The sequence below is a fragment of the Piliocolobus tephrosceles genome, chromosome 1 (genome assembly GCF_002776525.5).
Source record: "Piliocolobus tephrosceles isolate RC106 chromosome 1, ASM277652v3, whole genome shotgun sequence".
NCBI lineage: Eukaryota > Metazoa > Chordata > Mammalia > Primates > Cercopithecidae > Piliocolobus > Piliocolobus tephrosceles.
In genome coordinates, this window is record NC_045434.1 from 143102481 (window position 1) to 143246659 (window position 144179).

The following is a 144179-nucleotide window of genomic DNA, read 5'->3' on the forward strand; positions in this document are numbered from 1 at the left end:
GGTGGAAACTGAGCACTAGCATGCCCCTTTGCATGCATTCAGGTTCCCTGACTACTTCTTGACCCATTGTTCTTTAGGAAAATTTATTGGTGAGTATATTAAAAAAAGGCTACGTCTTGAAATTTAGGTGTCAGAGAGAACCCCTAAAACCTATTGAATTTTGGATGCTAGCTCCGGAGGGGCTCTGCATGAATCTCAGAGACCTTTGCTTTTTAAGTACTCACTTTTAGTGTGTCACTCTGGGAGCTGCGCCTGGGGACAAACTGATTCCTCATTGGGGCTGTAACATTGCTCAGGGTCAGTGGTCACCAGGCAGGGAATAGAGCCCAGGTGGCGTGGGGAAAGGGGATGGGGGCCGGACGTGGTCAGCGGACTCAGGACTTGACTCACACACTCACACAAAAGAGGCCGGAAAGTGTCCGGAGGAAGCCGGCGCGTCACGGACGACGGATCCGGGACCCTGCCGCGCCCGCCCAGCGGCGCCCGGTCCCGGGTCCACAGCCGCACTCACCCCGCCGCGCTCTCCGCCACCGCCACCACCGCGGCTACCGCCAATGAAACTCCTCCCGCTCCTAGGTGAGTGCTCAGCGCCCCTGGTCGCCGAGGTCGTCCGAGGGGCCAATGCCTTGTAGGGGACGGGAATTTTTAAGAGGTGGAGCTCACATGGCAAGTGGATTTGGCAAAATCTACGAGCAGAATTGACTTAGTACTTCTCAGGATGTTTTTCTCCTTGACCTTTCAACTCTAAAGCTGAATATTCCAACGTCCAGGGAATGCTACCTTTTTATTCCTCTTGAGGAAGTGTCCAGCGTCCCCTTTCACCTTTCTTCTGTTCTGACCTGAAGAAATTTGGGAAATCCAAACCATTAACACCCATGGGAGGCTTCCTGGCATTTTAAGGGGATTGTCGAACCAGGTTTGAGCTTCATTTTGACCATATTGTGCAGAAAGATAGTAAATGACATCTCTGAGGGTGAAATAATTCCGGCTTAGTCAGTATACATAGTTATTTGTCACTAGGATTTAGAACAGAATACTTCAGAATCTCTTGGTACCTGATAAGGACAACTTATGCTAGATGACTGTTTTCAGAACAATGACCTCATGCTTTATAGCTGTTGGTCCTCAAGACTCTTGAGAAGGTCTGGTAAAACAATAAAAAAGGAACCTTCTGTACTTTTCCTTATCTTTTCCTATCAGTCCACAACATATAATTTCCAAATGTATTCCAATAACTCTGATGTATAGTCTTGTTCTTTGCTTTGTTTAATTTTTTTTTTTTTTTTTTTTTTTTGGTCACATTTGTGTGCTGTTCCATTTCTGGAAGATCATTCTTTGACCATAATGTTGAGTTTGTTTTTTTGTTTTTGTTTTGTTTTTAAATTTCCCCTAATGGAAAAAAATAGTGAAATAAATTTTATTATGAATAATTGAATTGAAAACCATTGAAATTGAAAACAATTGAAATTGAAAACAATCCTTAGAACACAGAAAAAAACAGCAATTGCATCTGTTCTCCTAGATAAGATGTCATCTTAAAATAACACAGATTTGAATTTACAAAAACCCAAATACTCAGTTTACCTTCATTTCTACACAGAATTACTCCCAGAGGAGGGAAATTGCTTTACAATCAGGCAGTTCCCTTTCAAAGTATCTCACCTCAGAATGAAGGGTAACACTGAATCAACATGCTATACTGATGTGGGAACACAGTTTTTATTATAAAGTTGAGTTGTTTATTACATTTTAGCTTCGTTGAGATTTACTTGATAAAGGTTGAAATTGAAAAAAAAGAAAGAAAGCCTTCATCTTAAAAGCAAGTTTTACTTAGTTGCTGTTGTGCTGTTACTTAGCTAAGTGCTCTCTTGGGAAAAATTTATAATCCATTTATCTAAATAGAAAGAGAGGAGAATTTATGTTTATTATACTCTAATTCAACAATGGGGAGAGGTGTTTCTTTTACTTTTTGAAAAGGTGTATTTCTGTATTTTATTTAGTGGTTTTTTCCACTTTGTTGAATTGTTCCTATACTCAAAATTGCACCAAGACACCTTGTCTCCCAAATGCAAAATGTGAAATACGCAATGGAATTGAAGCCTGCTATTGCAACATGGGATTTTCAGGAAATGGTGTCACAATTTGTGAAGGTAAACAAGCTTTATTACTTCTTTTGGATTATACTGTAAGATTAAATTCTGATGTGAATGTTTTTCTGTCCTCCAGAAACTAACTTGTTTTGTTACACAGTTTAATTTCATATATTTAAATAATGCTTAAGTAGCTAAACAGTAAGTTTGACTTCACTTGTCAAAATTTATGCTTGTTATTGATTTTAAATGACTTCATGCATGTCTTATTTTTTGATGCAGATATTAAAGATTTCCCTTTAACTCATGCTGGAGATTCAGGTATAGAGGGCATAGTCAATAGCTTTGGGAACAAAAGAGTTCATGAAATTTAGACTATACTGGTATGGATTGCCTTCATATACCTTCTTTACTACTTGATATATGATACCAAGTATATAAGTATTTGTATACCTATATGGTATATGATACCACATATACAGGTACTTGACTGCCTATATTTGGAGATAATATTAAGAGATTCATGGTTTTCTCATGCATACGCTGGGCATAGGAAATGACAAAAGAAAGAGAGAATTTTGAAAAGACATCATCTTTTGAAAAAGTAGATTATAATCATAGAACTTTATGCTACTGTCCAGAGACAGAATGCCAGAAAGCATCCTTGTAGGATGCAGTGTAGCCCATTGATTTGATCAGCAGAACACCATCTGATAATCAAATTTAAATAATTTCGTGTCTGTAGTTGTCACCTTACCCTTAATCCTCCACTCCCTTTAACATACTCAATCTTTTTAAATTCATTTTCAGTAAAATCTAGTTTTAACTGGATCCATAAACCAACATTCTATGCAGAAGAGAGAGAGAGAAAAAAAATATGTACTAGGTCATACAAATTAGTTTTAAAATATAATTAAATAGCAAGTTCAAATTAAAGCTGTGTGGTGTTATGCATCTAAATGTATTTAAGATAACATGAACTTTTTCTAATTAGGCCAGGATATTGTATATTGTTAATATTGCATATGTTTGCTTACAACATAAACAAGTTGTATCTTGTGATTGAATTATATAGACTTTTTAAAAAGATTAAATATGCAGTGTTTAGTAAGACCAAACCTCATCATAATTAGGTTGAATGTTTAAAAAGTGTACAGCAAAGCTACAGTTCGCTTAATGGTGCATTAAATCAGGCGTTTCTGCTTGTGTACACAGCCAGAATTTGTAATATACTATTTTACAAGAATTACAAAATCCTTTTCATAAGTAATCTTAGAAATTTATTGTGTATTTAATTGAATGACATTATAGCAAGTGGAAAGTTGAGTGACCTTCAAAATACTGCATCTCACAAATTAGTGTGCTTTTCCACTAATCATTACAAATTGTACCATAGTACTTCATAACCAGAGTTGCCTTTTTGTTTAGATACTTTTCAATTGTCATGCTTACCATAAGTAACGTCAAAATTTTTCACAATTTGGACCTTTAGCAACCAACCAGCTTATAATCATGTCTTTAATGATTTCTTTTAAAAACGCATCTTCCATTATCCAATGCAGTTGTTTTTCCCCCGCTGCCTAAGTCAATAACTAGCTAATGAACAGAAAATATTTTCCCTTAGAGAGAAAATTCTTTAAGACCTTTTGGCCTGCAATTTCTTTTCACACAGAACATAATTTGTAATGGGAATTTATTTCCTCCTTAGGTTCATGTTAAACTTAAAGTCCCTTTCTGTTTTAAAAAAAACTCCATATACACTTGTTTTGATATTTATTATCTGAGATTTGTAGTGTCTTCTTAAAACTGTTCAAACAGTGGTTTTCATCTTTTTCACCTTTTATTAATTCACTGACAGGTTTTTAACCTTTTTTTAGTCAGGATAGTTAATATGCCTTTTAGGATTAAAACACTGCATTCCCAACTGCTGAATAGTCTAGGTTATATTTTGAGTTTTAAGATTCTTGTTGGCATTTTTGTCTCTAAAGAGATTCCTCACCTTTCCTATCTTTCTCTAAGATTGGTATTAGGTCAAGATGAAATGACTGGACAGGAGATTAGCTACAGAGGATGCCTACTTCTTGATGAATAGAATTTGTTTTCTTTTATCTGTCTTCAATATCGCCGTTATCATAAAATTTGTCTCTCTCAGAGGTACCAAAGACATGTTATAGTAACAACCCAACCTTACCAAACATGTTAAAAGAGCAAATTTTGAAGAAGTAATTTATAATTTGTTTTGCATGGTCCTGAAGAAATAAGCTTTAATTGTAGTGAATTTATTTAATTTAATCATTTTTTAATTCAACAGATGTTTATTAAGCACTTTGATCATTATCATAATCACATCAATATTAGAATAACTAATATCTACTCTGTGCTGAGTCCAAAAAATTAATTAACAGAGGCCTTACAGTCAGACGTACTGATTAGGAGTACAGGCTGTGGAATCAAACAGACTTGGATTCAAATATTGGCTCTACCACTTGTTTGGTTGGTTGACCCTTCCTACTTCATTTTTATTCTACCTAACAGAGTCATTTCCTAATACACATAATTTATCATGTAACTCAGCTACTTAATACCTGCCAGGGACTCTTCCTTGTCAACAGGATAAAGTCTAGGCCCTTAACGTTCTTACTTAATTCCCATTGCCTTCTCAACAAATATGCCCTCTGATATATGTCTGTCATGAAATTCTTGGAACTCCTTTAAAAATATCATACATGTTCAACTTCTAGGTTTTGGCTGATGAGTAAAGGGAATAATTAACGGCCAAAATGATTTTTCAAAAAGTTGTATGCTTATAAAGTAATATATGGGGAACATTTTTTCATGAGTAGCATGGAGTAAAGACAATTTGAAAACTTTTGAGATGTTTTGAGCAATAGCAAGCTGACTGTAATAAATGTATTGACTTTCCAGTTGTTACTTCTCATTTGGATGTGTATGTTCCATTATTTGTTTAAATATAAATGAATTATTTTCATGCGTTCATCTTATGAACATTATAAGTGGAATTATCATTAAGTGGAATTCTTCAGAATTTCACTTCCAAAGGAAATTGCTAATGTCTCTAACCCTAAAATAACAAAAATAAACCTAATATGTTAATGTTACTGAAACAAATCTGAGAGGTAAACCAGCTTGTTTAGATAACATATTTATAATGCAATTATTAATGCAAACATTTTAAAATAACCATTACAAAGCAGAAAAACAATAATCAAAAGATATCAATGCATTTTGAAGAAGAGATCAAGCATTTTCCTCTATGATAAAATATCATAATTACCTTGAAAAAATGAGAAAAAGGCAAAACCATTTACTTATTTTAGCAATTACAATATTCATTGTATCCCCTTCATACTAGACATTTTCACAAAATGGTACCTCTAAGCAATTAGCATAACAACAGTATAATTTGCTTACCTAAAAAAATTGTCTATCAGCTTATTTTTATCATATCCTAGTGAATTAAATAGTCTGCTCACCAAAGTTAATCTATTCACTGAGATAGTGTGTTACACAAATAAGCAAAGTTGAAGTTCACAAATTGCTTTAAAATTGTATAAATATGGATCTTATATGAAAGTACATACCCAGAATATAGAGTTTATCAAAACTATCTGCTTCAGGTCCCTCTGGAGAAGCTATTTTTTGCAGTAGCTTCTAAATATTTTCTTTCTTTCTTTTTTTTTTTTTTTTTTTTTTTTTTGTCTTAGGCATTTTAAAAACATTTGCTTTCAGTTTTCATCAGACATTATCAGCTCTCTGGTAGTTCATCTGAAACTTTTCTTGTCCTTTCATTTTTAAGTATTGAAATTTAGGAGTAGTCAATTCAGTTGAGTAGTACCTGGACCAGCATTCATAATCCCTCCCTCCCTCTCCCTTCCTCCCTCCCTCCCTTCCTTCTTTCTTTCCTTCCTTCCTTCCTTCCTTCCTTCCTTCCTTCCTTCCTTCCTTCCTTCCTTCCTTCCATCTTCCTTCCTCCTTCCCTTCCTTCCTTCTTTCCTTCTTTCCTTCCTTCCATCTTCCTTCCTCCTTCCCTTCCTTGCTTCTTTTCCTTCTTTCTCTCTTTCTTGTTTTTTAAATTACAATCCTCAAAAGGAGGTGGTTCCTGATTTTCAAATAATATTTAAGGACTATTTCAAAATTTGCAAGTATATACCTCAATAATATTATATGTATGTTTTGCTTCATGTACAAGATATGTTACTGAAAATCTAAGGGAATTTTTATGTATCTCAGAGGAACTTCTTAAATGAATACTACAGCAAACTTGAAAAAATATAAACTCAGATGCGCTACTGGAGAGTCATGTATCAAATTTGTTTAAAGAGAGGTTTATATTTCCTTGGGGTTTCTGTATTAAATGGGAAATGTAACCTCTTTAAGAAATTATAGTCTAAATTAACCCAGGGTTTACCTTCCAGGATCATGATTTCTGTAAACTTCATCCAAGTAAATAAAATATCTTGCCAATTTCAGAAATTATTTTCTTTGTATTGCAAATATGACCTCTTTTCTCTCTTCACAAGAAAGGTTCTACAGTAGAGATACCTACCACTATAATTAGTTGGAACTTCCACAGAAATATCCACTCAACAATACTACACATTCCATCAATATATAGAAAGAGGAAAATAAACCAATAATACCATTATAAAAACTTCCTTTAGGTTAATATTTGCTTTGTAAAGAGAAGGAAAGGGGCTTGTGTGATCTGAGTTTTGCTGATCAGTTCCACAGTTTTAAAACCAAAGACTTCGCTGATCCGGTTTATTAAGGTCAGTTTAACAGACTAAGTTTTAGGAATCATTTCTCTAAATCATCTTGCTTCATGTTTATCTCACAGGATAATTACCAAGAATGAATCAGATACAGCTAAGAAATTTCTTGAAATCTTAAAGTAGGATTTAATATGAATATATGATTTTGGATTTTCCCAAGTAACCGATAATGAAACCTAATTAAAATTTTTCTTCAAGTGGAAGCCTCATTTATTTTTAATAAGTATTATCTAGATGGATTCATTGAATATTTAGAACCAGAAAAGTAATATCAAGTAACTAATAGGATGAAGAATGAAACTGAAATAATAAAAATGAACACACAGCTTCTGGGTTCTAATTTTAAGAATAAAAGTTATGCAACATTTTTTACTAAATCGATCTTAAATAAGACTTTGCACAATATATTTTCTACTTATGCACAGAAAAATACCTTCTGGGTTGACATTATTTGAATGTTGATTTTTTTTTTCCAAATTAAGAATCCCATTTTCTGTTTACACTTAAGGTTCTGCCATCAGTTTATAAAGTTGATGATAGGTAGAAAGATAGATACAACTATAGATGTGCATCATATAATATGTATTAGTGATAAGGAATCAATGACAATAAAAATTGAATATGCTTTTCCTAGAGCTTGTGTTCATTTTACATGCAAAGTGAACGCAGTGGCTGTACCATCTTATATTTCCTGTTCTGCCATATATTTTGAAGCTGCTATGAATGTAAAACTAGATAAAAATTGTATTCTAAATGTGGATTATCATACATTTTAACTCCTGTTGCTTTTTCCATGAAAATTCTGGTAGAAGGGTGACCAAAGAAATAGTAGAGATAGCACTTCCAATGCTCCCCCTAAAATCACTGAGTCCAAATTTTCCACTGTGTTTATTATAGTTCTAGTCTTTTGTCAATATTTTAAGGTTGCAAACCTTATTTTCCAAAATTGATTACAGTTCTGTTATTCTGGAAATGTCAGCTGTCTATAGTCCCAATTTTTAGGGCACCAGCACACTTCTTAGTAAACTCCTAGTTATTTTAAAAGTAGATTATCCAGTCTTGCACTCACCTGTGTTCCCCTTATTTCTCTTCTTCCTTATTTACTCTCTTTAATTATTAAGTAAGTTTCAGGTTTGCAGCTTAATAAAAAAATTATATATTGATGTTGATTTTAGTGACTTCTGTGAGCTAGACACTATTCTAAGCACTTCACATGAATTTTTAAATTTAATTCTCACAATACTTCTCTGAAGCAAGGGCTGGTATTATCCCCAATTTATAGATTAAAGTAATTTGCCAGAGAAAGTATACACAAACAATTGCCTCATATAATCCTCAAACTACTCTGTGATGTAGGTCTGCAAATAAAGAAAGTGAATCTCATTGAGATAAAATGAATTATTTTGGTTCTACCCCACCCCCATCAGCCTTTTTCCTGCTGCATTATCAAAACAATCATATATATATGAAGATATTTTAAGAATCTGGCTGGGTGCGGTGGCTCACGCCTGTAATCCCAGCACTTAGTGAGGCCGAGGCAGGTGAATCCCCAGGTCAAGCGATAGCAACCATCCTGGCAACATGGTGAAACCCTGTCTCTATTAAAAATACAAAAATTAGCTGGACATGGTGACACATGCCTGTAGTCCCAGCTACTCAGGAGGCTGAGGCAGGAGAATTGCTTGAACCTGGGAGGAGGAGGTTGCAGTGAGCCGAGATTGTGCCACTGCACTCCACCCTGATGAGAGAGCAAGACTCTATCTCAGAAAACGAAAAAAAAAAAAAAAAAAAAAAAACAGAATCAGTGCAAGTTTTAATATCTTGATAAAATGCATAGGTCAGGCACAAGAGTTTAACTCCTGTTCATCAACTTCCACCAAGACAAGTGAATTTTTTTTAAAAAAAAGCAATGAAATCAGAGAGGGAGTCCATAAGAAGTCCACAAATTACAGTGAAATTCTCAAAGCAGTGTCTAATGCCACAAAAGGGGGCACTTCAGTGCATATAAAGAACCCTGCAGCAAAGAGGCCAGCTTTTCCCTGTTGTGGGTATCCTGTCCTCTTCCCAGAAGTGGAGAGAAATCTAGGTGATTGCTTGAGACATTTCCAAAGATTACAGAGATCGGGCATTCTATTCCTCATTGTTTGTCTCCAGATAAACAAGAAAATACTCTAAAAGAAAACTTGATTATCTGCCTGGAAGCAACTCTGGAGAGTGAAAATTGATGCCTCCTTTCTGCCTTCTCCTTACTGATGTTACCTAGAATAATGCCTCAAAATTACTCTACCCATCTGCGTATACAGAGAACTCTGCAATCTCTTTTACTCCGGAGATAGTAATGGTTAGCTGGCAAAATCTGGAGCAAGTTACCTGTGATAATCAACATTGTTTTCTAATTATAAATATGAGGGTCAGTTAAAGATAGTCCAGTCTTTAAAGAAAAGTGAACAATATAAACACGTAGATGAATAAATAGAAAAATTTGCCTGAAAAGCCATACTTTTAGGTTGAAGAAAACACTCTGATTTATATGCTCAAAGACATTCTGGAAAATTTTGCATCCAAACAATTACAAACATTTAGAAGAGGCTTCTATGTACAAAAGAAGTATCACACCACAAAAAAAAAATATTGCTTTGGTGTAACCTCAAACCTTTGCGTTGCTCAACCTCTTCCAAACGCTTTCTCTAATTCTGCTTCTTTCATAGGAAGAGGTATCAAGATACAAAGCTGCTAAAATTGTCAGTAATGCATGCCAGTGCCCAAAAACCACCAAAAGATTGCGATTAAAGTTTCTCATTCCTGGGTTTTCTGTCTTGCAAGGGTGGTTGCCAGATAGAACAGGGAAGCTGCAAATACTCAATTTATTTATGTCTCTATGGAAGATACACCAGGACAGCATTAGTCAAGATATACTTGAGCATATCATCTCAGTACCATTCCCCTTTTTATATCTCAACTTCACTCCTTTTAATCTTTTTTGTTAATCTAGGTCCAGACCTTTTTCATATTCTTCCTGTGCTTTATCTCAAAGGTTAAACAAGGCGATCATCCGTGTGTTTTCTGACCCTAACTGCATGGTTTGCCTGTGATTTTTATATTGAAATGTCATTAATGCAGTAATGGAGTCTATATCTGGTAATCATTGTTGCAGAACCTCTGCTTCATTTGATTGAACTCAAACTCTTTCTGTGACTCACTTGTAACTTTTGTTGTTGCAATAGTGTAATCATGTCTTCCCTGTGTTGTGTGTTTACCCCAAATGATTTCCTGAATTCATTGGCTAACTTCATTGCTCCTGCCAAACAAACCTGAAGTATTTTTCACCTCTTATAAAATATATTTATCTTCTGATAACTGATGAAATAATGTACACCAATAGGGCTGAAAAAAACATCCCAAAATTGTAGTACTAAAAAGCGAAGATGGAATATAAGGGAACAAAATGAAAAATAAGAGAACAAAACTGAGAAACAAAGGACCAACCATGGAAGGTCTAATATTCATCTAACAGTAGTCTTATCGAAGAAGGGTTCAGGCAAAATTTAGCAGAGGATAAAAGACATAAATTAATTTCCCAAAACTTAATAAAGTCATGAGCCTTCAATTAAAAGAAACCACAGATGACCACTTATCTTCTAGGGAATGTGCCTGTGCCTTCACTTCTCAGTTTATATTTAAGGAATATCTATTGATATCCTGTTATAAAAGAAGAGTATAGTTTACTTTACAACCTGTCACTTTTATTTATACATGCACGTTGTTTATAATCTTTATGTCCTTAAGTAGTAACAGAATATATTGGCTGACTTAACATTAGGCAACTCCATTTCTAGAGCCTAGGTTAAAAACCTGCACAAATTGTGAGAAGAGAGAAAGTACTTTTCAAAAGGACATTTGGGTGACTGTTGTCAGGAGGATGAACAGATGCCATGCAGCCAGAAAGGCAAGTGACGATTGCAAGAAAGTTTCTGTCATTCCTTTCAGTTCCCATTTCTACATCCATCTACTTTCATTTAACTACTACTTTATCTTTTTGCTGAGACAAATTCTAGTCTAAAAAGGGACATTTATTAGAAATCTTGTGTTATATCATGTTAATAATAAAATAATTTCTAGATTAATCTCTTATCCTCCAAGTTCTAATTATTGGACTCCTCTTTTGTATCTTACACTCCAACAACTAAAACCCATCCTTATAAGTTGAAACCCTCTTGGTATCCTATGCTCCTGTAACTAGATTCTCTAATAATAAATTTTAATGTTTCTGTGCTAAAGTCTCCAAATTTGTTAGGTATATTTTATCTCTGTTCTACTAAGATTCTCATCGTAAGTCACAAAGAGCATCCAAGCCTCAGTTTCCCTAAAATGCACAGATTGGATTAATATATTTATTAACGTCCCTGCAAGGTTTAAAGTTATTTGATTCTACTATTGTAATACATTTATTTGAACTGTAGCCAATTTTCAGTTCAACCAGTTCTTGAGTACATAGCCTTGATCTTGGACTCAATTTGAAACATGAAAATGAAACAGATACGGATTTTGCTCTCTCGCCTGTAAGCTCAGTGCCCTTTCCACTTTATTGCACAGTTCTGTTAAACTCTGATCTCTGGAGCTGGCATGACCAATGCAGGAGATGCTCTATCTACTCTTTGTACTCCTCTCGTCTCCACTCATGACCTGACACAACATGATACTCTTTGCTGGTGAGCCACTATGTGACCTGAAAGTTCTTCTCCAATATTACCAGGCTGGTGCTACAAATCAGTAGAAGTTGGCATATAAATGAAGCATTTTTTCCATATTTTCTTTGTTGGTTTCCTCCTTCAGAAGGAATTTCTGGATCAATTTTCTGAGACCCCTCCTGCATTACAGTGCTGAAAAGTAAGACATTAAATATCATATGATCAGTGAGAGAAGTACCATATTAGAGTCACTTGAACCATTAAAAGCAAGTGGAAGTCTGTTACATCCATGATTTTCATATTTGCTCTCCTATTGGAAAGGTTTAGTCACTGTGATGTGTGACTGAGAGTACTCCTTTGAGTAAGATGGTGCACAAATCCATTTAAGGGACAGGAGGTTTGTAATTCATGTGATTTTATCATTGCCATGTAACTAACAACTAAAACAAAATAGTACATAGTGGGACTGATTTTTGTGTTGCAGTTCCAAAAGATCTTTGCTTAACGAGTGTTTACGTGCAGGAATGGTAAAAGTAGACTGGATCCGAGAGGCAGTCGTCTCAGCTAGGAAGTAAATCCAAAAGCCACATCTATTCATTCTGAGGGTAATATACATTGCCAGACATCAAAATAATTTTGCACTAGGCTCAACTAATGAGACAGGATGATCAAGTGTATGTGTGCTCAGAGGACAAATTAGATCCTTTCAATACTGGGACTTATAAACCTGGTTTCTGTCCAAGACCGGATTCACATGCCACTTTCTTTGCAAGGCTTTAAAAAAATTTTATCTGTGATTAATTGTTTGTTTGTAATCACGCTCTCTAAAGTAATTAATCCTAGTAATGAATAAATAATTTCATTTTATTTTTAAATTGATGATGGAGTCCGTCTGCTTTTCATTAGTGACTGGGAAATCCCATCAATGACTACACTTTGAGGAGAATGGCTGGTTCTTATTTTTTATTGTAACCTTGGAAGCTACAAAAATCCAGTCTATAAAATGCTACAATTCTGGTTTGTTGATGCCCCGCTTTTATTGTTCTTTACCTATGCTGAATGTATTGAAAGACCGTGAATGGTATTTCTGTTTGCAAGAATCAAGCACTTAGATGTGATTGAACATCACATATTGTATAAGGTTGAAATGGGATTACTTTAGATGTAATCCCATCTCAAATATTTTGCTGTAAATACAGAGTATCCATCATAGCCAAATGAAGAATTTGCATAAATGATCAAACTCAGTATCATAAACTTTACATTGGTTTGCTCTGTAATATCTTTGTTTTCCTACTTCATTTTAAGGGATGAACTATGAAAGTCTGAATTTTCATTGAGTTATTTATTGCTTTTGTGAACATTTTCGTGAATAAGAAAGTAACATTTCCTAAGACAGAGTTAACTGAAATATTGGCCTTAATAACTTGTAATGGTCTGTTTTTGAGGCAGCCTTCAGAGTCCCAAGAATTACTTTGTTACTTTCTTTTGGATCTTATGTACCAAGTATGATTTTTTCACAAAAATTCTGGGAAGTGTACAATCACTGGCACTTAAAAAAATGAAATTTTTGGCCAGGTGTGGTGTCTCATGCCTGTAATCCCAGCACTTTGGGACGTCGAGGCGGACGTATCACGAGGTCAGGAGATCAAGAACATTCTGGGTAACAGGGTGAAACCCCGTCTCTACTAAAAAAATACAAAAAAAAAAAAACTAGCCGGGCGAGGTGGCGGGCGCCTGTAGTCCCAGCTACTCAGGAGGCTGAGGCAGGAGAGTGGTGTGAACCCGGAAGGCAGAGCTTGCAGTGAGCTGAGATCCGGCCACTTCACTCCAGCCTGGGCGACAGAGCGAGACTCCGTCTCAAAAAAAAAAAAAAGAAAAGAAAAAGGAATTTTTGCTTAGAATCATATTAGTACTTATTTTTAATTACAAAAATAGTTTTTCTCCTTTTACTCCATGTGTTATTCATAATACTTGTCTCACATTTATCACTCACTTCCAATGAACCAAACTTCATAAATACAACTTTATATAGAGCTAAATGTATTCTTCAGTAAACTATTTAAGATAAGGTTTTATAGGTTTAATCATTTTTTACATTATTATGTGCAAAGTGAAATACTTTATGCTGTTACAATTTCATATTTTAAAAAACTTTATTTTGTTTATTATCATGCCCTAAATTTGATTAAAATGGAATGCACGATCACATAAACAAACTGGGAAGAAATAAAGTATTCTTGCTCCCTACAACTTTAAGTCATTTTATGAGAATTTGTGTACTCCCAATATATGAAGATTATAAATAAAATATTATGTACATCCTCGAAAAATGCTTGGTTTAAATTTAAAAAAAAAAAGCGTATTTTAAACCTCATTGTTACTTTCTTCCTCTAGAAAATATTACTTTTCCACTGTTTGTCAGTGTTACAATCAACTAAAAATTACATGTTTAGGAGAGTGTAGAAAAAATAATTTAAGAAACTCTAAATGTATTATCCAGGATAATTTTCTACTTCCTTTCTGCCCAAGATATAACTTAATATCCTCTGTTTTATCAACCATCAAACATCAATTGGTCTGAAGTGACATAGATTTGTATAGTTTGTTAGTCAGCTGTATGACAGAACACCACTGTACAGTATGTATTATACAGGTTTTGTATAAATGTATCAATCATTTGAATTGATAAAAAATGGAACAAATCAAACTCGTCAGGCATAAAAACGGTGATTTTTCTGAATATTAAAACATTGAGGCAAGATTATTGAAATATTCTTGTATCCTTAGCTATTGGGTCCATTGCCATTGAGCATAGATGAAAAGCACCAACCTTAAATTATTGTCCTTTTATGTGTAGTTGTGAGTAGGATAAGAACAAGAGTATTAGGAGGAAAAAAAGTTTTCAGGCAGTTGGAATATAGGGAACAAACTCTAACATCTGAGTCTAATAGACAGTATTTTATATTCAAGTAAAAGACTTTTCATTAAAAATGTGATTGTGTTGATTGTCATTGGTCAGACAAGCTCAATTCCTGAAAAGTCCCTTGGCATGGGATTTACTGCAAGGTAATGCTATTTTCCATATCAACATGATTTTTCTGCAATCTTATGTTCAGATACATAGTTTATATTACCAAGAAATCCAGATTAGTGTACAGTTTCATAGATTCTCCTTATAATTGCTTAAAATCTTCCTAATAAATTGCTGAAAGACAGAATGTTAAAACTATTCAAACTCTGTACTTATTTTAAGGAGGAAATTAACACTTTGGTCCTTTATTTGCCATGAAAAGAGATAACAACTTTCTCTAGGAAGATTAGAATCTAACCAAACATTGTAGTCTAAATATAGCATACAAAGTCTTGTGCCATTTGTAAAAATGCTATCAGGGAGAAAACCTAGTAACTGACTTTCTGCACTATATTTTTTAGGTACACAGATTTAATTTAGAGATTATGGTTTGAGAATAAAATTTACTGTATGAGTGTTTTTGGCTGATAAGAAATTGATTTTGTGACCTTGGTACACATTAATTGAAATATCTGGCAATGTGTCTTGACTAGGTTAAAGGAACCATACATACTTGGAACCATATTATTCCTTCACACTGTACTAGCGAGTTAATCCCTTTTTGCCATTAGAAGGATGTAAACTGCTTTTTGCTACTATGGGAGCAGAAATAATCTCCTCCTATTGAATAATAAGTAGGTTTTGTGTAATTAACATTATACTTAGTTGGTTGACTATATTGAAGGTGAAGTCTTTTATTTAGGAGTTATATTACTCACATATTAAATGTAGTATATTTTCACATATTTCAAAGGTTATATTTATTAAATCATAAATATGAAAATATGTGCTGATGAGCATATTGAGACTTAAAGGTTGTTATTTCAGTTATTCACCAAATTTTAGAATGTAATTTTAAATAGTTAAAATACCATGAAAGTACTAAATTGTCAGCATTCTCCATACCTTAAGTGCTAGCTTATTTAACCGATATTGACTCTAATTGTATTTACACAGGAGAAATGAATTGCAGAAGAGAATTAAAACAAATTGTGAAATTTGTAAATTCTGCACAAAGAACCTCAAAATATGTACTTCCCATGAGGTTTTTGGGACTTGATTAACCAGACTAGTTATCTATACAGTAATTATCCAGACACATGCATTGCACACCTTCACTTATTTCTCTTTTGTGTATATAACTTCAGAACCAAATTGTAGGTCATGCTTATCTAGCACTTTGTGCTTTTGGCTCTCTGAAGGACAAGAACACATCGTAAGTCTTAAAGAATTTAGTATGAAAAATGTAATTGAAGTTGTATTTAACATTTACAACTAGCATGGGGAAGGAATGTGCTGCTGTCTTTTATGCATTTTTGGTAATTATAGTTGACATGTACAGGCAACTAAATCAGTTTTCATGAGACTGAACAGAAGCTGAGGTGTTTTTAACACTTGCTTGAGGCCGGGCGCGGTGGCTCAAGCCTGTAATCCCAGCACTTTGGGAGGCCGAGAGGGGCGGATCACGAGGTCAGGAGATCGAGACCATACTGGCTAACATAGTGAAACCCCGTCTCTACTAAAAAATACAAAAAACTAGCCGGGCGAGGTGGCGGGCGCCTGTAGTCCCAGCTACTCGGGAGGCTGAGGCAGGAGAATGGCGTAAACCCGGGAGGCGGAGCTTGCAGTGAGCTGAGATCCGGGAGGCGGAGCTTGCAGTGAGCTGAGATCCAGCCACTGCACTCCAGCCTGGGCGACAGAGCGAGACTCCGTGTCAAAAAAAAAAAAAAAAAAACACTTGCTTGATAGTTTTGCCTTTGTGGCAAAGTATTGATATTTTGAAATAAGAGAGTTGTATATCCTTTGTGTCAAAAAGGTTCTCATGCCAGATTTCCTGGTGCCATATGGAGGATAAGTTCTGAAGATTTTTTCTGGACCTTTATAAACACAGAAACCTATTGAGAATATTTTTAAAAAGTACAACAAATCTCAGTTGTATATGCAATGCAGAAAGGCAAGCAGATGCTTGATTATAGTGTTATGCTTCTTCAACTAATGTTATGTCCGCTGCAGCAGTTTCCAGTGGAATACCATGAGGAGAAGAATGGTCTTTTAAATGTGTTTTCGTCTTTGAATTTCAACTTATTTGTAGACAAATATATTTTTAAAATTTCAGTAGAAGCATTAATTGTTGTTTTATAGTCAACAATCCCTTTATACTTCTCCTTTGAAAAAATCAAATGGTTGCTTTGAGAATAAATAAGTGTAGTGTTAATCTGAATTTAAGCAAGTCTTTAGATTGTAATCCATAGTAAAAATTGCATTATTGTGTTAAGAAAGTAAAACCCAAGTCTTATAAATTATTGGTGATACCTTTTTAATAGAAGATTCCAGTGATTCCTAAATTGTGAACCAGGGACTTGTTACTATAACGCCTTAATAATTCCATATCAATTTCTTAACTAATGAAAAAAATTTCTTCTAACAGTGTTTAAAATTAAATAGAAATATGACACACTTAGAGAATACAATTGAAAATAAAATTCGGAAGTATGACAAGTGCTCAAAATTAGATATCAAGTACAGATAATAAACATAGAAGGAAAAAATGGCTTGTTCATTTCAAAAGAGTTTTGAGGATGTAGCCCTATGATGGAGATACACTGAGATAAAAAGGATCCTCAGCTTTTTTGATTCAGAAATGAAATATTGATGATCTCAATCAAGATTAATCAAAACCTGATGAAAATATCCTGATCATCCATGGAAAGTAGAATGACAGCTTACTGTGGGAGTCAGGACCTTGGAGGAAGCAGACCTTCTAAAGAAGGCATTCCTGCAATTGAATCCTGGACCTGGCATATACCAGTTTCTACATCTGTGGATTGTAAATAGTTTCATCAACAACAAAATCATTTTTGAAGACTAAAGACGAAAATACAATTAAAGCACTTAGTTATAACCCAGCCACATAGAAAGGCTTCAATAAGTCATAACTGTTACAATGTAAATCTGTCAATCACTTTGTGACAAAATTGTGTTTGATGGGATCAATCTCTTTCTACTTGCCCAAACCATTCAAGACACCTGATTAAGATCATCTAGGCTGCAAGATTCTGATGCTAGTGTTGCACAGATAACAAGATGCTCTTCTGCTTTTCCCAAACTCCACAAACTACAACACAAAACGGGCCCTTCGGTACATACCTAGAAGAAGAACATGTTACTCCCCATTTTTTTTTTACCAGTTTACTAGTCTTTAACTTGTATTTTTAGCTCACTGTGTCCAAAGGGAAAAAGAACAAAACAAAACTTTATTTAATTCTTACAGTAAGACAGTATAAGCTTTCTTTAAAGTGTAAGTTTCTTTAATTTCCTTTGTACCAATCACCTGGTCAGTATGGTGGATGACTGTATTTAAAGTAGAAGCATGTTTACAAAGATTATCTGGGAACTAACTTTTCCTAAATAGTATGTATTTCAATACATTCAATTATCTAAAAAAGATGGTTAGCATTGAAAGCATGCTATGATATAAAGTACAATAAGAAATATATTTTAAAAGTGTAAATTCTTGAAATAGTTTACTGTGAATATTTATCAAAATGTGATACTTTTCATTGCTTGAAAATAATGAAATTTACACAGAAATTGAACAAGTGTCTATATTATAAATTTCTAAATATTTTGTTTGGCTTAGCAGATCTTTTACTGAAATTAGTTGTTTAAAATATATGAAATAAATTATAGATGACAAAGTTTTACTATATATGAAGTACATTTTAATTATTATTATGAAATTTGTAAAAACTTGTAAAAAGACTTGCAGAATACTTTGACACAAAGCTCATGAGAGTAGAGAAGTATATATGTATTTTTAATTCTGGGAAAATGGAAGAAAAAATCATTTTGCAGGGTGGAAGGATTGAATAATTAGCACAACTTTGTTTGTTTTAAAGATGAATTTGGTGTCTCACCTCTCAAGTGGTTCATGTAATCTCCAGGTAGATTCTTAAACTTTGAGAAATCATAGATCTGTAGACTCACCTTGTGAGACATCATTTAGGATTTTCAATGCCTGGGAGAAGTGATGTGTGTTCATTGGCAGGAACTGGTTGAGAGGGATGATTGGAATTACTCTGTGGGGTTCTGCTTTTCCATGGCTGTTGAGGCATTCATCAGTGTAATATTTTATCTTGAACAAAGATAGATTTGAATGAAAATGTGTCAAGACACCTTCATTGAGTTCAGCAACATTTCTGAGTTACAGTTTAATTTATGTTATCTCTAGATGATCTAATATTTGCTCATTGCACTTGAACCCTCTGTAGTTTTTGGAAACCTTTCCAATAAATGAAAAGTAGAGAGCTAAATATGAATTCTGTAAAGGAATCCTTTTGCCACTAAATCTCAACTTTATGTTTTCAGAAATCAGAATAGCTGTCTTAACTCTTGGTCTGGCTCTCCTAATTCTAAATTTATTCCTATTTTTTTCAATCTGTCATTTCAAATTAATTGTCAAAAAGCTGATCATCAATTTAAGTTTTCTAAAGTGCCCTGAAATAGTGTTTAAACTCTTGGTATAATAACATTTGTTTTTCATTACTTTCATTTTGTAATTTGTCAAAGAAACAGTAGGTTATATCTTACTTTTCTTTTAAGTATGTCATTTTAAATTCTAGTACATTTTGCAACTTTCCTACTAGTTGGTCAATATTCCTAAATTACGAAACAAAAAAAATGCAGTGGCTATTTTAAATAATTGAAATAATAATGTGATAAATATTACCTTACTATAAATCTAAAAATCATGGTATGATTAGTATGTGTTTAAAAAAAAAAAAAAGACAATAGAGCAGTAAGATTGAATCAGATTGAATGTTCCTTTGGATAATTTCCCTTTCACTAATTTATGTCTCATATTATTTCTAAGGCTTCAGCGGTAAGGACAAAAGAGCAAATAAATGTGGCCTGTCTTGGAAAATGATGAGTTATGCAATATTGAAAAGGAAAATATAGCAGCTAAGAAACTCTCCACATGAATTAATCAAGAATATTTGCCAGTGCCTAGAGTAGAATGCTGTATAGTAAGGGTCCAACCTAACTATTAGTGTTCCAATAACACACTTTGTTCTTCTACCAGCTAGATAACCATCATGGTATCCCTTATCAGCACTGACTAGACATTGCCTTAAAATTTTTCTCAGTACAGTAGATTGAGTAATAACTTCCAAATTTTTAGACTTGTGTTGGGAATCAATCTTATTTTAATTAATGGTGGTAATCTTTTTATCCTGATTCGTGAAAATTATTTACACTGTAATCCAATGTATATGCATTTATTTTATATTTACCCCACTCTACATTATGAAACACCCCAAACCAGAAATGTATAAGATATAAATAAATGAAGAAGCATTACCATTTTTACCTATATGCCAATGGATGGCTTTGCACACACTTTGGGGTGCATCTCCCCATTGTAATTGGACAAAACTGTTATTGTTGAGTCATTCATTAACAAGTATATCACAATGACCTGTCATTTATATACTATGTAGCTGTCTTAAATCATATGTGGAAATTATAATTATTATGCTTGCAATTAGATAGTGATTTAGATATTGAGATTTGCAGGTACTTTTAACTAATATTCTTGGTAAAACATTTATCTGAGACTGAAGATTTACTACTTAAAATATCATTGGCATCTCCTTCCAAACTATCCTGTTTAAATGATACCATCATGTCATGATTTATCTACTTTGTTTTATGACACGCCTTGTTAGTTTCATGGCATACATGCTTTCCAAGCATCTTATTGCTACAGAACACCTCCCGTGTGGTCAAATTAGTTTTTAGACTCTATCTAATCTTTTATCCAAGATACGTTTTTACAATTTTTGATCGTTTTGAGGTTTTAACTTAGATTATTTATAGTTATTTCAAATAGGACCCCAGGTACTCTTTGTTATGATGAGTGAATAATTGGGAAAATACTTTAATTTTAGTGAAAGTACAGTTTGCATTCCAATTTGAATGTTATTTTATTACTTGAAAAATTTTACTTTTATCCCAACTATTCAAAAAATAGTGTATATTGTTTTTTAATTTTTTAAATAGTTATTTATTCATTTATTTATTTAGAGTCTCATTCTGTTGTCCAGGCTGAAGTGCAGCGGCTCAACCATAGCTTACTACAGCCTTGAACTCCTGAGTTCAAGTGATTCTTTCTTCTCAGCCTCCAGAGTAGCTGTGTCTATGTACCAACACACACCCAGTTAATTTTTTTTTTTTTATTTCATAGAGGCAGGGTCTGACTCTGTTGCTTAAGCTGATTTTGAGCTCTTGGCATCAAACAGTCCTCCTGCCTTGACCTCCCAAATGCTAGGATGACAAAAACATCAACAACTTGGTTGCAGATTTCACTGCCAAAAGTCAAAGTCAATTAGTCATAGTTCTGCTGTATAAGAACTTAAATAGGGATCACATTTTTTTCAAAAGGCAAAAAATGTTATTTTATTTTGTTTTTTTATGTGATTCTTATTATTATTGTTTTTAACTTTTATTTTAGGTCCAAGGATTCATGTGCAGATTTGTTATATACATAAATTGTGTGTCACAGGGGTCTGATGTACAGATTATTTTGCCAACAGTAAATAAGCTTAGTACCTGCTAAGCAGTTTTTCGATCCTAACCCTCCTCCCTTCTTCCATCCCTGAGTAGGCCCCAGTGTGTATTGTTCCCTTCTTTATATCCATATATACTCAGTGTTTAGCTCCCACTTATAAGTGAGAACATGGCATTATTTGGTTTTCTGTTCCTGTGTTAGTTCACTTAGCATAATGGCCTTTAGCTCCATCTGTGTTGGTGCGAAGAACATTATCCCATCCCTTTTTATGGCTGCATAGTATTCCATAGTGTGTATATACACCACAGTTTCTTTATCCGGTCTACCACTGATGGGCATTTAGGTTGATTCCATGTCTTCCTTATTGTTGTGAATAGTGCTATGATGAACATACAATGCATGTGTGTCTTTCACATTTCTTATACATTGCTTAAGCTTTACTATGCCTATCTTTTGACATTTAAGAGGAAGTTGTTATATGTAATTTTTGTCCCTGATTTTCTGTCTTCATTTAGAAGAGAAATGAGGGATTATGCAATAGTTATTAACTAATCTCAAATTACCATTGGAGGAAACATTATACCAATTGTGTAACAACAATTAAAGGTCAAAATTAAGACACTATTCTTAAATTGATCAAATAAGTTGTAAACTCTATGCTTTTGTTTCTAAATACCATTTCAGCATATTTTGTTTTGATAAAAGTAATATATACTTGTCGCAAAAAATTTTAAGCCACTGAAAAAGTCAAGGGAAAAAGCAAATCATCACTCAAATCCCTACCTTGTAAGCCTGCTTTTATGTATTTAATTAATATAATTCAGAGTATCCTTCTATGCATGGACACCTATAAAATAGATTATAGATAAATTAGAGAATAGATGAGAGAAAGATTAGATAGATAGAATGGTAGACTATTATAAATGTTGGATTGTTGTTTACATGCTATTTCAATGAAAGTCCACTCCCATTTTATTATAATTTAACAGAAGAAAAATGAGACTAAAATGAACTGGAAAGAATTGTTGATTGCAGATTTATATTTTTAACCACAAGACAAATAAATTTTAAAATAACTACATAAATATATATAGACATATATATTTATATATAGACATATATATATTTATATATATAGATATCTATAGACATATATATATTTATACATATAGACATATATATTTATATATATATAGACATATATATATATATATATTTATACCTATAGGTGCTGAGATAACTTTTAACCACTCATTTAGATTTCAGACAGTACTAATTGACCATTTGCCATACTAACACTTCTTCCTTCCTCTCTTTCCTTTTTTATCTTCATATTATTGCTTTGTAAAGGGTTCTAGTGTTAACATTCTGTTCTACCATGAGTTCCACAGTAGTTTAATCTCCATTTATGTTGAAAAGGTTTTAGCCCTATCCTGAGGTTATTTTCACTATAGATTCTCCATTTCTAGGAGAAATTTCTAGGAATTTTTTTTTTTTTTTTTTTTTTTTTTTGAGATGGAATCTTGCTCTGCCGCCCAGGCTGGAGTTCAGTGGCCAGATCTCAGCTCACTGCAAGCTCCGCCTCCCGGGTTTACGCCATTCTCCTGCCTCAGCCTCCCGAGTAGCTGGGACTACAGGCACCCGCCACCTCGCCTGGCTAGTTTTCTGTATTTTTTAGTAGAGACAGGGTTTCACCGTGTTAGCCAGGATGGTCTTGATCTCCTGACCTGGTGATCCGCCCGTCTCGGACTCCCAAAGTGCTGGGATTACAGGCTTGAGCCGGAAATTTTTTTAAATGCAATTCTAAGAATTCTAAAAAAAGCTAAATTTCTTTATTGAATATGTCTTTTTTTTTAAGAAAGGTTTCTGACTACTGTGTTCTCTGCTTTCTTCTGTATTTGAAAATGTCTTACTGTTCCTTTTACACTTGGAAAACTTGTTTCGACACACTATTTTTAAGTCCAATTGTCATCATTAGAACTTGAATACACTACATTTTGTGCCTTTTGTTGCTGACTGCTGTTATGCCAAGATTGAGGCTAGTCTCACTTTTACCTCTCATACATGTCATGCCTTTTCTGCCTAGATGAATACATTCAAAATTAATCCAGACTGTTTCCTGGTGGACATTTACCTTTTCCATCTCTTTCCTTTTAGTTTTAATTTTAGTTTGTATAATTAACTAAATAAATCCAAAATGATCCATATTTTTACATACCTAAACATATAAGAACTTTAATATTTTAGCACCAATCTCCTACCTCAATGTTACTTAGTTTTATAGTTCAGTATTTCAATTTCGTGTTTTTTGCCCCTCAAATTAATCATTAATATTTTAAATGGTAGTAATAGTAACAATAGCAATAAGAACCATCATAAAATTCTTATTTTGTACCAGGAATTGTTCTAGTGTCTTTGCTGGTATGAAAACATGTTTGAATCAGTATACTGTATTGTCTCTTAATGTACTGCTTATGTAGTAGTGTTGTTTTCGACTTCTCTGGATATTTGTTTGTTTCTTCTCACCATTCCTTCATGTTTTCCATTCTTTCCTTCTGAGTTCAGTATTCTTTGTCCTGAAGTTCACCTGATAAATTTTGTGTTTGTTTATCTGAAGATGGCTATCTGAGTAACAGATACTTTTTCCTAAGAACTTTGAAGGTATATGGTATATTATTTTCTAGTAGTTACTGTTTAAAGTATCTTCAATATCTTTTTCTTCATAGGCAATCTACCTTTTCTCCATAGCTGTTTATAAAATCATCTCTGCAATTTCACTGTGATGTTTCTGTGTTTAGATATTTTCATTAACCTTGCCTAAAGTTGTATTCCCCGAATTTGAACATTCTTATCTTTAATGCTGTTTTAATCTGTTAGCTTTTAAAATAATAACTTTCTCATTTACTGTCCTTGGAATTTCAATTGAATGATCCTCTTTCTGTGATATGTTTCTTAAACATCAACATCTTCTATCTCTTTTTGCTTATGTGTCTTACATGTTAGTATTTCAGATCTTTCACTTCATTTTTTTCTATAGCTATATTTAATCTGTTGTTCAACCAGTTCACTGCATTAATTGTCTTCTTTTATTAATTCTAGAACTTCTTCTACTTGATTCTCTTAAACTCTCAAGTCTTTTTAAATAGAACTTTGTTGCTTTCACATACATTAAACTCCATTGCTTATCTGTTTAATGTTTTCAACCTAGCTACCTTGTATTCTATATCTAATAAGTCTTGTTTGTAAAGTGTCCTAAATCTGCTATTTGTCCTTTCTGCGGATCCTCACTGATGATGTTGTGTGTGTGTGTGTGTGTGCGTGTGTGTGTGTGTACTTTAATTGCAAAATCTCTTTTGGCACTCCTTATGTGTGAGAATCCTGTGGTGCCAGAGCACAGGATCTTTCTATACAGGAAGAATATTCATTTGTTTTCTCAGCCATTCTGCCTTCTTCCCCATCACCTCAGGGTCACTTTCTGCTGTTAGTCAGTTTGGAGTTTCTGTGATCATAGGCATATCGTCAGACATTCTTAAATGACTCCCTCTCTCCCTCTGCCCCCTTAGCCTAGGCCAAGACCAATAATTTTATTTTATTTTTCCTGATGAGGACCCTTTTAAGGTCCATCCTATCACTGAATGTGTAGCACTTTGAAGTCCTGACTTTAGACAATTTTTTCAGTCTTAGATGGACCTTGCACAGGTGCAGCCCTAACCTCTTTTCTCAGAGAAACCCTTGAAAACCATAGCCCCCAGAATGTATTTTTGAGGTTTTGTTTTATACCCCTAATTTTCATATTTCTATTTATGTTGTCCACAAGGATTTCTCTTATTTTCCAATATGCTGTTTATCTTCTAAGAGTACATTAATTTTCTTTGTCATATTTTATCTAGCATTTCTAGATGTTTTGTTGGAGAAGGATATTGAGATTATCTAGTCTTTATATTGTAAGAATAGATATTCAAAATTTATAAATAATCTTATGACCATAAAGGAAGCTAGCCCAAGGGAAAAGTTTCAATTCTTTGGATGACAGAGCAGAAAGAGGAAATAACCTTGAAGACATGGTGGTGCTACTAAATTAATCAACCCTGAAGCCAATCTACCGCTGTACTTTTTCTCTTTTGTGAGATAATTAATTGCCTTATGTCTTAAGCCACTTTGAAATGGGTTTCTTGTACTTACAGTAAAAAGCATCTTACCTGATTTATTATCAGCTCATTTTCTTTGGTTTCTGACTCTCCCCATCTGTGCCTTGAATATAAAACCATATTGGTGTAAGTGTTGTCTCGCCTTTCATAGGAAAATGTTAGAGCACGAAATTGTGAACAAAATGGCTTATATTTTAGAACAAAGTGTTTGCAAATACAAGAAATATAGGTGAGATTTTCAAGTTAGAAAGTGTTTTAGTGAGTAACATTAAACTTAAATTTGGAATTCTATAACAAATCAGCAAAATTCAAAAATAATATTAATATTTAAAGCACATGAATGCAAAATTTCTGTAAGGTTCAAAGAAGCGAATACTACCAACATGTATCTTAGAAGATCTTAAAGGTTGAGCTCTAGTTGAAATTGAAAAGATGAGGCAGATTACAAAGAAGTCTAAAAGTAGAGCTAAAAAGTGAAGTTGAAAATGAATTACTATATATTGAACATAAAGTGAAAATAGTAAATTGTGCTATAATTATAGCAAGGACATTAAGAAACACAAAATATCTTAAATAATTAAATTTGTATTTAATCTTTGTTTTATTAATTATTATTTAAACTTAATTCATAACACAAGACAGATATATTTTAATTATTCATAGCAGACACTTTTATACAACAGGGGTAAACCAAGACATAAAAATAGACCTTTATTTCTGTGAAACTATATTTTTAGTCATTTCAGGGCTTTCTTTTGAAACTAAAACCATACAGCATGTGAATATGTTTAAATAAGGTAAAACGATCATCACTGCTCCTATAAATACTATGAATTATACCAGTTAATATTAACTGAGTATCTACTGACTGCAATGGCTTTTTAAATTCCTATAATCTTCATCAACCCTATGAGGTAGATACTCTTATTGTAAGCATTTTATGAGTGAAATAAATAGTTGCATATAACTTTGTTTCTGAATCAGTTGTGGAGTAAAATGGCACAAAGTAATTTGAAATCTTATGAAATGAGCATGATACAGTCATGCTTTCCTAACAACCAATATTTTTCTATGTTGTTCCTCCTCTGCCTGAGTGAAACACTTCACATTCATTCATCTATTTTACTTTAAAATATCAAATTTTTATCATTTTGTGATCTATTGATTTCATTTCATTGATCGGTTGGTATTTTTCTTCTGTCTCCTTTGGAGTTTGCATAATAATATGACTGCTTTGTGGGGAAGGGATTGTTGAGGGGCCAGAGTGGTAAGTAGAAGGCTGTTCTACAGAGAGGCTGATGTCTTTCGCAAGCATTCTGAGAGGTGTCACAAAGATTAATACTATTTTGGAAAATGCCTCTTTAACCTTTAACAAAAGAAGTACTCAGGGGTCCAATATTAGGCTACACTGCACAAATGTATGGTAGTTTCTAATGTAAGAGAGACTACTGACCTGTTAGTTTCAGGCTTCATCAGTGATCCTGCGATAGCAGACAGGTTTATACTGTAGCATTAGAAATTTCGGTTACATTTAGGGAAAGATTTTCAGGTTGAAAGGTGTGAAGTGTTGGAATCAGTTACAAAGAGAAGTTGTCATATCTACTTTCTGCAGGTTTTTATAAATAGTGTAGTTTCTCATCTCTGTGGGATGATTTAAACATGAGAAATGAACTACGTGACCTTTCTGGTTCATTTCCAGCCTTGTGATTCTGTGAGGAAATAAAGTATTTCTTCAGAACTGCTCATAAATTCCATTAGACTACACTTAATAGTCTCAGTGGTAAACTAGTGGCTAAAGATTTCTTCTAAATTTTCTGGCTCTACTATATAAATAAAGCTTTAACTCCTCAGTGGCTATAAAATTGTGTTTTAACAATATTAAGTAAAAGTCTTTTAATTGTAGAAGTCAGCACTGTTTTGCAATGAAACACTCAGGTGGATTCTATTTATAGGCCTCTGTTGGAGACAATGATATATTGTAAGAAGCAGTATTTTTTGTTTTGTGTTTACTAAATATTTATTATATGCTTATTCTTAGCTGACAATGTATTAAGCACTAGAAAAAAACAAAGTCACCACTCTTCAGAATAAAGGCCTGGTGAAAATGTTGAAATGTAAATAAAAAGAATTATAACTCAGTAAGAATAAGGGCACTGAGAAGAAGTAGCACATGGAATAGGGAATACCACCCAAACTGGAGTGTGTGTGTGTGTGTGTGTGTGTGTACACGCACACGCATGAGTCTTATCTGCATGTGCGTGCCGCACGCAGATAAGAAATTAGAAATGCTGCTGGAAAAAAAATGAAACCTGAGCTACATACTAATATATTAGTATTCTTTTTTTGTTTAAATTTTATTTCAATAGTTTTGGGGGGCGCTGGTGTTTTTTGATTCCATGGATACATTTTTTAGTGATAATTTCTGAGGTTTTGGTGCACCTGTGATTTGAGCAGTGTGCCCTGTACTCAATATGTAATATTTTATCCTGTCTCCCTCCTACCCTTCCCCTCAAGTTCCCAAAGTCCATTATATCATTCTTACGCCTTTGCATCCTCATAGCTTATCTCTCACTTATAAGTGAGAGCATGATATTTGCTTTTCTATTCCTAAGTTACTTCACTTAGAATAATGACCTCCTGCTCCATCCAAAAGAGACATTATTTCCATCACTGCAAAAGACATTATTTCATTCCTTTTTGTGGCTAAGTAGTATTCCATGGTGTATATATTCCACATTTTCTTTGTCCACTCATTGGCTGATGGGCACTTAGTTTGGTTCTACATGCTTGCAATTTCAAATTGTGCTGCGATAAACATGTTTGTACATGTCTCTTTTTCATATAATGACATCTTTTCCTTTGGGCAGATACTCAGTCATGGGATTGCTGGATGAAATGGTAGTTCTGTTTTTAGCTTAAATATTAGTATTCTTTATTAAAGCAAGGTTAAGGGAGAATATGTCAGAAGCAATACATTTAATGGTTCAGCAAAGTAGAGCCATTAGATGTCTGAAAATCTTCAAGTACTTCATAGGTTTGAAATGTTGACTACAGGGTGTCAAGAGAAGAAGGATGTAGTCATGAGCTGAATCAGGAAGGGATTTCAATACCAAGCTAAAGGGAATGGACTTACAAATCAAGCCATGGGATTTGAAATTAGTTTTGAAAACAAAGGTTTTCCAAGTAGTGAAAGGACACAATGACATTTTCATTTTAGGAATATAGATCTTATGACTGTGCAAACAATGTTTATTTTTGAAGGTTAGGTTCAACATTTCCAAATTATGATAAAATCTTAGATTCACTTTCTTAGGAAGGCCAGCCACATTAGGGAGAGAATCATGCAGGATCTAGAAAAGGCTGTGATAGTTTCCTGGTTTAATTTAGACACATTTAGAAATGTGTTCTCAAATTTAACTCAAAATTCATTCAAAAAATTGCTGCTGCTAGTGTTAAATACTAAATACTCACAGTCCAAAAATATTAAAATGTGAAATACCAACATCAGATTATCAGTGTATTTATAGGATAATGTTAGGACAAAGAAGCAAAAAAAGATAAGATCTTTGGCATTAGATTAACTTGTGTTTTAGTTCTGCCTCCAAACTTTCCACCTCTGTAAACTTTGAAAAGTCAAACTCCTTGACTCCAATCTTCTAACTGGTGAAAGAGAACTAATAAAATCTAACCCACAGGAATTTTTGTAAGGATGAATTGAAACAGCACATGTAAAACACTTACAGATTTCAACAACGGGGACAGTACTCAATAAGTGTTAGTCTGCTCTTGTGTATATTTTAAAATATAGTAAGGTTTCTTGGGAAATCCTGCGCAAAGAAAAACACATATCATTTTGTTGAAGAATATGGATATGAGAGAAAATGATATAAACAGAAAAACCTGGCAAAAATAGACTGAGGAATAGAAGGACGAGAAGAACTGAAACATTGACTACTGCAAACTATTTTTTACCTGGAAATTGTGACTTTTCGTCTTTCATGTTCTTGTGGGCAAAGATAATGCCTTTCACTTCTACAATGTCAGATATATGGTAGACAACACGTTTATAAAACAAAAATAGTTGTGTGAGTGAAAGTTCAGGAATGACAATAAATGATCTATGTTGAATCTTCACAAAGGGCAAGAAAATTTCCCGAGAATCTCTCAAGCTGCAGAAATCTGGGACTTGAAAATAGGCACATAGATTACCCAGACAGGAATACAGGCTACTTTTAATTGAAAGATAACTGGAATGCTGATGCTTTGATACATGACTTAGGGTGAAAGAGCCAAGTGGAAGTCCTATTATATTAGATGCCAGAGAATCTGACCCCCCAAATCTTTTCCACATAACCAAGACAAATGAGGTGATACAGCAGAATGGGGAATGCCTATGGCTATTTATATAATTGTAAAATTTGTTTGAGGGATACTATTAATTTGAATATTAATTTAGAAACACATATTTTTTGTTAATTTCTTGTTTACTTACTAGATGTCTTTTCTGGTCTACTGGCCTATACTTCTTTGCTAGCATTTCTACCACACATACATGATGTGGGTGACTATCAGCTGTTTTGATTATGTTAGCCCTTTCCAATTAATTCCAGGTAATTCTTATACCTGTATTTTGAAATGTATTTGCTATAAGAAGTAGTTTATAGCCAGGTTCTAGTAGTGCCAGATGAAAAAAAAGGCACTTATTCTCCAAACTACTCACCCAAACACACACATACTACTACTATAACTACTACTGCTACTACACATACACAATTTGCCCATGGGTCTCTGCTCTATTTCATTGGTCTCTTTGTCTCTCCTTGCAACAGCTTCACATGCCCTTGCCTAATATAACTTTATATTAAGTCTCTACTGATAAAGTCATTCTACTTTGTTTTTCTTTCTTCAAGAGTATCTTGGATTTATTTAGTCCTTTGCATTAAAAAAAAAAAAAAAATCAACTTCATTGTGGAATAATTTGCATTTGATAATACTGACCCGTTTTAGATGTATACTCTGAGTTTTATAAATTTGTAAATCCATTTAACCAATACCACAGTCAATATACAGAACATTTCCATTATCCCTAGTTCCCATACAATTCACCAGATTCAGTTTTCACTATTACCTATGATTTTAGATAATTTTTTATAGATGTCCTTTGGTAAAGTTACCTTCTATTCCCAGTTTGCTGAGAGTTATTTAATCATGAATGGATGTTGAGTTTTTGTGAAATGCTTTTTCTGCATTGATAGAGATAATATATTTTCTTTTTCATTTTGTCAATATAGTGAATTATATTGTGTTTATCTCAAGAGTGTAAGCATAATTTAATTTTATGCTAACACTCTTGAGATAAACCCAACTTAGCCATGATGCTTTGTATGTATAGTTGGATTAAGTGTTACAATTATATTTAGCATTCTTCCCTCTGTTTTCATGAGGCATATTGGTCTGTAGATTTTGTACTAGCTTCATCTGATTTTGGTACCAGCGTTAATGATGGCCTCATAGATAAAATGGAAATGATTTCCCTCTCTTCAATATTTTGGAAGAGTTTATGTAGAATTAGTATTTTTTTCTTAAATGTTTGGAAAATTCACCATTGAAGCCATTTGAGTCTGGAGGTTTTTTTTCTCTTGGAAGGCTTTAGATTATAAGTTCAATTTCTTCAAAAATGTAGTGCTATTCACATTATCTATTTCTTCTTGAGCAAGCTTCGATAGTTTGTGCTTTTTATGGAATTTGTCCATTTTGTCTAAGTCAAGGGTTGGCAAACTTTTTAATAAAGATTCAGAAAGTAAATATTTTAAGTTTTTCCATACAAAATCAAAGGTCTTATGTATATATAATTATTTAACATGTAATCATTTAAAAATATAAAACCATCTGTAGCTCATGAGCATAAGAACTAAACTAATGAAAAACTAAAATAGACATATAGGTTATTTTTCACCTAAGATGTTGAAGACTTTATCTATAGAGGATTTTTTTTTTCATTTTGTTTTGTTTTCTTAATATTTCATGTCTATATTTAATTTTTAACAAGTGGAAAAAAAATACTGAAGCTCAATTCCATTAAACATTTTACCCAATGTCCTATTTTCCATCTGTTTTGTGAGAACAGAAGCTGTTGCTACATGAGCAAGGGATACTGCTCTCTATTATGCTTTCAGATGGTTCTTTCCTCACATGCAGCATGCTGCGCTTATTTATTGTACTTTGCTGAATCTACAAGGGGACCTCTGCAGTTATCTGGATTCTTTCTCTCATGTTTTTGCTTGTTTGTTTCTGTCTTGTAAACTCTAGTCACCATGTTCTTCTGGGACTGTTAACTCCATTTGCTTAGTGCAGGGAATCCATCAGGCTCTGTCATAGCCTCCCGAACTCTCTCAAAGCAGTAAGCTGGGGCAGTCATGTATTAATAGTTTATCTCATTTTTTAAACTTATCTTTCAGGGATTACTGTTTTTTGATGACTGTTGTCCAGTGTCTTGAAAATCACCCTTTCACATTTTTTTTTTTTTTTTCGGCAGTGGTGATTGTTCTTGCTGCTGATGAAGATGTTTGTTTCTGTTAGGAGGGTAAATCTAATCCCTGTACCAAAAAGAAAGTGTTTCAAAACTTTGTGTCTCTTGTTACTATAGGCATAGTCCTTTCATATCTAAACAGTAGGTTGCTCTTAGTTTCATTATCTATAATATATATATAATAACAATTATAATACATTGCCCAGCACAAAATAGTGACTCTATCGTGTTTTCGACAAATGCGTACTACTGAGACATGAGTTGAAAAGTTTATATGTAATAATTCATGTAAATATCAAAATAACCCTTGAGTTGGATTTTAGTCTCCATTTTAGAGTTTAAGAAATTACAGTAGTGGCAAAGTCAGATGTCAACCTGGGCCTACATAATTGTAAAGGGTCAACTGAAAAGTTCATGTAATACCATTTAAGAGGGTCTTTCAGTGGAAGATAGGGAGTTTGGATAGACAAATAATAGTTTAAGGGACAAAGAGGTCTTAATATCAAGGCGTCTCTTACCATCCATTTTGGTGACATATGGGCATCATATTTCTCATTTGCTTTTTAACTATAGGTTTTTGCCATCATTGTTCCTATATTCTAATTACAATATTATTAGTATCATAAGATACTTATTCTAAGCAGTAATTAGCCATCATTGTTCCTATGTTCTAATTATAATATTATTAGTATCATGAGATACTTATTCTAAGCCGTAATTAGCCATCATTGTTCCTATATTCTAATTATAATATTATAAGTATCATGAGATACTTATTCTAAGCAGTAATTAATATTTTCTTCTTCAGAGTTTCAACTCATACGTCATCTTGGTCCCACTCACTACAGTTATATTCAGAAACGAATGGTAGTCAAGAGTGAGGATTGCCTGATAATTACTAAAGAAACTGCCAATTCCAATTTTCTACTAGAAAAGAAAGTTAATTTATCCATATTTTTCTCTCTAATAGGAGTCAAAAGACAAAATTTTACCTGCCCACTGTAGTCTATTTGTTGGATTTGTTCTATTTATTCACCATATGAAATAGGTAACTATGATAGGCAGAATAATGGTCCCCTAAAGATGCCCATGCCTTAATTCTCAAAAACTACAAATATGTTACATGGCAAGAGGGAAATAATATTCTATATGGAATTAAGGTTGCTAACTACGTGACCTCAAAATAGTCAATTATTTTGAATTATCTAAATGGTCCCATTGTAAAACAAGTGTCCTAAAATGTGGAAGAGGAGGCAGAATAGTTAGTGTCAGATTGGAGTGATATGAGAAAGATTCAATCAGCCATTTCTGGCTTTGAAGGTGGAAGGTCATAAGCCAAGGAACACTGGCAGCCTCTAGAAGCCAAAAAAGTCAATAAAATAGATTATCCTCTAGCATTTCCTGAAAAGAGTTCAACCCAGCTGACACATTTTAGCCCAGTGAAACACATTTTGATCTCCAACATGTAAATCTGAATGATACTACATTTGTGTTTTTATAGACAACAAATCTGTGATAATTCATTACAGTAGCAATATGAAATTAATAAGGTAAAAATTAATAAGGAGACTGAAGAAGTCTCCTTGAGAATAATATAAAAGTAAAAAATGTGACTTGTACACATTTCCATTCTTTTCTTTTTCAATCTCTTAGGGTTTTGGAGCCACATTTTAAAAAGATATGTTGTAAAATAATGCTTAAATCAAAATGAGACAATTCACTTGTCAATAAATAGCTGAAAACGTAGAAGAAAATAGACCATAGTACTATTATCCTAAAATTCACCAGGATCCACAGGCTGATATACATAGAAGGTTGTGACTTCTTCTCTCATCTTTGTAGGCAATTATTAAAGAATTTAAAATCAGAGTAGTCACTCCAAGCATGCAAATTAAGTAAAATATTTTACAGTGAAGATAAACTGGAAAATAACATTATATGTGTGTTTGAGGGAGGAACAGGAAGACAGCATGACAGAGTGGATAGCTATAGCTGTACAGGGTCGCATGGGGTGCTGGAGGGAGGGAGGAGCGTGTGTGTGTGCTTTTGCACACATGCAGTGTATTGAATCAAAGAAAGAAAGAAGCTATATTTTCATCTGAAGATTGCTATAAATACATTCTCAATAATTAAATAATGAAATCCAAGTAAAGTCCATTAACTACCAAAGGATGTCATCAGTTGTTCTAGCCTTAATTTATTTATTAAAATAGTAAAATGTCTTCCTGGCATTATTGAAAAGGGGAATTACAGAATATAGAGCATATAAGAAAAGAAACATAAAACAAAACCGCTTTAGCACCAGTGGATATTTTAGCACTTTTTATAGGTTAAGAAGGATAATAAACAAGCAACTCAATTTATTATAAATGGCAAAATTTGCTGAAAAATTGTATCTTGTGTGCTCAGGCTAACATATATATCATATATATAATTATCTTATTTAAGATAATATGTATACTAATCATATTATTTAAGATAATATATATTACTAATTTACTTATTTTTATTGACATTAATTATTTTCCTGTGATACATCATATATCACTTAGGAGAGATTTGCATGTGTTAAATTTTATTTAATTTGTATTTTTAATATATCATACTTGCTCATAAAGATTCCTTTTTTGAATCTTTAAGTGCAGTCATAAGAATATCTTTTAAAACTACATATGCTTATGTGAAAAGTTTCAATATAATATTTTAAATTATAAGTAGAACATTCACAAATAATCATTCAATTATGTAGAACTGAAGGCAGTCTCTCTTTATATACAGTAGTATACCTTATATATAACGCTTATACATATATATGAAGGGAATCACCAGACATTTGCTCTGTTATATGGAGTAAAAATAAACTCATTTAAAAAAAATGCACAAATGGGAAAGTAAGAGTAGTTCTTGGTTTAATTCTAAAATATGAACCAAATTAAGAATCTATTTTTAAAAATGCCTTGAAACTAGTTCCTAAGGAAAAGACTAAATCAGGAAGGAAAACAAAGGAGTCAAGCAGAGGAAATGATATTTGAGAGAAAATGCTAATGCTAACAGCCTAAGGGTACCACCTGTCTGGCTTCCTTTAAAACTACAGAAATATGTGCTTTGCAACTGAAATCAGTCCTATGTTCATAGCAACTACCCTGCACCTGGTAAGAGCAGAGTCCATTGGCAGCCTTATTCCCCAACCAAACTTCCCACACTTTTGGTGCAGACTGGGATAGGCAGCAACAACAGATGGAACACCACTGTGATACAAAAGACATTTGGTGGGAACCATATGCAAATGTCTGCTGGCCATGAAATTATGTGAAAAGTCTTACAATTTGAGAAACTAATTGGAAAACAGAACTATTGCAGAACCATCAAACAGAAAATTGAGTAGAATTTGAGAATGCTTTGGCAATAAGCAGATTCATTTATGAAACCAAATAGCCAACACTGTTCTCTACAACTTAAAAATAATAATAGTAAATTTTATTTCCCAATATGTTCCCTTTCTGATTCAACAAATGCATATCAGTGCTCTAGTGGTAAATGTGTACAGTATTTAAATTATAAAAAGTTGTTATAGGACTGAAACCACTGCCTCATACATTTTATGGAAGATCCTCATTTTTGGATTTTATTATTTTAAAAATCTTTGTAATTTACATTGCTTCTAAATATACTAGAAACCTTTTAAATCTGTAATATTTATGAGATCTATTAATTAAAATGTTAGAATTACACAATTCTAAGTTTCTAATGTTGCTTTACTGAAGATGCCTTCATAAATATTAGAGCGAAGCATTCATACTGACATAAAATCCAGTCAGACTTTCTTATCATGGTGATACGCTATGGAGATAAATACAGGTTTTACATGAACAGAGATAGGATTCCACAGCATGAGTAGTAAGCTAAAGATAATTATTTCCCACATAGTTATTCACAAGTTAGCATGCTTTATAATTCATAATATTTGTGTGGCATCTACATGTGCTACTTTAGGATATTTAAGGTTTTTTAATCATTAAAATAATCCTGTAATCCTGGCCAGGTGCAGTGTTGCATGCCTGTAATCCCAGTACTTTGGGAGGCCAAGGTGAGTGCATCACCTGAGGTCAGGAGTTAGAGATCAGCCTGACTGACATGGTAAAACCCCGTCTCTACTAAATACAAAAAATTAGCTGGGCATGGTGGCACATGCCTGTAATCCCAGCTACTTGGGAGGATGAGGCAGGAGAATCACTTGAACCCAGCAGGTGAAGGTTGCAGTGAGCTGAGATCATGCCACTGCACTGCAGCCTGGGCAACAAGAGCAAAACTCCATCTCAACAACAACAACAACAACAACAAATCCTGCAGTGAACATCATTAATTCCATTTTGAAAATGAGGAAACTAAATTTGAACAAGTCACATAATGTTGTAGGACTTTCTCCTTAGTTCAGCTAGGAGCCACGTCTTCGCCACATGGCCATGACATTAGGCTCAAAGATACTTTGAAGGGTGAGAATAATGGAATATAAGGAAACAGGGACTTTCCATCAAACCAGAGTCCTGCTAGTGTGCTTCCCGCCTTGCAGATTGAATCCCAGGTACCACACCCCAGAACAGGAGAGAGAGGCCAGGCCCTCTCCCTCTGCAAAGGGTGTGTACTTCCCATGGCTCCACCCTAGTGTGCAGGTCATCTGAGGTTATTACAGGGAGCACTTCCCACCTAGCTGTCTCATTCCCCTCTCTAAAGAAGTACATCTAACTGCCGTCAGAATAAGGATAAAGATGAGGACAAACACCGATCTTAACTGCTTCCTGCTGTCAGGGGGTGCTGTTTGGGAAAAGTGACAGTCAAGAGTTTCCTCAGAGGCCTATCTAAGGGTTCCCAGCAGAAGGGGCCATTGTCCGAGGCTCCAGTCACATGATTGCATGACCATTTGGAGTTTGATGCCCTGAAGGCAAGAAGAGATAAACAGGGTTATTAGAAAACATTGATCGAAACGGAACAAGGGGAGGGGTAAGGATGGCTCAGAAATCCCGAGGTCTTTTACCAGTTTGCACAGGGAGAGGGTGACCAAAAGCCCAACTGGTAAAAAAAACTTTATCCTTTTGTCAACATGTTGGCCTTCTGGATTCCCTTCCCCTGAGCCCAATCCTAAGGCAACCAGTTTGCAGCTTGGGAAATTAACTTTTCGCAGTTTGGACGATGTATCTAAGGGGAGTGTCCCATAGTACTGAGACACCATTACCTACCTGTGAAGAGAGGACAGAGGAGGAGAAAGGAAAAAACAAAGGTAGTTTTTCAAAGGAATCCCAGGGGTTCAGGGTGAATTCAAAAGCGGTACAGACTGAAGATTAATGCCTATCCATCTAGAAAGAGGGGAGCAGGCACCCCTGGTTTCCTTCTCTTCATAGCAGATAGCTGGGGTACATGAGGGAGAGAGGGAAGAGCATCCTTTTTCCCTCTTCTGTCCTTGCATTCCTGAGTCCTAGTGACCTTGGCACATGCTGGCATGGGTGCCAAAGTCGCTTGCACCCATGACACAGGGAGGGCCTAGAGAATAGGAATTATCCACTCTCATGCATGTCTCTATCTCACCTACCATCAGTAGTCTTGGAGTTCCCTAGACCTCATTTATGCTGTAGATACTAGCATGACCTTTATCCATGAAATGGTAGACTTGGCTTAATTGGCAGGGATTAACCATGCTTACCTGCACTCTTCCTTTTAACCTCTGTTGTCATCTTCATCTGGATCCTTTAGATCCAGTTTTCCTTCCTAGGGTTTTGACCCAAAACTTAGAATTGAGTTTTGGACAAAAATGTGTCTTGCAGGAAGAGTTGCATGGACTCCTTAACATAAGCCAACTACTAAGGTGAAAATGTGGAACTAAGTCCTCTTCCAATAAGGAAAAGAAATGGATGTCTTGTGACACACCCAGACAACTGGTGGCTACAATTATGCTTGCTAGGATTTGGGTGCATGGTGCTTGGCTGTGGTTAGCTCCCTTGGTTTTACTTTCCCAAAGAAGGAAACCTCCAAGTGGTGAGCATTCTATTTATTCCCATCACCTGGCAGGATTTGCAGGATAATTGCTCAGAACTAGAGTATTGATCCAGATTTTTACATTGCCCATCCCTCTTGTTCCTTCTGAACTGCAGCTGGAAGTTGCTGGTTGGTTCACAGGAACAAGCAGGGTTACTTTAAAATGTAGGTGAAAACTTAAAAATAATTAATGACAAATGTGTGATAAGTTTTGAAACATAATTTCTCTCTCTCCAGTCCTCATTTTTGTTAAAAAAATAAAAATTAAAAACCCACAAATCATCATAGGATTAAGTGGTTTATAAAACAGACTTTAGTCTTACACTTATCCTAATTATTTGAATGAAGTGCAGCAAGAATAACTATTTCCACATGGCTTTTGGATTGGCTTTGATGGCACTCTGTTCCACAAGAAATCTCAAATAAGACCTTTTAAAGCCAAGACCAGCCAATGGTTTGTATCCTCAAATATCTGTGAGTTTGGTGATCCTCTTAAGGTCCCAAGATAAACTTGGAGTTCCTGGACCTGTTAGAAAGTGATTTTCTTTACTGACCACCAGTCACGAACCCTGTACAGGGACTGTCTAAGCAAGAGTATGAGGCCAGTTTCTCCCCAGGGGGCTTTTATCAGCTCTGCAAGTTCAGTTTGGCCCCTTAAAGGAAAACATACCCTTCCAGTCAAAGCCTTGGTAAAACAAACAGTTTCTACAATTGTGTCCTGTTGCAAAAGAAAAATGGATTCTTATTGCACTGATACAAATGGTGATATTACCATAAGTTAAGAATACTCATAGATAGTTTCCAAATTCTGGAGAAGCCAGGGAGAGAGAGAGACAAATATGCTCCAAATTTAGTTCACAGGAATATACCTTACTCAATTATTAATGGCTGTAAATAGTTCAAAATAAATCCCGTTGACTGAAAAACAAAACAAAGATCAGCAATATTCCAATCAAAAGTCAAAAAGATGTCTTCAGCTTTCTGAGTTCAGTCGATTTAATTATTGATTTGCTTGGTACCCTTGAACATTTCAGCTCCTCATAAGTCCTATACATTTTTCCTTTATTCCAATATTACAATCAACAAGTTTATCAGAAACCTGTATTTGAGAGCATCTGTCAAAATTCTATAACTTATGATAAGCCATCTTTTGAAAAGGATTAAAACCAGATAACAATTGTCTGTGAATAACAAATTTTCATGGTAGTTACAGTTGGATGCAGGGTCTGTCCTGCAGACCCTGACCCAATGACAGATGAATAAAGCACACTGACATAGATATTTTGCCTGTCAGTCCAGCTAATTATCCAGGCCCCTTACAGACACCAAGGAAGGTGCTGTAAAGTGTAGCAACCCTAGCCCTGTTCAGTCAGTGAAGCTTGCATTTATTCAGTATAGATTAAATGACAAAGCTCTTGAGTAAACACCACTAGAGGGTAATTGAAGTGGTTGCTGACCCCCCCCTGCCCCCGCCAGTAGAGAGCAATTATGCATCCTTGGTTGATCAAAGGTTGGTCTTAGGACCGCATGAGTAAACAAGCTATTTAGATAAACTACTCTACATTCCTTTGTATCTACTTTAAACTATTTACTTAAGGTAAGGATTAGGCTGCCTTCAGCCCAATCTATTACTGGAGCTTATGCAAGCCCTCTGTGCTTCCAAGAAGGTTTGTGTCTATTTCTATAACTATTTTTAAAATATTTCCCACCAACCTGACTGAACTCCCACGATTGGAAACACAATTGACAAAATAGTTTGGTTATTTCTGTGGCTTACAGTGACTTCGTAATAACCTTAATTATCATTGATAGCATGTAATCAGAAATTAGAATTTTAGAAATCCCATACAATTTTGGAATATATGTTAGCTTTATCCACAAAAATATAACCTAAAGAAGATTGAACATCATTTTGGCAATCTCATGTACCTAAACATGTCAAATAATCTTGTTTACCTTTCTGTTCTGGACACTCCAAGCATCCTCTGGAGCCTCAGAAAAGCCAGGTGTCAAGAAAGACAATTTTGAAACTGAAGTTTGATTTTGGGAAGCCTGTTGAATATGGTAGCAGTTTAAAACACTTGATGTTATGAAATAGAATTCCAGATCACCTTTTTTTTTTTTTTTTTTTTTTTTGTGGTAAAATGACTCAAAAATTTTAAAGTAGCAAAAACCTTTTATAACCTTTTACAAATTTTGCCAAAGAGCAGATTAGTGCCTTAGGAAATCCTTGTTGTGCTTTTATTTCAATGCTCGATTTACAGAAAGACTGTAATCCCCTTTTGAATTTAGTCAGTATGTTCACACAGAGAACCTCTCCAAAAGATTAATTTCCACAATCTTTCCACCACTTGTTTGAAACTTCAGCTTTACCTTATGTGATTGAAAACAATCCTTTAACCCTGAGCAAAAATTTACATTTCTATGCCTTCTTATAACCTTTTACTAAAAACACATTTTACTGTTCTTGTGCACTTTGCATGTAAATTTATTCTCAATAGTTTCAATTACACATTATAATTGTAACTCCTAGCAATTTTAACCTTAATGTGAAACCTAGTAAGTTGTTTTAATTGTGTGCTAGGTGCAGCCAAGGTTTGACTCCTTCCAGCATAAAGGGTGTGGTTATTTCCACTTTTACCCAGGTCTCACTAATTGTGAAACTGGCAAGTCAGATAGTTCTCAAAACCCCAAACCAGTTTATAGTCTCAAACATTTAGAAAGCCTAGTACCTAACCTGCATAATTTAGTCCACCTATTTACATTTTCATGGCTTATGCTTTTTACCAATAATTTTTAAAGCTGTTTTTATTCCTCAAAGATTAAAGTGATGTGACCTGAAAGGTACCACAGCTTTTATCTTTCCTTTAAAAAAATTTGATTCAAGCGCTTATCTTCCTTTAGGCCAATTAATTAGACCTCTTATTACAGACATCATGTATACAACACATGCTACACAGAGGCAGGAGAAAACCCAATCCCCATAAGATCCTTCTTCACAATTGAAAACTTACAGAGAATATAAACAGATATTTTTTTCTTTTTTTTTTTTTTTTAATCATTTCTAGCCTAGTAAAATGTCTTCTAAATGGGGGGAAAAAAAACTTAACTTAAAAGTTAACTGCTGACTGACAGAGTGGAGAAGAAAAAATAATGCCTGGGGGAAGAACCTCTTATTCTTATTCAAATGGTGCCTCCACCAGGGATAAAAGTTTAATTACTAGCCAATGGAGTTGAAGTCGTTGGCCAGGGAAGGGGAAGATGTGAATGCTTGCATTCCCCAGGCCCAGCTGGAAAGGGAGGGGGAGGGAGCGAGGAGCCCCTGCTCACCTGTCCTTCCAAAAAAAGTAAGGAAAAGACCATGGAATGGCCCCAGACCCCTGGGAACAATGACGGTGGGGGCACAGTTTCTCCTACCCTCGGAAGACCAAGGATGAAAAGGCTTAGAAGCGACAGTGAGAGGTTTTGAGACCCCATTTTACTCACCCCTTCTCAAGACCCATGTTGGGTGCCAAAAATGTTGTATTACTTTCTCCTTAGTTCGTCTAAGAGCTAGGTCCTTGTCACATGCTCATGAGATATTAAGTTCACAGACACTTTGAAGGTTGAGAATAATGGAATTTATTAGGCCAAAAAAGGAAAAAGAAAACAAGGACTTTCCACAAACCCAGAGTCCTGCTAGTGTGTTTCCCCCCTCACAGATTGAATCCCAGGTACCACACCCCAGAACAGTAGAGAGAGGCCAGGCTCTTCCCCACTGCAAAGGGCATGAATTTCCCATGGCTCCACCATAGTGTACAGACCATCAGAGGTTCTTCCCACCTGGCTATCTCAATAAAATTCAAATTTTACTATTTATGACACTGTAGCTTATGTGTTTTTCCAATCTCATGGTGGCTTTTCCCAACCAAAATTTCAAACAGCTTTTGTTTTTTGTTTTCTTTCTTTTTTTTTTTGGGGGGGGGGGGGGTTCTGTCCTATCATCACTGTTAAAATGAAATAAACCTTACTTTTTCATTGAAGAATAGTTCTTTTGGCAAAACATTCGTTTGAGATAATGTAAACTTTGCTTAATATTTTAGAGTGTCAGCTCAGCTATCAGATTTAAAAGTCAGCTCTGACATTCTCTAATGCTATGTTCTTCATTGAGTGGCTTAAGATATCTGTACTTTTAGTATTTTCATCTATAAAATGGGGGCAATGTCATTTTAAAGGTTTCTTTTAATATTTAAATGACAGAGTTAATTTACTGGCCTAGAACATAATAGGTGCTGAATCAATGTGGGCAATTGAATTCTTTTTATAAAAGATTGGTAGAAATGGATACAGGAGAGTTTAACACTTACAATATCTTGTTATGTCCAGTTATTGGTCTTTGGAGTAGGTTATTCAAAAGAAGATTCTAGTTATACTTTTTGTTGGTAAATTATTTTATTGCTTGCTACAAAATTTGTGGGTAGTGAAATAGGAAAATTTTTTTCTTTTTTTTAAATTAACACTTGATTGTTTCGGTAACTCCCAGGAAATAACTGTAATGTTAGCATGTTATTCTATGTGATTTCTCTTCTACTAGTCTGCAAAGTTTGTGTACTATAAATAAGCAAGTACAAGGAGTTAATGCTCCAAATATTTATTTTTCTATCATAGTTAATATTGAATGATCAGTCAGTTTTTTGCCTAAATTTTATTCTTATAACAAAGTATCATACAAATTAGTTTTATTGGGTCACATTTATGTGATTGCTTTCAAGATTTAAGAGTTAAATGACTTTAGCTTGTAAATTTAAAAAAAACTCCCAAAATATATATTTGCATTTTACTAGAACTCTGGACTAGATAATTATAAGCATCAAAAGGATTTCTATATTTTGAATTTGGTACATTTCTGTTTTTAATGATTAAAATCCAAGGGTATTTTAGCTTCACAGTTTTTTGTTTTTTTGTTTTTTTAATTTAAGACTATTTAGAGCCACTCTTGTTTTTTGCCAAAAACAGTTCTACAGAGCATTAGAAAACTGGATAATTAATATCATCAATTTATAGGTGAGAAAACAAGAGACACAAAATTAAGTGGCTTATTCTTTCCAAAAATAAAATAATTCTATTATAAATAAATCCAGGACTAGGGTTTAGTTTCCCAATTTAAAGCCTTCATACTTTTCAGTTGTACCAATAAGCAGAGTTGCGTTCTGGTTACATATCTTTTCTCTTCCAAAATCTCTAGTATGAGTCATTTAGCCAGAATGAAGAAGTCCTCATTTTCAGTAAATGTGCACAGAAAAGTCATCAGGCATAACTAACTACTATCACAGTCATTTTTAAATGGATGTTTGAAAGAAACAACTTTGATACCATAACAGAAAACATTATAGAAGCAGAAAATAGTATTTTATTTGATGAGTTTAACACTATTTCAACCAATAAATTCGCTGTCATCCTTGCCCAGTGTGAGGATAAGGTAGATAAGGACATGTAGATGCCCTCCTTGGTATGCCAATTTGCAATTACCCCATGACAGAGCACACAGTTGTACTATGATTGATGAAACATTTTAGAAAGAAAGAACTTAAATGAAAGAATTTTATTAGGTTTGGAAATGACATTGCTAACAGTAGTGCTAGGGGAAAATAAACATAAAAACATTTTAAGTAGATAGTAGGAATGCAGTCTAATCTAAGCTGCCTACAATGCCCTTGCTATTTTCACTTACTTTTGCCTCATATATGGGGATGTAAACAACTTAATTCTAAGGTTATTGTGGGACCTTTTCTGCTTTGTACTTTGATCAGAAATAGTGTCTGAAATAAAAATGAGATAACTTTAAGACTTCAGCGCTTGTCATAAAAGGCTGTTATTAAGCATAAACACAGAAACTGCATACTCTGAGCTAGAAAAGCACTAGAGTGATAAATGTACATTTTACGATAATATCAGGATCACTCTGATCTTGAACATTCATTTTTGAGTTGGACAAAAGTTTTTTAATCAGTCTCCTTTGCTCTTAAGTATTCATATCTTAAGTTATGTATCAATTTTACCATCCCATATTGGGTCAGATCACTGTTCCAGAAAATAAGGCATCATGTGTTTTTCCAGGTTCTGTACTGTTAGTTAAATCATCTTAGCACAGTTCAGTGTACCTAACCAGTGGTATAAGACTGCAAAACTGATGGAGGAAAGCAACTTCTATCTGACCCTTAGGCAATTATTGTAGGACTGGAAGCCTGATATTTTATTACACTCAGTGTCATTTTCAATTTAAATAACTATAAATTACTCACAGTTTTTGAATATCTACAATCTTTAAATCAATGAACTCATCTAAGAATTGAAGAAATTTTCACAGGTTTATTGCATGCCTAATAAACACTGTTTCTTAACCTGCTTTAATTATTTCTTGGGGCCTTGATTTTTACCACGTATACATTTATTTTCATCTTATTTTATGAAGAAATCATGTAAAATTGTCACAAGACTGATGATGTGAGATCTACTAGACATAAATGATAAGATAATATTTCTGTAGCCTGCTTTAAGATAAAAGTATATTTGTCTTAAAATATAAGCAAATGTCATATTTGATCTGGAGAGTATAAAACTTAAGAATTCAAGATTTATTTTCCATGGTCCCAAATTAGAGTTCAAATATACAAATCCAATTAGATGTTTCCATCTTGCTAAGGAGACTTCAAGAGACAGAGAAAGACAGTATGCTGGGGGTGAGAATACTCCAATCTAGTCAGGATCTCTTCAGCTCCTTTCTGGGCTCAGAGAAGTTTGGGATCAGATAGGCAAAGCAAACAGGTATCAAAGAAGCAAAGAGGTGTTGGGGCAGAGGGAATGTGGATTTTTGATTACTTATTATGCATGCATAGCCTCTGTGTTGCAATGTGAACACCAGGAAGATTTATTTCTATAAAAATATCTCATGCCAGCCCTTAAACAACTTGTCGATAATAGATGTTTGACATATTCATACCTGGTGAAATCATGAAAGCTTACTCTTGTGTTCACCTCATTGAACAAGAATTTATTGTTCATCTTTTATGTGACAGATAATTTCCAGCAATTTCTCAAAATACAAGTATCAGTAAATTGTGATCTTTTTTCCTTGAGAATCTCATAATTTAAAACAGAGGGCAGATTTGTGGAGAGTTTCTCAGCTTATAATAAAATATGAAAAGATTTCATACACACAATAGCTTTGCATAGTAAGTTTTCTTAAGACGAACTTCCATGAACATTTTTCTCAAGTAGATTGGCAACCTATTTTATACTAATCTGTTTGTTGCTTGCTTAGTTTTGTGTAGCCATAGAATTTAACTATATCCTCACTATTAGTGCATTTTATTTTGCATATTGTGAGATATCTGTCAGATTTGAAAGAATGTTACCTGAAGATGAAAAAATATCAGTGAAGTTAAATTCTGTATTATTTTCTCTAAGCAAATAAAAACTATTTTCATATATATACACATATATATATGTGTATATATATATATATATATATATAAAACAAAAGACATGAATGCTATTTCACTGTGTTTTTAAAGAAGAGATGATGACTTATGGAAAATATCAAAAGAAAAAGATGTTATCCTAACATCATCAACATAAAGTTTCAGCTTGGATGGAGAAGACAGGGAAGAGAGGCAAGGAAAGATGTCTTCAATCTAGGTTGGCAGGCGGAAGGGTGAAATCATGATGTGGATAGAAAGAATATGAGAGCCAAAATGGCTGCATTCTTCACAGATAAAGGCATATATGAGTAGGCTAAAACTTACCATATGTATTGTAGGAGAATATTTGGAGAGGTAAATCGAAATACCTAGTAGCTATTGAGTTAGAATGCAGAGAGAAATCATGGATGGAGGAAAAAAATGTAGGAGTGTCCTCAGTGGCAGTAGTTGAACACAGAAGGATGAATATGATCACTAAGGAGAAGGACAAAAGACTGCAAACTGAGGCATATTAGGAGCACATTAAATATTTATTTAATTATATCCTGGAAGGCCAGGCCCAGTGGCTCATGCCTGTAATCCCAATACTTTGGGAGACTGAGGTGGGTGGATCACCTGAGGTCAGGAGTTCAAGACCAGCCTGACCAGCATGGTGATACCCTGTCTCTACCAAAAAATACAAAATTAGCCAGGCATGATGGTGCATGCCTGTAATCCCAGCTACTTGGGAGGCTGAAGCAGGAGAATTATTTGAACCCGGGAGGAGGGGGTTGCAGTGAGCTGAGATCTTGCCATTGCACTCCAGCCTGGGCAACAGGAGCGAAACTCCATCCAAAAAAAGAAAAAAAAAAAGAATTATAGCCTAGAATCCTGCCCATATTCTGATTCTCAAGCCATGTACCATGTTCTTTAACAGAGAAGGGAACAAAGGTTCTAAATGCTTACCTAGTCACATGCCTGCAAAGCTGCATTCACCCAGAAAGGACATCTTTTTCTAAGTCATACAATGGTGTCATATAGGAACATCAGGGTTACATGTGACCCTGATGTCCTGCTGCAAGACTGTTGTGAAGGCCATTAAAAATATTGTCTGACACCTAGCATACAGTAGGTCATCAAATGGTGTCTTAGAAAGTGAAACTTAGACTAAACAGCATCAAGTGACTTGAGCAGATCACTTCTTGTTCAAACTGTCTTTCATGACCCATTAGGAGGCCATACAGTCAAAGTAGCAGATCATTACCAGCACTTTAAAACATACTGAAGTACTCACCTCTGTAATCCCAGCACTTTGGGAGGCCGAGGTGGGTGGACTGAGGTAAAGAGACCAAGACCATCCCGGCCAATATGGTGAAACCCCTTCTCTACTAAAAATACAAAAATTAGCTGGGTGTGGTGGTGCGTACCTGTAGTTCCAGCTACTCAGGAGGCTGAGGCAAGAGAATTGCTTTCACCTAGGAGGAGGAGATTGCAGTGAGCCAAGATCGCACAACTGCACTTCAGCCTGGTGACAGTGAGACACGGTCTAGAAAAAAAAAAAATACTGAAGTACATAGAGTCATTAAAAAATGGAGCACACACAATAGCTGATGGAAAGACAAATATTTTGATGAAAAAGATTACTCAATTTTATTTATGAATTAATCCATATATGGGTGCATAAAATGAATTTCTTACTATAGATTTGTCTTAGTTCATTTTGACTGCTATAACAAAATACCATAAACTGGATATCTTGTAAAAAAAAAAAAAAAATGCATTGCTCACAGTTGCGGAAGCTGGAAAGTCTAAATTAAAGCACTGGCAGATTCATCGTCTGGTGAGGACCTACTTTTTGGTGCACTCATACTGTACCCTTGCAGGGTGGAAGGGGTAAATGAGTTCTCTGGAGTCTCTTTTATTAGCGCACTAATCCCTGGAAAAGTTCCTAATTCCTAAAACCATCACCTTGGGGGTTAGGATTTCAACATACAATTTTGGGGGTGGGAAAACACAAACATCAGTCTATTGCAAAATTACTGTAAAAAAAATTGCAAACCATTAAGAGGCACACAGTAAAGTGGAAGAGTTAAAACAACATATCCAATTTCCTCTTAACTCTATGTCTTATTCACAGTTTGCTTTGTCATGTATATGATCTGAGACACAGGACAATTATGTTAAGTCACTCAATAAGGGTGTCAAGAGTTACAATTATTGTTTCAAGAGCAAGGAATCATATTCATTGTCAAATTTATGGTATATTCTAAAGGCCTATGGTTATCAGAAATCTAAGTGTTGATTTGTGTGTTAACTTTACATACTAGATATTTACAACATATATATAATCATAAAGTGCCATGTATACAGGTATGGTTTTAAATTCGGAATAGTTTTTGCAAAACTTAATAGTTTTAGAAAAATCATGATATAAATAGATTTTTTTAAAGCCACATTTTTATTTCTGTAAAATACTTAACACAAGGATATGCCTTTATGCAAGCATTTTTCTTAAAAGATGCAAGAGATACTTTAACTCATCAATAAGCAATGAGGAATAGGATTCATCTTTGTGTTTTTGGGGATGTTTCACTTCTTAAACTGCGGATATTATCTATTGTTAATGAGTATTCTTCAAAATGTTATTTTGAATGGCTGTACACTTTTAGCTTATTCAAAATATTTATATTAGGCATTTAGGCTTTGACTTATTCTATGTATTATATTACTTCTGTGAATATTCTTGTATATAACTTTTGACAGATCTCTGAACCTTCGAATTAATACCTATCAAAAAGGTTCATGGAAAAATATATGGCCACATTTGGGGATCTTGATGTAAAAGTGTCTATCCTTGAGAAAGCAGGATATGTGAATGCTCTGATTATACTGACTCTGGTTTAGTATACTCTTATGGACAATTTTAGGAAAGTAAAATGTTAAAATAAATGAGTCCAGACCAATAAAATACAAGGAAATACAAATTGAATTTCATTACTTCTATAAGGTGTTTGCTATTAAAAAAGAAAACAAGATTATGAGATCAGGCAGTCCACCAGTCCATGCAATATTCTGACATTTTGCCTAGGAGGTAAACACACGCAAAGGTCAGACTGGAGACATGACTAGCTGAAGATGTTAAGGATGATATGAATGTGTTTTTGCTATTTTGGCCCAATGACTGAGTCCAGCTTAAAAACTATTGGCCTGGCAAATGGTGTTATTGAGTATGGGATGGTGTTGTAACCAATTTGCCTACTTATTAATCACAGCTTAGAAAACTGTAATTTTTAAATATACTTTGACAATTTCGTAGCTGATAATTGGACTTTCATTTTCTATTTTAATTTTAGTTTCTTTGATTATTAGTAAAGATAAATATTTATGTAGAACAATGAGCTGTTTCTGTTTTCTTCTATGAATTACATAAAGGCATACCTTGGAGATACTGTAAATTTTGTTCTGACTATTGTCATAAAGCCAGTATCACAATAAACCAAGTCACACACTGACTTCAAAAATGAAGCCACAGACCCTCGCGGTGTTACAGTCCTTAAAGATGGTGTGTCTGGATTTTGTTCCTACTGGTGTTTGGACGTGTTCAGAGTTTCTTCCTTCCGGTGGGTTTGTGGTCTCGTTGGCTTCATCGTCGGCTTCAGGAGTGAACCTGCAGATCTTCGCAGTGAGTGTTACAGCTCTTAAGGTGGCAGGTCTGCAGTAGTTCCGTTCCTCCTGTCTGGAGTTGTTCATTCCTCCTATGGGTTTGTGTTCTTGCTGGCCTCAGGAGTGAAGCTGCAGACCCTCATGGTGAGTGTTACAACTCATAAAGGTGGCATGGACCCAAAGAATGAGCAGCAGCAAGATTTATTGCAAAGAGCAAAAGAACAAAACTTCCACAGTGTGGAAGGGGACCGCAGCAGGTTGCCACTGCAGGCTAGGGCAGCCTGCTTTTATTCCCTTATCTGACCCCACCCACATCCTGCTGCTTGGTCCGTTTTACAGAGAACTGATTGGTCTATTTTACAGAGAGCTGATTGGTCCATTTTGACAGAGTGCTGATTGGTGCATTTACAATCCCTGAGCTAGACACAGAATGCTACACAGAAAAGTTCTCCAAGTCCCCACTAGATTAGCTAGATACAGAGTACTGATTGGTGCATTTACAAACCTTGAGCTAGGTACAGAGTACTGATTGGTGCATATACAGTCCTCCAGCTAGACACAAAAGTTCTCCAAGTCCCCACCCTACTCAGGAGCCCAGTTGGCTTTGCCTAGTTGATGCCACTGCAGGGACCCCTGCCTGTCAGTCCCGCCTTGCACGCTGGCACTACTCAGCCCTTGGGCGGTTGGTGGGACCAGGCCATGGGACCAGGTGCCATGGAGCAGGGGGTGGCGCCCGTAGGGGAGGCTAGGGCCACGTGGGTGTCCATGGCTGGTGGAGCTTGGGCTTGGCGGGCTGCAGGTCCTGAGCCTTGCCCGGGGGGGAGGCGGCTGAGACACTGCCAGAATTTGAATGCGGTGCATGAGGGCCGACAATGCTGGGGGACCTGGCGCACCCTCCCCAGCTGCTGGCCTGGGTGCTAAGCCCCTCACTGCCAGGACCGTGGCACCAGCCAGCCGCGCAGAGTGCGGCTCGCCAAGTTCGTATCCACCCGGAACTGTGAGCGCCACAAGGCAGCCCCAATTCCCGCCCGCGCCTCTCCCTCCACAGCTTCCCGCAAGCAAAGGGAGTAGGTTGCGGCCTTGGCCTGCGCAGAGAGGGGCTCCCATAGTGCAGTGGCTGGCTGAAGGACTCATCAAGCATGGCCAGAGTGTACGCCGAGGTCGAGGAGACACCAAGAGCAAGCAAGGGCTGCTAGCATGTTGTCACCTCTCACTAATACTATATACTGTTGGATACCAAAGGTAATTCAAAGGCATATTAGAATATAATCTGGAAAAAGACTAGAGTCAATTTATTATATAGTAAAGAAAGTACAATGTATTTGTGTAAATAAATGCATACACTTTTAGTAAGTATAGATTAGATAAGTTTTTTCCAAACTATTTTATTGCATTGATAATGTGTGTTGAAATTTATGGCATCTTAAAATCAAGGAAACAAGGTCTCATTAATAAGTAAACCCAGCTGGCAGTGATGAAGGTGTGGAAAAACTCATCAACATAAGAGAGACTTCAGAAACTTTTCTAAGTAAATTAGTGTATTTTGGATATGGAAAAAAAATTTTAAATGAGAAAAAAATGAATATGCAAAAATAATGATGAAAAAACTTACTCATTTTAGGAAAATAGATTTCAACTTCACATTTTACAGTGAAGTAAATTGCATATGATTCAGGGATTTTATTATAGGAAAAAAACGCAATACAAAAGTATTTCTAAACGTTTTTATAATGTTAGGAGTGTGAATGTTTTAAAATGTGATAGAAGATCATAAACAAGAAAGGAAAGGAATGCAAGACATGATTACAAAAAGATCTCTGCAGCTTGGGAAGCAAACAAGTAAACAAAACAAACTATATCACAAATAAAGTTAAAAACAATTTTAAGTTTAATGTTTATATCGTATCAGTGAGAGGCAATAGTTGATAATTGTTAAAAGGCTCTTGAAAATCTACAAGAAAATTAATAATGCCCAAGCAAAAGACATGAAGAGCCAGTTAACAAAAACAAAATATAAATATCATGTAAATATACAAGAGGGTTCTGTCCTCAGCAATATTTGAGTACATAATCTCAACATGATTATAGAAATGAGATCTTATACTTTGTCTATCAAATTGAAATTGAATGCAAAGGAATTGAGAAATATGCACATCTTATACGTTACTAAATATCTACAAATTTCCTGAAGAGTAGTTTGGCCATGCTGATCAAAGTTTCATGATTGAGAATACTATTTATGTTGTTTTTCTTAAGTAGCCTTTACTACATTGAAAAAAGTTTTCTCCTATCTGATGAATTTTATTAATTACATTTTTGGTATCTATTGACATAAGCACAAATTTTTTAGTAAGTTGGGTGTATCAGATTCATAAAAAGGAAAATTAAAATATTCAGCTATTATTGCACCTTTGTCTACTTCCCTTTGAATGTCATGTGATTTGTTTCTCTATAGCTTTTAAGCTAAAATGCTGTGTTTAAGTTCTATATTTCTAACTACAATTTTTTAATAAACTGAACTTTTAGTGATATAATGTGCTTCTATCTCTTTTAATAACTCTAATCTTAAATTCTACTTTAATATTATGTACCATCCCTATTTTCTTTGTCTGTTGAAATTTTCAAGGTTGTTTCTGTTTAAAATTTTAGCATGTTTATTGCTAACAAAATATAATTGGATTTTGTTTGCAACCTAATCTGACATGCTGTGTCTTATGGGGAAATGCATGTCTTCCTCATTTAGTGTAACAGTTGATATACTTGATTGCTATTCTTATTCCATCAAAATTGTTTAGTGGTAGCTAATTTGTTTTTACTTAGAGTTTTGTTTTTTCTCTTATATTAGATTTTGTAGACTTACTTTATCTCTTTTTCCCCTGTTTTTTCTTAATTCAATGGTGAATTTTCAGTACATTTCTCTTTCCAGATACTTATAATAAATTCCATATTTTTGTCCTTTACTAAAATTAGATAATGAGTCTTCTTTCTTCCAGTGTGTTTTACTTGCCCGCTGTGCTCCACCCTCGCCCTAACTAAAGTAATATGAACCCTACTAGATGCAGACTATTGATTTATTTTTATTTATTATTTTATTTTATTTTTTCTGAGACAGAGTTTTGCTCTTGTTGCCCAGGCTGGAGTTCAATGGCATGACCTTGGCTCACTGCAACCTCTGCCTCCCAGGTTCAAGAGATTCTCCTGCCTCAGCCTCCCAAGTAGATGGGATTACAGGCATGTGCCACCATGCCCAGCTGATTTTGTATTTTTAGTAGAGATGAGGTTTCACCATGTTGGTCAGGCTGGTTTCAAACTCCTGACCTTAGGTGATCCGCCTGCCTTGACCTCCCAACATGCTGGGATTACAGGCTGGAGCGACCTCGCCCACCTGGTGCAGACTATTTATTGGTTTCTCTTTTCAACATGTATCCTATGAGAGTCCTAATTAGCACTTAAGTTATGTGTTCATGATCACACAGTCATCATCTATTTGAATTTATTGTATTGCAGGGCTTATTGTCCACCATTTTTACCTCTCCATCTAATCTTCCCCTATATAAAATTCTGTCTCCTGAATTCATTGGTATTTGGTTAGAATACTGTCTTGAGTATTTTCTTCACACACACTGCATGAGTGATCTACTCTCTGAATCCATGTATTTCTACGAATGTCTTTCATTGTGTTCGGAGAATGGTTTCTTTAGCAGGTTAGAGAATTATAAAGACACACTCATTTTATCTCAGTGACATACATGTTACTCTATTGTCTTTCAGTGATGTTAGCAAGAATCTGATACTATTCTAATAGTTTTTCTTTTGTGAACTAGCAGCATTTGTTTTGCAACTGAGAACTTGTAAGATTTTTCTACCAATGATTTAATTTTCCCCATCTAATATGCATTACTTCAATGATTGGAAACAAAATTCAATAAAACTAGGTCCTCAAAAACAACTTCATAGCCACCATGTAAGTCCCAGAGATACTATAAGAGCATTACTCATCTTTACTGTACCGTTGATTGATAAATACAGTAGAATGACAGTTTTAAATTCTTTGGTCGTTTGAAATAAATGTGTAGAATTTTGTCCTATCCTGCAATGAGCAAGATAAGTGATTTCCAATATGTACAAACATAAGATTGTTTCATTTCATTTACCTTCTCTACTTATACTTCATTTTGTTTGTTTTTCTAATATGTGTATATTAATAGTTCTAACAAAGAGAACCAAAAAATTGGTAATAATATGAAATGGGAACATTTTCTTAAGTGCTACATTTCCTTCAGAAAATAAGTAAGTGTAAACAGAAACAGAGACTATTCTATACAGGTATTGTTTGTTTGTTTTTTTCCTGGCTTATACATATTTTTCAAAGTCTGATTCATAGTCAAAGGGACATTTTTCCTTCAAAAAGTTTTTGAAATGGACCAGCAGTTTCAAGCACTTTAAAAATTCATTCCCAATGAAGATACTGAAAAATAATAATAAATACCCGGCACAAACATTTTATTCTTGTATAACTCTGCTTTATTTTATCTTTACAATTGTAATACTTTTCATTTGATGAATTTTACATTTCCTTTAATAAATTGAACTTGAGTTCATGGTCAAGGAAATATGAGTTACATTATGTGCTTTATAATCAACAATGCAAATGTGAGAAGTGTATCTTCAGTATTGGATATCTGTTTTTATCTGTCTTGTTAATCAATATTTCTGCACATGGGAGGATATATGTTCTGTTCTGCACTTAAAGATTCAGGTGCAAAAGCAATTTCCCGAGGGGAAGAAAGATGTAATTCTGTATCTCCCTTTTGGTACCTTTCCTTGTCTTACAAAGAGCATGCTTTTCATTTCATGAATTTTACATTTCCTTTAATAAATTGAACTTGAGTTCATGGTCAAGGAAATGTGAGTTTACACTATGAGCTTTATAAGTCTATTAATTGTCCTGACTGATTGAATCCATCCTGGATTCATTGTAGTTCCTTTTTTCTCTCCTTTCTGGTGATCTTTTCTTCCTCCTTATCTCTTTACCTGTATTTTTACCTTGGTATTCACAAAATAAATACAAACCATAGAAAGTTCATAATGGAGAAGGATAATGATGATTTTTTAAAGACCCTCATAGTACTGATATGGAAAGAGAATTCCCAGTGCTGTTGAAAACAAATGAGCCCAGCAGCTGCATTGGGGAAAAAGAAGGGAAAAAAAAGTTTTCTATGTTACTGTTACTCCACCTTTGAGACAGAGGGCCTGTTTCACAAGGAATCACATAATGGTTATGGTCATTTTAGTGTTCAAATTTACGGAGCAACACTGGCAATCACGTCCAGAGGGAAAATGTGTACAGGAATGATGCTGCTGTTAAGGTTCCATAGATTTCAAGTTGTTATAATCAATTCGAGCCTGGCCAGTAATATCTCAAGTGATAAAAAAAAAAGAGATGATTCTTTTTTCTTTTTTCTTTTTCTTTTTCTCCATCTTTGGTCAATACATTAAAAAATGAAATATAAACTAAAATCTTGTTAAGATTCTGGAATACGAGTGTCTTATAAAGCAAATAAACTTCTATCATATTATACAAAGAAGGTAACATAATCATAAGGTTTGTGATCAAAAATGTTTCATTACTAGGGGCCTCAATATCACTCTTGAATTTGGAGAATTATATGCTCACTCTTTATGTCTTATTAACAAGTACACTTTATGATAAAGTCCACTTCACTCTTCAATGCTAAAAAATAACTTGGGCTTTGGAGTCAGACAGTCTTAAGCATAAAAACTGTGTCTACCGGATTCTCTTTCTATGCTAGCATGATTTAACCCATCTGAGCTTTAGTTTCCTCTTAAGTAAAATGAAGACAATATCAATCATTGCATTGTTGCAACAATTAAGTAAAATAAAATGTGCCATTTAACAGAGTGCTTGAAATACATGTTTTCTCTGAAATAATTCTTTCATGCTATTGGGTATAAATCTTGTTAATCTACTTGTTGATGTAACTCCAAAATTACTAAACAAGTAGCTAACTATCAACAACAGAAACAAAGTGCCTACAAATATTTTGAAAATATATTTTAGACATATGCATCTGTTTATTATGTTAACCCCCCACGTAGTTTACTAGCAAGTTGGGCTGAACCATGTGGAACCCTAAAGGCTTTTTCTGGTCAATGCTAAAAGCAGAGATACGTGGAGAGGCTTCCTTTGTTGTTTTTCTCTGCCTTCACATCCTACCCGCAATCCTCTGCGCTTTATCACTTGATTGGTAAGAAGAAGCAAACATAAGGAGGAAGACACGAAGGACAATAAAAAATGGAGGGTGGAAGGCAAAACAAGAGCGCAATAATGCTCATACCCATGCTTGTAAGCTGAGATGGACCATGGGGAGTTAGGAGGAGAGGAAAGGGGTCCATTTAGAGATGAAGCACAAAGAAAAACAGCAGGCTTGCCCCTTTTCTCAGGAGCTGAGAAATACCATGCTCTTGAATCTGACTTATGCTCTGGAAGAGAAGAAGGGAGTCGTGAGTTTTCTCCTACGAATAGACAATTCATGACTGTATAGTTGACTGTAGAACTATTGATACACCTTCTGAAATGTCCTCAGTTAATTAAGGTACATCAGCTTTTTATGGCCAAAAGTGACTCCCCATCTTACCCCGCAAGAATGCTCCTCCTCTGCTTCTCCCTGTTCTGATAAGAGGATCAATTTATCCACCAGATCCCTCCAAGTCAGAACGTGGATTTCATTTTTGCTGCTCCTCTCTCTTCAGCCAACTCAAATATCCATTCAATCTCCAATCCCCATTGATATTTTAAGATTATTTTATTATGAAAAATTTAAAATGTAGAAAAGCAAAATATGATATAAAAATTTGTATGTAGCCATCACCTGTTTAATCCTACCCTCTTTTCGTTATCTTCTCCAAATCACTGACTCGTAACACCTAAATATGTCTGAAATATTCCCTACTTCTTTCTCCTTGATTCTGCTTTGGTTAGTTCCTCAAGTCTTCTAGTGTTCTACCAGAGCTACTTGGGCCTTAGTTTTCTTTATACTTGAAAATGTGTTTGGAAACTCAAATCCAATCATATTTATCCACTACATAAAATCTGTTGATGGACATCCTTTACCCACTGGATATAATTCCAAATTCTTGGCAAGCGTTTTCTCGGTTTCAGCCGTGCCTACCTGCACAGATTCTTGCCATGAAGCCTCGTGCCCAGTGTCTGACAGTACAATTCTCCTCTAAATTATGCTGTTCCTGCAGGCCTCCAGGCATTTAGGTAAACTTTTTCCTTTGCCTGATTGGATTGTGGGGACCCTTTTTGTTTGTCTAAACTGTTGTTTATACTTCAGTACCTGACTCCAAACATCACTTCCTTTTCTAATACTTCTCTGTCAATAATCTTTACACTTTGATCTTGCAAATGACCTGAGGAAGCCATTTTCTTCCAGTTGCCACTGTATACTAAATACCTCTTTTATTTTTGACACACACTACAACCTAATAATTTGGGTGTTGGTACATCTTCTCCAGTAGCTGTGGATACCTTTAAGTTAGGAGCTGTGTGTATGCCTGTGTCTTGCTGTGCTTAACTCAGTGTATCAGAGGTGAACCAGGAAGAATTTTTTCTCAGAGAATACCAAATATTTTTTCTTATTAAAACATTTTGATAGCATTTTAAAATATATCTCCAATATAATTGCGTTTTAAAGAATTTTTCAAGGGACGTCTTAATCTAAGAAGTTATTTTACAATCCACCAAAATTATACAGTTAGTTACAGGGATTAGGTAGTATAACTGGTGAACTGATTTGAACATTAGAAATAAGAGTGCCCAAGAAGCAGACTGTTATTTTTCTATATTATACCCATCCAGAGAAACTTTCTCCTTGAAGATTAATTATTACGAAGTTGGACCCTGGAAAGTTTAAGGCAATTTAAATAATTCATTTTATATATTACTTCACAAAGATAATTTCTTGCCTATCTCCACTATCTTGAGGGAAGAGAGAGGTTACTTTCAGATAAGTGGTATTTTACCGAACAAGATTTGAGTTGGACCATTAGGGAATTTGTCCATATCATATATCCAGCCCAGAAGATAGGGAGATAGATAAGGAAATATTTCTCTTTCCAAATTCTTGATAAGAAAGCAAAGAGGTCAAGCACTCAAAACCATACAGCAGGAAGAGACACAAACATTAATAGCAACTTTTGTTTTTTTCTACCTGTTAATGTAGTACCCAAGACCAGTAACAATATTTTAGAGTTAAGCGACATATTGGCAAGTTAATCTATTTTTACAAACAGTCAGTTAGGTGATATAAAGTGGTTTATTTTCTTGGACTCCAACCAATACCTCAGACCTCATGAGTTCTTTTTCTCTATATTTTTGCATATCATTTTTGCAGCTATAGCCCACAAGGGATACAATCCTCATCGTCCTCTATATTACCAATAACTGATATGAGAACCAATTTCTTTTAAAGTTTAATATCAACTTCTCCCAGTATGCCATGAATGGAGTCAAATTTAAAGATAAAAATGAAAACTTTTATTTTAATAAAAACTCAATTATATGCTTCTGTGTTAACTTGCCTTTAGAATGTGAACTCTGACAGCAGGGCACAGATCCTGACTTTTTGATTAATTTTTACTTATTTCCCAGTATAGACATATTCACTTTTGGGAACTGGGAAACTCCATAAATATTTGAGTAACTGAATGATTGAATCAAACCTAATATGGTTCAACTATTTTGCTTATTTTCAATTTGTGAGCCACTCTCAGTTAATTTTAAGAAACTAATTTCTATTTTATGCATACATAGACATACATATCTACTTTCTGAGTATATATAGCCATATAGAGTTGCATCATATATTTATTTATACAAAATAGGTAAATTAATTAAATTCATACATGTTAATAAAGTATTTTCTGCATTTTATAGAAGACCATTCAGAATTTTTCTTATTTTATTGTCCTATTTCAGCAATTTTTCTCTCTTCCTCCTACCTCCATATGTTGTGCTTTAGGGGCATTTGACAAGTGCCTGGCAAAATGCTAAATCTAAACACAGAGTCTTAAATGTGCTTTTAAATTTTTTTTTTAATTTTAAATTTTTTAAGTGAGTGTGTACTTACTGGTACCACAAGCTACACAACACCACTTTCTATTGCCTGGTTCTGATGGAATCAATTTTTATATTACCTGCCTGGCCTATAGAAACTTTTGATAACTCAACCTTCTTTGTTCTTTCATATCTCAAAATTGTTAGTCTCCAGGAGAAGCTCAAAATTCTTCCCTTGCTGCTCTGCTCTTCTGTCTTCCCAATAATAAATCAGCTCAAATGCTAGGGATTAAAATTTTCAAGGGAACTTGAGATTCCCTCTCAACCTGCCAGGAAGGTATCTATGGTAAAATAAAAAGCAATCTGATGCCACAAAGAAAAAACTCTTAGATACGATGCCTGGGCTCCGTCTGCTCTGTTTTTTCTCATCAGTTAAAGATAATAATACCTACCTTCTAGAGCTTCTATAAAGCATTAAGCTAATTAATATTTATAAAACATTTAGAATAAATCTTCAACTTTTACTAATTACTATATGTGAGCAATAGCCTGTATATAAATTAAATGTTACACAACTCACCCTTGAAAAAGAAATTAAGACTGGTTTGAATAAAATGAAGAATAAAGATTCCAGACATTTTTCAAACCTGACTTGTTTTTACGATTCCCTATGATTTCTCTCTGTGCTCCCCAGTTAGGCTCCTTACAATCTTCAGAATATCCCGGTCACTTTTCTGCCCGCACTTTTGTCCAAAATTTTTTATTCCTTTAGTTTCCTTTCTTCGTCTCTTTCTCTCTGATACTTACCTATCCTATATTCTCCAGTTTTAGTCTATCAGTTTTTTAGGGCTGCCATAAAAAATTATGACCAAATTAGTGGCTTAAAATATCAGAAATTTATTCTCTCACAGTTCTGGATGTTAAAAGTCTAAAATCAAGGTGTCAGCAGAACCATGCTGCTTCAAAAACGTAAAAACATCTAGGGAAGAATCCTTCCTTGCCCCCTCTAACTTTTGTGGTTGCCAACTATCCTTGTCATTCTTTGACTTGCAGTTACATCTTTTAATCTCTGCCTCTGTCTTCACAAAGCCATCTCTTCTGTGTCTCTATGTCCAAATTTCCCTCCTTTTATAAGGATGTCAATCATTGAATTAGCACACATCATAATCAAGTGTGACTTTGTTTTTCCTTAATTACATATCCAAAGGGCCTATTTCAAACAATGTCACATTCATAGTCACCTTGGGGTTGGGACTTGAGCTGTGTTTTTTAACACACAATGGGACTTCATGTCACTGGAAAATATTCTCCTCCAGACCATTATGATATATCTGAGAAGCACATATATTCCAATCAATTTATTTAACAGATAATATAAATTTGCCTTCTGATATTTAAAAAGGGGTTATGAATCTTTGTCTTCCCTGGTAAATTATATTGTAAGAGTATAAAGGTAAAGACTGTATTATTTACTTTTTAATTTATTGTATTGTATACTCTTCTGTGGACCAATATAATGCATATAGTTGTAAATAAATGCATTAATGAATACATGAAAAGATTGCATGCTGAGTAATGCAAATTTTTTCTGTGGAACAATGGATGAAAATAAATAATACATGATAAGAACATGTCAATTTGTAATTTCTGATTTTTCATTTTTAATTTATGTTGTGCTTTTGATGGATTATGAAGAGTACTATAAATTCAAAATGAGCATATATTTGTTGACATGGTTATAATTAAATTACGTATAAAAATTTGAAAAATATTACCACATAGATTTCATAGTTACATCTAGTGTTTTAAAGTAAGAGATCTTATTTTACTTGGCAAATACAAAGAAGATCTCATATTATAAACAAGGATAAGACAAGTATGGAATATGGATTATTTAGTACTAAGGTTTGTAGATATAAACATAATATACCTTAAACTATTTAACAGTAAAAATTCCAAAATACTGATGGAAAATAGTCGGAATTTATGTCAATTCTATAAAAATAATCTTTTAAATTGATATGCCGACAGATGATAATGAATGTGGAAATTTAACTCAGTCCTGTGGTGAAAATGCTAATTGCACTAACACAGAAGGAAGTTATTATTGTATGTGTGTATCTGGCTTCAGATCCAGCAGTAACCAAGACAGGTTTATCACTAATGATGGAACCATCTGTATAGGTAAGTTCGGTTATCTAAGTTAGAATTTGTACATATCTCTTATTGTTTATTACCCCAGAGATCAAACATATTCAAACCAAATTCTGCCAGACCTTGATTGTACCCTAAGTGTTAAATACTTTCAGAAATTTACTTAAAATGATTTTATTTCTCCAGTGTTTTTAAGTCTATGGGATATTTATCCAAGGATACAGGAAAAAGGTTTTTTTTTAATTTTTGAGAGAATACGTTTGCAAAAATATAAAATAAAAGAGAGAGAAATGTTCATGGAGCCTTGAGATCTAGTATAGTAGCAAACAACAGAATAAATGTTTATACTTTAGAATAATTTAATACTTCAAGAAAATTGTCATTTGCAATAAAAGATATTGATGCCTTTGGAAATACGCACCCTGTGATGGGTTCTACATATTTTTCAGACAATCATCATTTATAAAATAATTGTTCTAGTGGTTTTATCTCTGCTTTGATAAAAGTCACACTTCAGATATGCCTTAAGTTTTTCTGAACACTATAGTCAGAAAATTATTTATAAAATCATGTAGGGTCACGAAAACATCCTTTTTAGGGAAAATAATTTCAATGTAATTTTTAAGTGATTGTTCACTTATTATTGGTCTAAAGGGAGGACCTAGACTATTTTTAAAAATATCCTTCAGTTGTAATTTGGTCATGCATGTGATTGATCAGATCCTAGAGAATTGGATTCCAGCCTGAGAAAAAATAATTATTTATAAACTTCAACAGATGAATAATTTTCAGAAGCGAATTCTCTGGAGCCAAAGACTTTAACTTTGAAAATAAATTTTAAATCATCTTAAGCATGGTTTCCAAAAAATATTCAACTCATCAATCACTATTAGAATTAATTATGATTGGTAATCTACAAAATTAATAGGTACACGGAGGCCCTGAGAATGTAATCATGTAGCCAAGGTTAGACATGGGAATAGAATTCAGGAAGCTACATGCAACATAGAGAAGGCTAATGTGCTGCTTCTAAATGATATAGCTAGATAAAAGAGATAGATATTCAGGTTAATCTCGATCACACTAAAGCCTTTTATTAGTGTCCTAGTGAGACCTTTTTTTGTTTTGTTTTGTTTTTGAGACAGAGTCTCTCTCTGTCACCTAGGCTGGAGTGCAGTGGTGGGATCTTGGCTCACTGCAACCTCCACCTCCCAGGTTCAAGCAATTCTCCTTCCTCGGCCTCCCGAGTAGCTGGGACTACAGGTGCATGCCGCCACACCTGGCTAATTTTTTTGTATTTTAGTAGAAACAGGGTTTTACCGTGTTGCCCAGGCTGGTCTCAAACTGCTGAGCTCAGGCAATCTGCCTGCCTCAGTCTCTCGAAGTGCTAGGATGGTAAGCTATGAGACAATGTTCAAAAAATGTATATGTGCAATGTCTGTATTAAAGAAATCATCCAGTCTCATGTACCCACGCTTCATAACATTTACTCTGCTATGTAAAAAAAGGAAGATTTTATTTTCCTCATTTTATTGACAATGAAGTGAAGGGCTACTCTAGACTCATACATTTTGGATAAAGGTAAGGCTAGACTCACAGTTTTGTATCTAAAAACCCTTTGTTATTTCCATGGAATACTTAAATGTGTAGTAGACCATTTAAATATCTCTTTGATCTGAATCATCCAGATACACTGGATCAAACTTTGCAAGGGTATAAAATATCCAAACATATGAGAAAATAATACTATTACTACTGAATGGTAAATTTACCTTTAGTGTTTCTAGAGAAAAGTTTTATTGCAATATAGCATAATAACATACTCAGGAAATAGGAATCAATGAGATTCTGCCCAGAAAACTTACAATACTTCACCGTTTGTTCTTCTCAAGCCTATATTATTGTTATAGTCTTAGAATGTCATATAATGTGCTTTTTGCCTTTAGTAGTTCAGTTCTAATATGTAGCCCTGCAAACTTTAGTGGAAATGTTCCAATCAGTGAAGAAGTCTAATTTGTAACAACTTAATCACTGTAATTTAATACAGTTTTAACTTTGCTCTCCATTCCCTAATGTCTCTTGTGTGTAGAATACATCTGTCTTTTTATCTGATCATGTTTACTTTTAATAATCCTCAACTCACAAAGGATTATATTTCTCTGTTCATGTTCCTTGAAGTAGAGAATTTCTGCACTAGAAAACACTGAATCATAGATACAGAGAAAACACAAACACACAAAGATGACTGAATGACATTTTATGGGGATAGTATATTTGTAATTGAAGACTCTTTCTCTTGATACTCAATTTCTATTGCGGTAAGGTAGAATGGGCCTAAGTTTGTGCCAATTCCCTTTTTAGCTATTTTAAGTAGTCGGTAAATGCACTAACCTTATTAAAGCCTAACGCCCAATATTGAGCCCTTCTGTTTCTACCCGTTTTGTTTGATGGATTATTCAGTGAAAAACTCATTCTCTAGAAAAATGTTATTTCTCATCAATTTTTGTTGTCCTTAAGGATTAAGCTTTTTTAAGAATCAGTGTGCTATTTCATTTTATTTCAGTCCTGCAGTAATTTTTGTTGCACAATATCATAATCCTCAGGGAATCTGAACAGAGAAACATAAATCTATTTCCTTTTGCATTAGTATATCACCTTACAGTGTATTGCTTCTGATTTGAAATTTTAGCTTATCCTTAAATTTGACATTTCTGGTAATTATAGACATTAAAATCTCTATGAATAAAAAATGGAAGACTTTGATATAGGGCAAGACATGACTCAAGCAAAATTCTTTACCTTTAGTCCATATTCAAATACTATTTTCCACACGTGAGGTCATTTTGCTGCAGAAGGCGCTGGGTGAGATTTAGCACTGCACATATTTTTCCTCCCATTGGAATCACAGTAAAACGGAACTTCGGAAGTCTAGCTCCTGAGAAACCTAGTTACACACCAGAATTTCACAAATGGGAAAGCTGAGGCATCCAATAGTAAAGTTAATCTGCTGAAACCAAATTAATAGAAGCCATGAATTCCTTCAATTTCACCATGTCTTTTACGGCATTGTTTATTGCTTGTCATGTCCTACTGCCTGGAGTACTCTATGATAATTGTAGATTTTTTTTTTCTAACATTGAATAATATTAAATTTTGTCTTTGAAAATTATTTACTGTAATTGAACATTTTATCTTTATTTGGCAGTCTGTGAGTTACACATTAGAAAACTCTACTATTGATCATAAGAATCATAACCATCATATGATCATGTTTTGAAAGAAGATTATGATAAAATGTTGCTGGATTGGCTAATTATACACAGGAAAAAGCATAACATTATTATCATCATTATTATTATCATTATTTTTGAGCTGAGGTCTCACTCTGTTACCCAGGCTGGAGTGCATTGGTGCAGTTATGGTTCACTGCAACCTGGAACTTCTGAGCTCAAGTGATCTTTCTGTATCAGCTTCCCAAATAGCTGGGACTACACTACACAACACCTTGTCTGACTAAATTTTAAATTTTTTTTAGTAGAGACAGGGTCTTGCTATGTTGGCCAGCCTGGTCTCAAACTCCTGGAATCAAGTGATTCTGCTGTCTCAGCCTCCTAAAGTGCAGGGATTACAGGTGTGAGCCACTATGCACAACCAAGCATCACCTGTTAACAGAAATATTGCAAATGAATTAAGATTGTTAATGATATGCTTGCATTTAGTGATATCAAATTGTTAATTTAAAATCAAATTGTAAGTTGGTAGTGAGAAAAATGGGTCAATCAGTAAATCAGGTCTGTCAAATCTAGCTGGACTTAAATAATTACCTAACAGAGATTTAGCTTTCATTATGAAAGGAAAGAGATTCTTTTCATATAGATTTGGAGATTACTAAGATATGGTAACCTAAAAGAAAACACTCTTTATTTATCTGTATCTTAAAACATACTACACAAGGCTCCTGCTATTAGGAAAATATGCAATATGAGTAGAATCACCAGTCCTGATTTTCCAGTTACAGTATCAGGTGGCAATGATATCCTAGGCACTATTCCACTTTCCCATACATCTTCTTGTTTGTTCATGAGGTAGAACTCTTTTGGATTAGAAGCTGTCTTCTTTTTGAGATGGAGTCTGGCTCTGTTGTCCAGGCTGGAGTGCAGTGGCGCGATCTGGGCTCACTGCAAGCCCTGCCTCCCGGGTTCACACCATTCTCCTGCCTCAGCCTCCCAAGTAGCTGGGACTACAGGCGCCTGCCACCACACCTGGCTAATTTTTTGTGTTTCTAGTAGAGATGGGGTTTCACCATGTTAGCCAGGATTGTCTCGATCTCCTGACCTTGTGATCCATCCGCCTTGGCCTCCCAAAGTGCTGGGACTATAGGCGTGAACCACCACACCTGGCCTAGAAGGTGTCTTTTTACGATATTACTCAAGGTCATCACACAGCTAATTAATGTTATAGTCAGGATTTGAATTTAGATCTTCTAATTAGCAATCCCAGAGACTTTTCCTTCAGGAAAGAGGTAACTGTAGGTTTTAGCCATTTGGACCTGCAAGAGATTGCAGTAGAAATTAGTGTGGATCTTGCTGCAAAATGACAGGCACATTCATTGTAGCCAAGCAAGTTTCACTGGATATTAAAGTCCAAAATGCAAGAAGGAGGATGGAAATTGAGTTCGTGGAGTCAATATTTTTATGTTTCTCAGAGATTGGGTTTGGGATGAAGTTTCTAAGAATGTCGCACATTTAAAGGATTTGAAATTGAGAGAAATCACCATCTTGTTTACTGTTACCCATAGAAGGCATCTCACCTACAAAACAAAGGTATTCAAAGAACATAGTAGTTTTCTTGCTTATTAAAACAACTTTTTGTTGTTGTTTATGATACTTCATGGGTCTGCTCACACTTTCATTGGGGTGTTTTCCCAGTTGGAGTATAACATTTGGTGCTTCAACAGTTCAGCTCCAAAAAAGACTCATCTTTGCTTTAGTCCTATATAGTTTTTTCACTTCATTGATTTCATGACAAATGACCACCCTAGTCTGCACTTCCGTCTGAGTGCTTCTGTCTTTAGCCCAGCCTAGAATGCTTTTCTTGATGGTTCTCCATATCCCAAGGTCACTTGTCGCTACTTGTTCCCTACTTCATTTTCTGTTCATTCATTTTTGTGGAGTGATAGGTGCTGAATACACCTAGAAATGAGAAGATGAGGGGTGAGGGTGGTACAAGAGCATTTGTGTTTCTTTAGAAGTGGTGAGCTTAGATTTCTGGGTAGTACAGATTTTGAATACGTATACTTGTCGGAAGAACGAGAGCTGTTCTAACCTTTTAGGCCTGGGCTATTAGCTGACCTTGTAAATCTAGTACCATCACCTTTCTAGTGAATGGAACTTTCTTTAAGAATCTAGCAAGAGGCTCACTTTCCATTTTTGGTTTTGGTGGTGCGAATTTGGATGTGTTTTCTAGATCTTTGTTGGATTTTTGAATGAGAAATTAGGAACAGCTGCATTTAAGATAACTAGTTAGATGACATTTTAAATTAGAGTTTGATTACACACCCTTTTTCTACAGCAAAGAGTATTATGACACCCTATTAGTTTTAAATCAAATTGTAAATTTAAGGTTAGATGTTCATTTATTAATTTAATATAAAGTATCTTGAAGATGTCAGACCTGGGGTAGAAACATAAAAATTTGCATTAATTCAAGATAATGATCTAGACTCTTCAGTTCCTTAGAATCTTTTTCTCTAGTAGCAGATTATTTATACTCTATTTATAATGTAAAGCATATTTCACTGTAGTAAGTAAAGTTTTAAGTTAAGAATATAAACTATGTAAGCTTAAAACCCTAGGGCCTTTGTTACAACCTCAATACTTGGCTTTTGAGAATGTAAGACTTAATTCTGTATAATGTATTATTTTATTTATGATGATTGTGTGTTAAGAACCGTAGTAAAATATAACCTGAACAAAAGTAATAAGTTGTGATAAAATTTTAAGGGAATTCAATCACGCGTTCTGCTACATCTTAGTTTTTTAGGTTAACTTACATGCAAAAATGAAATTTTGGAAAGAAATTGGGTCACTCTTCTATCCTCCAGATTACACTGAGTTGTTGAAGTCAGTTTAGTTTGATACTAGAAAACAAATAAGTTTAAATGTGTTTCTTAAATTGAGTCTTTGTTAAATTAGAACTAAGTGTTACATCATCAATGATGGAAATTACTGTAATGACTTTGTTGATTAATCATGCAATTCAATCTGAGAGTGTGGCCCATGAATAATATTTTCAATACTCTGTCAAAATTGATTGGAGGAATTAAATCTAAAAAGTATATGCAGCTAAGTTTGTTATGCCATTGCCTAAATGATGGTATTTCTCTAACTTTCTTACAAAATTTGACATGAAACCACTAATCATAAGTAACACTATTTTCAACAAGGTAGCAAGTATATGAGCACTAAAAAATTTTTTTTCAAATATTAATATTTCCAGATATAGATGAGTACAGTGAGTCAGTTGTCTGTGGTGATCATGCCATATGGGGAAATGTGAATGGTGGGCATAACTGCTCCTGCAAAGAAGGTTATCAGACATACACAGGAAAATCACAGTTCACACCTAATGATGGCACTTACTGTCAATGTAAATTACATTATTAAATTTTATGTATGATCAAAGAACTATATAAAATATGTAGTACACAGTTGTGAAGTACCACAGAGCTACATCTTCCCAGAAATGTGCCTGCATTCCTTTATGTTCTATGAAATAAAGAAATGAAAGCCTTTTTTTTAATTTAATCAAAATTGTAGATAACATTTTATGGTACTAACATTCCTTGGTCCTGAAAACTCCTTTATTTCATTGTCTGTAAAATATTGCACATTCTAAAACTGAAGAGGAAGTTCAAATGTTAGAGAATGTCCTTTTAACATTTAAATAAGTGAGCAAGATAATTGGGATTTATATGATCAGCTTAGGCAAAAATACTTTTTAAAACTTACTATATAATCTGGTTTTTTTTCCTACAGAAAATGTGAATGCAAACTGCCATTTAGATAATGTCTGTATTGCTGCAAATATTAATAAAACTTTAACAAAAGTAAGTACAACAGTTAACAATTTATTTTATTTTGACATTTTGGTTTCAATTAAAATGCTTTCAACGTCACACATTTCAAGAAGAGTAACCAGTAGCTGAACTTTAGGGAGAGTTGAAAACGTTTACATATAGAGATCTAAGCATCATGTTTGCATCAAAGACAGGGTTAATTTGAAAATCCCCAAATTATTTAAAAGGCCTTTTATATATTTAATATGCTACATTTTCAATACTCCATATGTTGGAAAATTCTTTTTATGTAAAAATGTTGATTAAAAAATAGTAAAGAGATACTTTGACTCTAGACCCATTCCCACATTCTAAGTAGACATAATTGAATGCACCTAGATTTGGTACTTAAAAGAGAACATTTCAAAGAGCAAATAAAGTAGGTGATTTATAAAATAATTGTCATATGATTGAGAATGTGAATCTCAACATGAGTAATCAACTATCAGTTTAAAGCAAATTTTCATTTAATCACATTGTAAAGAGTTTTCTTTGGTTGATTAAAATCTAATTAAAGTATTATCATTTATTGCTTAGGATCTCAATATTCATAAGTATTAAAGAGTTCAAGTATTAAGGTAGATTCATTGGCTAGGATATAATTCTATACTGAAGAATAGGAAGTTACTTTGAAGACTCATTTTTAAAAAATTATTAATTCAAACATGCTCTGTTTCTTTTCTAAAGTAAAGTCTACACTTTTAAGTTATTTGCTAATCTCTTGTAAATAAATTCAGGTTTCAGTGATGCATGTTATGGTTTAAGTTTATTAGTTTGATATTATTTATGTGTAGACCGAGAAAACCAACTCAGAACAAATTTAACATCTAAGTTTTTTTCTTATAAAACTCCAGTAGAACTAATTTAGCTTCCTTTTTCTGGACTCATTTTTTTGCTCAGATAAGACCCATAAAAGAACCTGTGGCTTTGCTACGAGAAGTCTATAGAAATTCTGTAACAGATCTTTCACCAACAGATATAATTACATATATAGAAATATTAGCTGAATCATCTTCATTACTAGGTTATAAGAACAACACTATCTCAGCCAACGACAGCCTTTCTAATTCAACTCTTACTGTAAGTATGTTCAGCTTTAACTCTTAATATAATTGAGCTTTGAATTTTTCCTTTCATCTGTGATTAGTGTAGGATTCTAACATTTCTAAAAGATGTACTTTTTTTCAATAGGAATTGGTGAAAACCGTGAATAATTTTGTTCAAAGGGATACATTTGCAGTTTGGGACAAGTTATCTGTGAATCATAGGAGAACACATCTTACAAAACTCATGCACACTGTTGAACGAGCTACCTTAAGGCTATCCCAGAGCTTCCAAAAGACCACTCAGTTTGATACCAATTCAACGGATATAGGTAAGAAACAAGGGTCCATTTCAAAGTAATCATGTTTTCCAAATAAGCCATTTTCAAAGTCTTGGGTGGGGGTTAGGAGGCATGGTGTTGAGACTAGTACTGATTACATTGAAAGTAGTTTTATTAGTGTAGAAATGAATGGTGATGCATACTGCAAGAGCACTGTGAATAAAGTACTTGTAAAAAGGATAAATCCACAAGTGTTGTCTTCTTCCTATCATGTCCACCTTTTCTGATTCCTGAACTTTACAGCCATTAAATGGTCAGAGTACATTACTCCTTTGTCATTTTGAGTCCGTCATCTCATGACTTGTCAGGGTCTACCTTGACCAACGATCTTTTAGATATTGTTTGTTTGTTTGAGACAAAGTCTGACTCTGGCACCCAGACTGGAGTGCAGTGGAGCAATCTCAGCTCACTGCAACTTCCACCTTCTGGTTTCAAGCAATTCTCCTGCCTCAGCCTCCCGACTTGCTGGGATTACAGGTGTGTGTTACCACGCCTGGCTAATTTTTGTTCTTTTGGTAGAGATAGGGTTTCACTATGTTGGTCAGGCTGGTCTCAAACCCCTGACCTCAAGCCGTCCACTTGCCTCGGTCTCCTAAACTGCTGGGATTACAGGCATGAGCCACCATGCCCAGCCGGATATAACACATTTAAACTTCTATTTAGGAATCGTTTGTATGTAGATAACATAAAGCAATCAACAGAGCAAATTAGAATGTTTCTTGCTTCATGCAAATTCATACCTAAAATATTCAGAATCTTGTGTCAAATTTAGGATGCCTATAAAGTTTTTCTGAGGAAGCAAGGTAAGTTTGCTGAAATAATCACTGCATACATCTTTACTGCATTTTCTGAGTGGCATTCTGCTGTGCAACCGCAGATTTACAAAAATCTCATCAGGATTCATCATTTACTCTAAATCAGAGTTTCAAGGATTATGACTAATATATAGGTGCTCTATATTTTTATAATGTTTCTGCATGAAAATGGTGATAATACAGCAGGTCAAAGGAATTATCACTCAAACGTTTAATTAAATCACTCATTAGTGAGTTATAGACACTATTCTGTAAGACATTGTAGTTGCTTATCTTTGCTTTAGTAATTGTAATTTTACAGCTTCCTTGGTTACATACACATATTATATTTTATTTAATTCAAAAAAAAGTTAAACCATGAATGCCATAGTGAAATTAAAAAATTAAAACTTGAGTCAGATTTTTAACACATATATTACATTGTCCAAACGTGTTAAGAATATGTTCACTCTACCTGCTATAAATAAGTTGAAACACAATAATGATGGATGAAATGATCTCTAAGCTAATATATTTATCATGTATATTGATTAAACTAATTTCAGCTTTTTTGTTTTCATGTTTTTGCTTCAGCTCTCAAAGTTTTCTTTATTGATTCGTCTAAAATGAAACATATTCATCCTCATATGAATGTGGACGGAGATTATATAAATGTATTCCCAAAGAGAAAAACTGCATATAATTCAAATGGTAGGACTTTAAAAATCTAGCAGACAATATATCAGTGAATTTGCAGTAAGTACTTATCATGCATTTGATTATGTCATATGTACATAGAACAGGTGTGGTTTCCTATAAAAACATATGATGTATGTACAGTATACAGAATATCCATATTCTTACTTGAGATTTCCATTCTGATATAAATACTAGGGAGGATTTTGACTGACAATATCTGGGTCCTTGTCTTAACTCCAACTTTTGTTACTGTCTGAAATGTTTGAAATTCTAATGAAAATATACAAAGCTCTGATTTTACTACTCCTTATACAGCAAAGTCACTATATTTGCAGTTCCTTTAATTTTTCTTCCTCAATAATCCATCATATTCTTCATCGTGAGACAAAATTTGTGATTGTGTGAGGAAGAAAAACAGAGATTTTTTAAAAATAGGTTTTTTTTTTTTAAATGTTTGCTTTAGTTCTGGGAAACATGTGCACAACATGCAGGTGTGTTACACAGTTATACGTGTGCCGTGGTGGTTTGCTGCAACTATTGACCCATCCTCTAAGTTCCCTCCCCTCTTTCCCCACGCCCCAGCAGGCCCTGGTGTGTGATGTTCCCCTCACAGTGTCTATGTGTTTTCATATTTCAACTCCCACTTATGAGTGAGAACATGTGCTGTTTAGTTTTTTGTTCCTGTGTTAATTTGCTGAGGATGGTTGCTTCCAGCTCTCATCCAAGTACCTGCAAAGACATGATCTCATTCCTTTTTATGGCTGCATAGTTTTCTGTGGTGTATATATACCACATTTTCGTTATCCAGTCTATCATTGATGGGCATTTGGGTTGGTTCCATAACTTTGCTACTGTAAATAGTGCTGCAATAAGCATACGTGTGCAGTGTCTTTATACTAGAATGATTTATAATCCTTTGGGTATATACCCAGTAATGGGATTGCAGGGTCAAATAGTATCTCTGGTTCTAGATCCGTGAGGAATCATGACTGTCTTCCACAATGGTTGAACTAATTTACATTCCCACCAACAGTGTAAAAGCGTTCCTATTTCTTCACTGCCTCATCAGCATCTATTGTTTCTTGACTTTTTAATAATTGCCATTCTGACTGGCATGAGATGGTATCTCCTTGTGGTTTTGATTTGCATTTCTCTAATGATCAGTGATGTCAAGCTTTTTTTCATGTTTATTGCCTGCACAAATGCCTTCTTTTGAGAAGTGTCTGTTCATATCCTTTGCCCACTTTTTGATGGGGTTATTTGATTTTTTTTTTTTCTTGTAAATTTGTTTAAGTTCCCAGTAGATGCTGGGTATTAGACCTTTATCAGATGGATAGATTGCAAAAATTTTCTCCCATTCTGTAGGTTGCCTGTTCACTCTGATGATAGCTTCTTTTGCTGTGCAGAAGCTCTTTAGTTTAATTAGATCTCATTTTCCATTTTGACTTTTGTTGCAATTGCTTTTGGTGTTTTTGTCATGAAGTTTTTGTTCATGCCTATGTCCTGAATGGTATTACCTAGATTTTCTTCCAGGGTTTTTATGGTTTTGGGTTTTACATTTAAGTCTTTAATCCATCTTGAATTAATTTTTTTCTGTGGTATAAGGAAGGGGTCCTGTTTCAGTTTTCTGCATATGGCTAACCAGTTTCCCCAGCACCATTTATTGAATAGGAGATCCTTTCCCCTTTGCTTGTTTTTGTCAGGTTTATTGAAGATAACATGGTTGTAGATGTGTGGGGTTATTTCTGAGGTCTCTGTTCTTTTGGGTACCAGTATCATGCTGTTTTGGTTACTGTAGCCTTGTAGTATAGTTTGAAGTCAAGGAGTGTGACGCCTCCAACTTTGTTCTTTTTGCTTAGGATTGTCTGGGCTATATGGGGTCTTCTTTGACTCCATATGAAATTTAAAGTATTAAAGTATTTTTTTTCTAATTCTGTGAAGAATGTCAATGGTAGTTTGAATAGCATGGATCTATAAATTACTTTGGGCAGTATGGCCATTTTCACAATATTGATTCTTCCTATCCATGAGCATGGACTATTTTTCCTTTGGTTTTTGTCCTCTCTTACTTCCTTGAGCAGTCATTTGTACTTCCCCTTGAAGAGGTCCTTCACATCCCTTGTTAGCTGTATTCCTAGGTATTTTGTTCTCTTTGTAGCAATTGTGAATGGAAGTTTATTTATGATTTGGCTCTCTGCTTGTCTATTGTTGGTGTAAAAGAATGCTTGTGATTTTTGCACATTGATTTTGTATTGTGAGACTTAGATTAAGTTGCTTATGAGCTTAAAGAATTTTGAGGCTGAGATGATGGGGTTTTCTAAATAAACAATCACGTCTTCTGTAAACAGAGACAATTTGACTTTCTCTCTTCCTATTTGAATACCTTCTATTTTTTCTCTTGCCTGATGGTCCTGGCCAGAACTTCCAATACTATGTTGAATAGGAGTGGTGAAAGAGGGCATCCTTATCTTGTACCAGTTTTCAAAGGGAATGCTTCCTGCTTTTGCCTATTCAATATGATATTGGCTGTGGGTTTGTCATAAATAACTCTTATGATTTTAAGATATGTTTCATCAACATTGGGTTTATTGATAATTTTTAACATGAAGGGATGCTGAATTTTATCGAAGGCCTTTTCTGCATCTATAGAGATGATCATGTAGTTTTTTGTCTTGGGTTCTGTTTATGTGATGGATTACATTTATTGATTTGTGTATGTTGAAGCGACCTTGCATCCCAGGGATGAAGCCAACTTCATTGTGGTGGATAAGTTTTTTGATGTGCTGCTGGATTCAATTTGCCAGTATTTTATTAAGGATGTTCGCATCAATGTTCATCAGGGATATTGGCCTGAAGTTTTCTTTTTTGTTGTGTCTCTGCCAGGTTTGGGAACCAGGATGATGGCTGGCTTCATAAAATGAGTTAGGGAGGAGACCCTCCTCCTCAGTTGTTTGGAATAGTTTCAGAAGGAATAATACCAGCCCTTCTTTGTACCTGTGGTAGAATTCCAGAGACTGTGAATCCCTCTGGTTCTGGGCTTTTTTTGTTTGGGAGGCTACTAATTACTTCTTCAGTTTCAGAACTTGTTATTGGTCTATTCGGGGATTTGACTCTTTCTTGGTTTAGTCTTGGGAAGTTGTATGTACCCAGAAATTTAACTATTTTTTCAAGATATTCTAGTTTTTTTGGCATAAAGATGTTTATAGTATTCTCTGATGGTAGTTTGCATTTCTGTGGGGTCAGTGGTGATATCCCCTTTATCATTTTTTATTGAGCCTATTTGATTCTTGTCTCTTTTCTCCTTTATTAGCCTAGGTTGTGGTATATTTTGTTAATTTTTTTTTAAACCAGCTTCTGGATTCATTGATTTTTTTGGAGGGGTTTCATGTCTCTGTCTCCTTCAGTTCTGCTCTGATCTTAGTTATTTCTTGTCTTCTGCTAGCTTTTGGATTAATTTGCTCTTACTTTTCTAGCTCTTTTAATTGTGATGCTAGGGTATGGATTTGAGATTTTTCTAGCTTTCTGTTGTGGGCATTTAGTGCTATAAAATTTCCTCTTAATACTGCTTTATCTGGGTCCCATAGATTCTGGTACATTGTCTCTTTGTTCTCATTGGTTTCAAAGAACTTCCTGTTTTCTGCCTTAATTTCCTTATTTACCTAGGATTCATTCAAGAGCAGGTCGTTCAGCTTCCATGTAAGTGTACGGTTTTGAGCGAGTTTCTTAATCCTGAGTTCTAATTTGATTGCACTGTGGTCTGAGAGACTATTACGATTTCAATTCTTTTGCATTTGCTGAGGAGTGTTTTACTTCCAATTATGTAGTCGATTTTAGAATAAGCACCATTGTCACTAAGAAGAATGCATATTCTGTTGATCTTGTGATAAGAGTTCTGTAAATGTTTACTAGGTCCACTTCATCCGGAGCTGAGTTCTAGTTATGTTTATTTTCTGTCTCATTGATCTATCTAATATGGACAGTGGGGGCATTAAAGCCTCCCACTATTATTGGATGGGAGTCTAAGTCTCTTTGTAGGTCTCTAACACTTGTTTTATGAATCTGGCTCCTGTATTGGGTTCATATATATTTAGGATAGTTAGCTCTTCTGGTTGAATTGATCCCTTTATCATTATGTAATGCCCTTCATTGTCTTTTTTGATATTTGTTGGTTTAAAGTCTGTTTTGTCAGAGAGTAGGATTGCCACCTCCTGCTTTTTTTTTTTTTTTTCCTTTCCATTTGCTTGGCTAATTTTCCTCCATCCCTTTATTTTGAGCCTATGTGTGTCTTTGCACAAGATATAGGTCTCCTGAATATAGCACACTGATGAGTCTTGACTCTTTATCCAATTTGCCAGTCTGTGTCTTTAAATTAGGGCGTTTAGCCTACTTACACTTAAGGTTATCATTGTTATGTGTGAATTTGGTCCTGTCATCATGATGGTATCTGGTTATTTTGCACACTAGCTGATGCAGTTTCTTCATAGTGTCTATATATTTTGATGTGTTTTTGCAGTGTCTAGAACCAGTTTTTCCTTTCCATATTCAGTGCTTCTTTCAGGAGCTTTTGCAAGGCAGGCCTGGTGGTGACGAAATCCCTCAGCATTCGCTTGTCTGGAAAGGATTTTATTTTTCCTTTGCTTGTGAAGCTTAGTTTGGCTGGATATGAAATTCTGGGTTGAAAATTCTTTTCTTAAAGAATGTTCAATATTGGCCCCCAGTCTCTTCTGACTTGTAGAGTTTCTGCTGAAAGGTTCATTCTTAGTCTGATGAGTTTCCCTTTTTAGGTGACCTGCCCTCTCTGTCTAGCTGCCCTTAACATTTTTTCCTTCATTTTGGCCTTGGAGAATATGATTATGTGTCTTGGGATTGATCTTCTCGTGGAGTATTTCAGTGGTGCTCTCTGTATTTGCTGAATTTGCATGTTGGCCTGTCTTGCTAGGTTGGGGATAAAGTAAGTTTTTTAGGCTTAGATTTCTCTTTCAATTTGTATTTTTCTTAGTCTTCGTATAGTGAACTCTTCAACTAAACAACCGTTTTTAAAAATTGTATCAAAATTCAATGTTGATTCAATTCTGGTACTAGCAGGCGAGTTAGTGATTAAATAACTGAATATCTTTCTTATATGGATGATGTAACTAATGGGCAAAGTTAATAAATTTGTTCCATGCCCATCAGTAGACAGTACAGAACTGATAAAAGCTGATTCTTCTAAAAAGAAATCAGCTTTTCCAGGCTGGGCGCGGTGGCTCACACCTGTAATCCCAACACTTTGTGAGGCCAAAGTGGGTGGATCATGAGGTCAGGAGTTCAAGACCAGCCTGGCCAGAATAATGAAAGCCCATCTCTACTAAAAATATGAAAGTTAGCCAGGTGTGGTGGCAGGTGCCTGTAATCCCAGCTACTCAGGAGGCTGAGGCAGAGAATTGCTTGAACCCAGAGGTGGAGGTTGTAGTGAGCCGAGATCGTGTCATTGCACTCCAGCCTGGGTGACAGAGCAAGACTCCATCTCAAAAAAAAAAAAAGAAAAAGAAAAAGAAAAGAAAAAAGAAATCAGCTATTCCTTGGTACCTAACTAGCAAGTAAGTAGCTACTATTTCAACTTAATCATTTATCTGTTATTTTAGTGTAATTCATTTAGAAAAAAAACTCTGCTGATAGTAGGATTTTGTTGTTATTCTCATATAGGTAAAAATATATTACCTAGAGAAATAGGAATTATAAAATTTTTGCAAAGAAAATAATAATAATATTTCCCATTTTCTCTAAGTAATCTATTTTTACCTATATGGGAACAACAACAACAAAATAGCAAAATACAATGGAAAATATATACTGCAGCACACATATTGTCTCACGGAGAGACACTGTTTCATAAAAAGAAGTGTTTTTGTGTCCTCTATTCTTTCTTGTCATGTTCTGCACAAAAGTGGGAAATAGCCATAAATGAAGTAAAAATAACTAAGTCATACTGACATTGTACCCTTGGCTTTTACTCTATTATATCGTATTCTAATTACCCAAGCATACGTTTTGTATTTAGGAACAAATCCAAAGAATGTGTTAACTGTTGAAATTTCAAAGACAACTTGGTACTGTTTGGAATTTGGATAAAAAGACATTGAAAATACTGATTATGGTGATAGATGATGAAATTGTTATGGAATTAATATCCTGAAGAAATTTTGTCTGATTGTATGGTAGTTTTGTTATATTTAATGATCCCATGGACAAAGTGACATTTGAAAGGGACAGTAATATTAGCTCTCAATAAAGGAGAGTAAGAAAATGTGTTTTGCTAAAGGTTATATCTTAAAAATAAGGACAAATCTAACACATTGATCAAACCCTCTCAAAGATGTCTGCATGTATTTATTAATTTATTGAAAAAATTAGTTAATAAAACACATGCATTCTTTAAAACATAAACAATACCATTGGTAGGAAAATAAAGGAGGTCTATGCAGCACAAGGGAATTTTATTTTTCTTTTTTGAGACAGGGCCTTAACCTGTTGCTCAGGCTAAAATACAGTGACATGTTCATGGCTCGCTGCAGTCTCGACCTCCCAGGGCTCCAGCGATCCTTCCACCTGAATCTCCCAAGTAGCTGGGACCAAAGAAACATGCCACCATGCCTGGCTAATTATTCTGTTTTTGGTAGAGACATGGTTTTGCCATTTTTCCCAGGCTGGTCTCGAACTCCTGCCTCAAATGATTCTCCCACTTTAGCCTCTCGGGATTACAGACCTGAGCCATGGTACCTGGCCCCTGGATTTTTAAATATATATTTTTTTATAGACTGAATTTTTGAAGCATAAGGAGGAAGGGTTGAGAATGAACAGATCAAGATTCAATGCTCTGATCTATCGTTTTATGATAAAAAGATAACAGACTTTTCTTAAGAGATTTCACATATTTATTTTCAAATTACTTATGAAATCAACATTTATGTGAAAAAATAGAGCAGCATATGAAGCTCTATCGAGAAGTGGTTTTAGTTATTCTCAAGTTAAAGTGGCAATAAAGCAGTTTGAGAGCAATGATTCTCTAAGGAGTTCATTGCATAGTGTATGTGGGTAAGATTGATTTGGGAGTTTAACATAAGGAAAAATCATAACTCTTGTCACCTCAGTAGTTTTCTAATAGTTTGGAAAGCAACTTATGCTTGGACCACAAAATAAAAAACTATTAATTTCATTCAAAAGAATTAGAAGCAACAAAATAAGAATAAGGAAGAAGACCTACTGAATGGGAATCTTTAAACAAACATATATCAGTATTAATTCTAAAACAAAATCTCCAGAACTTAGCATTTACAAATGCTCAGATATGTGTTCTGTCAATTGAATTGAAGGTTATGTCTGGTTCCTGGTAAACATATGGTAATGTTAACAAATGTAGGACAGATATTAGGGCAAAAAGACTACAGTAAGCATTGTGAAGAAGAAAAACTAGGAAGGATGGATGATGATTTATTAGGAAATGATCTACTCTGTTCAAATTATTCAAAGTTTTTATACTCTTTGTTAGTGAATAAACCCCTAATTTTTTAATAAAAGGTACAGGTTTGATAAGAAAATTCAAAGCTAGATCAAGCCTCGAATTCGTGAGAAATCACAGGAATTGAAGAAGTTCAAAACCCTGGGAATGGAAAAATAAATACTGAGACAATATATTTGAAAGGAGGTGAGAAGATGTTTTGGAGGATTCTCTGTGGCACCCCATGCCAAAAGTCAAAAAATGATGTTAAATAAATATTTTTATTCACAAAGGAAAGCAGTAACTAGTAGATTTTTAAAATCCATTTTATACTTTTGATTTGTCATTTGATTTTGAATCATCTTCTACTACAACTCCTGAGATGCCACTGTCCCACGACGTGGTTCATCAACTGGACCTGGTCATGTTGACCTAACAGGTATCCAAGTCCTGCCTCAGGCCCTTGTCTATATATAGGAAAGGCTGGGATAGTTGCCATCTTTTGGAGTCATAATTTCACTAGCCCAATGATGTCATACTTTCTTTAATATAAGTTTTGTAAGATGGCACTTGAGGAAAATCCTTTATGTAATGTATCTGGGTTTCGCAAGGCTCTTAACAATGTCTCTTGAGGTGCCTTTTAAGATTAAGAGAGAAAACATAAATAGCAATACACTTTGGCAACTTCTAGCTCACACAGTCATATCCAAATAATTCTATTTATTCATGTGATGTGGAGGTTTCCAGTTTTGTTATTACAGTCCTTTGTATTTGATGATATTAATATTTGTATTTATAATTTTGTGCTATTTGGTTATATGCTGCTGTACTGCATTTGGTGAGTTTTAGGGGACATGGATAATGGCCGCCTCTCAAGGAAATAAATTTTCTACCCTGACATTGCATAATTACATGTTATCAATATTAAATAGAAACCATTTCATTGGGCATAAGTTTGAACTCAGTGGCATGTTACAACTCCTTCAACTCTAAATTTTCTTGATTCTATCAGCCCGTGATAATTTCCTCCCAATACCTCTTAAATTCATATATTTATATGAGGACATAATAACTCAAAATTTTATTATTCAAGTGAATACACTTCACACTCTGGTTCTTGGTCAGGATTTTGGTGTAAATTTATCTAGGACTATTTTTCTTCTAAAGATAGCTTATGCAAAGGGGATACTTACCTTCAAAATCTTAGAGGTCAGAGAATATGTCTTACTATGGTTTAACAATGCAGGCATGGGCTTATTGTGGTCCATATTTCAGTATCTGGGTATTTGTATAACTTCCTAATGTAAAATGTTTCTCTATTCAATTTTTATGTTTATCTTGAGTGTAAATACACTTTGTTTTATAAGAATTTCACTAAATATACTTATTTTATTGATAGGCAATGTTGCAGTTGCATTTTTGTATTATAAGAATATTGGTCCTTTGCTTTCATCATCTGATAACTTCTTATTGAAACCTCAAAATTATGATAATTCTGAAGAGGAGGAAAGAGTCATATCTTCAGTAATTTCAGTCTCAGTGAGCTCAAACCCACCCACGTTGTATGAACTTGAAAAAATAACATTTACATTAAGTCACCGAAAGGTAAGCTGTTTTTCTGGTAGTTATTGGCTATGATTGTGATATAGTCAGAGAAGTGGACTCTTTGTTGTGTCACATAAATTATCTAAGTTCTTGAGTTTAAAAATACAGATTTGAAATTAAAAGAGTGAAGTGGTTTTAACTAATTTTTCTACAAAATATTTTTGTACTTTCAGGGCTCTTTACACATTCTAATTAATACCAAACAATTTATTAATTTGATTTTCTGGAAATAAGCAATATTTTTGTTTTTTTTAAGTACACTATTTATTTTGGAAATATCCATAGTTTCAAAGAATGAGTTATTAAAAAGTATCACAATCCGAGAAATAAATAAATATCACTTGTGTAATAAGTGAGGTGTTTTATTAATACTTGTCATTTAAAATAATATTTGAAGGGATTCTGGTGTTGATTAAAAGAAAATCTTAGCAAAATTTACAATATTTCATAAAGAAATTAGTGGAGGCCATTTTACTCTTATTTTTTATTCTATATCACTTTTCAGGTTCATATAATTAAAGTTATACAATAAAAAAGCGTGATTAGAACTAACCAACTATTTAGCTATTTTAGTTAAAAATAATTGGCGGCAACTCAGAATCACAGGTTATTTGCAACAATTTCACAATTGATTTTATCTTAAACTTCCAACAGAATTTCAGTTCTAGTACATGATTCAAGTACTTTTGAAGTTCCATTTGAAGTACCTTGAAGTTGAGCAATTATATTTGCATTATTATGGGAGAAAAGGGGCTTTCTAAAAAAAAAAAATAATATATTTGCTTACACACAATACAAACATGCCACTGTTAAGTAAAAACATCGAAGGTAGAGAGAAACTAAATGTATTAAAAATGCAAGTAAATAATAGTAAATCAAACTTAAATAACGGTAAGCAGCATGTTGAGGGAAAAAGAAGATGTGAAATTGTTTAAGACTGGAAACCAAACTTAGACTTCTTTTTAAGATGCTAAATGCAAAATACACTTTTAATACTAGAAACCAAACACTATTCTTTTACATGGTCTGACGGTTTTTCTGTTTTTTATCAGTAGAATGTTTTGACAGCTAAAGAGTTACCAAGAACAACCCACTTCACCAATCCCTGTTTGACAAAGACACAAAACAAAATGCTTATTTAAACAAAAACTCTTCACAGTAATTCCTGGGAAAACTTAATTGCTTTTATCTGCCTTTCTGCTCAAATGTATTTTTCATTCAAAGTAATGACCGTTATGAAATTTCACCACTCTTCTCTGACAATAGACCTATTTAGTCTCTAGTTCCCTCTCTCTGAGAATGAAATTTTGGTCCCATTTTTTCACCTGATGTAATAAAAACTATCTCATAAATAATATCTTCAGTGTCCTGGTTCCCTGATAATTTATCTGTGATTTGACTGATTGATACATACTTCTACAGTACCTCAGAAGAATAGTAACACTAATTATAGTAATATTAACAATTATCATAGCAATCAATAATTACATAGTGCTTAGATTAGAAACCAGGCAGTATTCTAAATTTTTTACTTAAAAAAAAAAAAAACAAAAAACCAAAAAAAAGCAAACAACAAAAAAAAACTCATTTAATGCTTACAAAAGCCATATGAAGTACATACTATTATTACTATTTTATAGATGAGGAAACTGAGCCTGTGAGATGAAATAATTTGCTCATGGTCACTCAACAATTATCTGGTAGAAAAAGGTTTCAAGCCCCTGCAGCCTTCCTCCAGAGTCCATGCTCTCAAAAACTATGATACTCCTGGCCAGTTTGGCCCACTACATCCATACCAGTCTACTTCCCAAGAAATTATGCTCCATCCACCATCTCATCTTTCGTGGATCTCTCCACATTAGTGTCAGTGTCTCAGTTAATAAAAAGACTCAAGTCTCCGCCTCATAAAAACTAAAACCATTCCCCTTTGGTACTGGATCATCTTCAACCAAAAAACCAAAAAGTAGTAACTTCTCTTATCTTAAGCTTCTAAAAAGTAGATGTAATCTGCTGACTTCCATCTATGGAAGATTCAGATTTAGTTTTCTTACACACATCTTCTGCTGTGATATACACACTCTCTCAACCATCCATCCACTCATGCTTACTTCCAATTTTTGGTTAAATCGGTTTTCAGTGTTTATAATACTATAAATTGGTGTGTTATTCACAACTGAAGCATGGAGTTCAGTCATTTTCCTGGTGTTAATAAATTCGTTTATTTTCATTTGCTTATATTTCTATTTATCCATTGTTAATTTGTCTCCAAAATATTTGACAGAATTATAAATCTCTTTTCAAAACATTCAAACAAGTAAGCTTATCTATCAGCCAGTTTGTTGTCTTGGAGACATCCTTCCCAAGGCTCTGTAACCTTGATGCTGTCTGGATGATCTACCCCTGGGTCATTTATCAGCATGGGCATGCCTTCCCTTCCCCCTATCATTTTCACATATCATTCACCATTCACCTCACTCCTCTCCTGTGTCAGATGCCATGTTTCCTCCAGCAATGTCTTCCTCTTTCTTAGTTTATGTATGTATTTTGGTGGCATATTCTCCAGTGGCTGCTTGAGAGAGGAAGCAGAGAAGGTCAATTTTTTAAGCTCTTGCATTATTAGATTTTATATAAATATACAAATATACACACACACACAAATATGTTTTTCTACCTTAACCTTATACTTGTTAGATAAATACCACGTACAGAGTTATGTTTTTTTCTCAGATCTTTCTATACCCGGTTCATATGTCTTCTAGCTTTCAAGGGTAACCTGGAGAAATTGAATGCATTTAATATTTTAATTAAAATATATTGTCTTTTGAATGCAATCAGTCTCTTTCTCTTTATCTCTCTCTTAAAGTTTTGGAATCTTTATTCTTGATATTCCAAAATCTTTAAGATGTACTTTGGTGTGAATCTTCCTTCATTAATTGCAGTAAACATCTGGTGAGTCTGTTCAGTCTGAAAATGTACGGTTTCAGCTTTAGGGAATTTTCTACAATGATTTCTTTGGTAATCTCTCCCTGTCCAGTATCTCTGCTCTCTTTTTCTGTTCCTCTTAGTATGTATTAGACTTCCCAGCTGAGCTTCTAATATTTGGAGTTTTTAAACTTTTTCATTCCTATTTTTAATTTTTCTTGTAACTTTTTTTTATTTTTACTTTATACTTTATTTTCACTGAGAAACTTTATTTTTTCAATCCTGATTTTGTTTAATGGGTATAGTATCTCATCTCTCTGAGATATCATTTATATTTTTTAAAAAAAAACTCTTTTCTGCTCCCTGCGTCATCTTGCTCTTGACTTTCTTTGTTTGGATCGTTCACCTTGGTGCCCTGTCTTTCTTGTTGGAGCTTGTCCTCAGATGTCTGGGGGTTCGTGACCACCCATTCCCATTTAATAATGAGACACGGTGTGCTCTCTTGGCCTTGTGGCAGTGGTGTGCTTCACTAGAGTTTTCATCAGGCAGGCTCCTGGCCATGGCATTGGAAGACCCTGAATGTCAGTACCCAAAAGCAGTTTATTTTTGGCCAGTCAGTTTCTCAGGAAGAAACGTTCTTCCTTTCCTATCTACTCCAGACAGAAGTCTGGTTGGAAGGATTAGGAAAATTAAGAAAATATGGTGGGACATGGTGGAAGATCAATGTGTAAACAGACCCTCACTTAAGTCTGTTTTTGAATGGTACGCATAATCACAACTTAGTCTGGCTCCTCAATTCTACAGTCCCTCTGCTTTCTCTAGAATTAGGCACTTCCCTGGCTCTTTTTGAGGATCTAAAAGAATTTCAGTTTTCTTCATGTAGCTTGGCCTCCTTGACAAACTTCTAGCAATCTCTACAATTTTAACTCAATTCTCTTTCCAGACTCATTCCAAAAAAACTCACACTGTTTTTGTCAGTGCTCCAACTATTGACCTAAGGGTTGTATTTAGCATCTATTCCATTAAACAATTATCTTACTGCATTTAAATCATCTGAGTTTCTATCATCCTTGAAGAGCTGATACTTTATCTTTTTGATTGATAATCCTCACTCCTTGAACAGTATATATCATACATTTGACACTCAAGATATGTTTTCTTTAATAAATAGTTGTCTGAAAATTGGAATTTGATTCTATATTACTCCATTTATCAATGTTTAGTCTTAAATACACCTTAAAATAACATGTTTTGGCCTCTTAACATAATATAGCATTTATTTCAGAGAGCGTTTATGAGGGTTGAACTAAACAAAGTAAGAGAGCAAGCACCTAGTTAAGTGTAAATTGTTATATAACTGGAAATAGTTTTTATTTCTACAAGTTCAACATTTTATTGATAAATTATTATTAAACCATACATTAGGTGTGGTGTTATGATTAGTTAATATAAAAGTATGATAAGAACGCCACCGTTTATTGAATAACTATCACACTGTCTGTGTGTCATCTGTCCTATATCTGTATCTGATCTCGTCTTCACTATTCTTTACCTCACTTACTGTGCTCTAACTTAACTGGCTTTTACAAGTTTCTGGAATGCCTCTGGTCAGTCTCACTTCAGAGCTTGTCCATTTGCATTTCCAACTGTTTGGAACTCTCTGTTCCCAAGTCTGTTGGATCCCCACTTCACTTCATTGAAGTACCTGCTTAGACATAATCTAGGAGACATCCCCTTGGACAACGCTCCATATCAATTTCTTTTTTCTTATCCAGGGTTACTTTTCTCATTGAGTAATTTTTCATCTCTAACTAGAATGTAATGTCAACAATGCAAACAATTTTTTCTCTTTTGTTCACTGTTGTATTTTTAGTACCTAGATTAGTGACAAATATCTAGTCAATACTCAACAAACATGTACTGAATGAAGATGCAAATGAAAATTATGCACTGTGGTAAATGACATGAATAATTTAATAAAAATTATCACATTTGTGAGACAAAATTGATGAAATATAGCATTGTTGCAACATAAATTTCCATTATTCCACATAGCCGCCTTTATTTTTTATAATTTGTTTTGTGTTTCACTGTTAAGGCATTGTTTCAATCACATTAATGGTATTTTAAGTATGACAAAAGCAATACTATGTATGTAACTTTTTATCTTTTTTTCATCAGTAAAATATCTTTTTTTCAGATCACAGATAGGTATAAGAGTCTATGTGCATTTTGGAATTACTCACCTGATACCATGAATGGCACCTGGTCTTCAGAGGGCTGTGAGCTGACATACTCAAATGAGACCCACACCTCATGCCGATGTAATCACCTGACACATTTTGCAATTTTGATGTCCTCTGGGCCTTCCATTGTAAGAGAACTTTCCCCTTCATATTTATAAATGTTCCTTTTTCTGTTTTTTTCATGTTATTCAAGATAATATTTAATTTTTTATATATTTTTCTTGGGTTTAGATAGCACATTTAGTATAACAGACAAAACCCCAACAGGATCTTTCTTTCTGTCTGTTTTCCTACCTACCTTCTAGAACATATCTAGTATACATTTAAGATTATTTCTAGTCAGACTTATCTAGTCTGTAATATCTGGTAGATTACATATAAAATTAGTTTGTAATGCTGCTTTCAAGAGCCATTTGCCCATTTTAATGTATCATGGAATTTAAAGGCACTTTTTTGTGATGACAATTTATTTTTATACATGTCAAAGCTCCTGAAAATATTTGACAGTTGGCCAATAACTATTAGCACACTTACAACTAACATCATATTTTTAGCAATGTAGAACTCCACACGATTTTTAAACATGAAGAATCTCTCTAGGTGAATGGTTTCATGATATGTATTTTGCTTTTGAAATATCTTACTTACATTGTATATTTATCACATAATTTCTTATTTTATAGCTCTGTGCTATCATCTCCATTATATTTATTTATAATCTATCATTAAATATATAAAGTAACCAAATAAATCTACGTAAACATAGTGTCAGTCCTAACGATGATTTTTTCCTGAAGTTAAGCAAATAAACATCTATTCTTTATATAAACATAAGTATTCATCTAGTTAGGATAAAACCAACATTTTATATTTTAAAGTTTCTGAACAATATTACTGATAATCCTTATATTCAGCATTGCTAACACCTTTGTTTCTCGCGTTTTAGATGAATCACTGCATAGACATAAGACTTAGTCTTACCACTGAAAAATCTGTTTTAATTAACCATTTTCACATTACAATAATGGATTGCCTTTCTAATGTAATGAAATTAATGACGATAACATTGTTAAACCATGTACTAATACTGATACTATGCCTAGAAAAAAATCACCAATTACTGAACTGTTGAAGTGCTACATAATTTACATCAGATTTATGTGGATATTGAGGATTTTCAAAAGTACAAAATTTTTCTCATCTAAATGCATATTTATAGTTTTACATTTTATGAACATTTTTATTAATGTTTCACCAAAAAAGGAAGTTCATTATATGTTGTAGTTCCTTTGACAAGTTACTGAGTTATTCTTTTAACAGCTTTATTATTATTTTCCCTTAGGGTATTAAAGATTATAATATTCTTACAAGGATCACTCAACTAGGAATAATTATTTCACTGATTTGTCTTGCCATATGCATTTTTACCTTCTGGTTCTTCAGTGAAATTCAAAGCACCAGGACAACAATTCACAAAAATCTTTGTTGTAGCCTATTTCTTGCTGAACTTGTTTTTCTTGTTGGGATCAATACAAATACTAATAAGGTATGTAGGCATCCTAATCTCTGTTTTTGTCCTATGATATGTGTACTTTCTTAAATGTGTATGTCATAGAAACATTAATTGTAATTTAGGGTTTAATAGGGCAGACATACTCTATAATTTGTGCTTCAGCTATCCTGTCTAAGTTTGATAATACTAACACAGCTAAGCAAACTACTGATTGAGTCCATTCAGCAAAAATGGCCCTCATTATGATGAATTATTGGGACAAATTAAAACTTTGCAACAAACTGAATAAATACATTTTTTGTTGTTCTGTTTTTTTTTTGTTTTTTTTTTTTTTTTTTTTAAATGGACGTTAAACAAAGACCAAGAAGAGAGAGAGTTAGAAATAAAGTTTGTCTTAGAATGGGGACTGAACATAAATGCAGTCACAGTTTATAGGTTGGAATGTGATAAATTGGTTTTACCTAGTTTCTTTTCTAACTTCTCATTTCCCAAGATTATTGATTTTGAACCATTTGAACCTTCCCAAATGGTTTCATATTGTATTGGTCTGGGTCCTCCTAGAAGCAGGTGTTAAGATGGGGTTAAACATGCAATAGATTTATTAAGGGAATTGCTGGTGAGAGCAAATGGGAAGAGAGAGGCTTGGAAAGCTATCAGGCCAAGATTCAGGTATGATCCTGAGGGAAGAAAAGAAGAGTGGGCAAAAGCGTTCCACACAGTAATGCAGCTCTAAGGAAAAGTCAGCACAGGTGTTAAGGAATCCTCTTGGAAGTCCTTGAACCAAAGTTACCTGTCAGGGAAATCTTTTGTCCCTCAGGAGCAGGAATCCTTTGTAAGAGGAATCCTTTGTTTCTCACAGCAATAACCCTGCTGTGCTCAGTCATGGGCTGGCAGCAGCCTATGAGAAGTGGGAAGAGCAATGGATTTCCTACAGCTGCAGCTGAAGCCTTAGGTCATTTGCACCCCTTGCAGTTGGAGATTGGAGAAGTGTATTCTCATGACCACAAAAAGTGAAATTGCCTCCATATTTCCATTCTTAGAAATCTTTCAAAGACTGAAACTAACAATCAGTTAGCAAGGTTTTCTTCTGAAGTAGATGGCAAGAAGTGTTTATTTTAAATAGTATACACCAGACTGTAAACTCCTTATCTGTTTTTATGTTTTGCAGTGGTATTTGTAACACTTTCCAATTTTATGTATCTCCCACTATCCTCCAATGCCTAGTTCCTCTATCAGTTATCTTCCACCATTATCTTCACCCCAAAACTACTCCTTACAGTGTTTACTTTCAACTACTTTTCACCTATTAAATGTGTCCCATTTTTCCTCAATCCCACTTCCTTGCTAGTGATTTCCAAATTTTAATTGCCAATGATCTTTCTGTTCCCCAGCCTTATAGAGTACTCTCTAACATATTTAGTATGTCATATCACTAATCTTGAATTATATTTTGTTTTTTTTACTACTATGAGAAAGGATAACTACTTCTTTTTCTGTTATTTCTTACAGGCCTAACTTTAGCTCTAGATGAGAAATAAACACTGAAAAGAATGTTTAAGTGAAAGCCATCTCAAATTTACATGATAATCCTAACAATTTAAAGTAATTCTATAATGGATATTTTGATGAAATATATTATTAATCTATTTTGTAAATTTTATTTTTGTCACCTAAGATATTTATTTTATTTTGTTTAGCAGAGTATTGTAAGTCATTTTCATTCTTTGAGCATGAATAAAATAAAGGAAAAGAGAGGTATCTCCAAAACCGAAATCAATTTAAATCCTAACATATTCACCAAGATACCATGGTTTACATGTGAACAATCCACAATTTATCACATAACATAAATATATGAAAGTTATAAACCTGTGGACAAAAACAGTAACTTAGTTCTATCACAAGATTGGTTAATATTTCATGTTGATGAAGCACAGTTGTTTTCCTAAATCAGCTAGAGCTAGTGCATCTTTAAGAACTGACATGATATTTTAACATAATTCATCATTAAAATATGTGGTATACTTTATAGTATAAAGAAAGTTGTGATTTACAGCACAAGTTGAGATTGTATGTTATGATAATTTTAAAGCAAACACTGCCAATGTTTTTTTTTTCTTTGATTTCTAGCTCTTCTGTTCAATCATTGCCGGACTGCTACACTACTTCTTTTTAGCTGCCTTTGCATGGATGTGCATTGAAGGCATACATCTCTATCTCATTGTTGTGGGAGTCATCTACAACAAGGGATTTTTGCACAAGAATTTTTATATCTTTGGCTATCTAAGCCCAGCCGTGGTAGTTGGATTTTCAGCAGCACTAGGATACAGATACTATGGCACAACCAAAGTGTAAGTTAAAATGATTTCATGGGCATTTGAAACACAATTTTGAATGTGCTTTGCATATCCTTGATAATTTTGCTATGTTAAAGTACATGCAAACATGCTTATAGATTAATCTTTTATTTACTTTTCAGATGTTGGCTTAGCACAGAAAACAACTTTATTTGGAGTTTTATAGGACCAGCATGCCTAATCATTCTTGTATGTATATATAAAATTGTTATTACAATTCAAAAAAGTGATGATTATAGAGTGCTTAAAATTTCCAGTAACAAGGTGTTATTTTTTAAAAAAAGAATTTGAATGTTTTACAGTATATCACTTATCAGCATTTTACATATATTGTAATTGAAAAATACATGTATATCTTGTAAATTCAAAGCTATTACAATTCTTTTGCCCCTCTTGATGGAGGATAGATGTCTGCATAACATAGAGGAAAAAGCATTTTTCACTTATCAGTAATACCTTGGCATACTTCAACACAGAGAGTGTGCCAACCAGCTGATAATCTGGCATTTTAGATGTTACGTTATTTAATCTTTTGTCGATGATTGGTCATCTTTGAAGATTAGACTGTCATCTTTATAGTTTTATCATCTTTATGTACCCTGTCATCATAAAGTGATTTTAAACTAAATTGCAACATCAGAGACAAGAACTCACTATTTCTTATGAACAGACAAGTCATATATTGAGATAGTCCTATTTCAGCAAGGAAGAGAGCCTTTTAATTCTTATTGGAAGTGGTTTCAAACCTACAAATTTGGCAGGTATTATATGTTCCATTATAAATAGAGACATTTTTATATGTCTGAAGAGCATTTCTAAGTGCTGAAAGTTTTCAACAGTCTTTCTGAATATAATAGTCTGTCAATGAATCTGGGAGGTCTGACAAGACTCTAGAGTGGCATGAATTATCAGTAGAGAAGTTATGGCAATATTTTGGACAACTTTGTTCCATATGTGTTGACCATAGGCTAGTCATCTTTTTGAATTTCTTTTTCTCTCTTCCTCTTTCCTTTGAGTTTTTTATGGTTATGAGGGTACTGCTAAATGGAGAAAGTTGAAATGCAAAGCAGAGAATTTTCATCAAGCTTTATTTTGCAGTGGTGTGGGTGAAATCAAGTGCATTCATAAACTATACTTTCTATTCATCACAAAAGCTCATTTATAATTCTCACAATAAATAAAACAATATTTTATAAAAGAAAAGCCAAGGGCCAGATTTAAGCTAAAACAATTTGAGTTAATTTATTATGGCTCCAAAATTTCCAGCCCACATAAGAATATAAAATGGTGTCCCACTCACATATTTTTATGGATTGCTCTGATGTATTTCATGTGATGGCATATTCTGCATATCCTAATTTTACTGATTTTCTCACCATAGGAAAATCCATCTTTGCCATTGTTTTGTACAAGTGAAAGGTCCGTGCTGCAATGACTCTTACTGTTTAGATTAAAAGTAGAATGACAGAAATTATACTGAAACAACAAAAACAGGAGCATACTTCTCTAAAATAAGAAAGGGGAAGTGTTCTCTGAAATAGTTTTTAACAGTTGCTTATGTAGGACTAATTTGGATTATTTTATAGTAAGATACAGAGAATTTAGATGAAATTATTTAAAAATGAGTCCTGTAAACTTTTCTAGAGGTCTAAATGAACACTGTCACATTGTTCCAGTCTGGAGTTAATGAGCCAATTTATCTCCCATACAGTCTCTGTATGATAATCATTTCCAGGTTAACCAGAGGGTCAGGCTGCTTAAAAAATGAGCTAGGCCCCTCAGTTTTACTCTAAAATTAAATATTTCTCATCTTTTATAGTATCTTTTTTAAATACTAAGAAATTCTTAAATAATTATTGAATCAAAGTGAATTATTTTTCTCCAGTTATCTTTGTTCTTCTGTGCTAATGCTTGCATATTGCTATTATTATTAAGTTGTATAACACAACGTTAGATGACATTTTTCCTGTTGCCCATGAATAGTATCTAGCTCAAAGATAAAGTCAAAGAGATCTTGAACACCAAACATTTAAAAAAGAACTACTGATAGTTTAGGCCTGACTCTTCCCAAGGGTCACACAATTAAAGAAAAGGACCAGCTATAGCCCCGTGAGAGGACTGGGGAAGGGAGCTCAGTGGGTGATGTCTCAGAGTTAGCATGCTTGGCCTTTAGGGGAGGACAATGTTCTCCATTAGAAGTTTTTCTTTTATCTACCAATAAGAAAAAATGATGGTGTTTCCCAACCCCCTGAAGACTGGATGTGGAGGAATACTCAAAAAAGTTTGCAGAGCATGGAATCAAAATAGTAAGAGTAAAATTATCATCTTGAGATCACATTGCTAGAATGACTGTAGAATTTTCATGTGTCCCTGGGATATGAGAATACCAGATTATGATGAGCTTTTTTTATGAGAATTTGGCATATATCCCCTGATTTCGAGCCAAATGTGAACCTAGAGACTAGCATCTGCTTTTGTATGGAGTGTCCTGCAGGCAATGTGCTTACTGGATTATTCTTCAACAGTAGGGACAGAAAAGATGATTATATGGTGTCCCTAGTAATAAAATGAGGGGGCAAAACACAAAGACTTGAGCTATTCTATATGCACAGATAAGTTGGAGAAATGGAAAGAAGTTGCAGGGCTGCCTAGGTCATGTGAAGATATGTACAATGAAGAGAATGGGTTGAATGGAGATATGGATATACATCTTTGAAGAATAGAAGAGACCAAGATAGAAGTGAAATACTGTGATCACCAAGTAAATTATACATACCATCAAAGTGAAGACTGTCTCTTAAGCCAAGACTAGCAATGGTAATAAGAACTAGACTGAACCAAAATGATATCATGCAGCTCCCCCATAACAACAGGTGGTCAGATCCTTCTACCCTCCAAGCACAGAGTTGTGGAGCCTTAGCAGTAGAAGACCAGTATCTCAGATCCAACCACGCTGCCCCTACTCAAACACATATGCTCCAAGTATCTGGAAAGGAAAAAGAAGTAAACACCAAATTTTTAAAAATCTAAAATTACTAAAAGCTATGGCATGTAAATTTATGACAATCCCTGAATTAAAAAAAAACAAAACAACAACATAACTTTTATGTCACAAAAAAAATCTCTACTTCACCAAGTAGAGATTCCTTTTTAAATGGAGTTCAGGTGTTCAAAACTGATCACCACTTGCCATTTTGGGGATAACAATGACCTCCTGATTAGGAGTTTGTCATCCTATGCTTTAGAATATTCTGCTAGGTGAAGACCCAAACCATATGATTAAGTTCACCATGTTAATTAGGTGCTCTGGACATGATAGAAAGACAAAGAAAATGTAAGAAATATCTTCTGCCCACTACAGTATGAATGAGAGGAAAAAAGACAACACGCATGATAAAGAAAAGTATGTAATTACATATAAGTGATACTGGTGAGATGTGAAGAGATCAGTATATACATCATAGGCATTCAAAAATCTTCATTGAGATGTAGGACCTTGTTTGTGGATGTGACAATAAGCAGGTTCTACTTTATATGATTGCGAACGGTCAGAGGATTGCAAGTGTGAACTAAAGCAAGCAGCCCTTGTAAGCATGCCAGATTCCTTTTGAGGGAGAACAAGGGCAAAACAAGAAGTAGTTAGCATTGTAAACTAGGCAACACCAGACATCAACTGAAGTATCATGATTATTCACAGTATTCAAGAATAATCTTTTTAAAATAGATTAATCACTTTTTAGTCCAGATTGTCATTAACTACTAAACAAATTTTTACCTCCACAAATAAGCTCATCCATTTCTTCTCCTCCACGTTTATAGTCAGGTCCTTGCTATACCTCACTGGGATGCTAGTATTCAGAACAAAAATAAGAGCTTTTATTTTAATTTATAATTTATTTTATTTTATTTAACTTTCAAGTTCAAGGGTACATGTGCAGATTTGTTATATAAGTAAACTTGTGTCATGGGGGTTTGTTGTATGGATTATTTCATCATGCAGGTATTAAGCCTAGTACCCATTAGTGATTTTATCAGATCTTCTCCATCCTTCCATCTCTACCCTCAAGTAGGCTCCATTGTCTGTTGTTCCCATCTTTGTGTCCATGTGATCTCATCATTTGGCTCCCACTTATAAGTGACAGCATGTGGTATTTGGTTTTCTGTTCCTGCATTAGTTTGCAAAGGATAAAGGCCTCCAGTTCCATCCACGACCCTGCAAAGGACACGAACTCATTCTTTTTATGACTGCACAGTATTCCATGCTGTATATGTACCACATTTTCATTATTCAGTCTACCATTGATGGGCATTTAGTTTATACTGTGTCTTTGCTATTGTGAATAGTGCTGCAATGAACATGTGTCTTTATGATGGAACAATTTATATTCCTTTGGGTCTATACCCAGTAATGGGATTACTGGGTCAAATGGTAGTTCTGTTTTTAGGTCTTTGAGAAATCACCACCATGTCTTTCACAATGGTTGAACTAATTTATACTTCTACCAACAGTGTATAACCATTCATTTTTCTCCCCAACTTCACCAGCATCTGTAATTTTTTCACCTTTAATAATAGGTGTGAGATGATATCTCATTGTGGTTTTGATTTGCATTGCTCTTATAATTAGTAACAGTGAACATTTTTTCTTATGCTTGTTGGCCATGTTTATGTCTCCTTTTGAGCAGTGTCTCTTCGTGTCCCTTGCCCACATTTTAATGGGGTTGTTTGGTTTTTTTCTTCTAAATTTGTTTAAGTTCCTCATAGGTTCTGAAATTAGACTTTTGCCAGATGCATAATTTGCAAATATTTTCTTCCATTCCATACGTTGTCTATTTACTCTGTTGATAGTTTGTTTTGCTGTGCAGAAGCTTTTTAGCTTAATTAGTTCCCATTTGCCAATTTTTTAAAAGTGTAGGGGTGCCTGACTTACCCTGGCCTGGCATAGCCTTAGGTCCTGTTTATAATTTGGTATCATATTGCCACAAAGAGTCTGTTCTGGCAGTTTTATGACCTCCTGTTTTAACATTAATGCAGTCAGCTGTTGTTTCTAAACTAACAATCCCCAACTTTTTGGCACGAGGGACCAGTTTTGTGGAAGATAATTTTTCCACAGATTGTTGGGGAGGGGTAATTGGCATTAGATTCTCATAAGGAGCAGGTAGCTTAGATCCCTTGCATGCACATTTCACAATAGGGTTTGCCCTCCTATGAGAAGCTAATGCTGCTGCTGATATGACAGGATGGGGAGCTCAGGCGGTACTGGTTCATGGCCTGGGGTTTGGGGATCTCTTGTCTAAGCCATAAAAGAGAGAGGGTATAACAAGGTGTTTTTGACCTTCCAACTCATCATGTCCAGGAATTCAGTTTTCAGATTTTTCTGGGGTCTCCTTGGCACACTGAGTCTATTCAGTTGATGAAGGGCTTCAAATTTTATTTTTAGTTTACATCTCAATCACAGAGCTATGCGTTTCTTGATTTATTTACTGCATCTTACTCAAGAATCATCTTGCTCAATAATCAGTGCCACTGTGCTGCACAACCTTAGGAGTCACATTCAATTGCAATATGGTCTTCAAGGAGCTGCATTATTCACGTTGGAATCTCTGTGAGTGATGGACTCTGGAATTCTAAAACTTTGTGGCCCTCTTTTTGGTCACCCTGCAGTATAGAAGTGCCTAGTAAGTCTTCAGTAATTATGTGTATGTTTTAATTGAGCCACTAAAAATATCCATGGTAATAAATGAGGAAGCAAGATTAAGTGATCTTTCTGAAGTTATTTTTCGACCCCCTAGCCTTGGGTTCCTAATATACACATGAAGTGAATGATACCAGCCCTACATAACACAACTATGGTAAAAACAACAGCAACAATTTTAACTTATTTTTTAACAATTAAAAAAGGAAAATGCACAACATTCTGGAGAATAATCTTATGGCATTCCTATACCTACATTTTTGTATTAAAATTAAATAAAAAGACCAATTTTAAAACCATGATTTTCACAGCAAAATATTATATGCAAGGGAATGTATGTGTAGCCAACTATAGTGTGTGTGTGTGTGTGTGTATGTGTGTGTGTTTAGATCCTGATTTTTAAAATATTGGTGAATAAGTAACAGTATTTAATTATAGCAAGATATGATTATAATACATGTGTCTGTTGCTGTATAGAATTTGTTAGAAGTCTTTAGTACACTATACCAGAAAAAGTTTAGCTAAAACAAAGTAAATATGAAATACTGCAAAGAAAACCAATAGAAATGTAATAGAATAAATAATACTTATTTTCCAGAATAAAGACCAATTACAAGTGAAACTTCGAATTTAAGTAGGCAATTGGGGCAAATTTTTATGGCCTTATATGAGGGTTAAGATTGCTTTCATCATTTCTCTGAACAAATCTAGAAAGACTTGTGCTCCAGAAAGGGAAACCTCTATAGAGCAATCTTTAATCCCAGTCATTCCTACATGGAATCCTTACAGTTTATCCATAGAGTAAGGACTAGGAGAGTAAGAACTATAGACTAATGCCTTAAATGGTATTTGCTTATTTTTATGAATGGAGCCCTGGGGCTTGCCTGGTTTGGGAACATAATGTAAAATGCCTTTGAGGTAATATGTAAATGAGTAAGAAGAGAATTAGTTCAACACTAATGTATTATTATGTATGTTGTTTCAAACAAATATTTAAGCTTTTAATCTGTTCTGATAAGTGTTAACTACTTACGTATTTGAACAGTAACATGTTCTGCGTTGATCTTACTAAAGTACTTCTTCAGGTGTTTGGGTCATTAATATTAAAAATCTCTTAGAATTCTGAAATATGAACCAGTGACCTCATTGATTCTATCTACGAATCACTACATTTAAAATGTTAAGATTGTGACTGTACTTGAAAAGGCCTAGCCTTGCTTTTGAAAGCTTGAGCTGTACAAAAAAGAGGTTTCTAAACCTTTGTAAAGCAAGCTGCAAACTGAAGATAATTTCCATAATTTATTTCTTTATTCAATATTTTTAATCTTCAATGCTCAATTATTTAAATTAAAACTATGTAAGTGATTAGATTCAAGTACACAACTATAAAGAAGAGTTTGTAAAAATAATTTAACTTTTAAATAGAAACTGAAGTTTCCCATAGACACATTCAGCATTGAAGAATAGCATTTGCTTGATTGAGGCAAATACTAATTAAACTATGCCCAAATAAGGCATTTTATTTAAAAACTGTGAGCTTTCATTTGAATTAAATCAAAACTCTCATAATTGTGTGTTGCTGTATCATCACTACTTTTACCAACTTCTTTTCAAATCTGACCAGAACTCCATTCATTTTTTGTTGTAACCTCTAATTGTCCTTTATATGTCTACAATCTAATTCCCTTTCACCAGGAAATACTTACTAAACCTACTCAAAATGAATTTTTTATATGACCCTTAAAAGATGGGCCATGTTTAGACATATCTGTTATTATGTGAGACATTCTTATTACATTTTTTAATAGCACAAATTGCCAAAGATAGGAAAAATGCAAATATTACAAGACTGTGCAAGGTTAAAATATGAATATGCCATCCTACACTCATTCTCTCTCAATAAATACATTTTCTTAATATTTACTCTGTATCCTTCTAGACCTCTGCTCTATGTGTATTTGGATTGTAAACTCAAAAACCTGCATTGTCTATTATCTGTAATATATTGTACTTATTTTTCCTTGTTAGAATATACAGTTCTACCCTCTTTTTATCATGTGTGTTATGACTATGTGCTAATTTATTTAATAAGTTTCATAAGGATGAATATTTAATGTATTTCCAAAGTTTACTTAGTATAAGTAATACTGCACAGATCATCTTTATTGCGATATAATTTCATGTATCCATTACATAAAATTATTAGGAGCTACTTCTTAGAAGAAATGCAAGTATATGCAGATTTTAAAATTTACAATTTGCCCTTCAAAACAATTACTTCAGTTGATAGGTTCACCAACAATATATGAGAGTGTTCTCTTTCTGACACTTTTGCCAATGCTAGATATTATTATCTACCGAGGCAGATAATAAAACTAAATTGTTTGATTGGAATATATAAACCAAAAAGCATTGTGATAGACTAGGATTCCACAGTAATGGCACAGTTGACACTTTTGACCAAATCTTTGTTGTGGAGGCTGTCCTATCTGTGCCATTATAAGTTTAGAAACATCTCTGGTCTCTACTCACTAGATGCCAGTAGCACCACCGCCATTTAAATATGGCAACCAAAAATCCCTCTCCGTATGTCCTCTAGGGGATGATATTCCCAGTTCTCTTCACTGGGAACCACTAGCCTAGACATGGATGTTAAGTGTCTTGAATACGATTGTATTTTGCAGTCCTCTATAAATAGCATACAATGAGAAAAATCATGAAAATCATGGTTTGGGCACCACATTTTAGATGTCCACATTAAAGTTATATTAAAAACACTGCTCATTGTAATTTTAAGTGTTATGGATAATGGCATTAACATTTTAATTATGTGTTTTAATTTAACGTCATCATATTTGTTCGGTGCATCTTTCAGTGACTTCTGTGGTTCAAGGCACTTTAATATTCTAATCTTTATCCATATTATATATTAATAAGTATTTCAGTGCCTGTAACATTTTTCCACTTTTTTCATATTATTCTGACCTTCTTGAAACAATAGATAACTGGAATTCAAAATAAGAAAAAGTGGAATTATAAAAAAAACATAAATAATACGTTGGTAGTTTCAATATGTTCCTATATATGAGAGATATATTCTTACTGGAAATACCTTCAAAGGTAATGTCCTTAAGACAGATACTAGAAAATGTCTTTAAAGTTGCATAGAAAACTCATAGAAATTAGAAATCCAAAAAATATTTTTAAAAACTCTTGGGTCTCTAAAGCCCAGTTGGAAATAACTGGTTAAGGTGAGATTCATCACTAGTATTTCCTTCTAAATGTAGCTTTATAGTGAAGGATGTTGTATAATGATATGATGAAAGGGAAAAACTGCGGATGTTGGTAAAGCAAGATAGTCATTAGAATTATTATTCACTTTACATTCCTATAGTCTTTTAATCTTTACAAAACACTTTTAATATATCTCAGTTAATCCTATTGGAAGCTTCTGTAATACATGCAAATAGAAATAGTGACAGCATTTCATAAAATATGATGTTTTACTAGATTTTTACACTATAATACTACAATCTTGACTTATCTCCTTAAAAATACCTAGAGGAATTCTTCTATTTATAACTTTGTTTTTTCATACTTTATATTCTAGGGTATGTGCACAACGTGCAGGTTTGTTACATATGAATACATGTGCCATGTTGGTGTGTTGCACCCATTTACTCGTCATTTACATTAGGTATATCTCTTAATGCTATCCCTCCCCTCTCCCCCAACTGCACAATAGGCCCCAGTGAATGAGATTACCTGGACACAGGAAGGGGAACTTTTTGAAGCTGTAGACCAATTGTTTGAAAAGGGCTGATTACACTAAGGCAAGTTATGTGCATTCTTTTGTAGTTAACAGACGTCAAGCTCCTATTGACTAAGAATCCATAAAATCCTTAAACTTAGCCAAGAGCACAGTATAGGTTCTGATCATCTTTGGACTTCTGATCATCCTCTGAAAGTAACACGATTTCCTTCCCTAAGCTGATCTACTACAAGAGGGAGACTTTCTTTCAATCAGTCTTAGCCATTGCAGAGCTCTTGTTCTACACAGCTGAAGATACTTAAACTTCTCTATAAGTGTATGTCATATCCCTCTCTCCCCTTTAATATTCCCTGCAAAATATGAGTTACAAATTTTGAGAGAATGCACTATCTGCGTGGTTTGGTCTTGATTTCTCTTTCTCATATGGAAACATTGTGCAGTCTAGTTTCAGGGCTTCCCAAGGAATAAACATTTAAGATTCTTTTTGATGCAAAAATCATTCCTTCTAATTGTATCTGATCAAAATGACAACCAGCCCAGGCAAACAGGGACATGTGGATACTTTACCTAGAAGTGCACATTCTAGACCCTGTCTGCTGCTCAGCTTCTTTTTTCACAAGCTTTCCATATTCAGTCACACTGGCTGCTTGGCGCGTCCTGACAGGTTCTGTGTGCCTTCCCATCTCAGCACCTCTGCACTAAAACATTCCCTATCACTTCCTTCTGTTCATACCTCCATCTAGTTACCACTCATTTGTCTTTCAGATATCAACTCAACACTTTCGAAGGAAAGTCCTGCTTGACTCATTAGTTCATAATAAATCTCATTGTTAAATTCTTTCATAGAAGCCCATTTTTTTCTTTTGGAAAACTTTTATCATTCTATAATTACACATGTGTTAGTGTGAATAAGCTATTAATATCTGTCTTCTCAAAGGAGTACTGTAAGCTCTGTGAAAACAAAACCTTATGGGTTTGCTCCCAGTATGTTATCTTTAGGGGTCAGCATGTAGAATTCACTCAAGTAACACTGTTGAATGAATAAATGAATGATGCACCAAGAAAGGTTACTCAGAAATGATATTTCCTTCCCTAAAATGGAAATTTAAAGAAATAAATCATCATGCACATGAGATTATTTTGAAAAAAATTTTCAGAAAAGTATGTGCAGCATTCATTATAAACTATCACTTTTACTTTATTTACTTTTTTCTCCAGAAATGATTACTATATCTACCTATATATATCAATCTATCTACCTATGACATGCTTTCAGTAGGAATTTTAATGCTGAGGTTTTACACTGAACTGAATGAAATGAAGTGCTGGCCAGACAATGTCAGAAGTTTTCAAAAGCAATATGGACAGTGAAGAGAACAAACAATGGGTTCTTTCCATGCCCTGAATTTCTAATATGCAGATGGGGATAATGGTATCAACTCTAGATACAGAGATACTGTTTAAAAACAATATCAAATTATTAGAGCATTCTTTAAAAGTCAGAAAAGGACAATTCTTAATAATTTGGGGAACATCTTACATCTCTTCTATTTTTGCCTTTTAAATGAAAATTTAAATTGGCAATAATTTTAGATATACCTTTGAATTTAATTGCGCAAGTTCTGTTTTAGCTTCTCAGCAAGCAACTTATATAAATTTATATTAAAGTTTTTATAACTTAAAGCTTACAGTTTTATAAACTTCCTTTAAAATGTTTGATTCTTACTAACTTCTGTTCTTGTTTTCTATTGCAAGTATATACAAGAAATATTTTTCATTGCTTGTATCTTAATAAGAAAGAGTTAATTGTGTAGTATTCATTGTCACATTACATCAAACAAACAATTACATTGTTGTAAATGCTCTTCACTTGCAGTTGTTCTCCTTCACCTTTATTCCTTTCCATGGTTTAAAATCATCTACACTTAAAAACCAGTGATAAAGATAAGCCCATGTAGCTCACTTACTCCCATGTGGGTCACTTTATTCTTCATGGATACAAATGTCCAGTTCTCTCTGCCTTTTGATTCTGTTTTTGAGACTTGTAAATTATTCCCTCAAACACTGAAAAAAAAAATACCACTATTAAAATATTCCTAACGGAAACATGTTAAAAATATGAAGTGCTAATATTATCTTAATGCTTAAAATGATTATGTATTAGGATGGGATTTTAGCCATAATTAAATAGAGCAATTATTTAGCTATAACATGAGGATTTATTTCCTAATAGAGAAATATCCTGCCAACTTGTTGACTAACAATTTAGTTGCGGCCTACCAGTGTGCCCAAGTCTTAGATTAATGAATTTATATCATAAAATCCATGAATCTTTAGTTTCTGTTAGATGCAAAATATTGAAGGTTGTTCAATGTGTCTATCCACATCAACAGATGTAACTTTATTATTTTTCCCTACTCAGAGTTATTCCTGGAGAATAATTATATTTGGATAATTTTGGCTATATCTCTTGGTTTCTATTTTCATATGTACTATTCTGTTACTAATTATATGCTATTATGTCACAATCTGCAAAATGTGAGACAAAATAAAAATGTAATTTTTCAAAATGTTTAGTCAAATTAAATGGCTAAATGCTCCTTTACAAAGGTTATTAAGGATACCTAGGGTTTAAATATACAGTCTATCCTTTACCCTTTTATTTATTCAACAAATGATTATTGAGCATCTTGTATACTACAAACACTGTTCTAGGCCTTGAGAATACATCGCTGAATAAAACAGAAAACAGTCTTTGTCCTTGTGGACCTTGGATTCTAGATCAGTAGTCATCAAAGAGCATGGTTTGTTTTTGTAAATAGTTTTATTGGGATACAGCCACACTCATTTGTTTGTTTATGTATTCTCTGCTTTAATGGTGTGGCAGAGTTGAGTAGTTGTGATCAAGGCCATATGGCTCTCAAAACCTCAAATTGTTATTTTCTGGACCTCTACAGAAAATGTTTGCTAACCCCAGCTCTATACTAGAGAAATGTAAGAAAAGGTAGCTATCTGCTCTCACAAAATTCCCAGAATTTCATAACAGATTAATTATGAATATTTTTCTTATATTCCAGGTACTCTGTGGGTTACCCTTTCCAATATAGTTCTTTCTTTCTTTCTATAAACTTCTTGAAGGTAGCCAGGTTTATGACCTGTAAATTACAGTTCTACCCCAGAGAAGTTTCAACAGAAATGAGGAATTGTTCACACAAATGATAAATGCTCAACATACTCTTGAATTATATCCATTTCAGTACTTACTTTGCTGACATCACTTTAGAAGAAAGTCCTGAAAGTGGAAAATATTTCCCTCCTCTATATTAAGAACATGTTACCCAAAACTAAAGACTGACAAATGTAAATTCTGGTATTTTAAGGTGCTATTGACAGGTCCAATGAAACCGTATCACAAAATAATAATTATCCAATTATCCAGTTGTTGAATAAATGCACATTATATGTATTTTTGGTCACTTCAAATTTTGAAGACAATATGGAAGAACCATAATTCTGTATAAGTGTTATAACCATTACTGATAATAATTGATGTTTATTGAGAACTTAAATATTAGGCACTCTTTGGAGTACTTTACATTAGTTATATAATTTAATACACACAAACAACCTCTAAGTACCAATACTATCCATGTTTTACACACAAAGAAAGCAAGACGCAAATAATTAAATGTATTAACTTTCTTGTAAGTATGAGAACTGGAATTTGAACCTATGAGTGTGGCTTTAAAGTCCATTTAGTCCATTTATTTTGAAGGTGCATTTGTTGCTTTCTTAAAACTGTCATATCATATAAGAAAGTGGTTTTCAACCGTTTTTGACTAAACACCCATCAGTAAAAAGTATGTACCTCACTAAATGTATGTTTATATCTTGAAAATGTCTATCATTTATTAGTTTACTAATATTTTATATAAGTTATCTTATACAGCATATAATGTATATTGTAAAACATACTTTAAAATATACATTTAAAGAATGAAAGATGAAATAACAATATTTAAAATAGATCAATATGATTCTCACTAAAATATTAGCATTTTTTTAATGAAATATTGATTATACTTTAAATGCAGCAATTCAAAGGTATAGATCTAAGTTCAATACTTGGTTTAAATGACTATCAGGGAGCTGAAACCTCAAAAATACATTAAATCTGTACTTTCACATCAGGTGTAGCAGATCTACAACTCTGGGTACTCTGTTCTAATACTTATTTCTTCAAATCTTCAGTAATGTTTTATTATTGCACTTTCTAGAAGTTTTTAATGAAGGAGTATATAAAGGAATACATTGAAATTTGGTGCCATTATTTTGTTTGTTTTCCATGTATTACTTCATGGGTTATTATATTATGTTCCATGTATTATTTTAGTTAATTTTATCATGAAGAACAGAGATTTTCTTCAATAGCACATGATTTTTTTTAATTTAATTTTATTTTTTTTTTTGACGGAGTCTCGCTCTGTCACCAGGCTGGAGTGCAGTGGCATGATCTCGGCTCACTGCAACCTCCGCCTCCCAGGTTCAAGCAATTCTCCTGCCTCTGCCTCCTGAATAGCTGGGACTACAGGCACGTGCCTCCACGCCCAGCAAATATTTTTAGTAGAGACGGAGTTTCACCATGTTGGCCAAGATGCTCTCAATCTCTCGACCTCGTGATCCACCCTCCTCGGCCTCCCAAAGTGCTGGGATTACAGGTGTGAGCCACTGCGCCTGGCCAATAGGACATGATTTTTTTAAAACTTCCACTATTAAGTAGAAAACATTACTAGACACTTCTAAATGTTTCATGGATATGCATAACTTTAAATATGACTGAAAACTGGATCTAAATCCGTGCTTCGAATTGTCGTCTTAATACTTGGAGTTTTGTAATACCATTTAATCAAATCTGATTAGATCTTCACAGATTTTAGCCATGATGGGCTTATATGGACTTGTTACATAGACTTGCAGCCTGGCTGGCAAATAACACACTTCAGAAGTAAGAAAAACGTTAGTTTGTCATTTTCTTGTTTGTATTTTCCTTAATAGTATTAATTTTAACACAGTGCACTTGGAGACATCTTGAGTCTTATTTGTCCATTTCATTAGGATTACTTTATTAAAACTAAATAGTGTGTGCTGACAGGCATGTATACAATATGATGCAGTAGGCTGAAAGATAAAGAGGGGGGACTTCTCCACCTTGAGGAAGAAATACCGCCTTCAGAATGGCTCAGATCTGACATGGGACTCCACTCCATAGAACATGGAAAAAGTGAGGACACTGGTGTCATTCATTTTTAAGTATTAAATTTTAATTTTTCCTTGGGAAAGTATCAGTTGGAATTCGAATGTGTTCTTTACGTACCCCAGCTGATATTTTTTTGACAATCCACTTTGGAAGTCACTCTCATGAAATGATTATACAGTTATATTTGGACTCTAAAGGATGGAAAGCTTTGTTGTTAACCAGAACAGGAAAAATTACCACCTTCTTTAATCCCTTGACCACAGAGAACAGTGAGGACATGTGTCTCCAGTAAAGGATAATTAGCACAGTACACTAAATCCTGTTGGCTGTTAACAAGGCCTTCATCACTGGTATCATGACTAATTTGAATGAACACTAATGCAAAATAGCTAACCATATTAATACTTACTAATATGTTGTTCTTCTCCTTTAACTATTTCTCAAAGGCAATAATTGTTAGCTACACATGTAAATAAATGTTTGTATAATTAAATTCTTAAAATTGTAGATGTCAGTTTAGCTTCTCTTTATTTTCCTTCATATGTAGTTTGGTAGCTTTGTAAAGTGCTCAGGAGCATAAATTCTACAACCTGTCTACTAGATATGAATGTTGGCTCTGTTACCCTCTAATTGTATTACCTTGCACAAGTTATTTGACCTCTTTCTGCCTCTGTTGCCGTAAATGTGAAACAAATATAATAATAAGAGCAAAAACAGAAATAATAATGGTAATGGTGATAATATTAAGGCAAAGAATGCTTATCCTGTAAAGTTGGTGAGAGGGTTAAATAAATTCATAAATAAAACAGACTTGGAACAATGTCTGGCACATAGAAAGCACTCAATATCAGCACTCAGAAATTTAATTTTTGGGGGTGTGGAGGTGGTCATTTACTTGAGTTTCAGTATAACAGTAGTTTTTAAGTACATGCAGAATGCCACATTATCTCTGAGCGATTATTCATCTAATTGGGTTCCTCTGCAGTCAATGCCTGGTAGGACAACATTGCTGTTTACTAAAGTATAAATCTCAAGAGTTCACTGCATTTTTATGATACTGTTACTATCCCAGAGTGATCTATTAAAATTTTTCTCCTTTGTGATATAAAGAGCCCACTTGAATATATGTATTATGGTTTCAGATGTTTCAATGTGTTTCATATTACTTATTTTTTTTTCACGTAATTATAGACTGCACTCCCATTTCTCTGAGGTCTGCTTTCTGCTGAGCTGAGTGTTGGTAACCTCAGCAGAGAAATATCTTTTAGCTCTGTAGATATTCCCAAGTGTGCTAAATCCTGACCCTAGTGAGTACTGAACATGATGAGGCTCATGGTGTTAGCAGAGAGACACCTCCTAACAGTGTCATGTAGCTGTATGTGGGGCTGAACGTTATTCTATCTTTTTTACAAATCTGACAGTAAGTGACCAAACACTGGTTTCATACTTGCTGTGAATTTTCACAGATGTACTAATACCATTTTATACCTGTGTATTATACATTTTATTTCTAACCATTATTTTACTAACAAAAGGTGTTTATCAGGTGCTGGCTCAATCCATTGCTTTCATACCCAATTGTACCATGTGTGCCAAGGAGTTTCCAAGGAGAAAGAGTTCTGCCAAGCCCAAATGTATCATTTTCTGGGTTCAATCCTTTTATGTGCCCTTTCATAGACTACATACTTTTAGGACATTTTATCAGTTTTAACATATACACATATATTCAGTTTCCTCAATAGTTGGAACATCTAAAAATTTAGCCCCTCTTCCTTTGAGGTCTCTTTCAAACAATTATAGATCAGCCTGTGTGAAGAGGGTGACATCACTGGGGTTTTCCACTAAGAAGCCTATGTCCTCAGATTACAAAAAGATCAGATGTGAACAAAACTTGAAAGCTATGAAGTTAGGGTTGACATGCCGGATGCCAAGTGTAGTTAAATTTTAGATAAACAATGAATTAATTTTTAAGTGTAAATATGACCCCAAATATTGCATGGAATTAATATTAATATTTGGAACCAAGATACTGGTATCCTATATTTTTATTTACAAGATCTGGCAATCCTATGTGAAGGACATATAAAGTTAAGAATTTTACAGAAGAAATATGGTAGGTACTATAAATTAGTATTTGTTTTAAGCTGGATTTTAAATCTTACACAATTTAATATTAAGTTAAACCTTTTAAGATTTAAAATCAAGTTTAAAATAAGTATTAATTTAAAGATAATAAAAACTATAATTATAGGGTATTTCATTTATATACATATACACATTGTATTTAGCCCATTCTCACACCGCTACAAAGAACTACCTGAGACTGGGTAATTTATGAAGAAAAGAGGTTTGATTAACTCCCAGTTCCTCAGGCCATACAGGAAGCATGGCTGGGAAACTTTCAATCATGAAGTGAAAGAGAAGCAAGAGAAGCAAGTACGTCTTCACATGGTGATCAGAGAGAGAAAAATAGTGAAGGGAGAGGTGCTACACACTTTCAGCCAGCCAGATCTCATGAGAACTCTATCACAAGGACAGCAAAGGGGAAAGTCCGCCCCCAAGATTCAATCACCTATACCAGACCCCTCCTCCAACACTAAAGATTACAATTCAACATGAGATTTGGGTGGGGGCACAGAGCCAAATCATATCATACCTACACACACATATATGTACATGTGCGTGTATTTCTCCCTATATTAGTTTTCTATTGCTGCTATAACGAATTACCACAATTCAGTGGCCTAAGACAACACAAACGTATTATCTCACAGTTCTGTAGCTTAGAAGTCTGGGTGTAGCATGGCACAGCGGTTTTTTCTGCTTAGAGTCTCACTGGGCTAAAATCAAGATATCAGTGTCCCTGGAGGGAGTGGGGAAGAATTCGTTTCCATTTTTATTCAAGTTGTTGGCCAAATTGAGTTCCATGCAGTTGTGGGACTAAGGCCCCATTTCCCTGCTGACTGTGAGACGGGGCTTGTACTCAATCTGCAGAGGCCTCCTACCTTCCCCGACTCATGATCTCATTCATCTTCAAAGCCAGCAACAGCTGTTGGTGTCTTTTCCTGCTTAAATTTCTCTGCCTCCACTTCACTTTTGCCTTATCTCTCCCACCAAATCTCCTCTGCCTCAAAGGCTCATGTGATTATATTGGGTTCAACCAGGTAAGTCAGGATCACCTCCCTATCTTAAAGTTTATAACATTAATTATATCTGTAATATCCCTTTTGCCATATTCACAGGTTCTGAGAATCAGGGTGTGGACATTTTTTTGGAGGGGGGGTGCATTATTCTGCTTTACACCACCCAATTTTCTGATACTCTGTGATAAGCATTGTAACTAAGGCACTTAATATGGTAATCTCAATTTCCCAATTGAGAATGATTAAGAATGGTTAAGAAAAAAAGTAAATCAGACAGAAGACAAAACCTGTACTACTTTGATTCCAACTTAACTCATGGACAATTAATAGAGCATAATTTAAATTTTTGATGTTTAAATTAATAACTACATAGGTCCAAGCATGGTGGCTCATGCCTGTATTCCCAGCACTTTGGGAGACCTAGGTGGACAGATCGCTTGAGCCCAGAAGTTTGAGACCAGCTTGGGCAATACAGCAAAACCCCATCTCTACTTTAAAATCCAAAAAATTAGCCAGGTATGGTGGTGCACACCTGTGGTCCCAGCTACTTAGGAGGCTGAGGTGGGAGGATTGCTTGAGCCCAGGAGGTTGAGGTTGCAGTGGACTATGATTGCACTGCTGCACTCCAGCCTGGGCAACAGAGCAAAGACCCTGTCTCAAAATAAGTACATACATACATAGCCATTTCTGCAGTGGTATAATGATTGAGAATGAACAGCTGTTGTATATAGCTATTCAGTAGGCCAGTGAATAGAAACCCATCCATTGTACATGGCAAAAGCAGGTCTGTCATAGGCCCGTTGACTTAAAGGTAATAAAACTATTTGAAAGAACAAAGACGTTGTAATTATGACACATCCTTAAATGAACCAGATTCTGTTGGACATATATGAAAAATTTAAGCATGGGTCTAAACGTGCTGTAAGAGAAATCTTTTCAGGATGGTCTCGATCTCCTGACCTCATGATCTGCCCGCCTCGGCCTCCAAAAGCTGATAGTATCTTTCTAGCTGCTTAACCCAAAATGCAGACTTTTATCATCTATTCTCCAAGTCATTACCTCCGGGTTAACTGAAAATTATTTTTTATTATTAGAAATGCTTTCTAATTCTTTATCATCTTTTTTTGAGGTATCCTTTTTTTTTAATCTCACCTCAAATGCTTCATACTTATTTTATAAAATTCCCCAAAGATATTTTTCCATACCGTGTAAGCTTTATTTCTACCTCTAAGTACATAAACTTACGTGCCTTTAGATGTCTTTAGGTGATACCGATTCTTTATTTATAGCTTTGACACTGTTAGAAAAAGTATTTAAAGTAGCTTATATATTTATGGATAAAGAGAGGGCACAGACAATATAAAGGAGTAAATATGAGTTTTGCCAGTTACCTCAAATTTGCTGAATATTTTAATATGACATCGGGGGTAACTGGGCAACAGGGCGTAACTGGGAAAAACTATATTTTTCTTAATCTACCCCAACGTTGCTGAATATTGTAATATGACTTTGGATCGTATAATTCAGGAAATTTTGAATAATGAAAGAGAAACATTATAAATAATTTTAGATAAGTATTTTTCTGGTAAAAGTTAGTATTCTGAAACAAAGTTAAAGTAAAAACTTGTTATGACTGTTGTTAAATGGCATGGGAGACTTTATTCAGGACTGTTGTGATAGGTGTCAAAACTATGTCGGGGGAGGTATATTGGCCCAATGCTGAAATCGGGATTTATAGCCAAGGTGCCAGTTAAGGGTAATGGAATAATTACTGAGAAGAGACAACATAGGTAAGGTGAATTCTTGCTAAACTGACTTAACAGGATTCCTAATGAATGGCAAGCCAGGGTGACCAAATATCAAGGATGTGAGCTAAAGAATTTGACTAGGTATTGAGAATGATCAGGTATCAGAAGTGAGGAGATTCTCTCTAAACTGACTTATCAGGAATTTTACTAAAATTGGACTCCACAAGATCAGACTGGACTTCCACTGAAGCCCAAGGTCAAGGCTTACCTAGTTGTGAAGAGGGCTCACAGGAACCTGGCTCGAGCTTGGTCAAGGAGAGTGTCAGTTTTTTAATGACTAAGGCAAGGGAAGAACGTGTTGGCATATAAATTTCGCTTTGTGCAAAACAGTAAAGAATACTCGTCATTCTCTACATTTCCATGAAATTAAACTAAGGTCTGATTTTATCATTTGAGTTTTGGTTTTTTAATAGAAGTACATGGCACCGAGTATGTAGGCAAGATGGCATTTAAACAGAGTGGTGAGGGAATGAGCCATGGGAATATCTTAGTGCACAAATTCAGCTGCCCTATGGCATGGTGCATGGGATACTGGAAAAACTATGGCGAACTCACTGTGAGTGGAGTGAAGTGGTCAAAAGATAGAGAAGTAATGCTTGGAGGAGGAGGTATAGCAGAGATCTAATCATTTTGTGTCCAGAATTGATGGGTTTTTGGTCTTGCTGACTTCAAGAATGAAGCCACAGACCCTCGCAGTGAGTGTTACAGTTCTTAAAGATGGTGTGTCCGGAGTTTATTCCTTCAGACATTCAGATGTATCTGGAGCTTCTTCCTTCTGGTGGGTTCGTGGTCTCGCTGTCAGGCATGAAGCTGCAGACCTTAGGGGTGAGTGTTACAGCTCATAAAGGCAGTATGGACCCAAAGAGTGAGCAGCAGCAAGATTTATTGCAAAGAGCAAAAGAACAAAGCTTCAACAGTGTGGAAGGGGACGGGACAGGGTTGCTGCTGACTGGCTCGCGGCAGCCTGCTTTTATTCCCTTATCTGACCCCACTTACATCCTGCTGATTGGTCCATTTTACAGAGAGCTGATTGTTCTATTTTACAGAGAACTGATTGGTCCGTTTTGACAGAGTACTGATTGGTGTGCTTACAATCCTTGAGCTAGACAGAGTGCTAGATGGGAAAGTTCTCCAAGGCCCCATCCAGCTCAGGAGCCCAACTGGCTTCACCTAGTAGATCCTGCACAGGGGCTGCAGGCAGAGCTGGGCCTGCACTCCTCAGCCCTCCGGCAGTCAATGGGACTGAGTGCCACGGAGCAGGAGACTTCGCCGGTTGAGTAGACTCAGGCCACGCGGGAGCCCACGGTAGCAGAGGAGCTCAGACATGGCGGGCTGCCGGTCACAAGCCCTGCCCCGCGGGGAGTCAGCTAAATCAGGCGAGAATTTGAGTGCAGCACCTGTGGGCCGACACTGCTGGGGAACCCGGTGCAACCTCCGCAGCTGCTGGCCCAGGTGCTAAGCCCCTCACTGTCCTGGGCCAGCCACACTGGCAGGCCACTCCCTGTGCAGGGCCCGCTGAGCGCTTGCCTGCCGGAACTTGCACTGACCTGCGAGCACCACTGGCAGCCCCCGGTTCCACCCCCGCCTCTCGCTCCACACCTCCCCACAAGCAGAGGAAGGCAGCTCCCGCCTCAGCCAGCCCAGAGAGGGGCTCCCACGGTGCCATGGCAGGCTGAAGGGCTCCTCAAGTGCCGCCAGAGTGGACGCCAAGGCCGAGGAGGCGCCGAGATCGAGGGCTGCTAGCACATTGTCACCTCTCAATTTCAGACCTTAAAACCCACTGTGCGATCTTTTACTTTAACTCTGAATGACATAGGAAGCCATTGGAGGATTCTGAACAGGGAAAAGATGTGGCTTACATTTTAGAGAGATCAGGTTGAGTGCTGTGATGAGATAGATTATAGGAAAGTAAGGACGGCAGAAGAGAGATCAATTAGGAGGTTTCTGAAGTAGTGCAGAGGAAGCATAATGGTGGCCCTTTTCAGGATAGTGTCTGTGGAAATGGTAAGTAGTTGGTGGTCATATTCTGAATATGTTTTGAAGGTAGAAATAAAGAGTTCACTGGTGACTTAGAAGAATAAGATAACTTTTTTTGAGATGGGGAAGATTGCAGAAAAAGAGAGGTTATTTGTGGGAAAAACAGCAGTTTGATTTTTGACTTTCCTTTTTTATTTATTTATTTATTTATTTATTTATTTATTTATTTATTTATTTATTTATTTTGAAACAGAGTCTCACTCTGTCACCCAGGCTGGAGTGCTGTGGTGCCATCTTGGCTCACTGCAAGCTCAGCCTCCCGAGTTCACGCCATTCTCCTGCCTCAGCCTCCCAAGTAGCTGGGACTACAGGCTCCCGCCACCACGCCCAGCTAATTTTTTGTATTTTAGTAGAGACGGGATTTCACCATGTTAGCTAGGATGATCTCGGTCTCCTGACCTCGTGATTCGCCCGCCTTGGCCTCCCAAAGTGCTAGGATTGCAGGCATGAGCCACTGCGCCCAGCTGACTTTTCTTTAACTCACAGTGCCTATTAGACTTCCAAATGGAAGAGTTAGATTGAGCCTAAGGACAGACAAAATGGACATGTAACATTAGAATGAAGGTTTAGGAAGTACCTGTCTTGGGACTTAGCATTTAAACCCGGATTTAATCAGTTATAATGCATTAGTAGATCAAATAATGAAGGGACAAAAAATATTCTATGGAGAAAAACAGCATAGGAAGGTTTGAGGAGCTAAAAAAGTGACATTCCTATAAACAATTGATAAAGGCAGCTGGAGTATACTAAACAAAGTGAAGAGTGGCATGAACCATTGGATCTGAACACTTAGGAAGTGGGAATACATAGATAGGTCCAATGATTGATATTCACAGTGATCATTTATTTCTCTGTGTTTTCCTCCTTTGCTTCTACTGGTCATTCAAGACTGGCTTAAAAATCCCTATTTAGGGTACAATCACCTGGGTTATTTCATGACACTAAGTAAACAACTACATAGTGCTTTCTGAATCTTGTTGCACTTGCCTGTTTTCTGGTCATCTTCTCCAGCATATTATAAGTTCTTTAAGAAGGCCTATAATACACGAATAATTATTGATCAAACGAGTAAATAAACCTTTGCATTTCAAATAAAATCTAAGTGATAATTGTCCCTGTCCTCACCCAACTCATGACATGCCACTCTTCGATTTGTTTACTATACTTCAGCCACCTTTATCAATTGTTTATAGTAATATCACTTTCTTAGCTCCTCAAGCCTTAAGGATTTTCCTCTGCTGTTTTTCTCCATAGAATACTTTTTGTCCCTTCATTATTTGATCTGCCAATGTATTATAACTGATTAAATCTGGGTTTAAATACTAAGTCCCAAGACAGGTACTTCCCAAACCTTCATTCTAATCTTACATGTCCATTTTGTCTCTCCTAACAGTTTTAATGTGAGAATTAATAGCATTTATCACAGTTTGTAGATTTATAAGGATTGTATGATTATTTGTTTACTATCTGTTTCTCAATAGAGTCTATGAGAACAAAAGACCATGTCTGTTTTAATCATTAATAGGTACCTAGCCCTTGCCACTGCACAAGACACTTTATAGGCCCTTTAAAAAATTCTTAGCATAAGTGAAAATAAAAAGTTCCACATATTTATATTATTATTAATTAATGTGGATTATATAATCAGTATGTTTCTGATTTGTGGATAACATAAAACTATAACACCTTTTGATAAACATGTTTTAATCTGTTTTCTCTTAAATTTGGGAAAATATGTGCTAATGGAATAAGAATTAGTCTCCCACTTGCCCAGCAGCACCTGGGTTTTATAAGTATGTAAACATTTTCCATTTTTTACAGAAAAAAATGTACTTTCAAGATTTGGATCACCTCAGGGAATGTTCCATTTCCTCTCTTCACTAGTTCAGCATGTGATGTAGAAGAGCATATCCAAAATGAATGTGAACTTCTGAGAAACCATTAGTATGAGCAGCTATTTTTCAAAGTCAGTTTTATTGAAAACAGAAGTTTAAGAAACTTAAATAAATTACTATGTATGTGGAAATTACTATTATGTGGAAAATCTGTGGATCTAGAGAACAGTTTTTCTTATCATTTACTTTATCTTCTCACTCTTTGTTGAGATAACAAGATCAATATAAACACCTCATAAAAATTATTTAAAAATTTTCAAACCAATAATGGTTAGGCATATATTATTTAGGCTAACCAAATTTTACAACTCTTATTTATAAATATATGTGCATATATTTATAAAATTAAATAGAGTTATTTCCAAATTTATACAAAGAAGCTATAGCTATTGAAATCTAGAAAATACTAAGTATTCCAGTTTCGTGAGTATGAAACACTACTTACAAAATTAAATATTATTTAATTGTCATTTCAGTTAATTATTTGAGCATACAAAGAGGATGGAACTATCACCTAAATCAATTTAAATATTATTTATCTCACCTCTGCAATTGCTAAAGTATGGAAGCATTACTATAATTAGGATTAATTACTCATATAATTAGAAGTAATGGACATTTGGAAACAGGAAGAAGAGACTAGACCGCTTATTCCTCTGAGATTTCCTCTCAAAGACCCCTCCATACAAAAGTGACAACATGAAATTCTCAGGCCCATTATTTTATACTGCTGTTTGTAATACTAAAATATACTAAATTTCATTTTGAGAGGATACATAAAACTCATTAGAATATAGAAAAAAGAAATGTTTGAAAACTGTAAGCTTCTGAACTGCTAGTAGAAGAATTAGCTGAAAATTATGATGTTGCACCTTGCTGTTGTCATTTCAAAGGGTCTTTGGAAAAATCTGCTTGAATTAATAAAATATATTTAATAAGGGATTAGCCTTCCAACTATTTCTATAATATTTAATATTTTAAATTATTGATATGCTCATATTAGAATATATATACATTTAACATATACCCCTCATTTAGCCTTCTAACACTGCAAATATGACTTGTAGGTCTTCAAAACTATAGAAAAAGGAAAATAAGAGGAAACTTTTCATAATGCAGTCACAATAAAAATGTTGACAACTCTTCGATTCTATTTAGCTCGTATTACAAACTATAAATAATAGACTGTGTTTATTAACATTTATTTGCCTAACAACAGACATTTAATTCATTGATTAACATTTTGAAAGCATCCAAGGTTAAATCCAAAAAATAAAGAAATATTAACATTTGTATTAGGAGAGAATCTAGATAAATCATGTGAGAGAAAGTACATTCAAACATTTCCTCACAGTAGAAATTGAGAGTGCTTTGTTGAGTTTTCTTATTTCTTTTCAATCTTTCAATTTTTCTTTTCCAGTCTATATTTTTAAAGGGTTGACAGAATTATCACTAATACGTTTCTTCAAAGAAACAGTATATAATTTACTGAACAAAAATTTGATTTCTTTAGTGTTTATACACCTTTCCAAACCAAAATTTACCTTAATGTTTATATTAATCATATTAGTGGCAGCAGATGATTCTCATCAATCGTTAGGTATGATGATAACATCTGAAGAAGTTTTATAAACAAGTTGCTTTCACTAACACTTGTACTGATAATATTCAGTGATATTGTAAAGAACTATATAAATGCCAAGATTTTTAGTTCCTATCTTATTGAAATCTTTACTATTTGTTTTCTTTATATGTATCTGATTTAAAGTGAAAACTATCTCTTCTTTGAAATTAATTCTTTTTCCAGGTTAATCTCTTGGCTTTTGGAGTTATCATATACAAAGTTTTTCGTCACACTGCAGGGTTGAAACCAGAAGTTAGTTGCTTTGAGAACATAAGGTAAATGTGTCTTTAAGTTCACTTTTTTTTTTTTTTTTTTTTTTTTTTAGTAATTAAAAGCTTTAGTAACTCAATAATTTTGGGAATTATTTTTAAATGATTTCATACTTTACCATACTTAAAAGACATATTGGAAAATAGCATTTAGTATGTATATTAAAACTACAATTACTACAGATTAAGTGGTAAGAAGCAATTTTTTCAAACATACAACCCTTTGAAAGGGAAAAGATGATGACTGTATTTTAAGGCAAGGAAGGCCTTAGTGATTTTCTTTTGTAAAATGTTTTTCAGAAATTAATAACTGTTTCTTTCTTGTTATTCCTAGTTTGCATGTTGTCATGACTTTTCCTTTACACCCACCCCCTCCACCCCACCCCCTGCTTTAAAACTGATTTATTGAAACCTTGAAAATGATTTGTTCAGGAAGAGCTGAATTATGCTATAGGGAACACTGGAAACAACGTACTATTTGTGTTGCTTGGGAACACTCCTGTAGTTTCAATACCTTGCACAAGATTTATAGTTGGGATTTAGTAAATGTTTGATCGATTACTTTCTTTTAGTCCTCACCAGTTATGGTTTCATGTAGTGTACTGGTTTTAATAAAGTTGAAAATGATTCATTTTCTGAGGTATACTGCTAAAACATCTACTGCAACGAAGAATGATTCGACTAAAAATGAATGAGAGAATAATCATTAGTTGCTTCATTTCCAAGGCAGTGTCCTTAGTGAGCAGGATAGAATATTGTTTTGCCAAAAGTCACAGGCATTCTGCTGAAAAGATTTAAGAGTGAGTGTGTGTGTGTATTTTTTCTTTAATTTTTAAGAAAACAGTATTCTGTAATGAATTTATCTTGACATATTTTTGTATTGCAAAAGCAAAACAAAACAAAACAAAACTCTATTTGTATATCCTACACATTCTTTTCTTCTAAACCTGAAAGGAAAGCAGAGCCTCCTTTGATGTCATAGATATGTGCTGACCCCAGTCCACATGGTATACTTTTCAGAGTTTCTTAGGGAACATACTTCCTAACAGATATATGTCTTACCTTCAGGAATTCCTGCAACATTACATTTGAAATCAAAGCATGCACACTGTAGTACACCAGACAAAAGTATTTTAAGATTAAGGAAATTGCTTACTCTTAAACATAATTCCATGTTTTGGTACTAGTAATTTGACTTTGGAAGCACACCCCTGCCATGGTTCAGTAGCATACCCTAAAAGCTGTCCCACTTAACTGCAGCACAACTTAGCAGTTTTGAAATTCTATTGGGTCTTTATAAAAGGTTTCTTGGTTATAGTGAAAACTCACCTCCCACATAATTTGAGTAATTTGGGAGATGTGTTAACTATACATGGCTTTCTTCACTGACGCGTTTCTAATATGTGATAGGTCTTGTGCAAGAGGAGCCCTTGCTCTTCTGTTCCTTCTCGGCACCACCTGGATCTTTGGGGTTCTCCATGTTGTGCACGCATCAGTGGTTACAGCTTACCTCTTCACAGTCAGCAATGCTTTCCAGGGGATGTTCATTTTCTTATTCCTGTGTGTTTTATCTAGAAAGGTAAACAATTTCTTATTTTGGTCGAGTCTAGTATATTCATGTAGCATCAGTTGCCAAATTGATAGAAAATTCTTACTCTCATAGATTTATAACTTCTGCCTTTATTGCCTAAATCGCTTAGCTGTTCATAGGAAAATATGCTTTTAAAAGAACCTTGATATTAGAGATATAAATATAACTTAAATGAACATATTCTGAGCTTTAATACTTTAGAAAACCACATATAACAATTTATTGTGATTTGAAAAAAATTAAAAGTGATTGTTATGATTAACATTTCTTCCTTTCCTTTTTTTAATTTTTAGATTCAAGAAGAGTATTACAGATTGTTCAAAAATGTCCCCTGTTGTTTTGGATGTTTAAGGTAAACATAGAGAGTGATGGATAATTACAACTGCACAAAAATAAAAATTCCAAGCTGTGGATGCCCAATGTATAAAAATGACTCATCAAATTATCCAATTATTAACTACTAGACAAAAGGTATTTTAAATCAGTTTTTCTGTGTACAGTATAGGAACTGTAGATAATAAGGTAAAATTATGTATCATATAGATATAGTATGCTTTTCTACGTGAAATGGTTCTGTCAAAAATAGTATTGCAGATATTTGGAAAGTAATTGGTTTCTCAGGAGTGATATCACTGCACCCAAGGAAAGATTTTCTTTCTAACACAAGAAATATATGAATGTCCTGAAGGAAACCACTGGCTTGATATTTTTGTGACTCATGTTGCCTCTGAAACTAGTCCCCTACCACCTTGGTAATGAGCTCCGTTACAGAAAGTGGAACATAAGAGAATGAAGCAGCAGAATATCAAACAGTGAAAAGGGAATGACTGTTAAAATAATAAGATGTATTTTGAATAAACTTGTTTTTTCTGTAAACTAGCTGAGAAATTATTGAGATAAAATAAAGAATTGAAGAAACACATTTTACCGTTTTGTGAATTGTTCTGAACTTAAATGTCCACTAAAACAACTTAGACTTCTGTTTGCTAAATCTATTTCCTTTTCTAATATTCTGAAACAAAAAAGATTTACCCCCACAAATTGAAAAAAAAAGCAAAAAAAAAAAATCTATTTCTAAGGTTAGACTGAGATAGATACTATTTCCATATTTATTTCACAAATTGCGACTTTGGATATTTAATCAGTAAAATACAAATGTGTCAAGGTATAATATTGTTTATGCCTATCAATGTAAAAACAGTGTAATAAAGCTAAAGTATTCTATTCTATTACCTGTCAGTGAAGTGAAAGTTATACTATCTCATTAGAATATTTGAATCCTTTATTATTTTTAATTTTAGAAATATTGCAGTTCACATTGCAATATTCCCTTTTAATTTACTATTTTTAAAGCGGTATTATAAATATCAAAGTATTTATAAAGTGAATTGCTATTTTTTCTTTTCAGAAAAGTACACATTTAAAATTGTTATTGTTAACAATGTGTAAACACATCTAAAATTGTTATTGTTAACAAAGAAATCATGGAGAACTATAGAGGTTTTCACAGTGGATCCATTTTCTGACCATTTTCTACTATCTATTAAATCATATCTGCTTAAATATATAGCTTCTATCTATCTTTAAATCTTCTCATTAAAATGTAGAAGCAGTGACTTTGATCTCAAAAATAGGTAATTTTTCTTTGCCTACCTGTAAAAGTGTGCCAATACACTAAATTTGTGATTTTAAATTAATTTCTCCAGCTGTTGAAATGAAGCCTGCCAAATCTTGCTCTAACAAATAAAATGTTATCTAAATGAAGCAATTCTGCTACAGCTTTGCTGAATTCCTGTTCTCAAGAAAGATGAGCTACCTGCCAAAGGGTCTTTTACATTTTTAGAGAATCCATGATAATAACTTCTCATTATCTTCTAATTTCTTACCTGGTAAACCTGTTACCTATTATTATCAGTGCCATTGCAGGATAATGTTCTAGAAATGTGATATTGAAAATACTCATCTGTTTAATAGATGTATTCAAAACTTCATGTGGTAGACAGAATAAAGTCCCCTCCCAAATAAATGTCCATGCCCTAATCTTCAGAACCTCTTAATATGATAGATTACATGGTGAGGAGAATTCAAGTTGCAGATGAAACTAAGGCTATTAATCAGCTGACCTTGAGATGAGGAGATGATCCTAGATTATCCGGGTGGGCCTAGTGTCATCACAGCGTCCATATAAGTGAAGGAGAGATTCAGAAGGAAGGCAGGAGTTGCAGTGATGCAGTGTGGTGCAGACTTTACCAGCTATTGCTGGCACGGAAATGGAACTCCACAAACCAAGGAATGAGGACAGCCTCTAAAAGCAGAAAAAGGCAAGGAAATGTATTCTTCCCTGGCATCTCCAGAAGGGACTCAGCCCTGCTGACACCTTTGTTTTAGCTCAGGGAAACCCATTTCAGACTTCTAAACTCCAGACCTATAAGATAATAAGTTTATGGTGTCTTAAGCCGAGTTTGTGAATAATTTGTTATAGCAGTCATTAGGAACTAATATGATGGAAATATTTATGTAATAAGATATTTGGAGATGAACTACTGTTCAAATCATTAGGGCAAGCGTTCACCCAACTGTCTTCTTTTCATCCACCTTTCCGTAGATATCACTGGACAAAGCTTATATTTGCTAGTATGACAGTTAAGAGCTCCTCATATCTGCTTCCCTCCCCAGTTTTCATTTTTGCCTGACAAGTTTATCCAGTTATACCAAACTGTTTATCTTTCTCCAAATTTGCCATGGTTTACTGAATTCCCCTTTTCTGGAATTTCCTCCTTGTGACAATCATTACTCTGGCAAATATTACTTGTCCCTAAAGCATCTTTCTTTAGGAAGCCTTCTCTGATTCAAACAAGGAATTAATCACTTCTACCTTTGTCTCACCACTCTTATCTATTACTTATCTATTTAACATTTATTACACTGTATTGTAATTATTTAGCCCAGCTCAGGACATTCACTGGATGGTGTTTTGTTGTTCCTTAAAGACAGGTACCCTTTGTATTTTGGGTTTCGTGAATCAATGTTACTTATCTTCTGTTGCTTCCTGACCACAGGTTTGACGTCATATCAGGTCTGCACCCCCTGAACAATCTGGCCTTTGCTCTTTTGCTTTACCTGTTCCATTCTGGAAGCCCACTTAGCCAGGCCTTTCATGCTTGTCTCACACACACATCATGCAATTAGGTGGAAAGGGATGACCCAGCAACTTCAAATTAGTAAAGTAGAGAAGGCAGAGGAATTAGGCCAGCAATATAGCCTTGAGCATGTATTATTCAATTCAGCTTTTTCAGAAAAGACATTGCTGGAGGATTTGTAAGGAGCTTTCCAAAATAGTAAAAGTCATGCTTCATTTTCCGTTTGGTTGTCTTTCCTCATGTTATTCCTTATTCCACTTCCTCATTTGATAGTTAGGTAAATATTAAGATTTGAGACTCAACCACCTTAACCTGTAAAATATATCACAAGATCATCAGTAAATACTAAATTACAAACTCTTGTTTTCTTCATAAACAAGGGGGAGTTGTAAAATTTCAGAAGATTCAATCAAATAACTCGATACTTTAAGCTTGGCCTAAAGCAATGAGATGGACAGACACCAGGGAAGTGTAAGATAAATTCTCTGTGTAAAAACTTGCTATTAACTAGAGGTGTAATAATCCCCTAATAAAAAATATCTGTTGGTTGGCTGATTACACTGTAGTTGAGAAAAATTTATTTACATGCAATATAACAATTAGACATAACATGAGAGTCTATGAACAAATAATCCACAATCTTCATACTAGGCATAACTAACAAGACTTTCATAATTTGATGATGACATCATTTCTTCAGTCCTTTTCAGTTTAATGCCAGCCCCATAAAATTAAATGCTGACTCTGCATCATTAATTTTCTATATATTCTATCTAACTTTCTATACACATCTTCACTGCCCTACAAAATAGGGTCCATTTGTATTTATCACATTATTGTTTAATTTCTCCAACATGAAATTTTTGAGGAAAGCATGAATTATGAATTCAATACGAATCCAGAAATAGCACCCCATTTTTCAAATTTTCCCCCTACCTGCAATGTCTTCTTGATGCAAATTTTACCCATCATTCAAGACTTCACATTATGAAGCTCTCTGGTCAATTTGGTCCTTATTAATTTCCACAGTCACTACCACTATAGCACTTACAGGGTGTACATGATAACATAGCATTTAATAAGAATCATTGTAAAGTCATCATTCAGTGCTCAAGCTTCAAATTCCTAGGTTTTAGATTATAAATAGGAGTTAAATAACAGTAAAGGCGTTTAAAGAAAATATTTCTTCCTTGAACATTGATACAGGTTTTGAATAGTTAAACTGTGCTATCCCATTTAATTCTCACACTAACATATGCAACTCTATCCTTGTCTTTTTTTTTTTTTTTTTTGAGAGGAAGTCTCGCTCTGTCGCCCAGGCTGGAGTGCAGTGGCTCACTGTAAGCTCCGCCTCCCGGGTTCACGCCATTCTCCTGCCTCAGCCTCCCGAGTAGCCACCGTGCCCTGCTAATTTTTTGTATTTTTAGTAGAGACGGGGTTTCACCGTGTTCTCGATCTCCTGACCTTGTGATCCACCCGCCTCGGCCTCCCAAAGTGCTGGGACTACAGGCGTGAGCCACCGCGCCCGGCCTCCTTGTCTTTTCAATATGAAAAGTGTCTAATGTCACACAGGTAGGAAATAGCAAAGTTAGTTTTCAAACTCAAAGCTACAGCTCCCCTATGGCTGCTCCCCTATAGGAGCTCTCACAAACTTGCTCAGACTCAGATAAGGATGGAAAATGGCTGGATTCATACCCAAGATTTCTGCCTCTGTAGGGTATATTCCACAGCTATACATTTTTATAGTGTAAGGATAATATTCCAGTTTACAATTATGTTCTCTTGAGGCTAGAGGAAACATGACATACTTTTTTATTTTTTCTTTGAGACCGAGTTTTGCTCTTGTCGCCCAGGCTGGAGTACAATGGCCTGATCTCGGCTCACTGCAGTCTCCACCTCCTGGGTTCAAGTGATTCTCTTACCACAGCCTCCTGAGTAACTAGGATTACAGGCATGCACCACCATGCCCAGCTAATTTGTTGTAATTTTAGCAGAGATGGAGTTTCTCCATGATAGCCAGATGGTCTTAATCTCTTGACCTCATGATCAGCCCGCCTCATCCTCCCAAAGTGTTGGGATTACAGGCATAAGCTACCACGCCCAGCCGACATACGTTTTTAACATGGGATTTTAATATCTTTTCTACATGCATCTGTGATTTGAAATAAGTGTATAGCATAAGTTTTAAGTTCAAGTGTTTTTATTCGTTTTCTCTCCGCTTCGCTACCCTTTCCTTGTACATTTATTCCCATCCTCCATTCCTACTCACACTCTCAACCAGGCAATTCATGTTAACCAACTGGCATATATTCTTGCATATTGTTCTTCCTATTCATATCATCATATTGAGAACATTAATATGACATCACATTACAAAAGTGTCTGTGTTGCCTGCTTTCCTCACTTATTAAATTAACAAGTATAGCCCATTAATTCATTTAATGGCTGAATAATATTTTGTACTGAGAATGTACCATAATTGCACAGCTAATATACAATCTGAACTGATGCAATAATATATTGGAAGAGCTCACTGCCTTTCAGAAATAATGTTCCCTATGCCATACAGCTTGGTTTTGTTGTTGAAAATACCAAATGCTAATGTTATTTTTTATATTAAGATGAATGTGGACCCATGTTGATGAGCCAAACCATCATAACCCTTTCATTGATGTAAAGGTTGTTTGTTGTTTCTAGTAAGTATTCAGTGAAAATCATACTATGGATTTGAGATCCACAAAGCTCCTTGAGCATTTTCATTTAAGTGAAAAGGATTTGAATTATTTACCCTACATCGATGGCTTGAGCGAGCATTAAGATTGGTAAGCAATCTGAAAGTACAGAACATTTTACCTGGTATTTCATTCAGACATTGCACATCACAGGTTTGTATGATAGTTACGATTAATATAAAATGAGAGGGTTAGTTTAGCTGCAACGGATCTCTTTTGGTGCCAATGTACTATGTTTCTAATTCCAACCCCCTATTTTGAGGCAATGTAAATAATAAGGTCTATAAAGTATATTACAATTTTATGCACTCAAAAGTAAGGGGAAAAATAATAGGTTTCTTTCAAAATTGTCCTTAAGAAATGTGGTTTTTTTCCCTATCAGGCTGCAATTTGCCATATATCAACATCTAAGGGCCAGGCAGCTCAACCTGAAAATGATTATTTTCTTTCTTTTCCTTAATGTATCGGAAAGTGGATCTAAAAGAACCTTCAGTATGCAGGGGGGTTAATTATCTTGGCAGTCAGTTAAGCTTTGGAAGTTTTAGGTGATAAGAACAGAGCCCTAAAAAAGACTCCCTGCTACTGCTGCCTGCTGTGAAGAAACAGCCATGTGTTGCCACCACTGCAAATATCGCTCAAATTACCCTAAAATTCCCCTGCTTTTCTGTGCATCTTGGCTCCTGGAGAGCAGCACTGTGCCAGTGAGGTCATTTATTCTGTCACATCAACCCACACGGCAATCATGACAGCTACATCTTTCACTCAATCTAATACAGGAGGCTTTTCTGCAAGACTTTAGATGACCCAAGTGAGGAATGTAATTATTCAAAACAACAGTGCTTCTTGTTCCTCAAGTGCTGCCAACTTCTCTGCAGAGCCACCTAAATGCTCCCCAATTTTATCTTCCCACTCAGATCAGTTTCTCAGATTCTCCTAAAGGAGTGTGTAAATAAACAGTCACCTCTTACATTTTAGAACTTTACTTTCAGAGAGGCAGTAACAGTGGTGTGGATGCAAGCTCAGATTCTGCAGTCAGACCACCTTGGCTAGATTTCGCTTCCTAACAGAGTTAGTTGTATAACCTTGGGCAAGTTACAACCCTAGACCACAGTTTATCATTTAGGAAATAGAGATAACAATGACATAATGTTGTTTTCAGAATTAAATCACTTAATATATGGAAGATAATTAATACAATGATGAGCACATGGCAAATGGCATCTAAGTATTAGCTAATGTTATTCTAACCCAGATGAACAATTACTGATCATGCGCTTACCAGGTACTAGTGATTGTTCTCAGTACGTGGTGGAGTTAACTGGGAAAAATCATGAAAACTGAGAAAAAATAAACATAAATATCTTGTTCAAAGGAGATCTCCACATTATTGATTTATCAGCAAGTTATTTCTGGAACAAGCAAGGAAACAGTAAAAACAAGTGAGTCATAATAAAGTCAAATTGTAGACGTGCTTTCTTTATTTTCTATCACCTCCCAATCTAGTTTCTCCCACCCCTCATTTCACCCCACCCAAAAACTCCAATTTCAAGTTTTATTGCCCTCTAATATGGAGCTGGAAGTATGCCAGAGAGAAGTTTAAATGTTTGACTTTGTTGATGTGTTCTCTGGAGTGCGGTTGCAGCCCAGGTCCCACATTCTCTATACACACAGAAACTCTGCCCCTGCAGGTGCTAATGTCCTTCAGTTAAAATTAAAGTGGTTTTACTGTAAAAAAATTTCATCAATATGTTTTTATTTAAATATAAATATTATTAGTATTTACATGAAACTAAAAAATATTTTCTCTTTAAACATAGTGCATATAAACAAAGACATTTTGGTATTCTCAACTTTCCACGTACTACCATAAATAAGGAAGCAATTTAAAAATTTAAAGTGGCATTATTTGGGTACCTTTTTCAGTATATATATATATTCAATGTATTATATATATATATAAAGAATATATAGGTAAAGAATATATATATAAAGAATATATATATTCTTTGTTCAGGACACTTTCCAGTCATTTTATTTGCTCTTGCCTAATTTAAGACTACAGAAAGTATGCTCCTTTAAAATACAATCCTGATATCTTTAAAGGAAAAAGCAAATGAGCTATTTTAATACTTGAGAAAAACTGATAAGGGAATTGCCAGTAGAAAAGAAGAAATATTCTTTAATAAATACCAATTACTTGCTTGTAAAATGCATTTGGCTTTACCTATTATTTATGCTATTTAAATGTTCAGCATTGTTACCTGAACAACAGATTTCTTTGTTGTTACATAAAGATAATTTCTAGCTTCCATATTTAGTAAACTAGATATTACAAATTTTTGAGATAAAAATTAACTCGGAATTTTATTATTTGCTAATTTGAGAATTCAGATTTTCATTATATCTGCCGCCCTCATCTGCCAATCTCGTTATTTTGATGAAGAATGCCTCAGAGATTAGAAACACAGTTCTTTAGTCTTCTATGTACTAAAGTGTAAGACATATTTAGTATTGTGTGATTTTTTTCAAAGCAGAATTTGCATTCATAGATAGAATAAGCTGAATAAGTCTACATAGTCAAATTTTTTTTCTGCTTGCTCCAATAACACTAACAAATAGGAAGCTCTTGCTTGCTCCCCAAAACTCCATTTCCTTGAAAGCAGAAGTGTAACATTACTACTTAGTATCCTTCCATTTTGTTTGTGAGACTCAGAAAAGGTAAATGGATTAATATATGTATTTTTGACTTGGACATGATGTGAATTTCATACATAAAGAATTGTGTACATATGATGATCTTACAAAATGAATTTAAAGTGCTTTTCAAAGATGGATAAAATATAAACTGGATAATATGAATATAAAACAAGAGAGTACAGTCAAAGGACAAACAAGGATACTGTCATACAACGGAGGTAAAAACTTTAATAAAATATGATTGCTTTATTCACTTAAGTTCTGTCCTGTTATCTGTTGCTGTGTAACAAACCACTCCCTCATCGTGCCTCAAAACAGTGATTCAATATTGTTTCTCACATTTCTGTTGGTTGACTGCCTCAGTAGGGTAGTTATCACCCACAGTTTCTCAGGCAGCTGTGGTCAGATATTAACTGGGGCTACAGTGATCTGACATGGCTTACCACTGTAATCTTGACAGGAGCTGCCCACCACACACCCATTTATGGTCTCTCCATGTTATTTGGGTTTCACACAGTACAGATTCTGGGATCCTTGTGGGAGCATCCTGAAAGCAAGCATTACAAAAGGTTCTAGTAGAGACTGCAAACCTTCTTATTACCTAACCTCAGAAGTCATATCACTTACTTTGTGAAAGCAGTCAGTCACAAAGCGCACCCAGACTTAGGAGGAAGGAGAAATAGATCCATCTCTTAATGGAATACTAACAAGGTCACATTGCCTAAGAGCATGTGGGAATGAGAAATATTATTGAGGTCCTTTTTAGAAAATACAATCTGCCATAAGTTTCTTTTTTTTAATTATACTTTAAGTTCTGGGACACATGTGCAGAATGTGCAGGTTTGTTACATAGGTATACACGTGCCGTAGTGGTTTGCTGCACCCATCAACTAGTCATCTACATTAGGTATTTCTCTGAATGCTATCCCTCCCCTAGCCCCCCACCCTGCCATAAGTTTTATGCTCTTAATCATAAGTTTTATGCTCTAATATCTATATATCACAGTAATATCCTTACATTAGACAAAGCAATGCATTTTATAGGACTGTTGCCTGTAGTGTCCTTGAGTGTAGACCAATGAAATTGCACCAAAGAACAATTCGGTTAAAGAAATAAAAGCCATAACAATCCCAAATTATATGGGCTAGGTAACTATTTTATGCTCTTATAGCTTTACTAAGGAGTACATTTTTAAAATCAGTATCAGTCTTCTCCATATTGTATTCTAGTATTTTGAACACAAGTATTCTGATTGCTAGTAATAAGGCCCTATTTGAAAAAAATAAATTAATAAAGGCATTCTATAAGTAAAATTCTTTTTAGAAATCCTACATAGTTTACTCATTCTCACTCTCCAACCACACCACTGACTCGAGTCAGCCTGTCAATTATTTTAATATATAAAAGTTTTGAGAATTATTGCCATTTTAAAAAACACAAATCCAAATATTGAATTAGTTTAACATAGTTTTGCTGCACGTTTTAAGACTCAGAGCCCCTTTTTTCCCTTAGTATACCAATTAAGATATGAGAGACCTCACAGAACATAGATCAGGAAGCATTAACATGATATAATACAGAATTTTCACATTCTTCCACCATCATCCATCCATGATTATTCACTCTATGATACGGCTTAGATGTGTATCCCCTCCAAATCTCATGTTGCAATGTAATCTCCAATGTTAGAGGTGGAGCGTGGTGCGAGGTAATTAGGCCATGGGGGTGGCTTCCTCATGAATGGTTTAGTGACATCCTCTTCATGATAAGTGAGCTCTTGCTCAGATAGTTCATGAGAGATCTGGTTGTTTAAAGGAACATGAAACCCAGCCTGCTGCCCCCAGCCCTTTGTCCATCTCTCACTACGTGATGTGCCTGTTCCTCCTTCACCTTCCACCATGATGGTAGAAGCCATCACCAGCAGCAGATGCCAGCACCATGCATCTTTTATGGCCTACAGTATCATGAACCAAAATAAACCACTTTTCTTTATAAATTAGCCTGTCTCAAGTATTTCTTTATAGCAACATATAAACAGATTAACACAAAATTAATACTGAGGAGAGGGGCATAGCTATAAAGATATCTGAAAATGAGGAAGCAGCTTTGGAACTGGGTAATGGGCAGAGGGTGGAAAAATTTGGAGGTCTCAAAAGAATACAGGAAGACAGGGTCAAGTTTGGAACTTCTTAGAGACTTTTTAAGGGGTTGTAACCAAAATGCTAATAGAAATATTGACAGTGAAGGCCAGGCTGACAAGGTCTCAGATGGAAGTGAGAACTTTATTGGAAACTATAGTAGAAGTCACCTGTGTTATGCCATAGCAAAGAACTTGGCTGCATTGTGTCCACGTCCTAGGGATCTGTAGAAGTTTGAACTTAAGAGTGATAACTTAGGGAATCTGGTAGAAGAAATTTCTAAACAGCAAAGTATTCAAGATGTGGCCTGGCTACTGCTAGCAGCATATGATCAGATACTGAAGCAAAGAAATAACTTACAGTTAGAACTTAAATTTAAAAGGGTAGCAGAGTGTGAATGTTTGGAGGATTTGCAGCCTGGCTATGTGGTAGAGAAAGAAAAAGCATTTTCAGGAGAGTAATACAATCAGGCTATGGAACAATCTCTAGCTGGAAAGATTAGCATGATTAAAAGGGAGCTAGAGGGCTAACATCCAAAACAATGGAAAAGATTTCAAAGGTATTTCAGAGATCTTGAAGCCAGCCCCTCCTGTCACAGGCCCAGAGGCCTAAAAGGAAAGAGTGGTTTCAGGATCCAGGCCCAGGGCCCTATTGTCCTGCTCAGTCTCAGGACAGTTTCCTGAACCCTGGCTAGTCTAGCTCCACCCACAACTCAAAGGGTCCCAGAGACAGTTCAGGCCACTACTCCAGAGGACACAAGCCCTAAGCCTTGGCAGCTTCCACATGGCATGAAAAGTCTGGTGCCCAGGCAGAAATCTGCCACAGGGGCACAGCCCTCATAGAGAGCCTCTACTAGAGCAGTACAGATTAAAAATGTAGCTTTGGAGCCCCCACACAAAGTCCCCACCAGGATACTACCTAGTGGAGCTGCAGGAAGTGGGCTGCAACCCTCAGACCCAAGAAAGGTAGAGACACCAGTACCTTGCAATCTCAGCCTGGAAAAGTCACAGGCACCATACTCCAACCTATGAAAGCAGCCCTGGGGACTACACTGTGCAAAGCTAAAGGAGCAGAGTTGTGCAGGGCCTTGGGAAACTACCCCTTGCATCAATGTTCTCTGGATGCAAGACATGGAGTGAAAGAATAGTATTTTGGAGATTTAAGATTTAATGATCATTCTGCCTGGTTTCAGACTTGTTTGGGGCCTACTGACCCTTTATTTGGCCTATTTCTCCCTTTTGGAATGGGAATGTCTAGTCAATGCATATACCACCATTATATATTGGAAGTAAATAACATAGTTTTAATTTTACAAGCTCATATGTGGAAGGAGCCTCATGGAGCACTGTTATGCCCAGACCATTTATTCCCCAAAGAAGACCACCAGAGTCCAGAGTCAAAGCCAATTGGCAAGGATCTTTATTGCAAGTTCGAACTTGGTCCCTCCGTTCCACAACATACAAGAGGGCCTCGAACGATGCATGTGCTCGCTTTTCATAGCCCGATGAAAACAGGATATGTAAGGTTACAGAGAAACAAGGGAATTCTTTAGGTTACAGCATTACAATTGGTTAACATATTAAGTTATACATTTAGCAGTTATCTATTGGTTCCTGTGTTTTCAGTACAAACGGTACTCTCCAGGTGGTGTTTGTACTGGGCCCTGGAAGTTTGGAATGTTTACACTGGGCCCTGGAAGTTTGGAATGTTTACACTGGGCCCTGGAAGTTGTGATGTATGGAGGAATGTGTTAGTGTTGGGCCCAGGAAGCTGAGAAGTGTGTCTGATTCCTTTCAGCACACAGGCTTATGTGTGCTCAGATGAAACTTTGGACTTTGGACTTTTCATTGATGCTGGAATGAGTTAAGATTTGGGGAAACTGTTGAGAAGGGATGATTTTTCTTTTCACAATGTAAGAAAAGCATGAGATTTGAGGAACAGGCCAGAGGTAGAATTATGTGGTTTAGATGTCTATCGCCTCCAAATCTCACGTTGAAATGTAACACTCAATGTTTGAGGAAGGTCTTGTGGGAGGTGATTGGATCATGGAAGTGGATCCTTCATGAATGGCTTAGCATCCCCTTGGTGATAATTTAGTTATTTCTCAGTTAACTCCTAGTTGTTGAAGAGACTATGGAACCTCCGCACACCATCTCTTGCTCCTGCTTTCATTATGTGATATGCCTGCTCCTCCATCTTCTGTCATGATTGGAAGCTTCCTCAGGCCTCACCAGAAGCAGATACCAGCACCATGATTGCTGTACAGTCACCAGAAACATGAGCCAAAATAAACCACTTTTCCTTATAAATTATCCAGTCTCAGGTATTCTTTTACAGCAATACAAGAACCAAGAATGAACTAAGACACTCCAAAGATGGGTTGTTGAGAAATAGTGAGTAGTATTTGACTTGAGAATAAACTGAAAGCCAAGTGTCATCTGGATGTGAAATAATATTGCTTTGTGTTCAATTAATCAAAGAATATAGCTGATTCTCTTTTGTAATGATAGTAGAAGATGACTTAGTAGCTTTTTGAAGAATCCTTAACCAAAGAACATAACAGATGATTGTGTGATTGAGAGCCCATACTTCTATTCCATATATGTAGCATAGTGGGAAAAATTCAGTTAAAATCTTGCCCTACTCAATATACAGGCAAACATCAAGCTTGATGAACTTTTACAAATAAACTGATCTTACTATTATATTCAAGGTTGTAAATCTAGTCAGTGTTAAAATCTACAAATGCCTTTCTTTCATTCACTTAGTGACTTTAAAAATAGTTTCAAGTATAGAACATAAATATTTAGATCTCCAAAAAACTATAATTCTAAACTTTATATGAACCCATTTTCTTGTTATAAAATGGCAAACAAATCATTTTTATGTTACTTTAAGCTATATTTACTGTTTTAACTCTAATAATTGTACAAGATTGGTAATAGTATAATGTTTTCTAAACCAATGCGAATTAGCTGATGTTCAGTAAAGTAACTGAATATATACTCAAATATGATTAAAGTTATGTAATTGTACACAATTCTGGCACTGCTGTAGGCAGCTGATGTTATTTAAAGAATAGTATTTCAACATAGTAGTCTAGCCAAAAATAAGACAATTATTTAATATCAGAAAAATTGGGAAGAAAAGTTTATAAATATAAGAAATCTATTTTTAAATTTGACATATTTAATGAGACTCAAAGTAGATCTGTAACATAAACTATGTCGTACTTTGTCTTTCCGTGACAACTAAGTCAAAGGGTGTGACCCAAAGCAGGTTATACACTAAGACTGGATTTCATGTAGGTCAGTTTTAGTTGTAGAATGTTTTAACACAAAATGACTGACTCAAAAATCTGCATGCAACGCCTGACAGTCAAAAAGTCTTGTGTCCCTGCTTCACGATGACAGTGTACAAATAAAAAAGGGAAATGATGTTTAAGAGAAAATGGATTTATGAATTAGGAAATAAGAGAACCTTTAAATAAAGGCAGTTTGCAGGGATGCCTCCCCTGAAGCTACATAAAATTGAAAAGGCATCTACCGAATCTTAAAACAGCATTCAATGATATCTTTTAGTCTACTCTTTTAATGGATGATTTATATGCAACACTTCCAAGTGAGATGAGAGTATTACAGACTACTGAAACAGACATAATCACCCTGCTGACCCAGCAGGGACAGCTTGAGAATAGAGGAAGAACGAAAAATTCTGTTTTTCTCTGAAACCACCTGAGCAAAACAGCCTATGAACATTGCACACATCATCATGTAGCCTCAGTCATAGCTTGTGCCTCTCATTTTTAAAGGGAAAATGCCCACTATCAAAAATTAGCCTGCCTCCTTTAGATTAATTAGGCTAGCCATCTCTGTTCCTAACATGCTAAATCTCAAAGTAAGTGGTGATTGCCTTTTGGTGGCACTACAGGAACTAAAAGGGTTGATATGAAGACAGAATTATTTTGGTTTTAGTTTAACTTCTTTTCAACAGGTAACATTTAAAAAGCATTGTTAGCTATTAGAAACCAATGAGGAGGCCACAGTCACTTCCAAAACATACACACAAAAATATCATTTTATAAGCGACAAACAATAGCTATTTTTATAGAATAGGTAACCCTTATTGGAAGGACATATCTGTGAGGTAAAGGCCATGTGTGAGGGTCTTCACAGTCCTACAATATGAAAGATAAAACTACATCCTATTAAGATATCCATATAAAAATAGAGAAAGCCTGAAACAACTAAGATGCCTAATTACAAACATTGGCCAATTTTAATAGTTTTCTTATTAAAAACTTTGTGCTACAAAGTATTTAAACATATTATAATTTATTTTCTGATAGAAAAATAGAAAGTAAAGTTTTTTTAAATCTCAAAATGTGTGTTTTTTTGTGTTTTAAAACAGAGTCTCGCTGTGTCACCCAGGCTAGAGTTCAATGGCAGCCATTTCTGCTCACTGCAACCTCTGCCTCCCAGGTTCAAGTCATTTTTGTGCCTCATCTCCCAGGTATCTGGGATTACAGGTGTGCCCCACCATGCTGGGCTAATTTTTGTATTTTTAATAGAGACTGGCTTTCACTATTTTGGCCAGGTTGGTCTCAAACTCATGGCCTCAAGCGATCTGCCCACCTTGACCTCTCAAAGTGCTGGGATTACAGGTATGAGCCACTATACCTTGCCAAAGTGTGTGTTTTTGAACACCAGTATCATAGTTATCATTCATATTTAAATTCAATTTTATGATATTTAAAATTCACATAAATTTTTTCTTACATTATGTGTTGTCCAGTAAAAGAGTTAACCTTGCCCAAAGAAAAGTCTGACCTTTTCCCTCAGCTACTGGGATCTATACATACCTAGAATGTCTTATCTTGCAAGAGAGACTTTGTTGACTTGGGGATTTTGGCCATTTTCTGATGGAAGACTTGAGGCATGCTATATTAGTTCTAACATTCAGCAGAACTAGAGACTAAGAATATTAGCCTGACCTCTGAGAGGAACTGACGACTGAAGTATGTAATCAAGCCCCAGTCAAAACTGTGAACACCAAAGGCTCAGGTAAGCTTCTTTGGTTGGCAATATTCAGTATATATTGTCACACATCGTGGCTGAGAAGCAACACTGCTTATGACCCACAGGAAGAGGACAACCAGGGGTCTCAAGTTGGGGCCCCTTCTGGACTCTGCCCTATGCATCACTTCCCTCGGCTGATTTTAATTTATGTACTTTTGTCATAATAAAAGAAATTATAGGTACAGGATGTTTACGAGTTCTAGCTGTTCTAGCCAATTATCAAACCTGTGACTGGTAGTGGGATCCAAGAATTTGTAACTATATATGTCAGGAATCTCAAGAAAAACAGATTTTTATATGTATGATATGACATATATTATATATATAAAAGTACAGTTTATATAGACTATAAACAGATCACATATGTAATCTGATATATATTTATATGTATACATAATCATGTATCTATGAGTGTGTGTGTATATGACATTTACTCAAAACCAGTGCTCAAGCAATATGGTAGCTGGCAAGTCCAAAATGTATAGGTCACATCAACAGGCTAGGAACTTAGGCAGTGGTTAATTTCACAGTCTTGAGTCCAAAATCTACGTGTAGGGCACATCAGCTGGCTGGAAACTCAGCATGGGCAGTCTTAAAGCAAAGCATTTTTCTTCTCTGAGAAACCAGTGTTTACTCTTGAGGCCTTCAGCTTATTGGATGAGTCCCATCTACATTATTGAGGGTAATCTCATTTTCTTGAATTAATTTCATTGTAGATGTTAATCAAATTTACTAAATATCCTCAAATCAACATCCATATTAGTGTTTGATTAAATGTCTGGGTATTACAGCCTAGCAAATTTGAAACATAAAACAATCATGGTAGCCAACTGGTCTGAAGTGAAGGTGGTCTAGGGAACACCTGAAACTTGTGGCTGGTGACCTAAATGAGAGTTTTGTGAGAACTGTGTCTTCTCACTGTAGTCCTAGTTGGCTAAGCTCCACAAATAGACCCATACAAATATATTCAACTGATTTTGATAAAGGTACAATGGCAATTCAATGGAGAAAACACTGTATTTTCAACAAATGATACTGGGATTACTGGATGTTTATATAAAAACATGAACCTAGCAACAGAACTTACACCTTACACAAAAATTAACTCAAAATGTATCACGCCTGTAATCCCAGCACTTCGGGAGGCTGAGACGGATGGATCACTTGAAGTCAGGAGTTCAAGACCAGCCTAGCCAACACAGTGAAACCCCACCTCAACTAGAAATACAAAAAACACTAGCTGGGCATGGTGGTGGTCACCTGTAATCCCAGCTATCTCGGGAGACTGAGGCAGGAGAATCCCTTGAACCTGGGAGGTGGAGGTTACAGTGAGCAGAGAGATCACACCATTGTACTCCAGGCTGGGTGACAAGAGCAAAACTCTGTCAAAAAAAATGGGGGGAGGGGTGGGGATCATAGACCTAAATATAAAATGCTAAACTATAACATTTCCAAGAGAAAATATAGGGAAAAAAGGAGAAAAAGCCATATAGCCTTCAATTTGGTGATGAGCTTTTTAAATATAACAAGAAAAACAATCCATGAAAGAAAAAACTGGTAAGTTGGACCTCATTAAAATTGAAAATTTCTGCTCTCCTTAGTATACTGTCAAGAAAATAAAAATAAAGCACGCGATGGGAGAAAATATTTGCAATCACCTATCTGATAAAGGACTTGCATCCAAAATATCCAGAGAATTCTAGTATTTAACAATAAAAAACAAAGAATTCAATTTAAAATCGGCAAAAAATTTGGGCACCTCACCAAAAAAGATATGGCAAATAAGCATATGAAAATATGCTCAAAATCATTTGCAATCAGGGAAACACAAATTGAAACATCAATGAGATATAGCACTCACACTAATTAGAATGGCTAAAATCCAAAAAACTGCCAATACCAATTACTGTTAAGAATGCAGAGCAATAGGAACTCTCATTCATTGCTGGTGGAATACAGTGCTACCACTCTAGAAATGTTTGGTAGTTTCTTACAAAACTAAAAACAGTTTTGCCATATGATCTAGCAATTGTACTCCTAGGTGTTTACCCAACTGATTTGAAAATTAATGTCTACATGAACCTGCACATGAATGTTTATAGAAGATTATTCATAATCATCAAAACGGTAATAATCAATATATCCTTTAATAAGGGAATGAATAAACAAATTGTGGGACATTCATACAAATACTCTTTGGCTATTAAAAGTAATGCACTATGAAACCACACAAAGACATTGATGAACCTTAAGAGTATATCGCTAAGTGAAAGAAGCCAATCTGAAAGGCTACATACTGTATAATCCCACATATATGACATTCTGGAAAAGGCAAAACTTCGAGAATAGTATACAGATCAGTGGTTGCCAGGAGATGATGGGGAGATAGCTCTATGAAAAGATAAAACAAAAGGGACATTTTTAGTGTAGTGAAATTATTCTGTCTGATACTCCAATAACGGATATACAACACTATGAATTTGTCAAAATCCACAGAAATTAACAGCATAAAGAGTACACCTTAATGTATATAAATTTTTAAAAAGCATTGAGGAAATTGAGAAATCCCAGGACATAATGCAGTGTGACAAAATAATATAACTTTATTACAATGTATTAAAACAATCTCATTGAAATGGGATGAAAGGAAAAGGTACTGAGCTAAGTAACTTTGGAAATAAGTAGAGTTTTCAAGACTAAAGAAAAAAGAAATGTACGTAAGCACTGTATTCTATTTGATGAAAGTGTTTCCTATGGGCTATGGGTCAACAATTCTGAAACCACCATACATATGTACAAAAATTAAAGAATGGTAGACTGCAGTACCCAAATTTCTCACTGTTGTTTAACTAGGGGTAAAGTTAAATAAGAAGAGAAGTCAAGAACGATATATATATGTAGTAAATTGTTATAATTTTATGCTACCTCAGCATCCATTTTGAATATAAGTTGGACTTTTTCATATCAGAAGCAGGGTCTAGTCACCTTTGACTAAACTTTCCAGTTCTCTACTTATTCTCAATTTTTCAGTATGGTGGATACAAATATCTGCCTTACATAACCACTTCCTGGTGATCACCTTCCTATGAAACAGCTAGATAACAACCTACTTGACTCACCCCACTGATTCCCACACCCCACATGGAACACGATTATATGCTGCAGTGGTCCCCTTTTAGGCACACTGTGACTCTGTGGAACCCGTGCCTGCCTACCTAAACCTACCGGTTAGACTTCCTACAGAAAATCTGCTTGGGTAATGCCCTGGACCCCAATAAAGCCCTTAGTCCACAGGTTCCACTCTCTTTTGCTCTCATTCATTGGTTGAGAACGTGTGTCCTGGACAGCTCCCCCCTCCAGTTGGCCCCGTGAGGCATACTGCCCTCTTCTCTCTGGGATCTGTAACTATAGACTGCTTCTATTATTTCACGAAGTTTGTTGAGTTTTCTACCATTTCTCACCTGACCAACACTCCCAAACGTAATTTCTTTCATGGTCAGAGCTCTTCTAGAGACTGTCTATCTTGGTAGGAATAAGCTGAACACAGGTCAGCAAGAGTCATAAGGGCATCTGCCAGTATAAACAACTTTCCTGTGAGAGAGACAACTGGTCACATGTTGGACACCTAGGCATCCACAGCTCCCAATGGCCAAAGCTGGACAAATTTGAGCAACAAAATAAGGAGACACAAATATAGATAACTGATATTTGACAAAGGAGCAAAAGCAATACAATAGAGAAAAAAAAAGTTTACATCAACATAAAAACCCATTCATAAATGTTTACAGAAGTTTTCTTCATAATTGTCAAAACTTGGAAGCAACCAAGATGTTCTTTTGGTATATGAATGGATAAACAAACTATGGTACATCCAAACACTGAAATATTATTCAGAGAAACTGTAAATGCATACTTCTAAGTGAAAAAAGTGAATCTTAAAGGTTTACATACTGTATGATCCAACTATACGACAATCTGGAAAAAGGCAAAATGATGGGGACAATAAACAGATCAGTGGTTGCTGGAGTTAGCGGGAAAGAAAGATGAATAAGCAGAGCACAGAGAAATTTTAAGGCAGTGAAACTATTCTGTGTGATACCATAACATTGGCTACTTATCATTGTTCATTTGTCAAAATCAGAATATACAACACCAAGAGTGAATCCTAATGTAACATATGGACTTCGTGTGATAATTATGTGTCAATGTAAGTTCATCATTTCCGACAGATGTACCCCTCAGGTTAGTGATACTGACAGTGAAAGAAGCTGTGCATGTGTCAGGGAAGCAGGGATATGGGGACTCTGTAATTTCCTCTGAATTTTACTGTGAACCTAAAACTTCTCTAAAAATTAAACTTATTTTATAAATAAGTAAATAAAGTAGCATTGGAATATAGCTCTCTGTAAAATCAATATTCCTGAGGTCATACTGATATAAATAAATGACTGACTAATTTAAAAAATAGAGATTAAGCAAATCTTTCATGCACAAAAATTACAAATAATGTATGTAAATATTATTATTGAAGGAGGTATAGTTTATCTCCACTCCTCCCCTGTAGACAGTATGGAGTAACTTCCAAGTTCATGCTGTGAAAAGGAAGAGGAGAGAGTAACTTCACAGCGGAGAAATCTGTAAACACTACTTCAGTCAGGTGATCTAGGTCATCAGCAGTGATAGGTCATGTTGGTAGTCTATAATCTTGATATGAGAGGAATGTCACTTCATGATTTTCCTATAAAAACCCATAATCCTAAACAAAAAATGAAAAAAAAAAAAAGCAGACATATCCCAATTGAGGTATATTTCATATAAACCTTAACTAGTACTACTCAAAACTGTTAAACTCATCAGAAACAAGGAAAATTGAGAAATTGTCACAGCCAAACAAAGCCTAAGGGGACATGGTGATGAAATGGAATGTGGTTTACTGGATAGAATCCTGGAAAAGAAAAAAGACATTAGGTAAAATGTAAGGAAACCTGAATGAACTATGGACTTTAGGTAACAGTAACGTATCTATATTCATCCATTGATTATGACAAATGTGCCATACTAATGTTGGAAAATGAATAAATATTTGTAAGTGGAAAAGATTTTTTATTCGTAAGCTGTTTTCACTATCTAATGTTTATTTACTTTCAAATACACAGCAATAGTTGGTAATGATAAAGTTCTGCTTCATCACTCAAATAACACATCAAAATAGGAGATAACCTCAATGCTAGACCTGAAATATAACTGACCACATTAACAACCACCTAACAGTATATGTGATCGCCATAGCTGACTAATCCCTTTAAGGTTTTGGCCCTGACTGTGAGAACCAAATTAGAATGCTTGAATAGAGCAATGATGGCATATGGCTGTGGAGCGTGAAATCAAAAAACCTTGAAAAGTCATTGTCTAGTTTCAAAAAAAAGGAGTGAGGACCCAAGCTGATAGAATGAACAATCCAAAGAAGACAAGCAAGGTGATGGAACCACTTTTGTGGCAATAGGACTTCAAAAGGGGAAAATGAAACTATAGTTAGTAGCTATAGTTGGGTTTTGGGATGCAAATTAATTAGAGGCTTTACACATGGTGTCTACAGTGTCACCTACCCTCTTGTTAAGAAGGTGCTGTCAATAATACCAGGTAGGGCAATGAACTAACTAGGACAATAACTATTCTATTTACTTAGCTCTTAGAGTCTAAGCTTAGACGTGAACAGAAATTCTCTTAGTCAAAGTATTATGTACAACAATTTTGAGACTTGCAAGAACAAAGAGATATCTCTTCATAGCTAATTAATCACTTCTAAAAATGTCCCCTTAAACCTTTAGGGTGGAAGCCCCACATCAAGAGGACCACAGATAAAGCAAATTGATCATACTACTGTCTCTGACTCTCCTACTTATACCCACTGATATCTTTCTGATTTCATTCCTTTAATCTATATAAATGTGTTTCTCTGATTGATCTTCACTGACTCCTCAGTTCTTACCTTTGGATTAAGCACAGTCTCTATCTATAATTTGCTGTCTTCACTTTCATTTCTGGCTCCTTTATCTATCAAATGGCTCTATTCTGATCCAACATCCATCTATTCTGATCAAACATCCAATGATGTTCCCTAATATTCCATCTGAGCTGAACCACCCCTCTCTTGATAGCCCCACATAAGATCCAGATACCAGCCCGGGTTATACATATCTCAGGGCTCTACCCTAATAACACTCTTCTGATACAACTGAAATTCTCTAATCTATTTTTTGAGTCCTCCAAAACTAACTATATAGTTTCATATTAACAACCTTTTATCTGTATAAAAGATCTTTGTGAAATGTGCTGATTTGTACATTTTACAATATACAAAACATATATTCATCAGATTCTTCCATAAACTCAATGAAATAGTCAATTCATAGTTCCCAAGATTAAAACTAAGTTCCAGGAATGTTACCTACTCTCTATCCCATAGCTAGTAACTGGGATTTTGAAGTCCTAAGGCAGGAGTTCACTACATCAAGTACAACACTATCCTTTACTCTCATTTGAAAGACATGATGAACAGAGAGATGTGAAAAATCTAAGATCACAAATATGCCATGAGAAAGCATCTTTGTTTCTACTGCTACTTTACAAAACCACATCTCTAACTACTAACGCTTCAAATTCCCTCAAAACAAACTTCTTTTCCCAATTGTCCCTCACTACCAACTATAGTCATGCTCTGGAATTATTATGGAAATTTAGCATCCAAAAGAAACAGGAGGTTATAATTAATCCCTAATTGCAATTGGGCAAGAACTTATTGTTTTTCTTCTACCTTTTGTAAATGTACCCAATGCTCTTCACGTTTTCTGCCAGATGTAGTCACTGCATGATGGGATTACTTTTGTCGCTTCTCTAGACTCCTCACTCTTAGTCAGTTTAAACATGGTTAAAATGACAATCTTTCTTATCATATTTGATATGTAACTTTCAAAAAGAATAAAACTTAGCACCTCCTATTTGTCCTTATGTAAATGGAAACTTATTAGCAGAGCATCAAGGGCCCAATAAAGTGGCCCCTCTTTTGAAATTTATCTCTACTCTCTTTCATATACTTCAATCATGTCAATTTCTTATTGTTCTCCTAAATAGGTGCTGATTACTAAACTCTATTCATGGGTTTTATTTTTTATGTTCCTTTCCGTTAATTAATATTCTTCACTGACTTTAAGACTTCACGATTTATTCTTTTAAAAGAACACGTTTGATGTCCTCCACCACTAACTGTTAAATATCTCTCTGATAATATTGTTTTCAGGCTTTCTCATCTGGTGTAATTATGTTTTGAGTGTCAGGGGGAAAATACATTTTCTATCCTTTGCAAAAACTCATGCTGGGCACTAAGAGCATGGAGCATGTCCCAGTTATCTATTGCTGCATAACAAACCAACCCAAACTTAGCAGTATAAAATCACTACTTTAGTATGCACATCAACTTTCAGGGTCAGAAATTCTTTCCTCCTTTATAAATGGAGTCTCAGCTGGGAGTGACATAAATGGCGCAATGCAGAAAAGGCTGGGGCTGCAGAATGCCCTTTCAAGATAATGAATTCACTCCCATGGCTGGTGCCCGGGCTAGGATGACTCGAAGGCTGGACTTAGCTAAGAGTGTAAAATAGAATATCTACATGGGGGCAAGCAATGTGGCTATGGCTTCTCACAGTATGGTTTCTGGGTTTCTAGAGGAACATTCTGAGCACAAGCATTGCAAGATACCGTGGCAGAAACTGAAAGACCACCTCTAACCCAGCTTCACAAGTCCTGCAGCACCACCTCTGCCCTACTGTCTTGCTTATAGTCCAGATTGGGAGTGAGGGGCAGCGGTCTGGGAGGAATTAGGCATTACTTCCTGAAGGGAAAATGTTAAAATCACATTGAAGAAAAAATATGTGGAATAGAAGATTTATTGCAGTCATCTTCACAAAATACAATCATACAAAGTACTACAGGACAAAAATAAATCTTGTTAAGATGGCATTCCATGTCAGGTTGTGTGCTGCTTATCTCATTGTTCCCAACCTGGGAAGCATAATATTCATTATTAGATCATACTTGTAGACATATATAGACTATCCAGCTTCATTTTTTAGAATTATCCCTTTAATATGCCATCTTGCAGTTTGTTACATGTAGTGTCCACCATACTCTGGCCGTGGGGGTGGAAGGATCAGCCAGGGAAGGGACACAACAAAGACAGGATAATCCTAAAACTACATGTCTTACAGGGCCAGCCAGAGTCTTTGCTGAAAGCAGAGGTTGGAGAAAAAGTCTATTTCCTTTGATGTTACTAAGTCAAGAACATGGAGAACTGTGTGCCAGCTGGCACCCTTTTTAAGCCAACCACATGCAAAAAGTTTATCCAGAGTAGAAAGAATTTAAACTTATACACAGCAAGAAGCAGAGTCAAGGGATGAAGAGAAAGGCCTGATGGCATCAGTACAGCCCCAAATTCTAATGTGCATGAAACTACATCCCAAAGACAAGAAGTTCTCTTTTTGGCTTATGTTAATTGAAACTGAGTTTCCAGCTTAACCTGTGCTGAAAAAGCTCTTCTGACTTAAGTGAGATCCATCTAGTTCTGTTACCCATACATAAAAGTACTGGAAAGAAAATCTTATAATAAGGGATAACAATCAATCAAAAAAACTTTATGATAAAGAACATAATGTTCTCTTTTGGATGAGAGAAATTTTTACACCAGTAATCCAGGCACAAGTTAATAGAGCAACTTGGAATACAACAGCATGAGTTATGATGTTAGTTTGCTCACTTCATAAGAAATCTTGGCAAGGAAGGTCCAAATAAAATTTTCAAATGTACACATTATCTTTTATATAAATTTATTTCTGTGGGTGTTTTGCATTCTTTCAGTAAGCTCTGAAGAATATTTTTTCTTCACTAAAAAATCTTGCTTGTTCATTCTTACTTGACGCATCCTTCCACAGATATTAGTGAGGTCACAAAATATGCTATCCACTGTAGAAGATAAAGAGTTGTATGAGACAGATAAATTCTTGTCCTCATGGTCCTTACTATCCAGTTTGGAGGTGGGAGTGGCCAGCATGGGTAAATCTCTGCTTCTATGAAACTGAACTCCAGGTCACGTCCTGCATGTTCTTGTTTCCACACTTTTGTTTAAGCCATTTCTCTGGCTTAAATGCCTTTCCTTTCCTATTTCTTTCCCCTTAGCTTAGTTCTCTACTTAATTCAAGGAATTTCCTTTCTCTGTTTTGTGCTTTATCCAGAGCAACATTTACTTTTTTGAGATGCTGAGGTGAGGAAGGATAAAAAGTTGACTGTCTTTGGTTTACAAGAATTACTCATTGATAGGGGTTCACATATTGAAAATAAGTTTCCTATTAACTTTCTGAGTAGTTATCACTGATCATTATCCTTGTAGCAACAATTTAAGGGCTTTCCTGTTTAACAATGGCTTCTCCTGTTTTACATTGTTTATACCGTAATTATTTGAACATGGGTTATGTGTCCAGAAATGAGCTGTGCACTATGCCACACAGCACAATAATATATGGTCATAATACATAAGGAGCACAGTGCTAAGCAAATGCTGACACGCAGAATCCAATTAGAGAACAAAGAATTATGTTAAAACACACTAAATAAAGAGCATAGAAAATAAGACACAGTTAATAAGACAGTGCTTATATGTTCAAAAAGAATGAGAAAATAAGGGGTAAACATGGGACAAAATCCTTGGAGCATCTGTATGAAGGTAATTGAAGTTGATTCTTGTGAAATAGGCAAGGTGTGGCTAGTTGCATAAGGTGTCAATAGATGGAAATGAGTGGGATGCATGACTTTGTGGAATAGGGATGAGGGTGTAGAGGTGGGAATGTGAATAGCAAATGGAAACAACTGAAAACTGGCCTGATTATGACAGTGAATACACACTAGACATTAGTTAGCAATAAAATAGAAAATTTAGGGAAGGGTCAAGTCATCAGGAAAACTTAAATCTAGGGAGTGAAAGTAAATATTTTTATGGCCTTAACAGAACATCATTTTAAGTTCTTGAGCTGGAAAGTTTCAAGTACCCTCACTCAGAGCCTCTTGTCCAGAAAGCAACAATGTTCAGCACTGGGCTGACAACTAACTAGATCAGGGTGGGTGCCCAGCCCAGGATAACTGAAGAGATTCTCCTAGTATAAGTGAAGACTATTAGTTAAGCCAATCAAACTGACTCCATCAAGGACCGTTCAGGTATAAGAGTCAAAAAAGAGGAAACTTGTAGATAGAAGCACATCATGAAACCACATAGGCCACAAAGGAGACTAAGAGAATAGAAACTTGCTCCCAGTCATCCCCTTGAACTTAACATAGTCAATGCAAAACTCTGTTCTTTGGCTCGAGAAGTCTAACTAAACACATTGACGTTGTGAAAGGGATACTTTAAGAATCTTTATCAGGCAACACTGCTGAATTTTGGAGCTAGGTAAATGAAAGGCATAGAGAACTACTAGGAATATGTTGAAGCAAGCTAGATTTGGGAGCATGAGGGCTAGAGACCATGGTAATGGCAATGAAAATAAAACAAAGACATACATGTGTGACCCTGCCAAACAAGACTCAAAAAGTCCTGATGACTGGAATGACTATCATCAGAGTCCATTTCCTAACTGAATTTCACAGAAAAATTCTTGTTGGGTGAAATTAGTAAGACCTATGACCAAAAATTTAAGAAGAGAGAGAGAAAGAGGTTTTTTCTTTTTATGTGAAGAACACATTGTTTGAACCACCAACCCCCTATCAGGCAATCCAGTCAATTAGGATAACTAAGTCTACTTGACCCTGAGGGAAACAACAGTTGGCATATCACTGGTCAAAGAATGACTTTCTCAAAAGCCTAGTGGTTTCCAAAATAATTAAGTCACAATGGACAATAAAAAAATAATGAAGCACATCACCCACAGTAATATTTAGGTTCTAAACACAGGCGACCACAGCATTGGGTTAAAATCTGAAGAGTAGCTTAGGGACCTGTGCTGTTCTATTTTCAGTTCTGAGTTTTCAGACTCACACACCTTGTGGCAGAGTGACTATCATCTGAATTCCCTGGCCACTCTACTGAGCTGTAAACCAGCTCATTGCAGCTGGTTTTATGCTCAGCACTATTACCAGACAGCATTAGAAGAAAGAATATGTGACAGCAGTTCTCAATTTCGATGTAGGAAGAATCATTAGGAGCCTTATTATAAAAGCTGATACCTAAGCCCTATCTGTAGAGATTCTGATTCAGTAGGTTTGGAATGGAGCCCAGAAATCTATATTTTAATAAATACCCCGTAGGAGATTCTGATACAGGTGATCCATGGACAATGCTTTGTGAAACCCTGATTCATGAAAATGAGTTAAGTACTCCATCCAGCATGTCCCCAGAGCAGGCAGTGCGTCATTAGTCCATTAGGTCAAGGAGCATGTCGTATTAATGTGATTTGTTTATATTTTCTCTTGCTAAACTGTGAGCTTCTTGAAGGCATGTCTTGGTCAATTAATTTTACGTCCCCAATGCCTGGAACAGTGAGTTTAATAAAAGATAATCTAAAGTTGATGCTAGGAGTGCAAACAGAATGTTTCCCTTGTCTAAAAGAGGTAAAAGAGCATTATAATTTAATTAAAATTTACTGTTTGCCAAATTATTCCCCTGGAATCTAATTCTGACCTTTGGGAAACTATTCCTTCTTTTCCAACCTAACTAAATATTATCAAACTGAAAAACTACCAGCTCACCTTTCTATACAAACTCAATTGGTATGTTGTTGTTGTTTTTCCGAGAAAGGAGCAACCAACCAAATTTAAGCTACTCTTGCTATCTAGGTTTCTGGTCATGGGATTTGTTCAGAAATATACACAAGTTCAGAGTAGAGCTACTCAGTCAGTCTCAAGATTAAAAAAAAAAAAAAAAAAAAAAAAAACTGGAGCTATAACGATATATATTTTTCATTTTTTATGATCATTCATTCCTTTCTTCATTCAGCCAAATCACACCACTTCCTTGTTAAGACACTTAGAGTGAGTCTCAAGGCTCTTGGTGAACAAGTCCTCCCTTTCTCCCTTGCTTCTGATCCTCTTCACTTCAACTCTTACCTCTAATTTCTCCCTCACTCCACTCAGTCACAGTAGCAACGAATTCAGTCAAGTTCCAGCCTTAAGCCTTTGCACTGGCTGTGTGCTCTGCCCAAAACACTCCTCATCCTCCACCTCCCATATTTACATATTTCACTGTCTCACCTTCAAGTTTCAGTTTGGAATTATCAACAGTCCTCCTTTACGGCATTTCTGATACCTCTTCCTCGCCCAACTCTACTTTCTTCTTGTTTCATAGAATTTGTCATCTTCAAACACACTTACAAATATACTTTAATATTATAATTATTGCTTGCTTGCTTGCTTCCCCCAAGATCCCCACCTAAAGTGAATTACACAAAAGCAAAGATCTTTGATGTATGCCAAGCATCTAGAATTGTGCTTGGCACATAGCAAGCACATGATAATTCAGTAATTCAATTCAACCAACCGAGATTTGAATGGTACTACTATGTGCCAGGTAGTTAAGCACACAGATCAAGTCTCTGTTCTTATGGAACTTACATGCTAGTGTAGAAGAAGACAGACAACGACCAATAGACATATAATAGAATCATAATAGAATACCAAGTAGTGATAAATGCTTAGAAGAAAACAGAACATAGAAAATGGATAGAATGCCAGGGGTATTATTTTACATAGGATGATTAGTTCTTTCAAGTGGTGGTGTTTTAGCAGAGTCTCGAAGAAAGTGAGAAAATGAAGATGTAAAGACATGCAACCAAGTTGTTAGGGTTCTAATCTGGCTATGTTATTGACCTCCTTCTGTAGGAGAGGACACATTTTA

At 34.9% G+C, this 144179-nt stretch overlaps 1 protein-coding gene across 1 annotated transcript; it reads left to right on the forward strand.

Annotated features, from left to right (window-relative positions):
• Positions 1-406: 406 nt before the first annotated feature.
• ADGRL4 (adhesion G protein-coupled receptor L4) lies at positions 407-116515 on the forward strand. Its single transcript, XM_023208863.2, has 15 exons — positions 407-576; positions 2001-2150; positions 60135-60287; positions 67295-67365; positions 68275-68454; positions 68566-68749; positions 70147-70263; positions 79128-79333; positions 84456-84629; positions 85844-86047; positions 88145-88365; positions 88494-88560; positions 113786-113877; positions 115282-115450; positions 115756-116515. Exons 1-15 carry the CDS (start codon positions 555-557, stop codon positions 115816-115818), a joined length of 2073 nt encoding a protein of 690 aa, XP_023064631.1. The 5' UTR covers positions 407-554; the 3' UTR covers positions 115819-116515.
• Positions 116516-144179: the final 27664 nt, after the last annotated feature.

Coding starts and splice junctions, on each gene's coding strand:
- ADGRL4 (XM_023208863.2), top strand. CDS start 555: ATGAAACTCCTCCCGCTCCTAG. Junction 68,455..68,565: donor TTTCTAATTCAACTCTTACT/GTAAGTATGTTC, acceptor TTTTTTCAATAG/GAATTGGTGAAAACCGTGAA. Junction 79,334..84,455: donor TTACATTAAGTCACCGAAAG/GTAAGCTGTTTT, acceptor TCTTTTTTTCAG/ATCACAGATAGGTATAAGAG.